At 44.8% G+C, this 140,234-nt stretch overlaps 13 protein-coding genes and 1 pseudogene across 26 annotated transcripts; 6 read left to right on the top strand and 8 right to left on the bottom strand.

The window, feature by feature from the left end:
* Nucleotides 1-28,654: 28,654 nt before the first annotated feature.
* Nucleotides 28,655-32,073, bottom strand: LOC125539489 (uncharacterized). The gene is made up of 10 exons (XM_048702957.2): nt 31,903-32,073; nt 31,521-31,714; nt 31,227-31,298; nt 30,906-30,995; nt 30,737-30,779; nt 30,488-30,594; nt 30,055-30,150; nt 29,290-29,480; nt 29,142-29,211; nt 28,655-29,033 (listed from the first exon to the last, which is right to left on the bottom strand). The coding sequence occupies exons 2-10, from the start codon at nt 31,710-31,712 to the stop codon at nt 28,911-28,913; spliced, it is 984 nt and encodes a 327-aa protein (XP_048558914.2). The 5' UTR covers nt 31,713-31,714; nt 31,903-32,073; the 3' UTR covers nt 28,655-28,910.
* Nucleotides 32,074-32,296: 223 nt separating this feature from the next.
* On the top strand, nt 32,297-34,401 carry LOC125539491 (small ribosomal subunit protein uS17). Its single transcript, XM_048702958.2, has 6 exons — nt 32,297-32,454; nt 33,016-33,056; nt 33,168-33,268; nt 33,622-33,766; nt 33,858-33,947; nt 34,147-34,401. The coding sequence occupies exons 1-6, from the start codon at nt 32,443-32,445 to the stop codon at nt 34,235-34,237; spliced, it is 480 nt and encodes a 159-aa protein (XP_048558915.1). The 5' UTR covers nt 32,297-32,442; the 3' UTR covers nt 34,238-34,401.
* Nucleotides 34,402-36,090: 1,689 nt separating this feature from the next.
* On the bottom strand, nt 36,091-41,002 carry LOC125539488 (UDP-N-acetylglucosamine diphosphorylase 1). The gene is made up of 15 exons (XM_048702956.2): nt 40,417-41,002; nt 39,889-39,943; nt 39,624-39,775; nt 39,454-39,493; nt 38,873-38,962; nt 38,671-38,783; nt 38,463-38,537; nt 38,202-38,241; nt 38,013-38,095; nt 37,862-37,939; nt 37,592-37,735; nt 37,275-37,342; nt 36,808-36,922; nt 36,556-36,712; nt 36,091-36,456 (listed from the first exon to the last, which is right to left on the bottom strand). Exons 1-15 carry the CDS (start codon nt 40,588-40,590, stop codon nt 36,359-36,361), a joined length of 1,482 nt encoding a protein of 493 aa, XP_048558913.2. The 5' UTR covers nt 40,591-41,002; the 3' UTR covers nt 36,091-36,358.
* A 7,530-nt stretch (nt 41,003-48,532) lies between these two features.
* On the top strand, nt 48,533-49,269 carry LOC147986471 (uncharacterized; annotated as a pseudogene).
* A 2,201-nt stretch (nt 49,270-51,470) lies between these two features.
* On the bottom strand, nt 51,471-52,265 carry LOC147986470 (uncharacterized). Its single transcript, XM_087542023.1, has one exon. It carries the CDS (start codon nt 52,263-52,265, stop codon nt 51,471-51,473), a length of 795 nt encoding a protein of 264 aa, XP_087398149.1.
* A 242-nt stretch (nt 52,266-52,507) lies between these two features.
* LOC147986469 (uncharacterized) lies at nt 52,508-53,873 on the bottom strand. The gene is made up of 2 exons (XM_087540057.1): nt 52,812-53,873; nt 52,508-52,737 (listed from the first exon to the last, which is right to left on the bottom strand). The coding sequence occupies exons 1-2, from the start codon at nt 53,719-53,721 to the stop codon at nt 52,508-52,510; spliced, it is 1,140 nt and encodes a 379-aa protein (XP_087396183.1). The 5' UTR covers nt 53,722-53,873.
* A 2,475-nt stretch (nt 53,874-56,348) lies between these two features.
* On the bottom strand, nt 56,349-67,194 carry LOC125539487 (uncharacterized). Of its 2 annotated transcripts, XM_087544773.1 has the most exons (5): nt 67,016-67,194; nt 60,751-60,803; nt 60,557-60,661; nt 58,940-59,089; nt 56,349-57,571 (listed from the first exon to the last, which is right to left on the bottom strand). In XM_087544773.1, exons 2-5 carry the CDS (start codon nt 60,751-60,753, stop codon nt 56,759-56,761), a joined length of 1,071 nt encoding a protein of 356 aa, XP_087400899.1. In that variant the 5' UTR covers nt 60,754-60,803; nt 67,016-67,194; the 3' UTR covers nt 56,349-56,758. The 2 variants fall into 2 exon arrangements, with proteins under 2 accessions (XP_087400899.1, XP_087400898.1); XM_087544772.1 differs by lacking the exon at nt 67,016-67,194 and having other exon boundaries at nt 60,751-60,846.
* LOC147986468 (uncharacterized) lies at nt 61,666-65,457 on the top strand. Its single transcript, XM_087542022.1, has 5 exons — nt 61,666-61,738; nt 62,168-64,046; nt 64,206-64,893; nt 64,980-65,133; nt 65,315-65,457. The coding sequence occupies exons 1-5, from the start codon at nt 61,666-61,668 to the stop codon at nt 65,455-65,457; spliced, it is 2,937 nt and encodes a 978-aa protein (XP_087398148.1).
* A 4,109-nt stretch (nt 67,195-71,303) lies between the features above and the next one.
* Nucleotides 71,304-72,265, bottom strand: LOC125533908 (pathogenesis-related protein 1-like). Its single transcript, XM_048697236.2, has 2 exons — nt 71,933-72,265; nt 71,304-71,849 (listed from the first exon to the last, which is right to left on the bottom strand). The coding sequence occupies exons 1-2, from the start codon at nt 72,120-72,122 to the stop codon at nt 71,548-71,550; spliced, it is 492 nt and encodes a 163-aa protein (XP_048553193.1). The 5' UTR covers nt 72,123-72,265; the 3' UTR covers nt 71,304-71,547.
* Nucleotides 72,266-74,677: 2,412 nt separating this feature from the next.
* LOC125539485 (uncharacterized) lies at nt 74,678-80,770 on the bottom strand. 13 transcript variants are annotated; one of them, XM_048702947.2, is made up of 8 exons: nt 77,349-80,770; nt 77,204-77,265; nt 76,794-76,950; nt 76,261-76,328; nt 76,028-76,144; nt 75,788-75,856; nt 75,247-75,371; nt 74,678-75,175 (listed from the first exon to the last, which is right to left on the bottom strand). In XM_048702947.2, the coding sequence occupies exon 1, from the start codon at nt 80,354-80,356 to the stop codon at nt 79,028-79,030; it is 1,329 nt and encodes a 442-aa protein (XP_048558904.2). In that variant the 5' UTR covers nt 80,357-80,770; the 3' UTR covers nt 74,678-75,175; nt 75,247-75,371; nt 75,788-75,856; nt 76,028-76,144; nt 76,261-76,328; nt 76,794-76,950; nt 77,204-77,265; nt 77,349-79,027. The 13 variants fall into 13 exon arrangements, with proteins under 13 accessions (XP_048558904.2, XP_048558905.2, XP_048558902.2 ...); XM_048702948.2 differs by having other exon boundaries at nt 76,794-76,941; XM_048702945.2 differs by having other exon boundaries at nt 76,794-76,938.
* A 2,311-nt stretch (nt 80,771-83,081) lies between these two features.
* On the top strand, nt 83,082-87,089 carry LOC147986467 (uncharacterized). Its single transcript, XM_087542021.1, has 4 exons — nt 83,082-86,434; nt 86,510-86,606; nt 86,686-86,760; nt 87,081-87,089. The coding sequence occupies exons 1-4, from the start codon at nt 83,853-83,855 to the stop codon at nt 87,087-87,089; spliced, it is 2,763 nt and encodes a 920-aa protein (XP_087398147.1). The 5' UTR covers nt 83,082-83,852.
* A 131-nt stretch (nt 87,090-87,220) lies between these two features.
* On the top strand, nt 87,221-87,876 carry LOC147986466 (uncharacterized). The gene is made up of 3 exons (XM_087540056.1): nt 87,221-87,254; nt 87,362-87,552; nt 87,679-87,876. Exons 1-3 carry the CDS (start codon nt 87,224-87,226, stop codon nt 87,874-87,876), a joined length of 420 nt encoding a protein of 139 aa, XP_087396182.1. The 5' UTR covers nt 87,221-87,223.
* Nucleotides 87,877-87,987: 111 nt separating this feature from the next.
* LOC125516142 (uncharacterized) lies at nt 87,988-90,755 on the top strand. The gene is made up of 8 exons (XM_087542020.1): nt 87,988-88,191; nt 88,289-88,363; nt 88,455-88,496; nt 89,070-89,441; nt 89,523-89,759; nt 89,838-90,095; nt 90,173-90,211; nt 90,293-90,755. Exons 1-8 carry the CDS (start codon nt 87,988-87,990, stop codon nt 90,530-90,532), a joined length of 1,467 nt encoding a protein of 488 aa, XP_087398146.1. The 3' UTR covers nt 90,533-90,755.
* Nucleotides 90,756-119,814: 29,059 nt separating this feature from the next.
* On the bottom strand, nt 119,815-139,776 carry LOC125537705 (uncharacterized). Its single transcript, XM_087542019.1, has 2 exons — nt 139,741-139,776; nt 119,815-121,296 (listed from the first exon to the last, which is right to left on the bottom strand). Exons 1-2 carry the CDS (start codon nt 139,774-139,776, stop codon nt 119,815-119,817), a joined length of 1,518 nt encoding a protein of 505 aa, XP_087398145.1.
* Between the last annotated feature and the right edge of the window lie 458 nt (nt 139,777-140,234).

Genomic DNA, 140,234 nt, shown 5'->3' with positions numbered 1-140,234 from the left:
GAGCTCCGAGGCTGGCGACGCGAGGAAGATGAAGAAGACACGGAAGGAGAAAAGAAATGACCCTTCGGTCCTATTTATAAGGCGAAAGAACATGAGTCAGGCGCGACAATCAAGGGGCCACAAAACGGAGCTGTGGCCTCGATTTCCGCCGATCTATTAAACAAAGAAGCATAATGGATAGCTTCGTTATGACAGGTGACGTCACTGCGGTTTACAGCAATCAGAGAAGATGACATCATGGCGGTTTACCAATTTATAAGAAGATGTTGAAGATAAAGCTTTTATTAAAGGATTGACATGAACCCGTTCAAATCAATCTGGGGCCTAATGTTGGGGATATTACTACTGGGCATAAACCGGCCTATCTGGGCCGGGTTAACTTCGTCAGTAGTTAAGTAAGTTAAAGCCCAAGAAGACAGAGGAGGGCTCAAGGCCCATGGTCGGCTCAAGGCCTGCAGCCGTAAACCGGCGGTAGTAGTTAATCTGTATTGTAAGTTAGGAATAAGAAGAGACCAAACCGGACACATCTATGAGCCGGTATTGGGACTCCGTAAGCCGACGAGAGTCACCTGTGTATATAAGGGGACGACCCGGCGGCGGTTCAAGGACAACAGACAACAACTCGAGACATAGGCGAAGCTTGTTTGCTCCCTAGTCATCGAAACCCCATCAATTCCATCACAACTAGACGTAGGCTTTTACCTTCATCGAAGGGGCCGAACTAGTATAAACTCTCTTGCGTCCTTGTGTCCGCTTTAACCCCTTCAAGCTAACCCGTCGCGATGGCTCCACGACTAAGTCCTTTCTCTAGGACATCTGTCGTGACAAAACCACGACAAGTCCCATGGGCTCCAAGTTCGGCCCCCAGTCGAACACTGCGCCGGAACCATCAGTGGTTCCGAACTCCGGCGGGCGACCCCCCGTTAAGAGGGGCAAGCCGCCCGTGCCAGTGGCCTCTGTCCATCCAGAGGCACCGGACAACTTGCTGGAAGCGCTTCGCGGCGCTTCCATCGACGAAGAGCACCGCACTATCATGAGTGCGGTGATCGAGAAAGTTTAGTCCGCCAAAAATGGACTGACCGAAGCTTGTGCCAGCCTCCTAACAGGCTTTCAGGTAAGAAATCAAAATATAGGAAAATATTACCGCATAGACAGTAGCCCCTGATGCTCTATTTGGAGTTCGCGAAGAAAAGCTGAATAGAGGATCAAATAATGACTCAGGAGTCTAATTAGAATATGTCTATGTGCATATGCAGGCTTCACTACTAGCCGCTGCCGCACGTACTGCGGAGGTCGCTGCACTGAAGCAGGACCTTGAGCGGTCCGAGGATGAGCTCAGCCTTACCAAGCGGCAGCTTGAGGAGAGCAAAGGTAAGTAATACCTTGTCTATATATTAAAAAGAAATTGGATTGTAAAATAATAGGATCATCATGAATTTGCCAGGGGCCACGACCGAGGTGGCGACCCTAAGGAAGGCACTGTCCGAGGCCGAAGACAAAGCGGCCAAGGAGCGCATTGAGCGGGAAAAGCAAGAAGCCCGAGTAGGCGAGGTGCAGCAAGAGCTCGAGGCTCTTGCCAAAAAAACATGAGTCCTTGGAGCTTGACTCTAAGACGCGAGAGTTCGAGCTTGTGAAGGCGCTCGAAAGCGCACAGAGCGCCAAGGCTGAAGCCCACAAGGCCCTCCAGGAGATTGATGCATGAAGAAGATAGCGGCGGGTAAGGCATTCATTATGCAAAGCAAGCATGTGAACGAAACTTTCCTTTTACTTACCCGAGTTCGGAGCTCTCCATGAGCGTTCACAGATCTTCCCTGCAGTGTGCTTGATGCCTCGGAGTTTTACCGAGCTGAGGAGGGGAGCTTGACGAAGAAGTTGTTCTGGTCTCAGTATACTGGGACCGAACACCCAATGCCCTTGAGCGACCAGCTGAAGCAACTGGTCAAGCTCCACAAGGCGGCCGAACAGGCCATGAAGGGTCTTATAGTCCAGATGTGGCATGGCGATCCCCTGCCTGGCAGCTACTTTGGTCTGGTGAGGCGGCTTGTGGATGCCTGCCCACTGCTTGAAGTCATAAAGCGGTCCATCTGCATCGAGGGTGCGCACAGGGCTTTTGCCTGGGCGAAGGTGCATTGGGCGAAGCTGGACGCTGTAAAGCTGGTCAAGGAGGGGCCGCCGGAGGGCAAGGAGCATCGCTGCCCCGAAATATATTATGACAGTGTCCTGAAGGGTTCCCGCCTTGTGGCGGATGAATGTGCTAGAGATGTAATTTTTGAATGAACATGCTCATGTGATCATGTAATGTGAAACGAGTTCATTTGCGCTATGCAATGCTTTTTGAATTTAAAGTATTACCTTCTGTGTGTCCGTTTATGAAATTTGAGAGTTGGCCATTCGTCGGCTTCTGCCCCCATGTAACTAGTACTGGGGTGTTCGGGATAAACCTGAGCACTCTTTATCCCAATTTTGGGTCCTTCGAGGGAGGTGTTCAGCACAACGAACCAGGCAATCGGACTATAAGGCTTTATCACTCTCACTTAGCCATAGAAGTCTACAATTTTAAATTTTGGTGAAGCCACTAGTATTCGGAAGGCCGAATTTGGGGCTCTATATACGCCTAAGTCGGGCAAGGCCGACTCCTTGCCCTAAGCGGAAAAAGTCTTTAAGGACTTGAGACCTCTCAAACAGCGACCAGCTCTCGCCTTATCATGACAGTCAGTTTTCGGCTTTCTCTACTGAGGTGCTTGTCCGGAAGAACTGGGACACAATCGCAGTAGTTCTCCCAGCGCTACCTTAGCCGATATAGCGGAACGTAAGGTACCAAAACATGGGAGCCGGGCAAACCCAACTATTGACCCAAGACATGATTCAGAGCTGATGCATATAATGCTATAAGTTCGGGGTGCCGCACTATCGAAAGTGTTCGGACTTCTCACGCCGTATTATGGGGGAAACGAAAGCCCATGGCGTACTGACCATACCAGAATGTACGGGTGCAAGTTGTCGTAAATGAACATGTATATATAAAAAAAGATGGATAATGCAATAATAGACTAATGCTATGCATTGTTATTTAAATAATACATCGAAGCGTACTGGTGCAAGTAGTGCAATAAGAAAAAAAATAGGACTATTTGACATGTCCTATCCAAGGGCAAGCTGCGTATGAGTAGTAAAAGGCAGGTATATAGATTGTTATTAGAGACCACCTAGGGGTTCCCTTGTACGTCTTAGATTCTTGCCTCCTTGGTTTTTCCTTCTCGTAATGTGTCAGGCAATCATACTGTCGGAAAGGGCTTCCAAAGAGTAAGGTCCTCAAAGAGAAAAAATGATAAAGGTATGCAACCCCTAGGGCGGTTAAGCCGCATTGCGGGACGTGCCCTGAGCGTGCCCCCGCCTATGCCCATGGTATTTTCAGTGCGTAATTATGTACGCGTGGCACGGATTTCATCGCTTGACTGGGACTGGGACGGGGGCCGAATTGCTAGGCGAGCTCTGAACGTGCCAGGCGATCCTGTTGCAGGTTACTCCGGACTCGCTTGATGGTGTCCGGGGGTTGTATCGCCGAATTGGCAGCTTGCCTTAAAAGGCTACTTTGTGCTTCTGCTGCGAGGGCTGCAGTGTGCTTTTCCATGCGGAGTGAGCGTTCTGTGTTTCCATTGACTGTTATGACCCCCCTAGGTCCTGGCATCTTGAGCTTGAGGTATGCGTAATGCGGTACCGCATTGAATTTTGCAAATTTGGTTCGCCCGAGCAGTGCGTGATAGCCACTTTGGAACGGGACGATATCTGATACGTCTCCAACGTATCTATAATTTTTGATTGATCCATGCTATATTATCTACTGTTTTGGACATTATTGGGCTTTATTATCCACTTTTATATTATGTTTGGGACTAACCTATTAACCGGAGGCCCATCCCAGAATTGTTGTTTTTGTCTGTTTTAGGGTTTTGAAGAAACGGAATATCAAACGGAGTCCAAACGGAATGAAACCTTCGGGAACGTGATTTTCTCACCGAATACAACTCAGGAGACTTGGACCCTACGTCAAGCCAACTAACAGGAGGCCACGAGGTAGGGGGTGTGCCTGCCCCCCCCAGGCGCGCCCTCCACCCTCGTGGGCCCCCTGTTGCTCCACCGACGTACTTCTTCCTCCTATATATACCCACATACCCCCAAACGATCAGAGACGGAGCCAAAACCCTAATTCCACCGCCGTAACTTTCTATATCCACGAGATCCCATCTTGGGCCTGTTCCGGAGCTCCGCCGGAGGGGGCATCGATCACGGAGGGCTTCTACATCAACATCATAGCCTCTCCGATGAAGTGTGAGTAGTTTACTTCAGACCTACGGGTCCATAGTTAGTAGCTAGATGGCTTCTTCTCTCTTTTTGGATCTCAATACAATGTTCTCCCCCTCTCTTGTGGAGATCTATTCGATGTAATCTTCTTTTTGCGGTGTGTTTGTTGAGACCGATGAATTGTGGGTTTATGATCAAATCTATCTATGAATAATATTTGAATCTTCTCTGAATTCTTTTATGTATGATTGGTTATATTTGCAAGTCTCTTAGAATTATCAGTTTGGTTTGGCCTACTAGATTGATCTTTCTTGCAATGGGAGAAGTGCTTAGCTTTGGGTTCAATCTTGCGGTGTCCTTTCCCGGTGATAGTAAGGGCAACAAGGCACGTATTGTATTGTTGCCATCGAGGATAACAAGATGGGGTTTTCTTCATATTGCATGAGTCTATCCCTCTACATCATGTCATCTTGCTTAAGGCATTACTCTGTTTTTAACTTAATACCCTAGATGCATGCTGGATAGCGGTCGATGAGTGGAGTAATAGTAGTAGATGCAGGCAGGAGTCGGTCTACTTGTCTCGGACGTGATGCCTATATACATGATCATACCTAGATATTCTCATAACTATGCTCAATTCTGTCAATTGCTCAACAGTAATTTGTTCACCCACCGTAGAATACTTATGCTCTCGAGAGAAGCCACTAGTGAAACCTATGGCCCTCGGGTCTATCTTTATCATATCAATCTCCTACTACTTAGTTATTTACTTTGCCTTTATTTTACTTTGCATCTTTATCATAAAAATACCAAAAATATTATCTTATCATATCTATCAGATCTCACTCTCGTAAGTGGCCCTATAGGGATTGACAACCCCTATTTGCGTTGGTTGCGAGGATTTATTTGTTTGTGCAGGTACGAGGGACTTGCGTGTAGCCTCCTACTGTATTGATACCTTGGTTCTCAAAAACTGAGGGAAATACTTATGCTACTTTGCTGCATCATCCCTTCCTCTTCGGGGAAAACCAACGCAGTGCTAAAATAGGTAGCAAGAAGGATTTCTGGTGCCGTTGCCGCGGAGGTCTACGCAAAAGTCAACATACCAAGTACCCATCACATACCCTTATCTCCCGCATTACATTATTTGACATTTGCCTCTCGTTTTCCTCTCCCCCACCTCACCTTTGCCATTTTATTCGCCCTTCTTCTATTCGCCTTTTTGTTTGCTTTTATGTCTTACTTGGCTCGTTTGCTCATTTGGTTGGAATAGTTGTTTATTTATTACTAAACAGAGAACCTAAGATCTATGGATCCTCATCCGCTTGCTAATCTTTTTAAGAGATCCAATTATGATGAACCAATTGCTAATGAGTTTTGTGCACTAGATTATCTTTATAAGGTTTTGCTTGAAATTCGTGAATCTTAAAAGTGTGATGAATTACTTTATGAAGCGATTCACGATAGATCTTTGAATAGAAAGCATGGTTGCAATGATGATAGTATAAATTCTATTAATGACAATTGTGCTTATAATATGCAAAACCCTAAGCTTGGGGATGCTAGTTTCGCTATGTCCTCTACTTGTTGCAATGATCATGATTGGGGTGATTCTTCTTCTGATCTTGAAAATTTATTTACTCCCCATGATGATTATGAGATTGATAATAGTGTTTGCAATAATACTGAAAGTGGGTTTGGAGAGATCATGACTTTAGTTAATGTTAATCCCACTATTTTGGAAGAGTGTCAACTTTGCATGGATGTGGGTCGTGTTGAAAATATTTAATGTGATAGCTATTTTGTTGAATTTTCTTATGATCCCACATGCAATTATTATGAGAGAGGAAAATATGGTTGTAGAAATTTTCATCTTACTAAATTACCTCTCATTATGCTGAGATTGTTATTGTTTCTTTCCACTTCATTGCATATGCTAGTCTTTGCTTGCCTTGGTAATTTGTTTGCCTATAAGATGCCTATGCATAGGAATTATGTTATACTTAGATGTATTTGTCACATGTTTTATGATGCTCTCTTTGTGCTTCAATTCTTGTCTTTCATGTGAGCATCATTAAAATTATCAATGCCTAGCTAAAAGGGCTTTAAAGAAAAGCGCTTGTTGGGAGACAACCCAATATTTATATTTGCTGTTATTTAATAAATAAATTATCTAACCTCTGTTTTGGTTGTGTTTTTGTGTTTAATTAGTGTTTGTGCCAAGTAGAACCATTGGGAAGACTTGGGGAAAGTCTTGTTGAACTTGCTGTAAAAAACAGAAACTTTAGCACTCACAAGAACTGCTGTCATTTTTATTTGGAAAGTTCTATTTAGTTAATTCTTGTTGCATATGATTAATAGATAAATTCCTCACGTACAGAAATTTATTTTAGAATTTTTGGGGTTCCAGATCTTGCGCTAGCTACAGATTACTACAGACTGTTCTGTTTTTGACAGATTCTGTTTTTCGTGTGTTGTTTGCTTATTTTGATGAATCTATGGATAGTAAATTAGTTTATAAAACATAGAGAAGTTGGAATACAGTAGGTGTAACACCCATACAAATAAAGAATGAGTTCATTACAGTGCCTTGAAGTGGTCTTTTGTTTTCTTTCGCTAACGGAGCTCACGAGATTTTCTACTTTAAGTTTTGTGTTGTGAAGTTTTCAAGTTTTGGGTAAAGATTAGATGGATTATGGAACAAGGAGTGGCAAGAGCCTAAGCTTGGGGATGCCCATGGCACCCCCAAGATAATCTAAGGACACCTAAAAGCCAAAGCTTGGGGATGCCCCGGAAGGCATCCCCTCTTTCGTCTACTTCTATCGGTAACTTTACTTGGAGCTATATTTTTATTTACCACATGATATGTGTTTTGCTTGGGGCGTCTTGTATGATTTGAGTATTTGCTTGTTAGTTTACCACAATCATCCTTGCTGTACACACCTTTTGAGAGAGCCATATATGATTTGGAATTTGTTAGAATACTCTATGTGCTTCGCTTATATCTTTTGAGTTATATAATTTTACTCTAGTGCTTCACTTATATCTTTTAGAGCACGGTGGTGGATTTGTTTTATAGAAACTATTGATCTCTCATGCTTCACTTAGATTATTTTGAGAGTCTTAAATAGCATGGTAATTTGCTTAAAATCCTAATATGCTTGGTATGCAAGATTAATAATAAAAACTCTCTTATGAGTGTGTTGAATACTATGATAAGTTTGATACTTGATAATTGTTTTGAGACATGGAGATGGTGATATTAAAGTCATGCTAGTTGAGTAGTTGTGAATTTGAGAAATACTTGTGTTGAAGCTTGTGATTCTCGTAGCATGCACATATGGTGAACCGTTATGTGATGAAGTCGGAGCATGATTTATTTATTGATTGTCTTCCTTATGAGTGGCGGTCGGGGACGAGCGATGGTCTTTTCCTACCAATCTATCCCCCTAGGATCATGCGCGTAATACTTTGCTTTGATAACTTGTAGATTTTTCCAATAAGTATATGAGTTCTTTATGACTAATGTTGAGTCCATGGATTATACGCACTCTCACCCTTCCACCTTTGCTAGCCTCTCTAATACCGCGCACCTTTCGCCGGTATCATACACCTACCATATACCTTCCTCAAAACAGCCACCATACCTACCTATTATGGCATTTCCATAGCCATTCCGAGATATATTGCCATGCAACTTTCCCCCGTTCCATTTATGACACACTCCATCATTGTCATATTGCTTAGCATGATCATGTAGTTGACATAGTATTCGTGGCAAAGCCACCGTTCATAATTCTTTCATACATGTCACTCATGCATCATTGCATATCCTGGTACACCGTCGGAGGCATTCATATAGAGTCATATTTTGTTCTAAGTATCAAGTTGTAATTATTGAGTTATAAGAAAAATAAAAGTGTGATGATCATCATTATTAGAGCATTGTCCCAATGAGGAAAGGATGATGGAGACTATGATTCCCCCACAAGTCGGGATGAGACTCCGGACGAAAAATAAAAAAAGGAGAAAAGTCCCAAATAAAAAAATGAGAGAAAAAGATAGAAGGGACAATGTTATTATCCTTTTACCACACTTGTGCTTCAAAGTAGCACCATGATCTTCATAGTAGAGAGTCTCTCATGTTATCACTTTCATATACTAGTGGGAATTCTTCATTATAGAACTTGGCTTGTATATTCCAATCATGGGCTTCCTCAAAATTGCCCTAGGTCCTCATGAGCAAGCAAGTTGGATGCACACCCACTTAGTTTATTTTTGAGCTTTCATATACTTATAGCTCTAGTGCATCCGTTGCATGGCAATCCCTACTCACTCACATTAATATCTATTGATGGGCATCTCCATAGCCCATTGATACGCCTAGTTGATGTGAGACTATCTTCCCTTTTTTGTCTTCTCCACAACCACCACTCTATTCCACCCATAGTGCTATATCCATGGCTCATGCTCATGTATTGCGTGAAGATTGAAAAAGTTTTGAGAATGTCAAAAGTATGAAACAATTGCTTGGCTTGTCATCGGGGTTGTGCATGATTTAAATATTCTTGTGTGGTGAAGATAGAGCATAGCCAGACTATATGATTTTGTAGGGATAACTTTCTTTAGCCATGTTATTTTGAGAAGACATAATTGCTTTGTTAGTATGCTTGAAGTATTATTATTTTCTATGTCAATATGAATTTTTGTCTTGAATCTTTCGGATCTAAATATTCATACCACAATTAAGAAGAATTACATTAAAATTATGCCAAGTAGCACTCCGCATCAAAAATTCTGTTTTTATCATTTACCTACTCGAGGACGAGCAGGAATTAAGCTTGGGGATGCTTGATACGTCTCCAACGTATCTATAATTTTTGATTGCTCCATGATATATTATCTACTGTTTTGGACATTATTGGGCTTTATTATCCGCTTTTATATTATTTTTGGGACTAACCTATTAAACGGAGGCCCAACCCATAATTGCTATTTTTTGCCTGTTTTAGGGTTTTGAAGAAAAGGAATATCAAACGGAGTCCAAACGGAATGAAACCTTCGGGAACATGATTTTCTCACCGAATACAACTCAGGAGACTTGGAACCTACGTCAAGGCAACTAACAGGAGGCCACAAGGTAGGAGGCGCGCCTGCCCCCCCCCCCCAGGCGCGCCCTCCACCCTCGTGGGCCCCCTGTTGCTCCACCGACGTACTTCTTCCTCCTATATATACCCACGTACCCCCAAACGATCAGAGACGGAGCCAAAACCCTAATTCCACCACCGTAACTTTCTATATCCACAAGATCCCATCTTGGGGCCTGTTCCGTAGCTCCGTTGGAGGGGGCATCGATCACGGAGGGCTTCTACATCAACACCATAGCCTCTCCAATGAAGTGTGAGTAGTTTACTTCACACCTACGGGTCCATAGTTAGTAGCTAGATGGCTTCTTCTCTCTTTTTGGATCTTGATACAATGTTCTCCCCCTCTCTTGTGGAGATCTATTCGATGTAATCTTCTTTTTGTGGTGTGTTTGTTGAGACCGATGAATTGTGGGTTTATGATCAAGTCTATCTATGAATAATATTTGAATCTTCTCTGAATTCTTTTATGTATGATTGGTTATCTTTGCAAGTCTCTTCGAATTATTAGTTTGGTTTGGACTACTAGATTGGTTTTTCTTGCCATGGGAGAAGTGCTTAGCTTTGGGTTCAATCTTGCGGTGTCCTTTCCCAGTGACAGAAGAGGCATCAAGGCACGTATTGTATTGTTGCCATCGAGGATAATGAGATGGGGTTTTTATCATATTGCATGAAAATATCCCTCTACATCATGTCATCTTGCTTAAGGCGTTACTCTGTTTTCATTAACTTAATACTCTAGACGCATGCTGGATAGCGGTCGATGAGTGGAGTAATAGTAGTAGATGCAGGCAGGAGTCGGTCTACTTGTGTCGGACGTGATGCCTATATAAATGATCATACCTAGATATTCTCATAACTATGCTCAATTCTGTCAATTGCTCAACAGTAATTTGTTCACCCACCGTAGAATACTTATGCTCTCGAGAGAAGCCACTAGTGAAACCTATGGCCCCCGGGTCTATCTTTATCATATCAATCTCCTACTACTGAGTTATTTACTTTGCCTTTATTTTACTTTGCATCTTTATCATAAAAATACCAAAAATATTATCTTATAATATCTATCAGATCTCACTCTCGTAAGTGGCCCTATAGGGATTGACAACCCCTATTTGCATTGGTTGCGAGGATTTATTTGTTTGTGCATGTACGAGGGACTTGCGTGTAGCCTCCTACTGGATTGATACCTTGGTTCTCAAAAACTGAGAGAAATACTTACGCTACTTTCCTACATCATCCCTTCCTCTTCGGGGAATACCAACGCAGTGCTAAAAGAGGTAGCAATATCGAAGATTAACTCCTCGCTTCGGAAGTTGTCCGGAGATCCGAAGACCACTTCCAGTGTGATTGAGCCCGTGCAACGGGCCTCTACACCTGGGATGACGCCCTTAAAGGTGATTTTCGTGGGTTTGACCCTCGAGGGATCTATGCCCATTTTGCATGTTGTATCCTGATAGAGCAGGTTCAGGCTGCTGCCGCCATCCATAAGGACTCGAGTGAGGTGAAATCCGTCGATGATGGGGTCTAGGACCAATGCGGCGGATCCGCCATGACGGATACTAGTGGGGTGGTCCCTGCAATCAAAGGTGATCGGACAAGAGGACCATGGGTTGGACTTTGGGGCGACGGGCTCCATTGCATAGACGTCCCTTAGTGCACGCTTCCGTTCCCTCTTGGGAATGTGGGTTGCGTATATCATGTTCACCATCTTCACTTGTGGGGGGAACCTCTTCTATTCTCCTGTGTTCGGCGGCCGGGGCTCCTCCTCATCATCACTATGCACCCCCTTGTCCTTGTTTTCGGCATTCAACTTGCCGGCCTGCTTGAACACCCAGCATTCTCTGTTAGTGTGATTGGCTGGCTTATCGGGGGTGCCATGGATTTGACACGAGCGATCGAGTATGCGATCCAAACTAGATGGGCCCGAAGTACTTCTTTTGAATGGCTTTTTCCGCTGACCGGATTTAGAGCCTTTGAATCCGGCATTGACTGCCGTGTTATCAGCGTTATCGCCATTGTTGTGGCGCTTGTGTCTGTTACGACGTGGTCTGTCGTTGGCATCTTTAGTATCTGGAGTGCCCGGATTCCTTGATGTGTTGTTGCTGCGAGCCAGCCAGCTATCCTCGCCCGCACGAAAGCGGGTCATGAGTGTCGTGAGGGCTGCCATAGACTTCGGCTTCTCCTGGCCAAGGTGCCGGGCGAGCCACTCGTCACGGATGTTATGCTTGAATGTGGCTAAGGCCTCTGCATCCGGACAGTCGACAATTTGGTTTTTCTTAGTTAGGAACCGTGTCTAGAATTGCATGGCCGATTCCCCGGGCTGCTGAGTTATATGGCTCAAGTCATCAGCATCCGGTGGTCACACATAAGTGCCCTGGAAGTTGTCAAGGAATGCATCTTCCAAATCCTCCCAACTGCCGATGGAGTCTGCTGGCAAGCTATTTAGACAATGCCGAGCTGGTCCTTTGAGTTTTAATGGGAGGTACTTGATGGCATGCAGATCATCACCGCGAGCCATGTGGATGTGGAGGAGGAAATCCTCAATCCATACAGCGGGATCTGTTGTACCATCATACAATTCGATATTGACGGGTTTAAAACCCTCCGGGAATTCGTGATCCATAACTTCATCCGTGAAGCATAGGGGGTGTGTGGCGCCTCTGTGCCAGGCTATATCACGACGCAGTTCATATGAGTCTTGCCTGCTGTATTCGGCCCGGCCGAATTTACTTTTAGTGTATCCAGCGTGACGGTCATCGTCCCGCGTTAGCGCGCGTCCCCGTGACCCGTATATCGACCTTGCATGTTTTGCCCTGCTTTCCAATACGTCTCGCAGGTCCCGCGTGTTGCCCCGGGCCTTGGTATTTTTGTTTGAGTGGCGGCGGGATGCAGGCTGAACTTCAGGCTGAAACGCCTCTCTAGCTCAGCCACGAGGTGGCCGGTCAGCCACATCGTACACTGGTGATGTAGGTTTTAATGCTTCCTCCTCGTGGTGAGGTAGCAATCTGCGCTTTGGGTAACTCTTGGAGGGGCGCTTGAGTTCGTATTCCTCGGCCGCAAGGACTTCGGTCCATCTGTCTGCTAGCAAATCTTGATCAGCTCGAAGCTGTTGTTGCTTTTTATTCAAGCTATTTGCTGTGGCTATAAGCCGGCGCTTGAAGCGCTCCTGCTCGACGGGATCCTCAGGCACGATAAATTCTTCGTTGCCGAGGCTCACCTCGTCTTCGGAGAGAGGCATGCAATTGTCCTCCTCCGATTCTCCATCTGTTGCCCGCTCTGGAGGGCTAGCTTGTTCACCCTCCTGCTCTAAATCGTGCTGGAGGGGATTGAAGTCGTCTTCGGCACTATCCGGGGTGTCATTGTCTCTTGTGCCGGTATCACTACTTTTGCTATGGCGGGACTTAGAGCGGCGCCGCTGACGTCAGCGCTTGGGTTGCTTCTTGGAGGGGCCATCCTCCGTTGTCTCGTCGCCATTGCCTTCTTTGGGGGTGTCCACCATGTATATATCATATGATGAGGTGGCGGTCCAGCGCCCTGTGGGCGGTGGTTCCTATTCGTCTCCTGCATCGTTGTCCATACCGTCGATGTCTTTGGAGTCGAAGTCGAGCATGTCGGTTAAATTGTCGATAGTGGCTACTAAGTGGGTGGTGGGTGGGCAGCGAATTTCTTCGTCGTCTGCATCCCCTTCTAGCCGGACATAGTTCGGCCAAGGTTCTCCTGACAAGGAGAGAGATCTTAATGAATTTAGCACATCACCGAAAGGCGAGTGCTGAAAGATATCCGCGGAGGTAAACTCCATGATCAGTGCCCAATCGGATTCGATAAGCACGGACACAGGCGGCTCGGAGCCTATGGCCGGGGACGAATCCAATGGTTCGGCCGCACGGCTCTCGCAAGGGGTGAACTCAGTATTCGGCTCTATCGCCATTGAGAGTGCGGCCTCCATGGCGGGGTCTATCCACCCGTCCTCGGATGGCGCACTTTGCTCCGGATTAAGGGCCGGAGTAGTTGCAAATGCGATCTCCCAAACACTGTCCGACGGCAGAGTTACGTCATGCTCATCGTGATTGTGCGGCGCACCTGACATGGGCTCGAATCCGTCGAAGAGCAAGTCTCCACGAATGTCGGCAGTGTAGTTTAAGTTTCCGAACCTGACCTGATGGCCAGGGGCGTAGCTCTCGATCTGCTCCAGATGGCCAAGCGAGTTGGCCCGCAGTGCGAAGCCGCCGAATACGAAGATCTGTCCGGGGAGGAAAACCTCACCCTGGACCACATCGTTACCGATGATCGAAGGAGCCATCAAGCCTTACAGTGACGGCACAGTGGAACTCTCAATGAAAGCACCAATGTCGGTGTCAAAACCGGCGGATCTCGGGTAGGGGGTCCCGAACTGTGCGTCTAAGGCAGATGGTAACAGGAGGCGGGGGACACGATGTTTACCCAAGTTCGGGCCTTCTTGATGGAGGTAATACCCTACGTCCTGCTTGATTGATATTGATGATATGAGTATTACAAGAGTTGATCTACCACGAGATCATAGAGGCTAAACCCTAGAAGCTAGCCTATGGTATGATTGTTGTTGCCCTACGGACTAAACCCTCCGGTTTATATAGACACTGGAGGGGGCTAGGGTTACACAGAGTCGGTTACAAGGGAGGAGATTTACGTATCCGTATTGCCAAGCTTGCCTTCCATGCCAAGGAGAGTCCCATCCGGACACGGGACGAAGTCTTCAATCTTGTGTCTTCATAGTCCAACAGTCCGGCCAAAGGATATAGTCCGGCTGTCTGGAGACCCCCTAATCCAGGACTCCCTCAGCAGCCCCTTGGTATTTGATGTTGGTTTAGTTGCTAAGAGTAGTAACTCGAAACGGGAGTTGCAGAATGAACAGAGATTAGTTAAGGGTGAAGTGACGATGTGTGTTGGAACTGGTTCCAAGATTGATATGATCATCATCGCACACTCCCTATACTTTCGGGATTAGTATTAAACCTAAATAAATATTATTTGGTGTTTGCGTTGAGCATGAATATGATTTGATCATGTTTATTGCAATACGGTTATTCATTTAAGTTAGAGAATAATTGTTGTTCTGTTTACATGAATAAAACCTTCTATAGTCATACACCCAATGAAAATGGTTCGCTGGATCTCAATCGTAGTGATACACATATTCATAATATTGAAGCCAAAAGATGCAAAGTTAATAATGATAGTGCAACTTATTTGTGGCACTGCCGTTTGGGTCATATTGGTGTAAAGCGCATGAAGAAACTCCATGCTGATGGGCTTTTGGAATCACTTGATTATGAATCGGTTGATGCTTGCAAACCATGCCTCATGGGCAAGATGACTAAGACTCCGTTCTCCGGAACAATGGAGCGAGCAACAAACTTGTTGGAAATAATACATACTGATGTATGCGGTCCAATGAGTGTTGAGACTCACGGCGGGTATCATTGTTTTCTGACCTTCATAGATGATTTGAGCAGATATGTGTATATCTACTTGATGAAACATAGGTCTGAAACATTCAAAAAGTTCAAATAATTTCAGAGTGAAGTGGAAAATCATCGTAACAAGAAAATAAAAGTTTCTACGATCTGATCGCAGAGGCGAATATTTGAGTTACGAGTTAGGTCTTCAATTAAAACAATGTGGAATAGTTTCACAAACTCATGCCACCTGGAACACCACAGCGTAATGGTGTGTCCGAACGTCATAACCGTACTTTATTTGATATAGTGCAATCTATGATGTCTCTTACCGATTTACCACTATCGTTTTGGGGTTATGCATTAGAGACAGCTGCATTCACATTAAAAAGGGCATGATTTAAATCTGTTGAGACGACACCATATGAACTGTGGTTTAGCAAGAAACCTAAGCTGTCGTTTCTTAAAGTTTGAGGTTGCAATGCTTATGTGAAAAAGTTTCAACCTGATAAGCTCAAACCCAAATCGGAGAAGTGCGTCTTCATAGGATACCCAAAAGAAAATGTTGGGTACACCTTCTATCACAGATCCGAAGGCAAGATATTCATTGCTGAGAATGGATCCTTTCTAGAGAAGGAGTTTCTCTCGAAAGAAGTGAGTGGGAGGAAAGTAGAACTTGATGAGGTAACTGTACCTGCTCCCTTATTGGAAAGTAGTTCATCACAGAAATCTGTTCTTGTGACTACTACACCAATTAGTGAGGAAGCTAATGATGATGATCATGTAACTTCAAATCAAGTTACTACCGAACCTCGTAGGTAAACCAGAGTGAGATCCGCACTAGAGTGGTATGGTAATCCTGTTCTGGAGGTCATGTTACTTGACCATGACGAACCTACGAACTATGAGGAAGCGATGATGAGCCCAGATTCCGCGGAATGGCTTGAGGCCATGAAATCTGAGATGAGATCCATGTATGAGAACAAAGTATGGACTTTGATTGACTTGCCCAATGATCGGTGAGCCATTGAGATTAAATGGATCTTCAAGAGGAAGACGGACGCTGATAGTAGTGTTACTATCTACAAAGCTAGAATTGTCGCAAAAGGTTTTTGACAACTTCAAGGTATTGACTACGATGAGATTTTCTCACTTGTATCCATGCTTAAGTCTGTTCGAATCATGTTAGCAATTGTCGCATTTTATGAAATCTGGCAAATGGATAAACAAAACTGCATTACTTAATGGATTTATTAAAGAAGAGTTGTATATAATGCAACCAGAAGGTTTTGTCAATCCTAAAGGTGCTAACAAAAATATGCAAGCTCCAGCGTTCCATCTATGGACTGGTGCAAGCATCTCGGAGTTGGAATATACGCTTTGATAAGTTGATCAAAGCATATAGTTTTATACAGACTTGCGGTGAAGCCTGTATTTACAAGAAAGTGAATGTGAGCACTACAACATTTCTGATAAGTATATGTGAATGACATATTGTTGATCGGAGATAATGTAGAATTATACTGCAAAGCATAAAGGAGTGTTTGAAAGGAGTTTTTCAAAGAAAGACCTCGGTGAAGCTGCTTACATATTGAGCATCAAGATCTATAGAGATAGATCAAGACGCTTGATAAGTTTTTCAATGAGTGCATACCTTGACAAGATTTTGAAGTAGTTCAAAATGGAACAGTCAAAGAAAGAGTTCTTGCCTGTGTAACAAGGTGTGAAACTGAGTAAGACTCAAAGCCCGACCACGGCAGAAAATAGAAAGAGAATGAAAGTCATTCCCTATGCCTTGGCCATAGGTTCTATAAAATATGCCTTGCTGTGTACCAGATCTATTGTATACCCTACACTGTTTTTGGCAAGGGAGTACAATAGTGATCTAGGAGTAGATCACTGGACAACGGTCAAAATTATCCTTAGTGGAATAAGGATATGTTTCTCAATTATGGAGGTGACAAAAAGGTTCGTCGTAAAGGGTTACGTCAATGCAAATTTTGACACTGATCCAGATGACTCTAAATTCAATCTGGATACATATTGAAAGTGGGAGCAATTAGCTAGAGTATCTCCGTGCAGAGCATTGTTGACATAGAAATTTGCAAAATACTTACGGATCTAAATGTGGCAGACCCGTTGACTAAACTTCTCTCACAAGCAAAACATGATCACACCTTAGTACTCTTTGGGTATTAATCACATGGCGATGTGAACTAGATTATTGACTCTAGTAAACCCCTTGGGTGTTGGTCACATGTAGATGTGAACTATGGGTGTTAATCACATGGTGATGTGAACTATTGGTATTAAATCACATGGCGATGTGAACTAGATTATTGACTCTAGTGCAAGTGGGAGACTGAAGGAAATATGACCTAGAGGCAATAATAAAGTTATTATTTATTTCCTTATATCATGATAAATGTTTATTATTCATGCTAGAATTGTATTAACCGGAAACATAATACATGTGTGAATACATAGACAAACAGAGTGTCACTAGTATGCCTCTACTTGACTAGCTCGTTGATCAAAGATGGTTATGTTTCCTAACCATAGACATGAGTTGTAATTTTATTAACGGGATCACATCATTAGGAGAATGATGTGATTGACTTGACCCATTCTGTTAGCTTAGCACTTGATCGTTTAGTTTGTTGCTATTGCTTTCTTCATGACTTATACATGTTCCTATGACTATGAGATTATGCAACTCCCGTTTACCGGAGAAACACTTTGTGTCCTGATGACCCACAAGTATAGGGGATCTATCGTAGTCCTTTCGATAAGTAAGAGTGTCGAACCCAACGAGGAGCAGAAGGAAATGATAAGCCGTTTCCAGCAAGGTATTCTCTGCAAGTACTGAAATAAGTGGTAACGGATAGTTTTGTGATAAGATAATTTGTAACGAGCAACAAGTAACAAAAGTAAATAAAGTGCAGCAAGGTGGCCCAATCCTTTTTGTAGCAAAGGACAAGCCTGGACAAACTCTTATATAAGGAAAAGCGCTCCCGAGGACACATGGGAATATCGTCAAGCTAGTTTTCATCACGTTCATATGATTCGTGTTCGGTACTTTGATAACTTGACATGTGGGTGGACCGGTGATTGGGTGCTGTTCTTACTTGAACAAGCATCCCACTTATGATTAACCTCTATTGCAAGCATCCGCAACTACAACAAAAGTATTAAGGTAAACCTAACCATAGCATGAAACATATGGATCCAAATCAGCCCCTTACGAAGCAACGCATAAACTAGGGTTTAAGCTTCTGTCACTCTAGCAACCCATCATCTACTTATTACTTCCCAATGCCTTCCTCTAGGCCAAATAATGGTGAAGTGTTATGTAGTCGATGTTCACATAACACCACTAGAGGCTAGACAACATACATCTCATCAAAATATCGAACGAATACCAGATTCACATGACTACTAATAGCAAGACTTCTCCCTTGTCCTCAGGAACAAACGTAACTACTTACAAAACATATTCATGTTCATAATCAGAGGGGTAATAATATGCATAAAGGATCTGAACATATGATCTTCCACCAATTAAACCAACTAGCATCAACTACAAGGAGTAATTAACACTACTAGCACCAATCCCGGACTTGGAGACAAGAATTGGATACAAGAGATGAACTAGGGTTTTGAGATGAGATGGTGCTGATGAAGATGTTGATGGAGATTGCCCTCTCCCAATGAGAGGAGCGTTGGTGATGGCGATGGCAATGATTTCCCCTCCGGGAGAGAAGTTTCCCCGGCAGAACAGCTCTGACGGAGCCCTAGATTGGTTCCGCCAAGGTTCCGCCTCGTGGCGGCAGAGTTTCATCCCGAAAGGTTGCTTCTGGTTTTTTTCTCGACGAAAGACTTCATATAGCAGAAGATGGTCATCGGAGAGCCACCAAGGGGCCCACGAGGTAGGGGGCGCGCCCTAGTGGGGGGGCGCCCCCCACCCTCGTGGACAGCGTGTGGCCCCCTGGTCTTCATCTTTGGCAAGGATTTTTCATTATTTATTATAAGGTATTCCGTGGAGTTTCAGGACTTTTGGAGTTGTGCAGAATAGGTCTCTAATATTTGCTCCTTTTCCAGCCCAGAATCCAGCTGCCGGCATTCTCCCTCCTTATGTAAACCTTATAAAACAAGAGAGAATAGCCATAAGTATTGTGGCATAATGTGAAATAACAGCCCATAATGCAATAAATATCGATATAAAAGCATGATGCAAAATGGACGTATCATGTGCTACCAAACGTCACAACGTAACTGGGTGATTGTAAAGGTGCTCTACAGGTGTCTCCTAAGGTACTTGTTGGGTTGGCGTATTTCGAGATTAGGATTTGTCACTCTGATTGTCGAAGAGGTATCTCTGGGCCCACTTGGTAATGCACATCACTTAAGCCTTGCAAGCATTGCAACTAATGAGTTAGTTGTGGAATGATGTATTACGGAACGAGTAAAGAGACTTGCCGGTAACGAGATTGAACTAGGTATTGAGATACCGACGATCGAATCTTGGGCAAGTAACATACCGATGACAAAGGGAACAACGTATGTTGTTATGCGGTCTGACCGATAAAGATCTTCGTAGAATATGTGGGAGCCAATATGAGCATCCAGGTTCCGCTATTGGCTATTGATCAGAGACGTGTCTCGGTCATGTCTACATAGTTCTCGAACCCGTAGGGTCCGCATGCTTAAAGTTTCGATGACGGTTATATTATGAGTTTATGAGTTTTGATGTACCGAAGGTTGTTCGAAGTCCCGGATGTGATCACAGACATGACGAGGAGTCTCGAAATGGTCGAGACATGAAGATTGATATATTTGAAGCCTATATTTGGATATCGGAAGTGTTCCGGATGAAATCGGGATTTTACCGGAGTACCGAGGGGTTACCGGAACCCCCCGGGGGATTAATGGGCCATAGTGGGCCTTTGTGGAGAAGAGGAGAGGCGGCCAGGGCAGGGTCGCGCGCCCCTCCCCCTAGTCCGAATAGGACAAGGAGAGGGGGCGGCGCCCCCCTTTCCTTCCTCTCTCCCCCTCCTCTTTCCCCCTCCACTCCTAATCCAACAAGGAAAAGGGAGGGAGTCCTACTCCCGGTGGGAGTAGGACTCCTCCTGGCGCGCCCCCTCCTGGCCGGCCACACCTCCCCCCTTGCTCCTTTATATACGGGGGCAGGGGGCACCCTAGAGACACAACAATTGATCGTTTGATCTTTTAGCCGTGTGCAGTGCCCCCTCCACCATAGTCCACCTTAATAATACTGTAGCAGTGCTTAGGCGAAGACCTGCGTCGGTAGAACATCATCATCGTCACCACGCCGTCGTGCTAACAAAACTCTCCCTCAACACTCGGCTGTATCGGAGTTCGAGGGACGTCATCGGGCTGAACGTGTGCTGAACTCGGAGGTGCCGTGCGTTCGGTACTTGATCGGTCGGATCGTGAAGACGTACAACTACATCAACCGCGTTGTGCTAACGCTTCCGCTTTCGGTCTATGAGGGTACGTGGACAACACTCTCCCCTCTCGTTGCTATGCATCACCATGATCTTGCGTGTGCGTAGGATTTTTTTTTGAAATTACTACGTTCCCCAACACCCTACTTTCCCGATCATGTGTATCAACTCGATAAGGCACTCTATGGCCTTAAACAAGCCCCACGTGTGTGGTATGACCACCTTACCGAGTTGTTACAAGACCGTGGTTTTAAAGTTGGGCTAATCGACCCCACTCTTTTTACTAAGAAGGTCAAAGGGGAGTTGTTTGTGTGCCAATTATATGTTGATGATATTATCTTTGGTTCCCCTAACAAAGCTTTCAATGAGGCATTTGCTGCTCTCATGACCTCAAAGTTCGAGATGTCTTCCATGGGAGAGTTGAAGTTCTTTCTCGGGTTCAAAGTGAGGCAAAGAAGAGAAGGAACCTTCATCAACCAAGCCAAATACACTCAAGACATGCTCAAGAGATTCAAGCTAAGTGATGTCAAGCCAACGTCCACTCCTATGCCCATCAAATGCCAACTTGACATAGATCCCAATGGTAAAGCGGTGGATCAAAAGGTATATCGCTCCATGATTGGCTCTTTGCTTTACCTTTGTGCATCTAGACCGGATATCATGTTGAGTGTGTGAATTTATGCACAGTTTCAAGCTGCACCTAAGGAAAGTCACTTCGTGGCAGTCAAGCGAATCTTCCGATATTTGTCTCATACCCCAAACTTTGGCCTATGGTACCCAAGAGGAGAAAACTTCAAGCTTGTAGGTTATTCGGACTCGGATTGGGCGGGAGACAAAGTGGATAGGAAGTCCACTTCCGGAGGGTGCCAATTTCTCGATTTCTCTTTGGTGAGTTGGTCTTCCAAGAAGCAAAGTTGTGTGTCTCTCTCTTCCACCGAAGCGGAGTATGTGGCGGCCGGTAGTTGTTGTGCACAACTCTTATGGATGAGGCAAACTTTAGAGGATTACGGTGTCATTTGTGACAAAGTGCCTCTTTGGTGTGACAATGAAAGTGCAATCAAGATTTCTCTCAACCCAGTGCAACACTTCAAGACAAAGCATATTGAGATCCGGTATCACTTCATCCGGGATCATATTAGGCGAGGAGAGATCGAGCTCAACTATGTCAACACTCTTGATAACCTTGCAGACATCTTCACGAAGCCTTGGATGAAGCAAGATTTTGCGAGTTAAGGCATGAGCTAAATATCATTGATTCGAGCAATGTTGCTTGAACCCGTGCACACCCCACCATACTCAACTTGTTATCTTGTTTAGGTGTAGGCATGGACATAGGGGGAGTGTTGTTCTCTCAATGAACTCTCCCTCCCCCCATTATGCATAAATTGATCAACTTTTTTACATTAGCCATTTTTTATGGCACTTGTGCTTCAAAGACGAGTTTTGGTCATGGGCCCAAGGATAATTCTTCGCGGTGCCATACCAATTGACTCAAACATAGGTGGCTCCGGCCACCGCCCTCTCCTTGGAGAGGTTCTCGTGGTTGGTCCTTGTTGTCTCTTGCCTTTCTTTCTTTCTCCGTGCTGAGCGTGTTCTTGCAGTGTCTTGTTCGCTTGTCGTTTTTTCTCTCGTAGCCCCTTCCTTGTGTTTGAAACTTGCATCGTTTTGAGCTCACGGTACTGCCGCGGCCTGCCATGGTACCACCGCTTGTGGAGAGTGCGGTACTTCCGCACCCAGCGCGACAGTAATTTTTACCACCGCCTGGGGGAGCGGTACTACCGCTTTGGTGCGGCACTTCCGCCCGAGCGGTACTACCACGATGAGACGCGGTACTACCGCGCTGCCGAGGGCGCGTGGGGTTAAGACCCGGGCAGGGGGAGTTCCAACTCCCCCATACCCATTTGTCTTTCTCTCTCCCCACTGTCTCTCTCTCCTGCTCAAGAACGGCGCCGGAGAGCCTCGCCGGATCTTCGTCCCTGGCTGCTCTCCTCGGGTTCCGACCAGTGGGATCGTTCCCCACCACTTCCTCTTGCCATGGATCAAGGTCTCTCCCCAAATCCCTCTCTTTTTTGTTCGTGCTTTCGCTTCTAGGTTTTGGGGAGATGCGTGTTGATTCTTGAGATTTTAGGCCAAATCTTTGCAAGAGTAGGATGTAGGAGAGTAGTGATGCATAGAAAGTGTACTTGATATGTTGTCCCATGGTAGTTTTGATCAACCGTAGTACTGCCTCGTTGTCGCGGTTGTTCTCAGATTCATTTGTTCGGATCTGATGCCGTGCGGTACTGCCGCCTAGCAGGTGCGGTACTACTGCTCGTACGGTACTACCGCTCCTCAGGCGTGGTACTACCGCACGGGCCGCGGTACTAAAGCTCTAGTGCCGCTTCGAGCCCCGGTACTACTGCGCCGACGCGCGGTACTACCACGACTAGGAGCGGCACTAATTTTTTAGTACCGCGTGACCAGGCCGTACTACCGCTGCTATCAAACCTTCTTCATGGCAATTACCATATGCATTTTCTACTGGTTTCTTGTGTTTTGACGTGGTCTTTGTTTTGACCCATCTCGCTTATCGTGTGTGTTTGTGTTTTGTGTGTGTCTCAGGTGGTGGCTCCGGTGTCCCTGCTCGTCATTCCAATCCAAGCCGAGACATGGGTTCCAAGCGTCTGCGCAACCAAGAGGATGTTCCACAGGGCTCCAATGCCCCCAAGCGCAATGTCAAGACCACTGCTAGCAAGGTCAAGGAACCAACAAGGGACATGGATGAGATACCTATTGCTGAGTTTGTCTCTCTCGGGAAGATCAAGCCCTATGTGCATCCTCGTGCAAACTTCAGAGGGAATGAACTGTTTTGGACCAAGCAGCAGAATCACATTTACTTGGATGTGATCAAGGCCAAGCAGAATCTGTATGTGGATGTGCACTGGATCGACATGCATCACATGAGGGAGGATAAGCATCGTCACTACTTTGGTGATGCCTTGGACCTTGTGGAGCAGTTTGCCATTGAGGATGTGATCTCTTTTCATCTGGACTATGACCCCGAGCTGGTGGCCCAGTTCTTTGCCTCGGTCCACTTCCACTCTGGGGAGGATCGGAGGATGACATGGATGACCAATGGACGTCAGTTGACTGCTACTTGGAAGGAGTTCATGGATTTGCTCAGAGTGCCTGATGAGGGGCTCCACACGCCGGTTGGTGTTCGCCCTCATGCCAACGCTGAGTCAGCTAACAAGGACAAGCTTATGTCGTTCTATGTTGAGAAGAAACTAGCCAGTGGCAAGTCGACGTGGGTGCTCAACCCGTTCCTTGACATCATGCACCGGATCTTCCACCACTCCCTCTTTCCTCGCATTGGGGACAAGGACAAGGTGCATGCCTTTCTTGTGGACATGTTGCTCATTTGTGAGGAGGCCCGAGTTTCTCAGACTCAACCACTTGATGTCTCACATATCATGTGGTGTGAGCTTTGGTTCGCGGTTTTCACCCGCAAGGTACCCATCTATGGTCCATATTTGTTCCTCCTGATCTCAAAGACTTGCAAGAAGATCTATCCCAATGAGGAGTTTCTGGCCCCTGACTGGATCCGTCATGACTCCATCAGACTCCACATCAAGCCCCAGTGGGCTAACACTACTACTCGTGCCGAGGCTGAGGCTGCTAAGAGGGCAGCTGATGAGGAGGAGATTAAGGAGGAGAGTGCGGCTGAGGACAGCTCTGCGGGATATGCACCTCCTTCCACTGAGCCCTCATGGGCGAAGAAGCTGAAGGCCAAGATGAAGGCCTTGTTCTGCATGCAGGCCAAGGGGCAGTATCGGACTAACGTGGCCTCCAAGGAGAGTTGCTGCCGCGACAAGAAGATCATGAGGGTGTTTGGAGAGGATGTTTCTGGCGGCTCTGAGGAGCACATCACTCCAGAGGCTGAATGGATGGCAAAACAAGGCTACCGGTGGACTGATTCTGAGGAGGAGCACATTCCCGCTGCCGAGTCTGACGAGGAGCGTGCGAGCGACTACTCCGCTTGAGCCACCACTTGTGTTGTAGGTGTCCTCTCTATCTTTTTGGCGTCTCGATGCCAAAGGGGGAGAGAGAGTAGGGATTTTCCGTGTCGTGTCGTGTTTGCTTCATTTGTGTTTTGTTGAACCGTGTTTGCTTTGGTTTGGTTTGAGTTTATTTGAGCATGTGAGACTTATATATCATTGGTGTAAGACATATGCACTCTATCTATCATGCTACTTAGTTCTTGCTCATGATATATTGTGCTACTTAGTTCTTGCTCTTATCTACTATCATGCTTAGTGTTAGCATTGTTATTGCAAGATATGCCATGTCTATAAAATATAGGGGGAGTGTTGATCATAGTATGTGTGCCGTGCAGTCCAAAGCACTCATCTAACTAGCACACATCTATGGGGGCTCGTCTATATTTTAGAGATGTATGGCTTGCTCATGTTCTATTCTTTCTCCCTTGTGCACATCCCGTATTGTCATCAATCCACCAAAAAGGGGGAGATTGTAAGGGCATATTTATCCCTAAGGTGTTTTGGTGATTGATGACAATGCATGTGTGGACTAATCATGTGTCTCGAGTATTTCAGATATTTCATGACTAGGCACGAGACAGTTAGGAGCCCCTCGAAGATTATTAAAGACGGCGTTTTTCTACGTTCCTTTTTCGGTGGATTTGAGTCGTAGGAAAGCCGTACTATTAAGAGGGGGTTCGCTTTGGAAAGGTTTGGGTGGAATCGTCACGTACATGTTTACTCCTCTTTGCACCGCCTTTCCTTTAGCACCTTGGAGCATCCTTCGTTTCTTCTTGTTTGTGCAAAAAGAAGTCTTCCTATCTAGTGTTGTTCTGAGGCTTGCAGTAGTACTGCTCTTCGGAGCGGTAGTACCGCAGGCCACTGCGATAGTACCGCATGCCTTTGCAGTAGTACCGCAGGTGGTCACGGTAGTACCGCTCCTTGGGAGCCGTAGTACCGTGAGCCCTGGTCCGGCACATCACCAGTAGCGGAAGTAGGAGCGGATGTAATTTTTTACATCCGCTCCCCGCGCGGTAGTACCGCGTGCCTTCAGCGGTAGTACCGTGTCGGACTTTTTGCACTATTTGGTATTCAGCGGAACTAGCCACGGACGTTTTTCTGTCCACGGCCTTCCCAGGCTGGTCCACCCCTGCCTTGTGGTAGTACCGCTTATCGCAGGCTGGTTAAGTGGATAACGGTTGGATTTCTCTCTCCACTATATAAGGGGTGTCTTCTTCTCCGTGTTGACTACCTCTCCCAACCCTAAGCTCCATTGTTGCTCCAAGCTCCATTTTCGCCCGATCTCTCTCCCTAGCCAATCAAACTTGTTGATTTTCTAGGGATTGGTTGAGAAGGCCTCGATCTACACTTCCACCAAGAGAAATTCGATTCCCCCCACTAATCCCTTGCGGATCTTGTTACTCTTGGGTGTTTGAGCACCCTAGACGGTTGAGGTCACCGCGGAGCCATATTTCACTGTGGTGAAGCTTCATGGTGGTGTTGGGAGCCTCTGATTAAGTTGTGGAGATTGCCCCAACCTTGTTTGTAAAGGTCTGGTCGCCGCCTCCAAGGGCACCAATAGTGGAATCACGGCATCTCGCATTGTGTGAGGGCGTGAGGAGAATACGGTGGCCCTAGTGGCTTCTTGGGGAGCATTGTACCTCCACACCGCTCCAATGAAGACGTACTTCCCCTCAAAAGGAAGGAACTTCGGTAACACATCCTCGTCTCCACCGGCTCCACTCTTGGTTATCTCGTACCTTTACTTGTGCAAGCTTATTTGTGTTATTTCCCTTGCTTGCTTGTGTGCTTGTCGTTGTTGCATCATATAGGTTGCTCACATAGTTGCATGTCTAGACAACCTACTTTGATGCAAAGTTTAATTTGGTAAACAAAAGTTAAAAATTGTTAGTTGCCTATTCACCCCCCTCTAGTCAACTATATCGATCATTTAAATCACGTCGGCTGATTGTTTGATCCCGTGCCCCTCCTCTGACAGAGATTGGACACATAGCTAGTTGGTTTACTTCTTTTTTATTCATCATCTAAGAGGAATGCCAATCAATTAACACATCTTTGTGCAAAGTTAGCATGCACATTGATGGTGAAGTGTTGTTGGCTGAATTCAGTTCCCTACTTTTCCGGTTAGCAGCCTGTTGGCTGCCCTCTCTATTTATAAAACTTTCCACATTCCATGCAAAAAATAGTTGAGGTTTGCCGGTGAGCATATTTTTTGTCGAAAAGCAGGCTCACTGGTGCCTGGGATCCGAAAGCAATTTCTAGTTAGGAATTTGTTGATCCATAATAACATATGGGTAGAACTTCCCCTAAAAGTGGTTATACATGGTGTCCATATAATTTGGGCGAGGTTTGCAAGTGGGCATCTCCAATAAGTCCCCTTAAAAACTCCACCTGTGAGTGGTTTTTGGCGGGCGGGTGATGGCGGCTTACAATGGACGGCGGTGGTCGCGACACGGTGGGTATGGCGATGATGTGCTAGCGTGGCACTTTTAGGGGGAAGGTTTACGAGAAGATCTTTTCCATGGCGGCAGTGTGCTGACGTGGCTCTTTTAGGGGAAGGTTTATTAGAAGATCTTTTCCCTATAGATAGAGGAGAAGTTAGGCTGATTATACGAGGAACCCTAGAAAAATTCGCATTTACAGGATTTGTGGGACAAGTTTTTTGGGCACAACTCACCCTAAACCAGGAAAGGGGACTTGTTGAAGATGCTCTTAGCTACTAAGAGCAACTCTAGTAGACCCCGCAAAAATACGACCCGCAAAACGCGTTTGCGGGTTCACAAAAATCGCTTTTGCGGGTCAAAAACATACGCGTCCGAGAAGAACTCGTATCTAAACCTGCATAATTTGAAAAACTTCTTTCGCGGGAGAAATTGCGCAAACACAATTCATCACACATACTACATTGTTCATCGCATACTACATAGTTCATCAAACTACAAGCATAGTTATACTACATACTACGTTAAACTAGTACTAGGGGGTAACGGCGGTGAGGTCGCGGCAACCGGACGACGCCGTGGAGGAGCCGGACGCTCACTTGTCCTCGCCGGAGCTGCAGATCGATGAACTTCTCCGCCTGCTCCGCGCGGATGCGGCGCCACTCCTCGGCCTTCTCCTTGGCGGCGAGGTTGGCGGCGACCGCCTGCCGCCACTCGAGGGCTTCGAGCTCCTCGGCGTGGCGTCGGCGCTCCTCCTCCTCGCGCACGCTCCGCTCGGCGATGGTGGCGGCGACAGCGTCGAACTCCGTGACGAAGTCCTCGGGCCTGACGACTCCGCGGCGGCCGAGCGGAGCGGGGTCCTCGGGCTCCTCCTTCACCGGCACGAAAGGGAACGACGCCGGCGGCTCCTCCTCCTCCTCCTCGTCCGACCACTCCCTCTTCACGGGGAGGAAGCCCGCGGCGGAGGAGGAGGATCCGACGTACGAAGACCGCACGGAGGAGAACGACGCGCGCCGGCGGTCGCACTCCACCGTCTCGCGGCGGTCGAAGCTCGCCGGTGGCGAAAGCCCGCGGTTCGTCCACCTCCGCGCGCCGCACTTCCTCGCGTCGTCGGACCGGACGCGCCGCTCGCGCTCCAGGTCCCTCTCACGGCCGGATCGGCTGCCGGAGCCGCGTCCGGAGCTCCACATTCGCCTCCACATGGCGGCTGGAGGCGGGGCGGAGGGTCGCCAGCGGCGAGAAATTGGGAGAGGAGAAAGGGGAATTGGGTGGCTCGCGGCGGCGGGGGATAGGGTTTGGACCCGCAAAAGGGTCACGGAACCGCACTTATAGTGCTCGGGGCATGCGGTTTGCGGGCTGCGGCAAAAGTTTTTACGGGCCGGGCGAGTATGCGGGCTCTGTTCTGACCGCAAAATTGGCCCGAGCCCGCATACTCGCCGGAATTTTTGCGGGCCGAGCGTTATGCGGGGTCTGCTAGAGATGCTCTAAGAGGGCAGCCCGGTGCATATAGCTCCCACTTGAGCAGAGTCAAGGAAAGGGTCCAAGTTGTTTTCTGGACTCGAATCCGTGACCTCACAGCAGCAAAGCAAACGTGATGGCATGCTTTGTCTAATGCAATGAGTTTCTGTGTGATATGAAAGTTTCATGGAGATGGGCCCGTTTGAAAGGGACTCAATTTATAGTTCCTAAAGAATTGAAAAGGTAGCATTTCAGGTTTTTACTCTTCAGAATTCCTTCCGCATAATGTGCTACTACTTCCCTAGTAGACTAGTAGAAGCTCAACCTCGATAGCAAAAAAAAAAAAAAAAACGCTGCAAGACCTAAAAACCCCGCCAGAAAACAGCTTGCTTTGCTTGTGTTCACAGTATTACAGGATAAGCAAACCAGTTAGAGCTGCTGTTGATGTTTCGACACACACACACACACACACACAAACAACATTTCCTTTTTCCGGAAGGTTGAAACTACACGGACACCGCACAGCCTACTTCTAGACGGCTGAGGGAAGACAATCTTCCCCTACCTGCAATTCACAAGAGAGACTATTATTGTTGTGAATTGCAGCAACTAAACTGGATCATATCCCCATCATGTGATCCAGGCCTGGCTGGGGAGGCACCCCCATGCCAGGTCCTCCCATGCCGCCCACTGTCACGTTATGCAGCAGTTGCTGGAGCCAGCGCCTTGTCGCCGGGTCATCCTTCGTTTCAGATATGTAAGCACGATTAGTATCTAGTCGGTAACTTTGTTCCATTTGATTTGAATTCATGAATGAATTGGTAACGACAGATATGTTAGCATGACTCACCCTAAGAGAGATGTTGAATGTCCCATCTTTCAGCATGTCAGGGAGGCAATTATGCAGTGCAACACAGGCCCTGCGGGGAAAGACAAAAATTAGCACATGGGAAGATAGATGTAAAATCATTTGGTGCCATATGAATGACAGCACAAACCTGGGGTTATCTGACAGCCTGAGGTAACATCGGATAATGTGCTTGAGCAACCTTGTGGAAGGCTGATCAGCAAGTGAAATTACCATATTTCCTAAAACGCTGCCCACAGCATAGAAACGCTCAGGGGTGGCACACACGTAACGCAGTCCAATATCATCCAGCAGAATCTTCTGAACAATGAAGGTAGCAACCTGCTTATGCATATTTGACTAAATTAGTGAAATTGGAATGACAGCTATACATTTATCTCATTATCTGTATAAGACCCTGTTTGGCCTAGCCTCAACTTGTGTATTCCAACCAAAGAAATCGTAAGCACCTCAAAATATTCAGCTCCTGTGGGTTATACAGGAAAGATGTTGCAAAAATGTTGGCATATTTTTGTGTCCACAAAGTTTTTGATCTTCCAGTCCAAGTGATAACTGATAATAGTAACGTGATAAAATTAGCAGCATAGGTCAATTACTGAATTGCCAAAGCCAAACAGCTTTTGAGGTTTCTCGCATAATACGCCTTTTATAAGTCCATAAACTGTGAAGTGGTTTTTATGTTATTACCAGAGAGAAGCCTGGCGTGGCATAGAAGGCTATAGATAATCACAAACATGTTAACAGACAAGTAAATTCTTAATATAGCGTTCCACATGAACTTCAGACAGCAAAATATAATTTTTGAAAAGAAGAAGCAATTTGATCTTTTCTAGGACTAAACAGAAAAGAAAGATTGTTTTACTTTAGACGAGGATTGAGATGGTTAGATACATACGGTTTTTGACAGTTCACTGCCCATCTCCATGGTACGCAAGCACAGAGGAATTATTTCAGTTTGCAGCAGAAAGCCGATAACTTCAGTATCATCAACCTGCATTTTTAATAATAAGGTAAAGAAGCTTCTCCCAAAGGCAAAAATAAAACGTTTGGTATTTGGAAACACATGCAGTATTCAAAAAAATAAAGAAGAAAACATTAGATAGAACATTTGCTTGTTATAAGCTACTCAATTGTTTATGTCTTCGTTACACAACAAAGTAACAAGGATGTATCCCTAGTGACCTTATTAGATTCATCGCTCATGCCAGGGTATTGGAATAAAAACAACATGAAGCTTCATTGGTTGTAGAATTTGTAGTATATAACATTGCAGAGTTAGATGCATCATACAAAATTGGTTAGTTCATGTAAAATTGTACAAAAAATACCTTAACAAGAGCACCGATGACACCCAAGCTTGTAAGCCGCAAGTACTCAAAAGGCCTTGTCTTGCTGAATGTATTCAGGAACGGGTACAAGAACAGGGGCACATGAGCTGAAAGGAACAAATGGAGGACAGAGAGAAGAAAATGAATCGCTAACAACAACAATATCAAAAGCCGAATGGCTCTTTTGTCATATCAAGCTACCAGGAATCAGGATATGTGAGATACAATGCAAATGGCTGAATTCGTTACCATGTAAGAAAGGGATTCTGGTATCAGGGTGAGATGCAACACACTGCAATTATTGTAATACAAACACACAAAATTAGACAATAAAGATACGCAATAATAAATCTAATAACATGGGAACCTTCAAGCAATTTTGCGAATGTAATCACCCCCTTTTTATTTGGAGCTGTACCTGAAGAAGTGCAAGTGCGTTGCAGACTCGGTTTGATGCGCCTGCCGACAAAACTGGGGGTGAAAGTGCAGGGTAGATCGACACAATTTCCTGAGTTTGTTTCCAAGTTGTCAAATACACCAAGTGAGCAAGGCAGGGTCAAACTTTGACAAGTTGCATCGAAAAAAACAGCAAGTGCCGACTTGAAAACACGAATAGAATAGTGACTGCTTCCACAGTTCGACAACATAAACACAGCATAAGGTACATAGCTCCCGGCTCTTTTATGTAATTTTGAAGCATGAAAACCATAAACATAGAAGATAGATGAATTACGCATACCTGAAGCAGTGCAGCAATTGTGCCAAAAGAGTGCCAGAGAAGCGGGGCCAGGTCTTGAAATATCTCTCGTTTCTGAAACGAGTACAATTGGTTACCGATTTACTTTGGCCTTACAAAACACCTTATATAGCATGCTAATGACTGAAGAACACGCAGTATGCAATTGTTCAGTTCATGGCAACCCAAAATTAAGCTACAATCGCTCTCTTCATGGTAACTTAAAATCACAAATCACACAACCCGTCCTCGTGACGAGGCGCTAGAACCCTGGAAGTAGAAGAGCACGCGACGGACCTTCGACAGCTCGAGGAGGGCGTTCTCGCGCAGCTCGCGGTCGCAGAGGTCGAGCACCAGCTGCTCCGCCGACGCCATCTTCCTGGGCTCCTGCGCCGCCGAGGCAGCACCTCCACCGATCGAGGAGGGAGACGGCGGCGAGGCCCCTGCGAAGGAGGAGGTCTCGGGGACGGAAGGCTGCAGGTTCGCCATTACTGCACAAAAGCGGCGGAGCACAGTCACTAATTTCTCCAGACAGAAAAGACAACAGCCGCAACCAATCGAGTCGCCATTCTGCGCGGATCGCACGCAGCGGCCCAGCGCGTGCCCCCACGCCGCCGGCCGCCGCAAGCACGGGACGGATCGAGGAGTTCGCAGAACCAGCGCAGGTTTGGGAGATTACCGAACGAATCAGTTCGATCGACTTCGGGACGAATCCGCTCCACCAGACCCTATCGCGCGGAGAGGGAGGAAGAGGGGGGAGACAGCAGCGGCGGCCGCCTCGCCGCGCCGGTGACCGGAGGGGGGAGGGAGGTGGGGGAAGGAAGAGAGACCACGGCGAGGGGATCTCTCTCTCTCTCTCTCTGGGTTATGTCTGCAGCACGGAGGACGGTCGGAGCGAGCATTAAGATCGGACGGCCCAGGTCCGCGGCTAACACACCATCAACGGCCTGATCTGCCCAGAACCCCGAGGCGGGCCCCGCCGCGAGTAGTAATCGATCATAGATGGGCCTCCTATGGACCTCGGTGACGGGCCGGCCCGGGAGACGGGTGGAGAGGCCCGGAAGGGCTGCGCATTCCGCAGCGGCGCCCAGCGCTATAAGAAAGAATGCACCCCTAGGGTTTGCGCCCCGCCGCCAACTCCTCTCAGAGCCTCGCACCCGCATCTCCGCGCTCCGCCGCCGCCGCCGCCTCCGAGCCGCTCGAAGCCCACCTCGCAGCCATGGCGGAGCAGGTAAAGGCTCTCCTCCTCCTCCCCGTGTAGCGCTCTACCTCTGCTCCCCCCGTTCGCTTGCCGTCGCCGGATGCTCGGGATGTGTGATGCGGCGCCTTCGTGCTTTTCGGCCATGTATGCTTAGATCCGTTCGTGTAGAAGCTTGTGCGTTCGTTGCGAATCGAGTGGTAGCGTGGTGTGTCTTGCAGTAGCGAGTTCGTAGTCTTTTGCTGTCAGACGAACTTGCCGTCGTTTCGATGTATTGGTTGTGCGATAGGTTACTTTTAACTCCCAGTTCATCCATTGATTTCTGCTGTCTCGGCGTAGTTGTTAGCAGCTTATGCTAAATGACTTGTGTGTTGTGACTAAATCCTTACGTTCCACTGGTACTTTGTGCTATTCTCTGATCATTTGAACCCGATAGGATCTTGGTGTCCATTGTTCTATTGTTCATTTTGAGTTTGCCAAGCACTGAGTGAAGTATAGATTGTTTTTCTAGTTTGTTCTATTCCTGTGTACAATATGTCATAATTTGTTGCTGTAATTGTTCTAATGGTAGTTTAAACTTGATATGTTGTGCAGACCGAGAAGTCTTTCCTCAAGCAGCCAAAGGTTTTCCTCAGGTGAGGAGTTTGATTACCTTTCTTGTGTGCTGTTGTTGTTTAGCAATGTTCATATCTTTTATTGATCCCATGTAATGCCTGTACCCTAACAATGTTTTCTGTTCAATTTAGCACCAAAAAGGCCGACAAGGCAAAGAGGCCCGGCAAGGCTGGCAACCGCTTCTGGAAGAGTGTTGGCCTTGGTTTCAAGACCCCAAGGGAGGCGATTGATGGTAAACTATAGTGGGCCAATCCGTCTATTTTAGCACTGTTTGATACTTGAGTAGGTGATGCTAGTCTTGATGAATGCAAGTATGTGTGCCTAAGATCATACTTAAGTACATTTCTCCTGGCTTTGCTGGCCTAGTCTACACAAAGAATTGAAGCTAGTAAATTCTAGATCCACAGCCCATTTTCTTTTGGTCATGTGGAAACAATTGAGCCATGAATTGTACCATGTACTGTTTCTTGATGTTCTGTTGCTAGTGTCTGGCTAGTACTGTGGTTGACATAAATCATGAATAGTTAATTGTGCCTTATTTTCTGTTAAGCTTGCGACGGTGTATTAATTCCTATTCATTTCCAGGTACCTACATTGACAAGAAGTGCCCATTCACTGGAACTGTTGCCATCAGGGGCAGAATCATAGCTGGAACCTGCCACAGTGCCAAGATGAACAGGACCATCATTGTTCGCAGGAACTACCTTCATTTTGTCAAGAAGTATCAGAGGCAAGTAAACCCATTGATGATTCTGAAATAACATAATGCATTGCTTCTTCCCTGTGGCATTTCTAACTCAAATCAATTGTGCTCCTTGCAGGTATGAGAAGAGGCACTCCAACATCCCAGCTCACATCTCCCCCTGCTTCCGTGTCAAGGAAGGCGACCATGTCATCATTGGCCAGTGCAGGTAATACTCATTACTCTTGCATGACTATCAACTTGAGAATGCTAGCCTGTTTGTTCTAGTATGTTCACCCTTGTGCAGTTATGTTACTGTTACATACATGCTGTGATATTCCACTTCATCATTATATAGTTGATGTATTGATAACTGCAGAAAGCTTATTTTCTTTTGTGCTGAAGTATATTGCTTGTGTCTGAAACAGGCCCCTGTCGAAAACTGTGAGATTCAATGTCCTGAAGGTCGTTCCAGCTGGAACCACCGGAGGCGGGAAGAAGGCTTTCATCGCTGCCTAAGCCCAGACTCTGATTCATGAGTAGTTCATAGTCAGAACTTTTTCGCACTTGAAATCTACCAGGCTTGCTGTTTCGAGATTTGATTCCGTGTTATCTGTCAAACCGAATGTCGTGATCTGAACATGTTTTGTGGAATCTATCTATCATTAATAGTTTCGCTTAAATTTGTACTGCCTTATTGTCCTTTTGCTCAAATCCTTGTGAATTTGTTTGCCCAGATGTGATATGATATTTACTCAGGCAGTGTGTTGCCTCGTTCCTATTGTTAGTAATTTCTCCAGCTTAGGTTTTTTATCTAACTAAGTGAAACTAAAATTGATGGCTGGGATTCTTTGAAGTTGCAAAGTTGCAATTGCGATTAACTGTAAGAAAATATTATGACAGAAAAAGAGCTCCATATTTAGGTATTTAGATTTGTTACCTTGAGAACTAAATTTTCAGAATTCATCTTTCCTTGAACTCTGCCCTCCCTTGTGTTCTGTATCTGCACCCTTGATCGACCGTTGTTGTATCACCTCCTTGGACAATGCTACTTCCTCCATTCCAAAATATAGTGCGCCCACGCTTTCTGAGGTTGAACTTTGATCATAAATTTAACTTATGAGACCGGCTGCGGTGGGAGAAGAAGTTACATGATTAAAAACTATTTTTGAATACGAATTCACGAATATAACTTCTGCTTCCGCCGCAATCGGTCTTGATAGTTAAATTTACGGCTAAAGTGGAAGCTTGATAGTTAAATTTACGGCTAAAGTGGAAGCACGGGGATAAAGGAAGTATAAATCTACATGCCTGACGATGGGTATTTACTTGATGAAAGAGGATAAATTGTTGTGTGATGTGTGGAGTTTCAATGCACGAAACATAATTTGGCAGTGAACACAAGCACTGCACAGCTTACGACGTACTCCCTCTGTAAACTAATATAAAAGCATTTAGATCACTACTTTAATATTTTAAACACTCTTATATTCCTCTGCGGAGTGAGTAGAAGATGATCGTGGACACACAGTTTATGACATAGAAGAAGATCATGGACAGAGACAAGTATTGAAGTGTGTGTGAACAAGTGGTAGCAAGGTGCATTGCTTGAAGAGCTCACAAGTTTTTCGTTCTTGCTGCTCTGTGTTGGTCATTTTATTGATTTGCTCAATGTTGCAACTTGGTGATCACTTCATTGCTAGCTTGTACGCGCCGCCACGTTCTACCAAGGACGGAGTGCAACCCTTTGCAATGGTGCATTGTTGGATGTAGCTCAATGGGCATTGCTAACTGAATACATTACATATGAAGAAGTTCAAACTCAAAGGAGAGGAAGCTTGAGACGAAGGGAGTTTTTGGGGCCGATGAAATTGAAAAACTTGTCGAACATCTTTCAAGGAGTGTTGTCGGATTTAAATGTGTGGTTAAATTGCTACTGATCTAGATAAATTTGTCAAAGCGACTAGAGATGGTCATTTGGTTTGTTTTTATTTAACTTTTTTCAAGAAATGAGAAGACATTTAGTGACTCCAGTTGAATGGCCTTCGCCCTATTCTTGTCTTCGGACACGCCATGCCGTGTTCACGGACATTTGATGGTGTCTGTGTTGGTGGACCGCATTGTTGGCCCTAAGGACGGTCAAATGGTCTCCAACCCAAGCTCCTATGTGGGGAGGAAATGTGGTGACCGGATAGCCTGCCACAGTGAACCCGATCTATCCGCAGCAATTTCTCTCTTTTTTTCATCTCTCTTCATCCCCCCCAATTATGTATGTGTCCAGGCAATTTGATAGGACAAGGCTGCGTGCACAGACAAATGGGGTTCAGAGCGGACACTGTCGAAACGTGACAGCAGATAAATGGGGCACCAAATTAGTACAGTTGAAGATGCTCATCTAAAGGGGCAGCAACAGCCAAAAGAGTTACAAATGGCAAAAGCCAAGACGCATTCAGAATCTGGGCCAAATTACTCACAAAAGATACAACAGTCTGGCCAGTACCTGAAAACCCTAATGCCAATAGCTCAAAGAGCTCAGCTCAATACAACCAATGTCCCAAACTGCGAGGCATTCGTTCGACCTTGCAATCCCTGTGCAACACTGCTTCCTCCATCTGCTGCCGCTGTCACCAACCGATGCGCCTAGAACGAGATCTCGCTGGGCGCATGGAATGTCCGCCCGCGGCAGATCGCCTCCAGGTTTTCTCCGGCGTAGGAGCTGAGCGGAGAAACCTCGACGCCTGTGAGAAAAGGGGTCATGAGAAAGGTGGCCATCACAATCTGTTCTGTCTGAAAATGCCTGAGCAAGTTTCAGTGTACGGGCAAACGTGAGGAATTACCTGTCATGTACAAGGGCACAGAATGGGTCAGGAAGCCGCCAGCAGCGACGACCCATCTGCTGTGGAGTCGGAGCAGCATCAGTTTGGCCGAATCTGGGGTGTCGTAGGCTGAACCATTCGCGTTCTTCACTGGAGCAAATTCCTCTTCGCGTAGCACCTGGATTTTCAGATATGCACCAGTAAGTATCTCGAGCTTTTAAACCCAAAGAAAATGGGGGAAGAGAAGAAGAGGGAACAGAATGGAAATCGAACCTCAAAAAGTGTCGTGGACGGGGAGTAATTGAATGCATCGAATATGAACTGCTCAAGCTTCAGGCCCATTGTATATCCATGAATCGAAGGTATCTTCTTCTGTGCAAGATGATACCTGGCAACCAAATTTCCAAATGTCAGGTGCTGCAACAGAACATAATTTATGCTAGAGCATGTCAATTGTCAAGTAAAATTACTTGTCATGACATGCCTAGCAGATCCTTAAATCACAAACTGTAGATATAACTCTTACTATCCCAGGAAGATTAAGAGACATAAGCAGCAAGTAGGTAAAAAACTACTCCCTCCGATCCAAAATAAGTGTCGCAATTTTGAACTGGGGTTAGTTCAAAACTGCGACACTTATTATGGATTGGAGGGAGTACTATAAAACCAGACTCAGGGTTTGGAAGAGGAGGCAAACATAATATGATTTCAGAATTCAAACTAGATACAGAAACACTCACACGCTGTCTTTTTCAAGGCTGTTTGCGACTTGATTCAGAAATTCCAAACTGAACATATGCAAGCATACCTGCAAAGAAACAAAGGAATATGTTAGTTTTATGTGTCTCAGTTATTGAGGGAAGGAGGGAGCGACAAGCTAAGGATAGAAATATACTCCCTCCGTTCCTAAATACTTGTCTTTCTAGGCATTTCAACAAGTGACTACATACGGAGCAAAATGAATGAATCTACACTCTAAAATATGTCTACATACATCCGTATGTAGTAGTCATTTAAAATGTCTAGAAAGACAAATATTTAGGAACGGAGGGAGTACATTGCTCCAACAATAACGAAGGCGTCCTGTTGATTGATTAATTTCAGTAGTCATAGCCGCATCCATTTCACTATACTCGACCACAGAAAGAGGTCCACCACGACCTCTTTGAACAAATACTCCAACATTCTCTTGTGGATAAGCCTGTCAAGGATATGACAGACTATCAACAAAGTGCATAGTATGCTAAAAATGACAATTGCCAAAAAAAAAACAAGTGATGAACTATGAGAATTTCCTTTTGCGAGCTCGAAAGATATTTGACCGTACCTTCCTAACAACCTTTGCAGCAGAAGATACACCCTTTTCTATAAAGTACCCTAGGAACGTTGGATCTGCAACACGAACCTGCGCATAAGACATCGATTAGCGAACGAGAAGGTGCGGAAATCAGATGACACCTCAAAGCGCATGTCCTCACCAATACGTTATCAACTCCGTAGCAATCTACATACTTTACACCCCGTGAAGACATGTCGTCAAGCAACTTCTTAGACTTCAGAGCTGTGGGATGTTACAGTTGTAAAAACTAAGCATCAGTATCTAATAGTGGGTAAAATACAATTACTGCAAGATGCATAATAACTGGTCCATATCTATGGGAGATTACCGGCATAAACTCCTCCATTTCCATCAGGTGCCTTGGCTACCTGGTTTAAGATCATGTAAGAACAATTCAATCATTTGGCATTGCAGATATGCAGTATCAAAGTAGCTTTGCAGGCATCAAAATTTGCATTTAAACTCTTAGATCACACACCATGAGTAAAACTTAGAAAACAAATTGCTATAAACTGTAACGTTGCGTCCTGGCCATACATGGAAAGATGGATCATGAATGAAAAGTTAAAGAGAAGATGAAACACGGTACCTTGTATGGAGTCTCCATAATAAATCTGCCATCGTCAGAAACACATGGAAGGGTGCCTTGTTGGAAAAAGGTCACCTGCCAAGAAGATATCAACGTTTCAAGCCTAGCTATTAAAGATAACTCTTACTATTAGATTCAACAGTATGCACGTGTTTGTTGAATTGCCATGAATATTAAATGCAACGGAAAATTTTGTACTTGTTCTTACCTGGTCAGCCTCTAAGCCAAAATATTTACGGCTTTCAAAGAATTTGCGTGTGACATCATCGGTGAAGGGGCTGGTCATTATGTACCAGTGGATTGGTAAAGTATTTCTTGGACCTGCAAATTATTTTCGAATCAAGGGTAAGGACGTGAAGTGAAGCAAAGGACAAAGAAAAATCTACAAGCTTATGGTTAAAAGATATTACTATCACTGGACTGAGCAGCTAACTTTTGAATACACAAAATGCGTTCCGCTTGGAGTTGGAAAAGTGATTTTCCAGATGGAAGTCCAATACCTGGAAGGCCAACATGAGGTGTCAAGAGAAAATCACAATGATCAATATAATATAAGGAGATTCGAATTATCAGCGAAATGCAATTCCACACAAGTATGGATGAACAAAGATGCCACGCTGGATATAGTAAGTACATCCATTTCCTTTCGATCAGGAGACAATGCATAACAGTGATGTACAAATTTATGACATGTGAAATCTGCCGCTATGGAATTATCAGCAAAAATGCAATTCCATACTAGTATGGATGAACAAAGATGCCACACCTGGAGTAAGTACATCCAATCACTTCTTTTATTAAAAGACGGTGTATAACAGTGATGTGCACAATTTACAGCATGTGAAATCTGCCGCTATGGAATAAAGAATTGTGCCAAGAACTAAAAAAAATCACTATGGTGTACTATTTTTTAGTTTTAAAAGAAAGAGCACACCACTGCACATATGCAGTCAACTACTAACATACAAGGATTCAGATGGGATCGACTTACTGAAACACCCCTTAGGATCTGAGCTACCAAGCCGAGTCCCCTACACACAAGGCACAACATGAGAAGAAATCAGATCATCATAAGTATAACGCTACAGAATGCGCGGTAGAGACTACAGAGACTGCAGTATCAGAAAACAGGACTGGGGGGATTATATTTCATGAGATTACCTGGCCACCAGCTAAAAGGACAACGGCCAGCTTCCCCTCGGAGATGGCTCTCAGCCCCTTCTTCCACCACCGTTCTTTGTCCTCCGGAGACCTCTCCTCCACCCTCGACACGCTGGATTCCGGCACGGGCTCGGCGGGGGCCAGATAGCCTCCTGTGTTTAGCAAGATCACCACATTAGCTAAGAATGCTGATCAAAGATACAGATTTCATAGTGTTCTTCTTCACTGGGATGATGACAATTTGTTCAAATGAAGGAACTCTGACCTTGTGATCCCATAGAGCGTCGAATGATCCGGTCAATCCTCGAAAGATCTAGACTCTGCAACATAGTTAGTACGCACAGCTCCGTCAGTATTCAGTCGGTGTCAAAATGGCAAACAGATGCTGCAAATTTCGATTGAGGTCAGGCAATCGAAATGTGCAGCATCTGCAACTGATGGAGATTTACATTGCTGCTCAAATCCTCATCTTCCACCCCACAAATCTCAGCAGCACTTTCTACTTGAAATCAAATCAAACCAGCTCTGCGTGCAGAATTCCAGCCCACGACCGAATCGACAAGCATAATTCGAACACAAAACCGAAATCTTTCTTTCATAATTAACAATCCCGATGCAGAAAGTAACTTGTTATGCCGAAAAAACCTCCGCCGACAGTCCCTGCGCGAGGAATCAGCTCCCGCGCGAACAGAAATCCCAGCGCAAGAAAGCCAAATCCGGCCATGAAATCCCGCCGGGAGAGGACCAAAAGGAGCAGCGCATTGGGGTCGGTCGGTCGGTCGGTCGGTCTCACCTCGATGTCCCGGACGAGGAGGTCGCGGTCCTCGGGCGAGAGCTCGTCCCAGAGCGCGAAGGCGCCCTCCTGGCCGTAGTCCTTCATCCGCTCCAGCAGCTCCTGCGGCGGCGCCGCCCCCCACCTCCCGACCGGGCCGACCGGCGCCACCGACCCCACCATCATCTCCTTCATCTCCTCCTCCTCGTCGCCGCGGCGGCAGCACAAGAAGCGGCAGGGGCGGCAGCAGGCGACGGTGGCGGGGCGAGGGAGATTGTGAGCAGGCAGAGGCAGAGGCAGAGCGGAGCAGCGGGCGGTGGCGAGGCGAGGCTAGAGATCCGTGATTGGGTAATGATCCGCTGTGCCTATGGCCAAAAGAGCCAGCTCGGATTGTTCGCCGGTGCGTGCGTGGGCGTGGGCCGCGTAGGCGTAGGTAGGGAGGGGAGGGAGGCGTGGTGGTGCCGGTGCCGGTGCGTGTGCCGCCGCGCGGGGCGAGGTTATATACCACGGCACGGTGCGGTGCGGTGCGCTGCAGGTGTCTCCTCCCTGGCTTTTGGATCGGAGCAGGTTGCAAACGTACAGAGAGGGAAGGGGGAGGAAGCTACGCATGCTGCCATGGCGACCACGCCATTTGGATGTTTACGGCGAATAATCAATCTACTTGGCTCATAATTTTACTGCCTCTAGATATAGGAATATAAGTATTTTCCTAGGTTATCTACTGCATTTGACTAGCAAAATATGGAGTACGTTGCTTGCCACAAAATATACATATATCTCTACAACCATTGTTGATTGTTTTTTTGAGATAGCGAACAAGCGGTTCTACAACCGTTGTTGATTGTTTTTTTAGATAGCGAACAAGCGATTCTACAATCGTTGTTGGACGAATTTTCTTACTCCCTCCGACCCCGTATTACTCGTCGCTGAATAGATGTATTGAATCGAATGGAGTATCATGTAGTTTTATGCCATACTGATTCTTTTTGTCAAACGTAAGACCTATAAACCCGTGCCCGGCTTATATTCCTATCCGAAGAGAGTGTCTTATTTGTGTCATAATTCCATATGCGGATTTAAGCATTAACCCAAATCTGCATATTTCTTGTTGATCTTTATTCAGCTCATCTGTGTATTACATGTGTAAGGGCATCTTCAATGGTAACCCGCAAATTTCCTTTCGCATCTGTGACGGACAGGGGGACCAGTCCGCAGACACGGATGCGGAAGGAGGTCATCTAATCGTAACCGCATACATCCGACCTTCCTTATTGTTTTTTTCAACTCCGCAAGACCAAGTAGTCGCATGCAACACTAGTTCAAATTTAAAAAAGTTCAAATATTGCATCCCAACATTGTTGTCCCCCTTTCACCGCCCACTGATGCTCAATCAGATCTTCCTTCAGCTTCTTGTGAGTTGGTCGATGCCGAATTTCTTGACGCATTTGAATAAACTCTTCAAATGTGGCCGGATTCTGGTCCAAAAGTTGGATAGGATCATCCATGTTCTCAAATTCCAGAGCTGCAGAAGCATCATCACCCTCATCCTCGACAATCACGTTGTGCATGATCACACAACATGTCATCACCTCTCACAAGGTTTCGGATCCCATTGTTTAGCAGGTCCACGAACAACTGCAACACAAGCCTACAAAGCTCCAAATGCCCTCTCGACATCCTTTCTAATTGCTTCTTGTCTTTTGGTCAAAGTGAGCCTTTTTCTGGCCAACTGAGTTTGAGATGGTGCTGACAAAGGTAGCCCATGGAGGATAGACACCATCAACTAGATAGTATCCCATATTATACTCATGTCCATTGACATTATAATGGCAAGGATGAGCTTTTCCTTCAGCCAGCCTCGCAAACAACAACGACGATCGTTGCGGCACATTGATATCATTATGAGACCCGAGCATACCAAAGAAAGCGTACCAAGCCCAAAGATCATGTGATGCAACTGCTTCAAGAATCATGGTGAGCTTCTTAACATGACCCTAATATTGCCCTTTTAAAGCCTTCGGGCAGTTCTTCCATTTTCCAATGCATGCAGTCAAGAGATCCAAGCAAACCTGGCCACCCTCTTGCTTCTGAGATTGCCAAGAGCCTCTTGGTGTCTGCCACAGTTGGTTCTCTCATGGAGGTCCGAACACCTCGACCACGGCAGTTGCAAACCTGACCATGGCATCTCTACACGTGCTCTTAGACATCCATAGGTACTCATCCGACGAATCAGCGGCCGTGCCATATGCAAGAATCCAGAGTGTGGATGTGCACTTCTAGTAACCAGAGAAGCCAATAGTTCTGACGACGTCCTTCTTCAGGATGAAGTAGTCATCGCAAGACGAGATGCCATGGTACAAACGATCGAAGACAGTCTTGCGCATCCGAAAACACCGACGAAAATGGTTAGCAAATAGTGCATCAGAGGCAAAGTAGCCAGCCATCAGTATCAAATGGTCGCGCGCCTTGTTGCAGTTGAGCACTCGATGACCCTTGATCGAGCCCTTGAAATTGAGAACATGCTCCTCCGCACGATCCACGTCTTCAAGAACCGCCTGCATCATTGCCGTCTCATCGGAGTGCTCCTCGTCCGACGAGTCGTCAAGCAACTCAACATGCTGCTCGTATATGTACTCCAAATTGGGATTCATTGCTAGAAAGAAGAAGGGACAACTGTTTTTAGCTCTGGCGATTCATCGAACAGTTGTCGAGCATGGTGAGAATAGCAATAGCGAATGGTACCTGGCAGGGCGGTCGAAGGACATGGGCTGAACGGAGACAGAGGAGAAGCGGGGTGGAGCCCCGCTGAAGCGTTGGAGGTGACGAAGACTCGGAGTTCCGACAGGGGTGTGGCATGGTGGCCGGGGTGGTGGAGCGGTGGCGAAGGCAAGAGAGAAAGAATGAAGGGGAGAAAATGAGGAGGATGGAGTCACAGGGTCTGGGAAGGGTTTTGGGTGTGCCGAGGGTGTCGGATTTCTATGTTTCGTGTGTACGGACTCCTTCAAAGCTCCCACTTTTATCTTCGATTTGCAGGAGAAATCGCATCCGGACCGTCCCCGCGGACCAATACAGACCCACCTTGGATGACTCCCATGGTCCAGACAGCGTGGTCCGAATGGATGCGGGCGATTTACGGGTCTGTCTTGGAGATGCCCTAAGGGCATCTCTAATTGAATCCCTAAAATTCAGCCCTTCAAAAGCCTCCTTCAAGTTTTGAGTTAAAAAGAAGCGATCCTAGTCGAACTCCCAAAACCTAACTCATTAAAAAATACATAAAGATTACTTCAGGCCCAAACCTAAAGTACTTGATTATACATAATTTAAAAGGGTAACACAACATATATAGCATAAGTAGATGGTATCACTAGATAGCATAACTGAATAAATTATTTGAGATAGAAGAACGCGTCATCACCATGACAGAAGAAGAACGCGTCGAAGTCATCTGAGATAGGGATCACCCACACAAAAGGGGTCTTCCTCATCGTCATTGTTGCTAGGGCCGACTAACGACATTTCCTTCTCCTTGTTGGGGATCTCATCCCAATTCACGACATCATCCTTGCACTCGAACCATGCTTGGTTCTTGGTGATGAGCTGCAGATTCTTCACGATGCAGTCAGCCATATAGGCCGTGTTGATGTGCTCGGCCTCGAGCTGGCTCATGGCCATGCGGTTCTCCTTTTCCTCAGCGCGGGAGACCACTCTAACAGGAGGAGGCTTGACGAAGTTTGGGGCGCACGACTACCAAGGGGAAAGCTAATCCTCGCCCAACTGCCGTAGTAGCACACTGCCGCCATGCCATACTTGTGCGCCGCCTTCTCCAAGGTGGTGAATGTGCCAAGCCACCGCTTCTCCCGTGTGTTCGGATCTTGGATCTCTACCGCCCAAGTGCCCCACGCCGCTGCCGCACGTCGCGATACTTTAGCGGTGGTCATTGTGACATGGACCTCGAGGAGGCATTCGCGGCCAACGCTCGGGATGGCTGCGTTGGCTCATTTTGGACGAAACGAGGCGCCGCGATGGCCCTTCTAATCGACGAGCTCGCGGCGGTGAATCAATGCATCAATTTAGACGGAGGTGACATGCGGCAATCGAATCTAGGTGAGGCATGTGAAAGGTGAGGGCTACGAGGTGCCCGCACAGGTGCATGGTGACCGGCGAGGCAAGAAAGAAGGCGGTGATGTGGAGAAGGCCGAGCGGTAGAGTGGAATCTTTTGCTCAGAAGTTGTTTCAGCTGCTCAAAATTGGAAGATGGTCAGCAACATAATTATTTTCATTTGAGTTAATTTCTCATTTTTTGAGAAGTTAACTCAAATGAGAATTCTGATAGATGTGGAACTCAAGGAGAATCTTCTCAGAGGTTAATCCTTTTTTAGGCTTGGACCGGAGGTGCCCTGATAGCAGCATAGCTTTCGCAGTAGCAGTAGCAGCACGTGACAGCCCTGTCCACGGCCGCTTGTACCAATTTAGGTAGATCATGTGATTTCTAGTACAAGTATACATTGTCTCTGGCATTTGGACAGCAGCTTTGCTCTATTTGTAACTATCGTGCGTGCATGTGTTGTTGTTGCCGTATGCAATACGATCGAGGGTGGTAACAAGTGTCCAGCCTCGGCGATTCATTCATTCATGGCCCAACCCATCTCTCCCTTCCAGTTCATGATACTACTGCTACTACTACTTTGCATTCATGCTCCCTGCAACTGTAATGGACCACGGCAGTGAATTGATTGACTTCACTGGCATCCATCCATGCATCTCAACAGCAAAACATCTCAGATACTACAGTGGTACAGCGTCGGCAAGTGGGGCAAGTCGGCAAGATCAGCCCCCCTTATCCTAATCAAGCTTCTGAATTGTAGAATTTTCTTCTTTTAGAAAATGAGGTTATCCCCCAGCCTCTGCATCAAAAAGATGTATGCGGCCACTTCTGAATTGTAGATATAATCTGACGAGAGAATACAGGATCAGGATTACTTGCCTGAACAATACACCGGAGGCTGAAGTAGTAGTTGGGTAGTACTTCTCCATAAAGAAATTTAAGAGCGTACATTTCCTTACAGAGCAAGTACAAATGAACCTGAAACTGAATATAAACACCTTAGTAACATAAATTTTATTCCGATGAATGGAAAAACAAGTAACCAATGGCCAATGCCAACGAGCCGATCCTCTTCCTAATCTAGAAGAAGCGGTCACCGACAGGACGACGTACCTGACCGACCTGCTGCCTGCTGGCTGGGCGGGGTGGATCGATCGACGACCAAAGGCTTGAATTCCAAGTTAGGTTGTCTTTTTTCTGTCTACCCAAACAAAGAAAGAAAAGGTTAAAGGCACAACTAATAATAATAATGATAAGTACGCACATTTTCTCGATCCATCAACTACCACTGCCACTACCGGTACCAGGCAGTGCAGTAGCTTTTACAGCATTGTGGTTGTAGGCTTTGTCCCACTTATCAATATAGTACTACGAGTTCTTCTCCTGTAATAACAAGCAAGCATGAAGTTTTTTTCTCCTTCTTTTTTGAGTAGCAAGCAAGAAGTTATTGATGCTAAAACGAAGATAACTCTCATTATTACGATATAAAAGGGAATACTAATGCCAGGATGATACCAGTTACACCCGGGCTCTGCAACAACATGATCTCAAGGCATAAGCTAGACATTAAAGATGCACACGGCCAAAAGAAACGAAAAACGAGAAATCTCATATGTATTTCTCCCACTTTGGGCCTTTTTGGTTGCATCTTCGTTGTGTCGCCACCTGCACTGCGTCTGCATGCATGGCTTTTGCGGTTGGAGCCTTGCGCCTCACTCATCAAGGCAACAGCTAGCGGGGCGGACCGATCCAAAACCCAGGCCGTGGTGTGATGTGCAATTGCGAACCATCACAACAGCATCATCAACGGACGAACCGGTTTGGTGGCGCGTCGACGGCCGGTCGACGAGACGTATGACCATGCGATCCATCAACGCCAACCGTCGATCGGCTGACAAAGACGTTACTGATCTTGGTTTCTGTCAGCAGCCTGCTGGTCGGTATTAGTAGTAGATTTGTATACAATCATATGTGCAGTGCGGCCGCGTGCACCAACCAGCCGGCCGGCCGGCCCCCGGCTGCAGTAGTCCGTCAGTGCGATGCTGCCGGTGCGGCACGAGGAGTGAATGCATGGCAGGATGAGGCGTAAGCCTGACACGGGTGTGCGCGGGTGCGGTGGTCAGCCTGGAAAAACAAAAGTTGGGCCGGCGTTGCCACGGTAGGCTTGCCCGGCAAGCACGCAAAGCACAGGAGAAAATTCAGAGAAAATGATGCGCGCCTCATGATTTTCTTTTCTTCCAGGGATAGAGGGAGAAGCGTGTACTCCAGCTTCTGAAAGCAGTTGCAAAGCCACTGTATGAATCGATATATGCTTTCTTCTTCTTCTTCTTCTTCTTCTTCTTCTTCTTCTTCTATAGATGGTGCGTGCACAAGAATGCACCAGAACCCGAATTAGCAAGAACGGATAAACGAAGAGCGGTTAACACCTAATTAGGAAGACTTGTATTTAGAGACGGAGGGAGTATTTCTTTTTTCGAACCATGCAGAAGGGCTGCACTGCATGTGATCGCTCGGAAGGAGTAGAGAGTAATGCAGAGAATTTATTTGTTTCTCCAACACAGTATGTATGAACAATCTTCTCTGAAGAAATGGTTCCAACTCCCAATAGGTTATCCTTGAACGATAGTCGGCGTCCTTTTCTTAATCCGTTTTGGTAATGGACTGACTGGGAAACACCAAACGCGTGTCGGCCTTATCAACGAACGATACGATAGCAGTAGGTGTTGGTTTCTTTTCTCTGCTTACGGCCAGCGGCAGCTTTAGCCTTTAGCACTGCATCTGCATGCACTCATTCACAGGTCTCGAGTCGCTCTCATGAAAGCTAAACCTCTACCTGCGCCCGAACCCGACGTCCAAACCGCAATATATATTCTTTTGCAATCAAAGTTTATTCTTTTCAGGAAGAAGAAACTGAGTGCATAATATGGAGTATTTAATCAAAAACTACCACATTTGCCGGAAACGTGACATAAAACTACCACTCTACGTTTTTTGCGAAAAACTACCAAATTTTTCCTAAGCCGTGGCAAAAAACTACCAACTCGCGTAATCGCTCGCTTCGCCCGCACTAACCCCTATTCTGACCGGTTGGGCCCGCCAACAGTTGCCACGCGGGCTAACTGACGCTCGGCGCGCGCGGACGGCCGTTAACGGCCCGTCCCCTGTCGGAACGGCCGCTGTCGGTCGGGTCAATAAGTGAGAGCGAGCGAGCTCAGCCACTCGCTCATTCTCTTCCTCCTCGCTCACTCTCACTCGTCCTCATCCTCTCCCCTCTCCCTGGTGCTCTGAGCTAAGTCAGCCTGTCGCCGTCACCGCCGCGGCCATTGCTGCCGGTAGAAGTTGAGGATGCCATCCTGGAATGACGAGGAGAGCTCGGACGAGGACATCAACATGGTTTCAATGGATCCTCAGCTCTTTGTAAGTGCATAATGGTGGAACAGAGTTAGGGTTAGGGTTAGTTCATCCAAGTTGGAGATTCCAAGTTGCTTTAGGTTTGATTCGAAGTTTCTTTTGCAGGAAACCCCTGACAGTGTGATGGAACCATCTTTCTGTGGTTCTTACACTGAATCTGAGCCGACGTGCATGATGCATCATCAGAGGCCGAAGAAGATGGTGGCTTTTGAAGGTGCTTTGACTGGGAGGCGATTCCTGGTTGTCCTGTGCAGCAGGTATTAAATCTTGTTTTGCTGGTGGAGATGTGTGGTGCAACATGTGGTGCAGAGATGTGTGATGTGCAGAGATGTGTGTTGTAGTTAACTGAATTCAATACATGACTGAACCTTAGAACACCTACATGCAGAGATCTTTAGTGTACTGTGAACTGAATGTATTAGTTAGGTGTTTACTGAATATAGCTGTTACCTAAAAAAGAACAGAGTTAAATGAATTTATATCTACTGCTAAATATAGCTGTTAACTGAATTTATGTCTGATGCTAATTCAGAGAGCATATTGATGTAGGTGTGAACTTTGGTTATCTGTACTAAGTTTGTTACTAAGTGATTTGTGCTTAATTGTAAATAATTGCTTCTGTAGGATGTAGGTGTGAACTGTGGGGTTGTGGAATGGGTGGATGGTCCTTGGCCAGAGATTCTACAAAGGTGCCTAACAAGGATTTGGGACATGTACCATGAGCAGAACTTGGGGAGGGTGAAGGACAAACAAGCCCATGAGAAAGAGGTGGCCAAGCTACAGAAGGAAATTGATTTCCTGTCAAACAACTATAGCCAGTTGGTGGAAGATGTATCCAAGCTTTTTGACTATCAAGATGGCAAGATGTCTCATGACATGGACTTTACCAGTCAGGCAATCAATGATCTAAATGCAAAGAAGAAACAACTTGAGGATCAAGCAAAGATTGAGATAAGTATGGAAAAGATGAAGCTTGCCAAGGAGCAAAGGTGCATTCTTCAAAGCCAAGCAGATATCATTCAGAACATGAGGAAGGCCATGAAGGAAGTGGAGGGGGACAGGGACCTACTTAAGAAAGAGAAGAAGAAGCTGGAGTATCTGATTGCTGATCTGGTCAATGCTGGGCATGCCAGCAAAGATAAGCTGGAGAGGATCAAGGCAATTATGAATGAGTGAAGTGCTTGGTGTGTGGGTTAAGTAATTAGTAGGCCTATATATATAGCTGGCCTTGGAATGTCATGCATGTTAGGTGTATATTTTGGGAAAGTTTTATGTGCTTTCAGAATGGTATGAGGGAGGGAGGTACTCTTATGGTTTAAGAACTAGTTGGTTTTATCTATGATGTAATGACTTTTATGTTAAGACCTACTATGCTAAGTGAGTACTCATGCTAAGTTAATTAAGTAAGAATGTTTTATCTATGATGAGTCTGTTTTACTCTGCATATATCATGTGTGGATAACTGACAGTAGTGACATAGTTGGAAGTAGAAAGCAGCAAGTAACATATATAGCAGAGTGCAAGTAGCTTAAATAGTCTGACAAATAACCTAACATATGTAGCAAGTAGCAACTAACATATATAGATAATCTGGCATAGATAGACAGTACTACCATTCATAGTCTGACATAGATAGGAACTAGTAGTAGATAGTGCCTGACATAGATAGCAAGTAGATAGTGCTGACGAAACTGAACCTAGGAACTTACCGAACTTATGAAAGTTCAGGACTGACGAAACTGAATTTTTTTGCACTGAACTAACTGAAGGCAGCACTTCACTCCTCCTTCTTCAGCATCTTCAGGCGCCGGGAGCGGCGCACTGCAGTCACGGCCGCCCTCTTCTTCTTGCCCGGCGCCGGCTCCACCACATCTTCCTCGCCACCATCTTGTTCTTGCTTCACCGCGACGCCGTCTGGGAGATCGACCTCCGGCAGCGCATCCACGTGGATTGGGAGGTTCCTGTCCCCCTCCACGGCATCGAGGACGGGAGCCAGCAGCTGCACTTCAGGCTCGTCATCGGAGAGGACGACGACCTCATCCACCTCGTCAGATGACTCGTCCTCATCATCTTCACTAGACTCGTCGTCAGAGGACTCGTCGTCTGAAGACTCGCCGTCAGAGTCGTCAGAGGGGCCAAGGACCCATGGATTGCGCCTGTCCCAGTAGGCGTTGTTGATTGGGGCTGGGAGCGCGAGGACAGCGTCGGTGACGTGGTCCGCGGCGGCCGGCGGCGTGGTGGATGAGCGGTACATCCACCATCGGGCGCGTTTCCTGGGGTCGGGGGAGCGCTGCACCTCGCTCATCGGCCACAGCAGAAGGGACGGCAGCGGGATGGTGCAGCCGGCAGGGAAGGCGCGCTGCTTTTCAGCACCTGTCATCACCTTCACGAGGCCGCGGGCGTGGTTCCTCATCATCACTAGACTGGGGAACCAGCGCGCGATCTCCCTGTACTGCGCGCGCATCTCCTGGTTGTTGCCGGCGAGAGCTTCGATGGCCAGCTGCCAGTCCATGGCGACGGCGGTGGCGGTGGTTCTCGGCGGCGATTTCGACAGGAGAGAGGGGGAAGCGGAGTGGGCGGTGCGAGCGGCGAGTGGGCGAGTGAGCAGAGAGCATGGTAGGTGGACACGTAATAAACTCGTAGAATCCGAAACGGCTGGGTTTAGTCAACGCACGCTCACCACGATGGCGGCTGCAGCGCACGCTGAACAGACGACGTGGTGGGCAACATATAATAAGTTTGGCCGATGTTATGCAAACAAATCACTAGCACTAGCCCATTGGTATTGAACGCATGGTTACAACCAACTGGTCCTGGGTTCGAGCCCAGGCCAGACATTTTTTGTGCATATTTTTTTTTCTAAAATGAATTTGGCAGTCACTTCTGAACTGTAGAAAGGGCAAAGTAAAACAAAAAAACAAATTAAAACATGCACCTAAACTGCACAAATGGCAAAGTAAAACAAATAAAACAAACTTAACCCATACATTCAACATTGCACATTGCACACAAGTTCACATGTCTGAATTTAAGCAGTCTAGTAGCAGAGCACAAACTTAGTACCATACAATCAAACTAAGTAGCAGAACACATTGCCACAAATTTAAGCAGTCTAGTAGCATAGTTTCAATGGTTTCCACTAGCACTAAAATATAGTGCAAACTTGCTAGGGGGTTTCCTCTTCCTCTTGCCTGCTAATATCCCTGATTCTGCAGTGGATGCTCTTGGTGCATTGAATGTTCTTGTTGATGTTGATCCTCTTGGAGCTCTTGTTGATGCTGATCCTGTTGGAGGTGCTGGTGAAGACCTGGCTGCTCCTGCAAAAACAGTTGATGCTGAAGCTCTCTTATCTGCTGCTGTTTTTCTGTTCCTCACTGCTTTAGGAGGTGGAGTAGATGAGGCTGGCCTCTGTGAAGTTTGGTGTTGATGTGGTGGTTCTGGAGGTGGGTGACTAGCACTAGAGGAACCCCTAAAAATTTCTCTATTCTCCTGCATGACAGAATTAAGATAGTTAGTACATAATTAAACAACTATTAACTAAACAAAGAATGCAACATTTTTAAATGACCTGGTGTAAGTTCTTTCTCATCTGAAGACTTGGGTTTAGAGCTTTCCCACAGTAAGTAAATCTATGGCCCTGTAGACCACAATTGTTGCATGTAATTGTTCCCATCCTGCTTGTGTCTTTTGGTGCAGGCACCTCAAACTGGCCCTTTCTCCTAGCTGTTTGTTTCTTCCCTGCTTTTTCTTTGAACACTGGTGGCTCAATATCCTGAGTATGGGTGTCAGGCCAGAATCCAGGACCAGGGACAGGGTACACTATGTCTTTGTATGCTTCAATATATAGTGGTTTTTTGAAAAATTCATGCACATAGTCCTCTGGGTGCATGTGAATCTTGCTCATTGCTGCTATTGCATGACTGCATGTCACACCTGTCATGTCCCACCTCCTGTAGTCACATGAGTTAGTAGCTAGGTTGACACAGTACTGATTTTCCTTACTAGACACTTGCCAAATGTCAGGACCAGCCTTATGTGCCTCACAAAAATTGGCATACTTCTTATTCTCCTCTAGTTTCTCTGAATAGTTGGGTGTGATCATCCACCTGCTGTTCTCTGTTTTTTCCCTGGTCTTCTGCCTTTTGATCATTTGCTTAGTCCTTATTCCTTCAAACATAGTTCTAGTTGGTTTGGCCTTAACATCAAGGATCATTTTGTTGAAAACCTCACTCAGGTTGTTCACAACAAGATCAGTTTTGCAATTGTAATCCATTGAAAACCTACACCAAGTCTCCTTTGGAATTTTTGAAAGCCACTTCCAGGCATCCTCACACTCTGCTTTAAGCTCTGCCATTGCTAATTCATGGCCATGTTTGGTGAATGAGTAGCTAGCCTTATCTACTAGCTTTTTTAGTTCTGCTCCTCTGAAACCAGCTGACTGAAAATTTGCATAGATGTGCCTGAGGCAGTATCTCTGAGGGGAATCAGGGAACACCTCATTTATAGCCTTAAGAAGACCCTGATTGAAAATTAATAACCATGGTCATGAACAAAAAAAATAAAGCCAGTAATAACTATATTTATGTGAACTACTGGCTAAGATAGGTTGCATACCTTTTGCCTGTCAGAAATAATGGTGTAGGTTCCAAATTTGCTTCCACTTCCAATGCAACATCTTAGCTGGGTTAAGAACCATGTCCAACTTTCTGAATCTTCCTTATCAACCACACCAAAGGCTATGGGGTAGATGTTGTTGTTGCCATCTCTTCCTGTGGCTGCAAGAATTTGCTGTCCAGTGGTTAGCTTGATGAAGCAACCATCAAGCCCTGCATCCATACCCAAATTAACTACCAAAAAATTACAACAAGATATTTTGAACAAAATGCAGTTATATATTTACCTATAAAGGGCCTGCAACCATTAAGAAATCCTTGCTTTGATGCATGCAAGCAGTAGAACATGTACTTAAATCTAGGAGTTGGGGCAGGGTTTTCTGGGTCCTCAAATGTTGTAACTACACACCTGCTACCAGGGTTTGTGTCAAGAACTGCTTGTAGGTAGTCCCTCAGTCTATAGTACTGCTCCTTCTGGTCACCTTGTACAACCTTAATAGCCTTCCTCCTTGCCCTATAGGCCACACTCTTTGATACATCAACTGAAAACTTGATTTTGCTGTTTTTAATAAGTGAATCCACAGGTGCTCTAGGATTTGCTCTAAGAGATGGCTCAACTTCTTTGGAAAGCCACTTAGTAGTAACTTTTGTGTTCTCTGCTGATGCTGGACAAGTGTGCTCCATGTTACACTTCTTAATGCAAAATGTTCTTTCATGAGCTATCCTGGAGGCACAGATGTAAAATTCACATCCATGCTCTCTCTGTGAACACCAAACAATAATTCTTGTTGGAGTGTTCCTGTGGTAGTGAAAAGACCTCAAAGTCCTTATATGAAAATCTCTTAATGCTTCTCTGAACTGGTAAACAGAATCAAAACACAAGCTCTTGCACAAGAGTAAATGTGAATTGGGAATTGAAGGGTCAAAATATACTCTTTCCTTCATCTTTTTCTTACTACTCTTTGTCTTTGCCTTCTTCATGATGTATGGTAGTTCAACTTCATCTTCTTCTTCCTCATCACTTATGCCTGGATCACCAGCAAAACAAAACTCATCTGCTTCAGGAAACCAATCTTCAAAACGTTTTTTCTCTACCTCATTGTGACATCTGCTAGTTGGCCCAGGGTTCTTCACATGTTTCACAATAGCAGTACTTTGCAATGGTGTTTCCTCTTCAGAGGCACACTCTATTTCCATTTGTTGAACAGCTTCAGCACTACCATCTGAATGAACTGAATCATCAGAACAAAATTCAGACACTTCAGTGTCTCCTTCAAAGTGGTTCAAATCTGCCTCTCTTTGAATCCTGCTCCTCTCAAGCTGAGCCTTTCTATCATCTATCTCATTCTGAAACTCAGATTGCTCCACAACCTTTTGCACACAGCAACTCTCTTGAGTGTTCATGTAATTCTGAATAGCATGTGTACTTATTGCAGGTTCAACATCTCTCACAACCCTTATGTTCACAACATTGACATGATTAAAAAACTCCAACATTTCATGAACACTAGATTCATTACCTAAATACTTTACTCTTTCAGATCCAATTTCCTTCTCCTTCACATAGTACATGTAATCACTCTGCCCATACCCTTCACTAGCAATGAGTGATTGTAGAGTAACAAAAGATATATCTGACTCATATATAACCCTTTTTACAGGGTTTCTTTCTTCTAAATGAAACCATATCTCCCACTTCTTGTCAGCAAAACTGCAGAAATAGGTGCTCATGAATTCAATTGAAAATGACAGAGCTACAAGTGCAATACAGTTTACTACACATGTCCAACAAGCTCTAACAAACACATATTACTAATTTGCCAGATTGAAGCAGCTAACCAATTCATGAGCAGCTAACCTGTTTGGCAGATTGAAGCAGCTAACCTAGCAGATGATATTTTCCATACCTGCAACCCATTGGCGATGACTGGGCGAGCTGTGCCTCCTGCTGCTGCGAGCCGGCCTGCGTCGAGAAGCTGGTGCTCCCCAACCAATTGTCAACTGAGCCCGCAGCGTCCAAACTTGTGCCACCGCCGCCTGCGTCGCCGCCGCCGCCGCCACCACCCATATCGCCGACGCCCCCCTCCGGAACCGCCGCCGCCATCGTCGTCGCCGCCGCCGCCACCTAGTTCAGAGAGAGGGAGAGGACGGAGAGAGTGCAGCGAGAGGGGAAAGGGTCAGATCTTGACCCGCACCCGACCGACAGCGGCCGTTCCGACAAAGGACGGGCCGTTAACGGCCGTCCGCGCGCGCCGGGCGTCAGTTAGCCCGCGTGGCAACTGTTGGCGGGCCCAACCGGTCAGAATAGGGGTTAGCGCGGGCGAAGCGAGCGATTACGCGAGTTGGTAGTTTTTTGCCACGGCTTAGGAAAAATTTGGTAGTTTTTCGCACAAAAACGTAGAGTGGTAGTTTTCTGTCACGTTTCCGGCAAATGTGGTAGTTTTTGGTTAAATACTCGCATAATATGTGTAGATGGACACTAGGCAAGCCTTGAGCAATAACACTGAATCTTTCTCCAAGCGATGCAAGAAAATGTTGATTAGGTTCTTCAGGTTTTATTTTATTATAAGCATTTGAACAAGAATCTTTTTCCTATTGCCCGCATGAATTTTCACAAGAGTTTTTCTAAAGGTTAATTTTGACAAGATCGGATGTTTTCCCGCAAATTTCTTTTTTGACAAGAGTTGTAGGAACCGGCTTTCCTGGATCTCTGCTGGTGCCTGGTGCTGATAAACCAGCACATTTTCTGGCCTCGATGTTGTGAATCGGGGACAGTTTTGCACTGTAAACGAGCAGTTCCACAAGTGAGGAAAAACAGTTCTTTCACCAGACAAAAAAGTTAAGAAATGTTCCATCATCAGTGTACTCAATACTTGGGGAAACATTTTCTTACCAACAAGGAAAACAATAAGAAATTTACGACGAAATCTCGACAAGCAAGGAACAAAGAAGGGAAATGCCCAGTTGCTAGCAGAAAAATCTTCTGGATTCGGGAGCACCTTGTAGCCCTGTAGGCACGTACCATATAATATGCAGAGAATATGCTTGTTGAGAAAGAGGATGTGTGAGCCTGCTTAGTGCTGTTGATTAGCGCATTATTCTGTTAAAAGCTGCGTCTTATCATGAGATGATGGCACCAGATATTGTGATGATATAGTAACAGGCAGGATCTCTAGCCTTATTATGGCAGCTGCAACTTGGGTGAGCAGCTAGCAATCATGGACTCATTTTAACCCTACATACTCCATTGGGAAGCCTCGGCAGCTTTGCTTGCACCATCTACAAATGAGCTTTTTAAGCAGACAGGGTACCTGTGCTGGCTGATGACAATGTGCCAGCAGTCACTTCTGCATCATCACAAGATCATGCCCAATCAAAGATTTTCAGCAGAAAAATCACAACACATCAAATACAATTTGCAATAGAAACTTTGACTTGGTAGCCTCACAATGCAGGTTAGTGTGCAGTGCAGTGTCATAGTGTGTGGACCTCTCACAGGAGCAAACACTTTAGCTATCTGATTACTGGTGTGGGAGTAATTCAAGGACCACAGTGCACATAGGATTAGACCAGTGACCTGTACTTCCATGGCATCCAATGCATCAACTTCACACCAACTGTTGCAGGAAGGACGCATCATCACCAATTATTATTACTCAACCACACAGTGTACATGCCAGACCAAACGGAGAAACATAACACAACACAGGATGAGATGCCACTGCCAGCCACCCTAACCTAAAGTACTCCAAGAATCAATGGAAGAGGGGTACATCACAACAACATTTGCTACCACCCCATCATTCACAAGGACACTAATCACAGAAGCCAAATCCACCCATAACTTAGTCCAGTTAACATAACATGTCTTACAAGCATCATCCATGATTAAACTGGAAGGGCTTTTCGCAGACAGTGAAAACCCCAGCCATGAAAATCAGGGGGCTTTCTCTGTACCGTCGGCTTCTCTATCCGCTAACCGGACAACAAAAGAGTTGCTACCAAGTCAACTTACTACACAGATTCAAAAGTTCTGCCAAAGTCTACCATATGATGGGTAATATTAGCGATGGATCATCTACTGCGGTTACAACAAGACACAGGTCTTTATTAAAACATGCATCATTGTCGAGGTACCCTAACGATGAGCGCTACGAGGCTTATCTATGACCTGAACTAAGGATTCCTTCTTATTTGCACTTTGGGCAGTTGTTGCTTATTTCCCAGATGGAGTTCACTGGGGAGGGAACCAGCCACTGCTGTAGAGCTTATCTGATGGCCTTGGCATTGGCAGCCTGACACTGTCGACTTGGCCATGGTTCTTCCGAGCACCGTCATAAGTGGAAGACGAACAATTGGGCGGCACGGTCCCTTTGTTCGAGTCCTGTGGTGGAAGGAAGTAATTTGCAACAGCTAGGTTGTTGTCAAGGACAGGGATATCACCTGTAAGAGTCCTGAATGCAAACTCCAGGCATGGGTCTGACCAGATACTTCGAAACAGCGACGACAGGGAATATCCGGGCATAGCATCAGCTGTTCCAACAAGTCCGTTCGGTTGCGGCGGAGCATCCACATTCTGGCATCCAACGTCTGTTAACGAGCATGCAGCAGATGCTCCTAGTATCTGTTCAGGAGCTGAAGGATACTTGTCTTCAGCATTTCCAGAAGTACTTGGGGCATGTGCACCATCTTTATTCTGAATTACTGGAGAGGAAATTGCCTTTGACTTAGGATTTTTGACCTGCTTTGCTGGTTGTAACTGACCATTGGTATCTGTAGCGCCGACAAGTGCATCACCAGGCACATCATTCGCTTCCTGGTCCCTTTTCACTGCAGTCAAACGAGGTGACGATCGAACAGGTGCAGCAATCTGTTTCACAGGTTCAGTTTTTTGCTTCTTCCCCTTGGGTTTCGGCTCCACATTTGCTTCTTCTCTTCCAGCAGATTCATGCTTCAGAGGCTGATCTTTCTCTCTTGCCATCTGAAGCTTCAATTCAGCCAGCCTCCCTTTGGAGACACCCTTCGGCTCCGATGATGGCCGCCCAGACTGTATATTTTAAAATAAAGGCTATTAGATGGTGCAGTAATAGTTAGGTTGACAATGAAAACATAGGTAGCAACAAAGATTCTTTGTGATTCACTCATTGTAAGTACAATAGAAACCTGAGGGCATCGTCAGTTTAGCACCACTTTCAGGTATATGACTAACAGTCCAAGACATTTAATATTCATCGAGAACATGAATGCTGATGTTTAGGTCAATATGGGGAATTTAACAGGCTGCGAAAGCGTGGCATACGCTGTAGGATACTAGAAAATTGGTAATTCACAGATGCATACCCAGTGCTGAAAGCTCCCACACAAAGGTGGGGTCTGGGGAAGGGAATTTCTAGAGCCTTTCCCTTGCATAATAATTCTGCAAGGAGGCAGGTTCGAACCAGGAACTCCAGGCCACAAGTGAAAACACTCTACTACTGGCCCGCCCTTCAAAATTGCAATCAGTAAGAAGGTACTTATTTTAAATGAATAATTTGACAATCCAACCATCCAAACCATGTTTAGTTCAGCGATTAGGACTTCTCATACCCCTTCTCTCTTATATTTCAGAAAAGCTGATAGAATTAATCAATGTATCCCTTTAGATTGCTGCTAATGTACAGACAGCGCCAGATTGGCAACTGGCCTAAAGTTTTGTACATTCCTCATCTTTAATGCGAATGCAGAGCTCCTGACATTTCAGGTAAAAAAATGGGCATGGCATGTTCTAGAAAAAACTATAAGAATTTTGTAGGTGCGTCAAGAAATCATAGGTTATCTAGTGTACATTAGCAAACAAAACATTTTTGCACTATCCTAGAACTAATTTAATACTACCTGAAAAGGGGAAATCAAATGTACATGCAACGATTTACCTAAATATGAATTTTAAATTTCACAAAAAAATCATACATATCCATGATAATGATACATGAACACCTGAAAAAATAAATATGATCAAGTTTCTACTGTACCAAAAAGATAAGTGGTTGCTATTACACTGTTCAAACAATAAGTCAAACATTTTGTGTTTTTTGTGCAGGGTGCATTTGGTCATCTTTCTGTATTATATTCCATAGGCACTTGTGCTATAACATGATGCAACAATAAGTCAAACATTTTGTCTTTTTCGTGCAGGGTGCATTTGGTCATGTTTCTGTACGATATTCCATAGGCACTTGTGCTATAACATGATGCACTTGTATGATTTTTTTTAGATGCATAATTAGGTAAACTCAAACTCAAGTAGCCCTCAAAAAGGGAACATTTTTTTTATTTCACAACGTTTTTACTTTATCAATTGAATAATTAGTTGACACAAGATGTTTAATATGTAGACAAAATTCAAATAAGAAATGCCATAAGAGAAGGAACATACATGTTGAGACTGGTTCCCTGAAACCTGCAGGTCCTCAATTTTTCTCTTGTTTGGCGTCACAACACGGTCACTGGTATCTTGGGATTCGAGATAGAGGTGAACTTCTTTGAGAGAACGAAATTCGTAGCTATTTGTAGGATCAATGTAGAACTGTATATATCAAATGATTAGATCAACTATAAGTACAAAACAGAGGGTTAAGTGGACAAGAAACAGAATGATGTCAAAGTCCAACATAAATTGGTCATAACATCTTGTGGAAAAACGCCTAAAAGCTATTCTAAGAAAACAACTCAATTAGGAGTAGTTTCTATCGATTATATAATTTCTAGGTAGGACACAATCACTTACAGCTCATTAAGGATTCATTTCGTTTAAAAAAGGCATGTATCTTCTTGTGCTCAGATGGATGTATCTAGACATATTTCAGTGCTAAATACATCCATTTGAGCAACAAGTAATTCCGGACAGAGGTAGTACTCCCTCCGTAAACTAATATAAGAGTGTTTAGATCACTAAAGTAGTGATCTAAACGCTCTTATATTAGTTTACAGAGGGAGTACTATATAAGGTTCAAAGGTAGGAAAGAGGCTTAGCTGCTTTCAACTCAATTTCATATTCATACCATGACAAGAACAAGGTTCAATGAATTTTTGCGTTGAAGCCGTAAAACTATTCAAGATTCACCGCGTTGCTCATGCATACAGTTGTTGGCAAACAACAATGCAATATACAACCTAGATCACCAGCATATTTAATTGAACTAAATTGACCCGAGGATTGCTAATGAAAAATGAAAGTTTTTTTTACAGTGTGAAAAGGGAAAGGTTAGTAGTAGTCTAAGCCCCACTACAGAAAACCGCACAAATTCAACTGCAAGTGAGGAGTTGTTTTCTATCAAAAAACTAACAAAACTTGTTTTTAAGGTCTTTGTACCTTTTTCGTTGGAACCGAGACTGCAACAGGCATCAGAGTGGTAGCATAAACACGTACACACAGAGTTAAATTATTTGAGTAAATTCCACTTTCACCTCCTTAGTAACGACGTTGTGACAATATTTACCATATTTAAACGGTCTTGCCACATTTACTCCTTAGTTGTGATCTTGTGATGTTTTTTTACCCCATTTTATTTTCCCCTCAGACTGACAAGGTGGACCCATATATCAGGATGATGTGGAAGCTGACTAGTCTGAAACTCAGGCCGTATTTGCAATATGGCGAAGGAGCAGTGCGGTGGAGGCGGAGCTAGCCAAAACCTATCGGCCAAAGTTGACAAAATTCCATAGAGCTTAACTGAATTTGATGAAATTTGAGGGATTTCAACATAATTTTGTATTGCCCCTAACAAGTATGTGTCCTAGTTGTCTTATGCAGTAAGATGTCATGTCATCCTAACAAGTTTGAAGTTTCCATAGCATGTCCTAGGGATCTAACTCGTCCGTTTGATATAATAATAAATAATAAAAGAAATGGGGTAAAAGTTGTCGCAATGTCACAACTAAGGGGGTAAAATGTGGCAGGATTTAACAGGGCTCACAGGATCACAACTGAAAAATAAAAAAATGGAATTTACTCCAAATATTTCCACAATTAACCAAAGGAAACATACTGCACCTTGTCCCTCCTGGCCCTAGTTCCATGCCGAGCCTTTCTAGGCCTGTACTCTTTCAACCAACCATCAGGTAACCCCTCTCCGGCAGGCTCGCGTTTGGTATTAACCTAGGCAGGTAGGCAAGAAGTATGAATTAAGAAAACCTGCCAAATATTACTACTGAATTATAGAAAGAGTTTGGAGTGTCCATATGTACCATGATCCCGTTTGGGAAGTGCAAGCCACAGGATCCTGTCTGCCTAAAACATCCTAAATCATGCAAGGAAATGGTAAGCATCTGAATGAAGCATATAAACACATGGAGCTTACTGTGAAAGAGGCATGCAGTCAAGCATTTATGTACTTTGCTGAAATAATAATACGCTGGCGGTCTGGAGCCGTCTGTAAGGAAAGCTGATGGGACAAGGCTTTTATGGGAGCACTACAGAAAAGGTGTTTGCAGAACATGAGCTGAGCCTGTTCAAATCCACTCCTGAATCCTGATACCTCAGTTGAGCTACTAATAGAACTTGCTAATCCCAGCTCCTCGACAAAAGGGTGTAGCCGCACAAACTCAAGAGTGTAGCTGCTAAAAAGGTACTACTACTAGTATCCTTCTTTTAAGAGGTAAAAGCACAGCAGACCCAGGAACTTGTCCGGCCCGTGATGTTTCAGCCCACAAACTTGCAAAACTCCACTCCGCCACCCACAAACTTGCAGCCCATGTGCAAAAACACCCAAAGCCAATCCCGTTGCGACATCTGGCCGAGGCGGAGCCGAGGCGTTCGTCGCTCCCTTTTGCAGAAACCCCCCTGACATTTACCAGTACTGAACCCGCACTCCACATCTATGGCGACAGTTGATTCAGTATAGAAAGAAGACTGGCTGTACTAACACAAAACGCTACTTGTATTCAGTTGGCAAAGGACAATAGAGCACAACGGCAGATCCTGGGTTCGAAACCCGGGCCAAACCCTTTTTTTTGCCATTTTTAACATAGAAAAGATTCAGACTGAAACATAGAAATCAGTTCAGAATTTGCTGTACATATGTGGTTTGGCAAACTCTGTTTTGCCCTGTCGTTTCATCTCTCCACAGAACTCGCGCGCTGTGGCGACGGTTCCGCTCCAAGATGACGTCATCCGTCTCGGCGGCGTCGCCGGCGACCGGCGTCCGTGAACCTGGAGCTATCCCCCCCGACTATGGTATGCCCTGTTATGCTCTGTTCCGCGCCAGTCTTGTTGCGTCTTTTGTGGGGGTGGGGGTTTGGTAGGGTTCTTGAACTAGGACGATCGGTTGGATTCAGACGGATATATAGATGATTCGAACGGCTGTTTGCAGGTGAAGTAATTAGGATGGATGGATCTTCTTGGTTAGCCGATGGATTTGTGCTAGGGTTTGCTTGTTTCGGTGTCTGTAGTTTGAAATTTGGTTGGATGTCGTATTACATGTCAAAAATTGTTACTTTTTATTGGATTGTATGTGCACATGCATTGCTGCTGCTGAAGATGGTTTGTGATTTGAGCATTTCAACAAGATTTATATGTGAAGAGGGATTTTGATTGCAGCATCATTATTAGGCTGTATGTTTAATTTGTAGCTAATAAACACAACTTGTGTTTGCTGTTTTGCAGTTTGTGATTCTGCAATGGGAGTAGCAGTTGAGAGCATCTTCTTTACTCTGGAAATTGAGCACAGTGGTCTGTTTTGTGGGCCAAGCAATAATCTGGAATATTATGGGACTACTCTAGAGATATTGGATTATTGCAGTGCAGCTAATTTGAGCTATTCTGTCCTCCAAGAGCATCTGAAGTGGCTAGGCTATGGTGTTGATGAGCAGAACAGGTACTGGTGCAGACCTGGGCATAAGTTATCAGATGGATTGGTGCGTATTAGGGGAGATGCAGATGTCCAAGATATGATCAAAGTAGGTGCAGATCACAAGGTACTTCACATGTTGGTTGATCATTCAAACTTCATACAAATCTGCAGGGATGATGTGATATATAAAGGAAGCCCAACATTGGCAGTTGTTAGCAGTCCTACAAAAATGCCAAGTAGGGCTGTTTGTGAAGCTCAAGTTTTGAATGAAGATCCCATATCTGAGATGGCACCAAAAGCAAATAATGCCAATGAAGATGGTAATGAGGAAGCAGAGCTAGCAGACACAGATACTGACTTCAGTGATAGTGATTATGAGATTGATGAGGGAGATGATGATTTGTTTGATGACAACATTGATTTTGATGTGCATGAAGAAGAAGAGGTGGAGGAGCCAGATGTGGAACCTGAGTATGTTCTTGATGATGAAGATTTGCACCTGACAAAAGAAGAAGAAGAGTACTTGAATTACAAATTCAGGGCTTTCAATGCAAAAGTTGACATGAAATCACCTATTTTTAAAGTTGGCATGGTTTTTGCTGATGTGAAGGAGCTCAGAAATGCTTTAACAGCATACTCTATTAGGCAAAGAGTTAAGATCAGGAAGGTAAAAAATGAGCCATCTAGGCTGGATGCAGTATGTCAGAAAGGTTGCCCCTGGATGTTGAAGGCTGGTAAAGACAACAGAACAGGGGGTTTTGTCATCAAGGCATATGCAGCTGAGCACAGATGTCCAAAAAAATGGAAGTTGAGGTCCCTCACTTCAAAATTTCTAACAGCATACTTCATAGATGAATTTAGGGATGATCAGAAGATGTCACTTGGAACTTTCTCAAGGAAGGTTACAAAGGAGTTCAATGTGACACCAAACAGATGGAAGTTAGCTAGAGCAAGGAAACAAGCTCTCAAGGAGATACATGGAGATGAGGAGGAGCAATTCAACAAATTATGGGACTATGGAAGTGAACTGAGAAGATCTAACCCAGGTTCCACATTTCTCCTATCCACTGCTCTTGTGAAGGACACAAATTTTCCATTAGGGAGGAAATGCTTGAAAACCCTTTACTGGTCTTATGATGCATGTAAAAGAGGCTGGCTCAAGGGCTGTAGACCAATTATTTTTATTGATGGATGTCATATGAAGACCAGGTTTAAGGGAATTTTGCTGAGTGCTGTTGGCATTGACCCAAATGATTGTATATTCCCTATTGCCATGGGCTGGGTAGAAGTGGAATGCACTAGTTCGTGGGAGTGGTTCTTAACCACAGTAAGAGATGATCTTAATGTGAGAAACACTGCTCCATTTACAATAATGAGTGACAAGCAAAAGGGCTTAATAAATGCAGTTAAGAAGGTTTGGCCAGATTCAGAGCATAGATTCTGTGTGAGACATATATACCAGAATTTCCATGAAAAACACAAAGGGGAAGTGCTGAAGCAGGATCTATGGGCCATAGCAAGATCTCCAAACAAAGTTAAATGGAGAGAGAACTGCCAAAGGATGGATGGGCACTGCTCTGATGCATTTCACTGGACTGAAAGATTGGATGTGAATACATGGGTTAAAGCTTATTTTAGTGATTTCAGCAAGTGTGACATTCTGCTAAACAACAATTCAGAGGTTTTTAACAGGTAATTTGTCACAAAATGTTGTTCTGCTTATCATATAAACACACTTGCATATTATCATGTTTATTGTGCTTATCATATATAGCCTATTGTGCTTATCATCCATAGCCTATTGTGCTTATCATACATATGTTCTGAATGGCTTATCATTTCCATGTGCAGCTATATTCTGGATGCCAGAGAGATGGCAGTTCTATCTATGCTAGAAAATATCTTTTATAAGATAATGCACAGGATGATGATTAAGCAGAGAGAGGCTGTGGAAAAGTGGACAGGAAACAGAGTTTGTCCTAAGATTTTGAAAAAACTTGAGAAAAACACAGCTTATGCTGCTAATTGCCATGTTTCTCCAGCTGGTCAAGAACTGTTTAGAGTGCAATCAGGCAACTCCAGCTACTTAGTGGATCTGTGCTTGCACAAATGTGAGTGTAGAAGGTGGCAACTGTCTGGTGTTCCTTGTGGGCATAGCATTGCTTGCATGAGGGAAGAGAGAATTAACCCTGAGGACATGGTGCATGATTGCTACACAGTGCAGACCTACCTGAAAGCATATGGTTATACCCTGGTTCCTTTAAGAGATCCAAAAGACTGGGAGAAGATTGAAGCTGACAAAATCTATCCTCCAGTGTTCACAAAGCAGGTGGGAAGGCCAAAGAAAAATAGGAAGAAAGCTCCAGAGGAGAAAATCAAAGGTGGTGTGAGGTATTTGAACAAAAAAGGAGTAACTATGCATTGTTCTATTTGTGGCAAGCCTGACCACAACAGGAAGGGCCACTACAAGTACCAGGAGGCCCTACTTGGAGGAGGATATGAAATAGATGAAAATTATGATGACCCTTCTTTTCTTCAGGTAACTTCTACAAATATGACATTTTTTCTCACTTTGTTGTTAAAATGTTAGAGCTCCTTCTGATGATGATTGTATGCTATGTGCAGAACATTTTCCCTGGGCTGGCAAATCCTACACTAGATCCCTCACGGCAGCCACAATCAATGGTCTTCAACATGGCACAAAGAGAGAGATCATTCAGAGCTCCTCATAGAGAGCATGGACCATTGCCTCAGCAATCCTCTTTTGTTGCAGCTGCAGGTGATTCCATTCCACAACCTAGAGTTATTACAACCGAAATGAACATAGGCAGGAGTACAAGAGCAACCCGAAGAGCTGAAACAGGGGAAGGATCACAACATGTTGCAAGAGGTAATAAAAGACAGAGGGGAGCTGGAAGAGGAGCTGCTGATATTGCAGGCACATCTGTAGCTGCTGCTAGGGGAAGAGGAGCTAGAAGGGGAAGGATCTCTGGAAGAACTGCAGGAGGTAGAGCTGGAAGATGAGCTGGAAGGGGAAGGAACACTGCAGCAGCTAGTACTGGAAGAGGTGCTGGAATATCTTCAGGTGTTGACACATCTTTAGGACTTGGATTTGGTACTGGAAGAGGTGCATATTACTGGTTGTTTGGAGATGACAGGGCTACAGAAATTCCAGATCTCAACTTGTAGGCCATTCCATTAGTACACCTACAAGTTCATGAATGAACTTCATTTTGTCTCACCAAATGAAAGAGTTCATGGATGAACTTTCTTTAGTGATGTATTTTGTGACAGCAAACTCCATGGTGCTGCTGCTAAACTTAAGTGTATTCTGTGACAGCAAACTCTTTTATGCTGTACTTGTTTAAATGATGTTTGAACTAATCTCTGCTGCTTAAAATATGTGCTCAATTTCTGCATTTTTCAGTCATTGTACATATGTACATCAAATTCTGAATTTTTACTGTCATGGTACATATGTACAGCAAATTCTGAACTGATTTCTATGTTTCAGTCTGAATCTTTTCTATGTTAAAAATGGCAAAAAAAAAAGGGTTTGGCCCGAGTTTCGAACCCAGGATCTACCATTGTGCTCTATTGTCCTTTGCCAACTAAATACGAGTAGCGTTTTCTGTTAGTACAGCCAGTCTTCTTTCTATACTGAATCAACTGTCGCCATAGATGTGGAGTGCGGGTTCAGTACTGGTAAATGTCAGGGGGGTTTCTGCAAAAGGGAGCGACGAACGCCTCGGCTCCGCCTCGGCCAGATGTCGCAACGGGATTGGCTTTGGGTGTTTTTGCACATGGGCTGCAAGTTTGTGGGTGGCGGAGTGGAGTTTTGCAAGTTTGTGGGCTAAAACATCACGGGCCGGACAAGTTCCTGGGTCTGCCGTGCTTTTACCTCTTCTTTTAACCAGGAGGACTAGTCGATTTTGTAAGATGCTGGCTATGGTGATCTGCCCTATGTCCCAAGCCCAATTGTTGCTACTTTTTTTGAACAAAATATCTCTTTGTTTCGCAAAAAAAGGAGAATAAAAATCCCCTTTTTGAGCGCGCGCACACACACACATGCACCGGAGATAACTCAACAAACCCACCCAGTAGGAACTTCTGCTTGGGAGATTAGTAAGCAGCTCATGGTTCCAAGACAAATATCTGACCACGAGAAAAGTAGGCAGGGAGGGAGGGGGGGAGCAAAGACCTGAGCAATACTAGTACTACCATAATTATTTTATTTTACTTTGCACCGGAAAGGATGGCGTTTCTGTGGATTCTTTAACGAGAGAAGCAAACGATTTACTGATCATAAATAATCACAGATAAACGCCGAGGATATTGCACTCGGGTGTCGGAATCCAGATCCAAAACCTCACACAAAGCACTAGTATTACCACTCAGGCAAGCAGCACAGCAGCAAGCACCACAAATCTTGGCATATTCGCATGAACAAGAGCATGCGCATGCTCTTGGCACACAATCGTACTAGTAAAAAACGCTAGGCTCCCTCCCCGTAGAACACGGAAATCCATTGGGGAGAACAAACTACTACTAGTACTACTCTCGAACAAACTTGACTTGGAAAAAATCAGCAAGCAAAAGAAAAAGGAGTGGTTGCGCCCGGCAAGGAACGAAAGGAGGCCGAGCAGAGCAGGAGCACTGACCTTATTACGGCGCGGTGGCCATGGATGGAGTCCGCGCAGGCAGAGGCCAGGTGGTTGGGGAGAGGAGGAGGAGACCCGGGGCCGGGAGGGAGAATGACAGCAGGAGGTGCGCGAGGAAGGCCAGGAGCACGACGCACTGGGAGTAGTAGGAGACTAGGAGTAGGAGGAGTCGCAGGAGGGCAGCAAAGGCGGCCTCCCCTTTCTTTCTCTATTTGTTTTACCGGCCCGATCTGACAGATGCCTCTCCGTCTCCCCCGTCTCGTGATTCCGTCAAGTGAAGGCGACGCTCGCTCCTCGCTCATGCGTGGACTGTGACAGTGTCGTCCAACCGTCCCTCCCGCCCTCGGGCTGCTCGGTGGTGTGGGTAATGATGGTGGCGTCCTTCCTCGCGCCACGGCCGCTACTGGACAAGGCAAGGCCGGGGAGGGAAGCCAAGACGTCGCGCCAACTGTGGGTGGTGGTTGATGGAATGGAGGTGATGGAGGTGGAGCCATTTCTTCCTTTCTTTCTTTGCTCCGCTTTGCCCATGCCTGCCTCTGCTCACTCACTGTCTTTTGACTGACTGGACTCGGCGGTTTTTATTGCCTATACGTAAATGAGGCAACAGCTCGCCTCGATGCAGAAGGTGTCCCTCCTGCTTCTTTTTAATTGTGACACATGTGCCTTTTGTCTGATCAAGTCAGTGCAATCTCTGCTTGTTGTAAGCTCATTTTCTTTCTTCCTTTCTTTTTTGAGGCGAATTTCTTGTGCTTCCATGGCGCTGCATGTGTGCATGGCATTGGCATGGCTTCAGCGTTGGCATTTACTAAGAATCAGCACACCGCTTGGCTTTAAAGAATCAAGGTCTATGGCGTCTGCCTAGCTGCCCGACTAGCCTAGCCCCAGCGAGTTTTGTGCTAGCCCTACCCTGCGCGTGAGGAGGGAGGTAGACTTTGATCGCCTCCCTCCCAATTATTGGTCTCTCTCATCTGAATCCTCACAGTAGATATTAGTACTACCAAGATGAGACGACACCCGCATTCTCCATCCAGTCATCCATGGACATGGATAAAGAAAGGATCATCGTTATCATCACAAGAATCCCTGAGTCTGGCCAGACGAATGAGATGCTCTTCCTTGACTCTGAGCCTGAGCCACCGAAAGGATCCAAGAGATAAGATGGGCAGCAGCAGCAAGGAATCCAATTCCCTAACCTCACCAGTAATGTAATCTAAGCTAGCTGCATCCATCACATTCAGATACAGTGACACGGCTGATGGGAAATCACATTAGCAGGTGCGTATTTTAACCTTTAAATTACCGCTAGTGAACCAGACGAGGACCACGTACTACTACCCCTTTCCCTGTGCGCCGAGTGCCTCGAGAAACGTGGACTGGACCGCGCGCTAGGCCGGTTGGTGCTGCACTGCTTGCATACTCCCAGGTAGCAGATTCAACTCTCAAGGCGCAGCAAGAAAAAGATCCGATTCAGAAAAGAGAAAACTACGGCGTCCCCTCCCCTCCCGTCCGTCTCGGTGAATGAACGAGTAGCCAGGACACGGCGCCGTACCTCTCGCTGCAGTCGAGTCGACGGTGGCCTCCCTCCTCCGCGGCCGGCGTCGTCCCGGGCTACGCACTCATGTCGGCGACAAAAACGGCGCCGTCGACGGGCAACATCAATGGCAGGAGCGATTAGGAATACTAGTACCAAGGAATGGATGCCAACTGTTCTCTTCTGGCGAGTGATCGATCTGATCTCACCCACTACAACGGGGGAGACGAGAAGAAGGCGTCGCTCGCGAGTGGCGCGTCTCCGTCCCGTTTCCCTCGCTCTGTTTCGGATTACTGCCTTTTTTTTTCGAGATAAGGATTACATACCGCCTGTCTCTCTCTGCTGCTACCTCGCCCATGAGGCCCGATAGCCCATACAAGGTCTGTCGGCTGCCTGTTTCCGGCCTTTGTGTGCTGCGTGTCTGCTGTCTGGCCCATAAGGCCCAATGACGCGTGCTGTCTTTTTGGTACCGTGACTCTCTGAGTAGGACAAATACGAAAATAAACGCTCCCTCCGCCCGGAGTTGCTTGTCTAACATCGAAATAATTATAGATACATTCATTTAAGCGACAAACAATTCTAGATGCAGGGAGTAGCAAATGCTCTCGGAGAGGCCGTTTCATTTAAGCCACAAAGTCTCGGTGCTGCACGAGAAAGGATCAGTGTCAACTGTCAAGAGCATCTAGTCAAGGTCATTATTCCCCACGCTGGGATATTCCAAGACCCTCCTAACTATGGCTTAATTGACCCACAATTTTGAGGACTGAGCTATATACTTATTTTCGAAAATGGGCCTACTCTCTTCGCCACACTAGTTACTTGCCCCTACACGTGGTTACTCAAAAAAAAAAAAAAAAGAACTTGCCCCTACACGTGATTGCCTCATCGAACATCCGCATGACCTTTTGCCATTACATTGGCGTGAAAATTTACGATCTGACTTTTACTAGTTGGACACAACAATGACACTTTAGTCATTATGTTGCTAAGAGCATCTACAGTCGGACTTTACAAACCCCGCTCGTTAAACGTTCGCGGACGCGTCCGGGCATGTCCGCAGGTACTGATCGGGCACCCCTCATATTTTTCATTCTGCATCTACGTATCTTATATCCAACGCTTTATATCCATATTATCCATGCACACGTTGATCTATCCTAAATGATCAAATAACGGACAATAAAATTGAGCTGCAAAGGAACACAAGATCGACTGCAAACGAACATAACATACTTCATCACATCCAAAAGAATCATAGTTTGTCATCGGACAAGTTCATGAACTTCTACAACTATAATTGATATAACTATTGAGGAGGAGGAGGAGGAGGAGGGGGGGGGGGGATCACCACTTCCTCGCCGGGCCTTTGCCCTTTCGGTCACCGGCACAACTGCAGGCGTCTGTGGCTGGTGGAGGGTCTTGGTCGTCGGACGACGAGGTGCAGCTGTCGCCAGCGTCAGAGTTGGAGTCGGAGAGGACAATGAGCCCCTTCATCCGACGGACCGCCCTATCCTGCTCCCGCTTTAGCCTTGCCACCCGAGCCTTTCTCCGCCGCTGCCTCCTTCGCCTCACTCCGACTGCTCAATAGCTAGTCGGAGCGCCTTGGCGTTCTTCCGTCGGAGGCGGCGAGCGTCCGTCTCCACAGCCGTGAGGGAGCGGCGGTACACCCAGGCGAGGAGATGCGCGTCCTCGTCGGCGTCCGGCTCCGTCCTGGGGTGGCGGCGCGCGGACTGCTCCGCCGCCTCCCTTTCCCGTGCAGGCTGCCTCTCGCGGCGCGCGCCTCCGACTCCGGAGTGCACGTGCGGGCCGGAGGCGCGGGCACAAGCACCCAACGCTAGCCACATGCAGGAGCGGCCGACGGGGGGAAGGAGACGACGCGGGGCCGGCACGGACTGTGCTGACCGGGCGTCGTTGTGCGCGGGCCGGGAGGGTCCAGCTTTGGCGTCCGCGCTGCACCGGCGCGGGAGGTGCGACGGCGCTCCAGATTCGAAGCTGCCGTCGATGTCCACCTTGGACCACTCCAGCACAATGTGGAAGGCCATCTCCTCCTTGTAGTCGAGCTCCGAGCCAAAGTCGCTGCCGGAGCTGCTCATCATGGTGGATGGGATCGGAAAGGGTGAGGGAGAGGAGTGGACAGAGCGAGAAAGAGAGGGACAACGTGAGCTAAGGTTTTGAGCTTGCCACCCGGATTGGGTTTTTTGTGGGGTCCGTGGTGGGCCGGGCCTGTCAGGCGGACGCGCCCGGGCGTCCCGGGCTGCCTCATATCCGCCCTACATTTGGGCTGGATATGAGGGGTGCCGGTCAGCCCATGAACCCGACATTTGTCCGTAGTTTGAGAGATCCGGCTGGTTCAATTTTTTGTGACCGATCACTGACCGGACCATCTGTCTGAGCGTTTGAGACGGGTATGAAAGGCCCGGCTGCAGATGAGTTGATGTGGACATGATTTGTTGAACCCAATGATGGAAAATATTTTTGTTTCTAGCCGCCACGTGCTAGAGTTGGCGACGTTGGCACGTGTGTGTTCTCTCTTCTTGAAGGCATTGTTATGGAAGAAAGTATAACTTAGCTGTAGAGATTTAGGTTGTGCCTTGTCTTGGTTCTGCCGTACGTTGTTGTGTACTAGGAGTATTATTATGGATGTTTTAGACTCGTTGATGTGTGCCAATTTTAATCAAATCATGGATATGCAGAGGCCAGGAGGTACGACCTTCCTCTTTGAAAGAGAAGGTAAAAGCGTGTCGGCGTGACTATGTATTGTATCTCAATCATCAAATACACCCTTTTATCCATGTGTAAAACCACACACACATAAGCAAGCAGCAACATCATCAAACAAAACCACTCTTTGACACTTCCAAAATACACAACCTCTTAACTTCAAGTCCAGCGTCCACGTCCTTGCTCACTGCTCTCGTTTCACCATCGACATACTTGGAGGCTGGAGCAGCTTTATTGGGTTGGGATTTGGGAAGCAAGCACACAAAGATATATTGTTGATTTAGTTGTAGGCGTCCGGGTTGGCGATGAGGTACGCCTCGGCGGCCTTGAAGATGGCGGTCACGGACTCCTTGGCCTTGCCGACCTCGTACTGGGCCTCCCCCACGCCCGGCAGCAGCTTGTACGTGGACTCCACCTTGACGACGCTGCCGCCGCCGCCGGCCGCCGGCTCCACCTTGATGCACGACGTGGCCGTCTCGATCACCGTGCCCACGTGCCCGCCCTCGAGGAGGGTCGACCGGCACTCGCACCCGTCCGCGTCCAGGAAGTCCAGCCTCTCCTTCACCACGCTGAAGGGCATGGCTGCATGCAAGGCCAACCAACCTGCGTGTCACGTTCACGTGCCTGCTGAAGGCGAAGTTGAACTGCATGTATGCGGTACGTACCGGAGGTGAAGTTGAACTGCCTGACGCTGCCGACGCCGCCCTCGCCCTCGACGGGGTGGGCGCTGGCGACGACCTGCGGGGCCAGCTTGGGCGCCAGCGTGTGCCAGTCCATGACGCCGGCGCGGAACAGCCGTGGCGCCGCCACGGACGCCTCGATCTCGTGCGCCCAGCTCTTCTTGGTGGAGGCCATCGCGCGCTGTTCGTGCCTGCGTGCGTGATGATCAGCTCGTGCTTGTGTCTGCCTGGAGAGTGGACGTAGTCCCTATAAATAAACTCGTCGACTCCAAAGCCGGGGTTGGTGAAGCTAGGCTTGGCCGGACCGGTCCGGTGAGCGAGGCGCCATGGCGGGCCGGGCGTCCAGGTTTTCTACATTGGATGGCACACTAAGCTTTTAGTATTATGAGAGATCATGAATCCATCAATATTTGCTTTAGTTAAAGGAAGATTGTTTTGACGGGCTCCGAGATAAGATTACCTGGGGTTGGTGTGGTCAGAGCCAAGGAACAGACTGAATTACTGAACTGATTGGAAGCACACTTGCATAGTCGCATATGCATGCGTAGTCAGCAGTGCAAGGTTACATCCACTTCATTCGGTTTCTTTAGATCAACGACTTGGGTTGCCAGGCCAGAGAAGGAAAAAGTCAGGGGAAGAGATGAGATAATCCTGTTGTCGAAACAAATGCGGAACCATCTTGACGTACGGCGTTGCTTTGTTTTACCAACTCTACTATCTGCAACAAGGCTGGAAAATACAGTAAGACATACTAGCAAGGGCACTGTGGGTGACACTTTTATTCAGCATCGACACTATTTTCGGGCAACTTCTTCCTGGCACACCATTTCATCAGTTTCTTCTTCTTCCTCTTCCTCTTCATCAGACTGGGTTGTGCTGAATCCGGCTTCTTCTCTCATACTGCAGTACATCATTTGCATCCTTGTCGACCTGACAAAAGTGAAACACACCATCAATTATAACATTATTAGCTGAAGCATTAAGACTGCTGACAATTTACATACTTTTAGCCTTACTAGATGACCCGTTGCGCCCATGGCGCAAAGACCGAGCGCAAGCCAGGTATTGGAGGAGTGTGCATTGAAATATGTGGATACAGATTGAAACATATGTAAGAGCCTTTTTAGTTGGCATACATCTGGGCTTATCTGAGCTAATATTCTTGATAAGGCATCTTCACACTGAAAATTTCAAAAGGTAGAGCTTGCATAATTGCAAAGAGAACATGCTGTAGACAAAGGAAGATTATTTTCCTTTGTGTGTGCCATAAGATGTTGATGTACATTCTTTGGTGAAGTGGTGTGGATCGGTAACGAAATACTTTGGATCATTTGCATGGTAGATGCCTAGTAGAATTAATTGTTAGATGCATAAAATGATAGAACTTTTCAATGCATTTTTTGATAAGTCTATATACTTTCTGTAATATTTAATAGTAAAAGAGACAGTGCGTTCTAATGCCAGAAAAAAAATCATAACCTCCACAGGCCATGACAATATTTTGCTGCATCACCGATAACATTTTGGCGAACATTTTGTTCAATTTCATTAAAAAAATAATACATGAACTTTTTTAAATCATGTACATTTTTTTATTTCTAACACATTTGTTTTCAAAATTTTGAACATTTTATGAATATGCAAATAGTTTTTAAAAATTATAAACATTGTTTGAATCCACAGATATTTTATTGTTTATTGAATACTTCTATTTTATTCAAAATGTATATTTTTTAAGTTTTAGAACATTTTTAGGTATAAAATTATATAATTTAGAGGAGAACAAAAGAACATATAAAATTAAAATAAAAAATAAAAACGAAATTTAAAAACAGGCCGGCTTAACGGGCGCTGCGTCTTCTCCCAGCGTGCAGAGCGTATTATAGGAGGTCCCTACTCTGTGGGCCGGCTTAAGTGGTGGATTCCCCTGTGTGAATTTTTTTTGGCTTATAGTTGGCATCGGTGGGAATATTTTGCAATTTTCGGGGTAATTTATGTGACATACCGCCAAACGCACGAATGACTTTATTCGTGTAAGTTTTTTTGAGGGATACTTTATTATTAGGTATAGATTCGATTGGGTGCCATCTGTTGTGGGCCTGTTTTTTTCGTGGCCCATTTAGGAACGCCTCATTTGGCATGTTTACGGTAGAACACGATGAGGCAGGGTGATATACTGATTCTTCTGTTTACTGAAAAAATTTGATTCTTCAACTGTAGTAAGAGTGAAATAAATACTTGTTTGTTTCGTTATTCCCAATACTTGGTGGATATGTATCTAGCAAGTATCCATATAACATTGGGTATCCAACAAGATATGCCAGGTTTTGCATGATTGGTCATTTCGTTCATAGGTTTCAATACTAAATGGAGAAAGAAAGTTTCTCCATGCTAACTCTGTTTGACCCACAAAACAGACATATTTCCTCATCCCAGGTGATGGAACAGAACGATAAGCGTTACAGCCCAATTGACAGATTCAGTATTACACGGAACTGGAACTGCTACTCTGCCAGAGCAGAAACTGAAACCAACAACCAAAAGGCAACAACAATACCTATTCTTGTTACTGCTGAACCAACATTTAGCAATATGCCCATATTGATCTCAACTAATTTAGAAAGATCAGGCCACCACAGCTTGGCCAAAGGGCATTCAAAGAACAATTGAGAAATATCACCAACAAGGTCGTGCCTATCACACTGCCTATTGGGGCTAAGAAACCCTATAAACACATGGAACCCGATGGGAATTTCAGTTTGCAACAGAGCAGGAGTTGTACACCATAATCCCAGAAGAGTATATCTCAGGACAATAACATCTTCTACCGGCAAACGATATAGAAGATGTTATATGCAGCAATCCATGCCACAAAACCATGAGCCTCCAAAACCGTCAAATGGGCAGTACAAATTCTCCCGGCAGTCAATTTTGGGTGCACTCAACTCGGACAAAGGAACTCAAGTTTTTCACAAGCACAAATAGAACAAAAGCACGTCCACCCTGACCGAACTGTTCAGCACAACCAGCAACAAATTAGGCTGAAGTTCACTTCAAATTCAAGATGTGGACCATGCTTTGTTAGGGTGGGGAATCATAGATAAATGAACCATGCTCCAGAACAGATCTACAAGCAAGTTGAGACTGCTCTTAGATCAACCATGGTCCTTGGCCTCTCCTCCAATTGACAGGCTGCTGCAGCTACACCATCGCCGATGGCTCCTTGGCCTATGTGATTAAATAAATTAGGAAAGAAAGAGGATCAAATTCTGGTGATGGTTAAGGTGATTTTATTGTACCACCGCTGGTGTGGGGTCGGCGACGCCAATGCCATGTGCACCTTCCTGGCTAGCATCCTCTCCTCCCTGTCATCTTCGTCCAATGAGAAAGGCTGGGGGGACAATGAGGACGCGGATCTGGTGTCCTGGGAGTGGTTAGCGCAAGATATGAGAAAGTAAGCTGAGAAATGGGAAATATGCCTTGTCAAGATTTAACTCCATAAACAGGTTGTGTCATAGAATTACACGATCACGTATGATGTAAGGACTCAAGCACATATTGTTACGTTGTCCTGTGCCTAGACTTATTATTTATTCCCTTTGATCAATGGACAATCAAAGTAATTTATCAGACGCTCCATTGCGCAAACAACAGTCGGATACAACAAGAGCATCAGTTAGTTTTCCATCATTAATTAGCCTACATAGACAAATGAAATCTAATTGTCAAGAGAGGTTGCAAGAGAAAGGTCATTCAAGATCTGCGCCATATGTGATAGTAAATATGTATATCCACAATGAAATAAGCACTGGACAACAAAACAAGGATGATTTGATATACCTTGCTTTCAGGAATTCAATTTTGACGTCATTTGATGATTGAGCCATGAAAGTAAGGACATATCCAAACCTGAGGTGCATGAAGCAAGGCAATGAGCTAAATTAGTGCATCTAGTACATATTTGACTCACTCTACACTCTAGGCTTCCATAGCATGACAGTAATCTTAGGTCACTCATGGGAAATAAAACAAATCGAAGACCAAGATTTGCATATGGCGAATGGAGGAATGAAGCCATACCTACAGGAGAAATTCTTGCATTCATGCTACAAATCCCGAAAAGGAAAATCAAACCTCCTCTCTAGAGCCTCTGCCCTGTTAATATCTTAGACGCATAAGCGCCACAGCAGAAGATTCCTAAGACGGTTATGCAAAAAAAAAAGATCTTGTGAGCACCTGCACACTATAAATCATGATATATTTCTTATTTCTTACTAAGATATAAAAGCAGTGTATTCAGTAACACGATTTACCTGAGAAATCAGGCTTAGTTTTCTATCTTGTGAGCCATTAGTAGGTAGCTCTGCTTTTAGATAAAAATCTAAAAAAAGGAGACACATACAGATATATCTCAGGAATGTACACCAAATATGCTCAGTTGCTCATTATACATGAACTCAGGTGCTCATAAAAGATACATCTAGCCATACAGATGTTGCTCTTCCTAGTTCTTGATGGTGCACCAAGGAAAAATATCAATATCACTCAACAGTAAACATTTGTACATCCTTCTACAGCAAAATGAAAGTGCCACATGCATATGTCATAGGAGACGAAATAATTACATTAATAATACTCAGGTAATCGAAAAGTCTGTACTAATTGATGCTGGTCCTTTATGAAATTTAGACCATTTGTCTCAGCAAGCATATTCTCCTAAGAAAGAAGGCAAGTCTAGGCACACCAAAAGTTTCATCTGTGAGAAGCATTTTCACAAACACATGATGTGCTACTTGTTCTACTAATCAAAGAAAACCAACAAGCAGAGAGGAGAAAACCCAGCAACCTGCAAGCTGAAGATGAGCAGAAATGGATAGCACATGGACACCCTCTTCCGTCCCTGCACTGCTGCCCCCTTTCTCGTCTAGCTTCGGGAGGCCAGCCACCCCCGTTGCTCCCATGATCCCTGCTGCCAGCTCCATCTTCATCCTCTGCTGCAAGGCCTTGTCATTTCGTCAAACACACACAACATAAAAACCAAATATTATGCAGAAGCATATAGATAGAAAGGAAAATTAAACTTGGATTGAAAATTCCCTTCCTTTCCATTTGGAATCCGGTCTCACATGAAAAAACTGAGAAATGTTCTTATTCTTGTGCTGCCTAATGCCAACAGATCCGACCAATCTACAAATTAGTGTGTAGATCATGAAAAGAAAACACAGGGAATGATGGGGGCAGAAGGTTGCAACCGACCTGGAGATGAACACCATGCCACCACTGAAAAATCAGTGTAGGAATCAACAGCAACCCAAACACTATGTGCATAAGAAGAAGAAGAAAGGAAGGATGATCTCAGTTCACCATGGGAAAATGAGGAAAGGAGGAAGAAAGAGCTCACCTGTGTCGCATCTCTCCTCCATGAACTGGCAACCGTCCTTGACCTCTCCCCCTCTGCACACAGCCGCCGGGGTGGGGACCCTGCTGCCCTCACTGTAGCAACCGCTCCTTCTCGACCTACGGCCGATCTAGAATCATGGCGCGCGGCATCGGATGGCGGCGACCCCCGAAGAGGAAGAGCTCGGGAAGGACGATGGAGAGGGAGGGTGGAGGCCATGGCAGAGGTAAGGACGCCGGGAAGGGGGCAGGGAAAATGGGCCCGCGAGAGAGGCGGCGGGGGGCGAGCCACGACCTCCGTCACGCCACCATGACCAATTGACCACGGCCTCCTCCTCATCACGCATCTGTCCCCTGCCACCACGACTCCCTCCATCCCAGGATCATGGGGAGGATGCATCTGGAGAGCAGCTAGTGGGCGCCGGGCCGCCGGCTGGGGGGAGCGGCCGGAGAGAGGAGACGAGCGGGGAGAGGAGGGGCGGCGTGGGGAGAGAGGAGGCGGCTGGCTTGCTTTTTTCTTTTTACCCCTCGTCGGTCTGGGGCTCCCACGCACGCCATTCTCTCGGCCCCACACATAAAGAGACCCACTCGTCATCCACTCTCGAAGCAGTCATAAACGTGAAAAAAAAACGACGGCTGACCAATTGCCAGCGGTCAAAAAAAAGCACAGTAAAAGAATCGCACGGTCCAACCAGCGTCGCGCGCGCGGAGGCCTCAGAATGGCGGGTTGGGTACCCTTCAAAAAAAAAAAAAGAATGGCGGGTTGGGTAGCGTCCTTTATATGTTCGATAGATAGATGGATGAAAAAAAACATGTGCCAGTATCAACTATACCGTGATATCAGTTCCTGGGTAACTTTCTTTCTGTGATATCTGCAACTATACCGTGATCACTTCTTCCAGTTGTTCTCTTTTGCTTATTTTTAAGTGTACTTACATGTTGTAGCCTCAACGTGCACTGATCCAAGTTTGGTTGTGTTGACCAGATTGGGCCAGCGCTGCGCTTTTAGACCTAAAGGGGCCAATAGGGTAAATCAAGAAAACAGCAGTAGCAGCTGCAACGGGAGCTGAATATCCAACAACAATCCAAGGACGCATATCCCACGCACGACCCATATAACAAGCTACACCAAGTAAGAAGTGTAGAACAGTTAGCTCATAAGGACCACCATTGTATAACCACTCATCAACAGATTGGCGGCATATGCCAACTCAGGTCATATTTTGGCCAATTCACAGCCAAACAACCGGCAGACAAAGACCGTTCTGTAGTTGGCATGTCAAATTTAACGACATTGCTCAAATCCATCATGAGATATACAATAAATATAATTCACAATGTTGATGAGATTACATACAGTTAGACACTGATATGCATTTCTACCCTAGATATATTCAGAACTGAAAGCACATGGCAGTTGTAGTCATTCGTAAACAATCTTCTACACCAGAATTCCAGACAAAAAACAGCATCACAGAAAGTTTCAGTTCTACTGAGCCAAATAGAACAGTCAGAATGAATGCAGATGGAATTAACACATGCGCCCCAAAAAGAAACATCAGCTGTCATTCCAGTGCATTATTATGCGTTTATTCCAGCACCTCCGATTTATTGGCACTCATAACTTTAAATCCAACATGCTGTGTGGACAAGTTTTTAAGAAATTGCCGACTCAATCTGCCCTCATCTTGCCTCAATTATCCAATCCACCTCGTACAGCACAGGCTTGTTATACGCGCAAGGACTGATCCTCCCCCAGCTGCAGTGGAATCCACTACACCAACTACTACTACAGCGATGCATTGGAAACCTGCAGATGCCCCTGACATGCTCCACTTCCTCGCCTTTGAGATCGACCAACGCCTTTTCCTTGCTCTTGAGATCAATGGTGAAGAAAGCACCGCCCTGCTCGACGAGCATGGCACCCCTCCTCTCCGCGAAGAAGACAAGGTTTATTTTATCACCGCTTCCTAGATTTATCAGGTCAGAGCGCAACCACCCTCCTGCAATTCCATGATCACAGTCATCTTGTCCTTGCTTGGCCCAAAGCTCTAGCACACCATCATCTCGTATGCTCACAAAAGAGAGCCTTCTTTCTCCGGTGACACATGGAAACGGCACTCGCCGCCGCTGCTCACCAGCATGGACGTTGATGGGGACCTTGGTCAATGAGACATGTGCGGTGGCGACACTTACATTGAGTGTGTAGAAGCTTCTCTGGTCTGTGAGCAGCCAGTGCACGGTGCCACAGGTGACGACGCCGGCATACGGTCCACACCTGGCGAGGTGTGAAACCTGGTGGCACTTGATGGGCGTGCTCCAACTGTCTGTGGCAGAGGAGTACCCACAGGCATACATGACTCTGTTGGCGCCTGTGTAAGTCAAGACGACTTGGAACGACGACCGTCGTTGCTGATCCAGATCATCAATGGCACGGTGGTCCTCATCGGTGAGAAGAGCATAGCCAGTTAGGCGGAGCCCGTTGATGAATCCATGGTTTACCAAGAAGGGAGGCGGTGGGAGCAAATGCCTACCCCGCTTGTCGATCAGAGGGCGGCACACCGCAAGATGGAGCTTCTCACGGCGTTGGTGGTCGGCCGGGGTAGGCAGCAGGATGCGCACGAGGAGAAGACCACGGCGTGACGCCAGTGGCCTTGCAAAGTTGAAGAGCCCGTCGTCGTTGGCGACGAAGGAGTCGAAGGTGAGATGGCCGCCGCCAGCCTGAAGGCTCAAGAATTGGGGAGGACTGTCGGGTATCCTTCTCACGGGCTGAATCGCGCTAGCCGCTACGTTCTGGTAGAAGATGCCGACGAGGACCGAGGGGTGCGGCGCTGTCTCCGGCCAGAGGCCGATGCGTCGGAGGAAGACCGGGTCTTTGATGAGGCAGAGCCACTGTTTGCACGTGGCTGCGCAGCGGAGGAGGTCCTGGACGCCCGGCAAGCGCTCGAAGACGACGAGGAGGAGGTCGTCCAGGAGTTCGCCGGCGGCGCCCACGCATGCGGCCTTGGCCATCCGAGGTCAGCGGCAGGCTGCGGGGTCTGGCGGCGCGACACCGCGACACGGCGATGGACGAGGTCGTTGGAGGGAGGTGGTCAACGGCGCGGCGGAAGGTGGGAGCGGCGGATCTGATGTGGAGGAGGAGATGGGTGGCGGCGGACCTGGGTTGGTGACGAGCGCGGCCGGAGTTGGTAGAAGCTGCTAGGGGATGGGGAGAGGGGGGAAGGGCGCGGAGGGAGCTCGGCACGGCGATCGGGGAGAACGGGTCGGGCTCGGCGACCCCCCGGATCTGGATGGAGTAGGTGGCGAGGTGGGGCACAGGAGCTTGGCATGAACTATGGAAGCATCACCACCGTATAGCCATATCTTTTCCACACAGATAAATATAATCTAAAACCTTCAAAGTGCACGCGCACTATTTTGTAGGAACGGGCGGCCGGCTCACATATATATATTTTTGTCAGCCAGTGGATATTATTGTTAGCATTAAATGTGTATAGACTGGTCTGGGAAACAGATTCATGCACATTTATTTTGGCCTCTTATATTTTTAAAAAGTCATATCTTTTAAACCACACGTCGGAATTCAGATCCGGTTTCATCGTTGGATTCATCGCGACGAGATCTTCGAAACTAGATCCCATATGGGTATGTTTTGATGAATTTTTTTGATGCGAACTTTGGTGCTATATGATGCAACTAAATTACTGCATTGTGCAACTTTAATACTACATGGTGCAACTTTTTTTTAAACCAACTTTGGAGCTAAATGATATAACTTCATATGAGGTTGCAACCTACCAACCATAACAACTTGATGTGCAACTAGTCTACTACCTCGACCAACTATATAGTAGTGGATTGCAAGCCTTGTCCCTATTTTTAATGTAGTCTAGTTGCACACACATTGATATTTAGTTGGTAGAAGGACTAGTTGCACACACATATGCTCAGTTGGCTTGTAATTTAGTCTAGTTGCACACATACTGATGTTTAGTTGGCAGGACACTAGTTGCACAGACATATGCGCAATTGACGTGGCAATGTAGTCTAGTCGCACACACATTGATGTTTAGTTGGCAGGATTATTGACACACACATATGCTCAGTTGGCGCGGCAATGTAGTCTAGTTGCACACACATTGTTGTTTAGTTGGTATAAGAACTATTGTTATACACATATGCTCAGTTGGCGCGGCATGTAGTCTAGTTGCACATATATTGATGTTTAGTTGACAGGAAGATTAGTTCGTCGAAACATTCTCATGTGGGATATACTTTTGAAGAGCACATCGTGAAGGCTTCAACGGTGAAAACAGATTTGAATTTCGACACACGAATTAAAAGTTATGCCTTTTTAAAATTTTAAAATCATAAAATAAATGCAAACAAACACATGCACATGCATATGCATGCACAGGAGAAGATGCATATGCTAGCATTTAATACATAGCAGAAAAAAGGACTACTAGATGACGATTCTAATTAAAAAGGGAGACAAAAAATTATCTAAAATGACGGGCCGCTGGCTAAGGCCCTGTTTGGTTCATAAGTTTTAGGACTTTTTCTAGTCCCAACTAAAAAGATTCTAGTCCTTAAAATGTCCCTCTCTTTTTGTTTTCAGAAAAAGTCCCTAATCTTTTTTTAGAGGTTATTAAATGATCATGTTGCCCCTAGTATATAGAAAAATAACAATTAAACAACACCATGGGATGGCGGGCCATTGAATGCATGGAGAGGCATTATTGAAAAAGTCCCAAAAAGTCACAAAAAGACTTTTTTGAGAGTCTTCTTCATTTAGTCCCAAATGCCTAGTTTAGTTCCTAAAAAGTCCCTCCCGTTTGATAAAAAAATTCTAAGAGAAACTTTTTCTAGTCCTTACACAAAAAAGTTTCTGAAAACAAACACCCTCTAAACATCCCGAGCGGCCGTGCGCCTGCTAAATGCGTCCTAAATATAAATGGAAATGTTTGCCACCGACCGCCCAAGCTTCGATCGGTAGGGTCGCTCACTCATACGCGCCACGCTACATCCAACGACAGATCGCCACGCTACACCGACCAACGCCAGAGCGCCACGCTATACCCACCAATGCCAGAGCGCCACACGTCCTGCGAGCCGTGCACCGGCCCGACGCACGAGCAGCGGGAGCGCGTGGCGTACCTCCATCGACCGGGGCGAGTTGAAGAACACAGTGAACGGTAGCTTACCATGCAAATGGGCAGATCGGCTTGCTAGTCAGTTTTAGTGCATTTGGGACTGGTATAGTGATATGAGTTGCAAAACGAGTAAATAGGAGTGGCTGAAGTTTAGTGAACCAAAACAGTTAGATTTTTTGTGTGTGAAAAAAATAGTTGAATTTGAAGTGCACTATATTGCACCCCCATAACCTCCAATATAGAAGCTCTACCCTCTTTTTGGAGCTCCCTCCCAAAATTATGGAGATAGCACTACAACACGTACGTCATTAGGAGGCATTTTATTAGCGGCAATTTCCTAAAATGCCTTAAAATCATGGTACTAACGGCACTTTGAGAAAGTGCCTCCGATGCTCACATGCTTTGAAGGCGGATTTAGAAAATGCCTCCGATTGTTGCTGGCGTTTCGGTGGATAGCGCCTCCAATGCTTGGCTTATTATACAAATTTGACCCTTAATTTTAGACTATTTGCAAAATAACCCTCCCACCTCTGTCTTCTATAGGTGACCATCGAAATAATAAAAAAACAAAAAACAAAAGATCGACTCGATCTGCTCGCATCGATCGCTTGGGGCGTCATCGCTGCCACCGGAGCCTCCGCCACCGGTGTCCCACACCGGAGCTGCCGCAGGCGTAGCGGCCGCCGCGGCGCCGCGACCGGCAACGCCATCCCGCGCTGGACCTCTTCTTCTCTCCTTCCCGATCTCGCGGTGGGATTGCAGCGGCCGAGTAAAGGAGACCCAAAGGAGAGGGGATATCCAGGCACCGGAGAGGAGGGGACGGAGGAGGAGGAGGAGGAAGAAGGTGGCCTCGCACGCATCAGCTTTGTCCTTCCCATGCCAGACTCGCCCACGTTCGGTTGCTGTTCTTGATCCAACGCCCCGGTGCACACAAGGTGTTTGAGGTAATGCCCCTGAATTTTTCTACTTCATTTTACTTTCCTTTTGTGTTTGTGCTAGATGTTCTGTATGAACAATCATTTTGGCACGACATTGTGCAGTTTGACTATTGTTGAAGAAGCACTGAACTGATCAATACATGTAGATTAGTACTATATATAACACTAATTACTGGCACTTTCACAATAAGCTAGTTGTACTCCCAGAAGTAGTGTGCAACAACGACAAGGAACAACTGAAAGTTGATTTGGTATTTTTGCTAGTTAAACTGACACTGCTTCTAGAAATTCCTCTTTGCTTCTGCTCACATTCAAATATTTATTATAGAATTTTTATGTGGCCTCTGCTTTAGTATGTTACATAACTTCTTCTAAGCACCTCATGTTGAAGAACTTGGTTTTGTTCAATTGAGCATGGATAGGAGTTGGATGCGAGCAGCAAGGTCTTCCGCCGAGTATTCTGAAGGAACTAGCAACTTCATAAAATTTGCTTTTCGTACGTCAGCAAAAAGTAATAGGATTCTCTGCCCTTGCAAGATATGTGTAAGCTCTCATTGGTTAGGTGAACTTGAAGTCTATGATCATTTGATTTATGATGGATTCATGGCTGGATATACCACATGGATTCATCATGGAGAAAGTATGCGGCCCTCCGAAACAACTTCAGGTCCTAGTTCACAGTTTGAAGAATATGCTGATAGTGATGAGATGGATGAGATGCTACTGGAAGGATTCGGGATGTATGATACTCGTACTTTAGGAGAGGAGCAAGAGTCTGAAGATGACTTGGACGATGATGCTGAAGCATACTATAGATTAGTTAATGATGGGCGCCAAGAGCTGTACCCAGGTTGCAAAAGATTCTCGAAGCTGCAATTTTTGGTGAGGTTGCTTCACATCAAGAATATGAGGGGAATGAGCAATGTCTGCTTTGATGAGGTATTGACGCTAATTAAGGAGGCACTTCCAGAAGGTGAGGCCTTGCCCAAAAATTTTCATGGGGCCAAAAAGTTTGTGAGAGCCATTGGTATTGGATATAATAGTATAGATGCATGCAAAAACGATTGCATTCTATTTAGGAAGGAACATGCTGATGCCATATCATGTCCAGTGTGTGGCACAAGTAGATGGAAGAGCGTAAATACTGGAGTTGATGGAAGGCGTGTCCACAAGGTGCCTCAAAAGGTGGTTCGTCATTTCCCGCTAAAGAAGAGACTCCAAAGGTTGTTCGCTTCTACAAAGACGGCATCAGATATGAGGTGGCACAGCGAAGGCCGCACAAAGGACGGCTTGATACGACACCCAGCTGGTTCACCTGCATGGAAACACTTTGATGCTATTCACAAAGACTTCAGTTCAGAAGTTTGCAATGTTAGATTTGGATTGGGAGCTGATGGTTTCAACCCTTTTGGAAATATGAATCTCTCATATAGCATATGGCCTATCATCTTGATCCCCTACAACCTTCCTCCATGGATTTGTATGAAGCAATCAAACTTTATCCTCTCTGTCATCATTCCTGGTAAAAAATCTCCAGGGAAAGACATGGATGTTTACATGCAGCTGACCATAGACGATCTTCTGGAGCTTTGGAATGATGGAGTCTGGACTTATGATGCCTCTCGATCTAAGAAGTTTCTCTTACGCGCCGCACTACTATGGACAATAAGTGATTGGCCTGGGCGTGGATCTTTGTCTGGAGAAAATATAGCAGTTTGCTCCCATTGTCTATCAGAGACATGCTCTCTTTGGTTAAAGAATGGACACAAGAAATGCTATATGGGACATCGCAGATTCTTGGAACCTAATCACGAGTTTCGATTTGATGCTGAGTCATTTGATGGTTTTGAGGAACATCGAGAGCCTCCCGTTCCCCTTTCATCACATGAAATTTCAATATTGACAAAGGACATGAAAACTACATACGGGAAACTGCAGCAGAAGAGCAGCAGGAAGCGACACCGTAATCAGGTAGATGAGAATGATACAAGCGTGCAGCAAGACACTTCAATATTCAGAAAGAGAAGTTGCTTCTTTCAGCTGCCATACTGGGAAACACTTCTATTGCGTCATAATCTGGATCCTATGCACATAGAGAAGAATGTGTTTGAGAATATTGCCCATACCCTTCTGAATGTTAGCAAAAGATCAAAGGACAATCTAAATGCACGTCTTGACCTACAACAGTTGAATATACGCCAAGACCAACATCCAGATTTAACTGGAAGTAAACCATACCTACCTCCGGCATTATACTACTTGGATTCACATGGTGCTAAGATGTTTTGCCAGGTTCTAAAGGATGCTAGGTTTCCTGAGGGCTATGCATCCAACTTGCACAACAAAATGGATATGGTGAGAAAGAGATTAAATGGACAAAAGAGCCATGATTGTCATATTATAATGCGTGATCTGTTGCCCTTAGCCATTAGGAGAACTTTGTCTAAAGATGTTTGTATTCCATTGATGCGTTTGTGCAACTACTTCAAGCAATTATACTCTAAGGTTATCACCGTGAGTGAGATACAAAAGTTGGAGGATGAGATTCCTGAAATCATGTGCCAATTGGAGAAAGTATTCCCTCCTTCCTTTTTTGACATCATGGAACACTTGACCATTCATCTTGCAACTAAAGTACGGATTGCTGGACCGGTGCATTACCGAAGCATGTGGGCCGTTGAGAGGTTTTTGGGCAAGTTGAAGAGTATGATCCATACGCTAAGTCACCCAGAGGGATCAATAGCAGAGGGATATGTTTTGGATGACACTCTTACATTTTGCTCACGATATTTGCATGGCTGTCCAACCATATTCACTCAAATAGGACGACATAATGATTTTATTGGCCCCAATGACTCGACAAACCATCAGCCATACTTGAGAATAGTCGGTCGTCCTTTATTTGGTCCTTGTGTTGAAGAACTAGACTACACGTCATGGATCCAAGCTCAAAGATATGTGTTGGTCAATTACCCCCACATTGCTCCATATGTCCAGTAAGCTTCTCACCACTTGTTCCACACTCTCCATACTCTCTGAACTAGCAGTAACCCCCTCTCATGTTCATGTAGACAACATCATGATATTCTATCAGCGGGTCGACGCAAAAGAATACGTGATGTAGAACGCTCCCATCACAATAGTTTCCACACTTGGTTTGCTGACCATGTAAGTGTCTATGATCTCACGCTAAAATTCTTAAAGCGCTTCATGTGGAGATATTGCATTGACTATGTTACGTCTCTAGGTTCAATCATTGATTTCCAATAATGTTAAGATCCCTGAAGAAGTTAAAGTCTTAGCACAAAAGCCATATCGGATGGTGAGAAAGTACAACGCTTACTCTATAAATGGATGCACTTTCCACACAAGGGGATATGGTGACGGAAAAGAAGCGCAATGTGATGGAGTATCTATGATTGCAAAGACATCTAGTTTCTCAAGTGCTAAAGATAAGAATCCAGCTTTAGGAGATGTTGTTTATTATGGCCGAATCACTGAAATAGTTGAGCTCAATTATTCAAACAAAGGCAGCGTGGTTTTATTCAAGTGTGATTGGGTTGACAGTGTTCGCCCTGATGCTGGGGTTCGTAAGGACCCATATGGAATAACTGAGGTGAATTTTAACCATATGCTAAGCAGCGACAATGACATATTTGATGAGCCATTTATCCTCGCAACTCAAGCCACCCAAGTATATTATGTACAAGATTCTATAGAGAGGGATTGGTACGCTGTGGTTCATCCACCTACAAGAGACTTCTTTGATATGGAGGCTAGAATTGATGGGCATGAAGAATATTAGACTAGGATTAGGTGAGAGCTATTGATTGTTTTTGAACTAAATTTCAAGTGCTGTTGATTGCTTTTATCTTAGTTTTGATCTTGTATTTTCTAACCGAGTTTTGAATTGTACATACCAGGAAATATGATGACTTCGAGATCAAGATCTGATGCATTTATTCAGTCCCATGTGTCTGACCATGAAAGAAGATTGAATGACCTGAATTATAGAGTCAGACAAGTTAATCTACCTCAAATGGAATGCATTAATGCTATCAAACAAATTAAAGCAGAAGCTTCAAACAGGGATAAATTAGAACACTTCACTATGGTAAGCTCTTAAAATATTTGGTGAGCTCTTGTTTTTATTACTTCTGATGGTCTTGAGAGCTCAACATGGATAACTTTGAACACTTGTTTTTATTACTCATGTTGTTTTCTTGTATTTATTTTGAAGAATTCCAGAGCTGAAGAAGATGTTGACTTAAGGAGCCATGAGGGAAGTGATGAGGAAACTGAATCAGAAGATGAAGAAGATGACGATGAACATGGTGATGAAACTGAATCGGAAGATGAAGAAGGTGAGTCTGGACAAGAAGATGAACATGAACAAGAAGAGGAAGTTCGACAAGAACAGGAGCAAACACATGGTTAGTTATGAGGGCATAAAATTTTTACATGTGCTTGTTTTGCATGGGCCTAATGGTAGTTCCTATCTATTCATATACCAGAAGTTGTAGAGAAGACAAGAAGAGGACCTACTCACATGAGGCGCTTCTGGAAAGAACATGATGTTGATAACAAGATCAATTTGAAGTTCAACAGATTTGGTCAGCCATGTGGTTTGAAGACATGCAAGCTGACAAATTTTATTGGAACCCTAGTGAAAGGAAAAGAAATGTCCTTAGCGGCTCAAAACTGGAGCAAAGTACCAAAGTTAGAGAAAGAAAAGTTGTGGGATTCTGTCAAGGTATGTCAATGCAATCTAACATATATATTTGCATCTTCAACAAACAAGTCATTTTCTTTTTCAATGAACAAGTTGTCACAACTGTATTTTATAATAGGCCTTTTTCAACATTGATGAGTCATACAAAAGATGGGTGTTGAGATCAGCCAGTAAAAAATGGAAAGACTTCAAGGTTGTTTTAAAGAGGAAATATTACAAAGGCTGATTTGTCACGGGCACGGAATATTCTTAATGGTTGTGATAATAGAATCCCAATTGGACAGTGGGAGTGGCTAGTAAAACACTGGAGAACAGAAAAAGCTAAGGTGAGTACTCAATGGTGTAGTTTTGTATCCTATGCTAAATATGTGTTCCACATATAAGCTTGTGATGAGTTTCTTCATCATATTTGTGTGTCCAGGAAAAATCTGAGAGAAACAAAGCCACTCGGGCATCGCAACTCGAGGGATGCAAGGGGACCCACACCGCTGGGTCACGAAGTTTTGCAGTTGTCCTTGATCAAATGGTAATCAATATTCCTTGTTTTATTTTACCCCATAATATTGATTTGCTATCTAGATCTGTTCCCTTGGTGTCTTTGTCCTTTTTTTTTGGCTCTTTCTCTTTTGTCTTTTTTGCCTTGGTGTATCAACATTTCATCTCTGCTACAGGAGATGGTAGAGGGTAGAGAAATTGGGCGTGCCGAGCTTTACGTGGTTACGCATACAAAAAACAATGGATATCCAGTCAACCAACAAAGCGGAGTAAAAATGGTATATGTAGTTCACTTCATAGTGCTCTGTTCTATTATATTCCTAGTTAGCTTTCACTTGATACTGCTTTGTTCAGTGCTTCATAAAATTCATGCTTGCAACCCTACTGTTATATGAACCTTTCAGGATGACATTAAAAAAAGGATTCGGGAAGATCCTTCTTTGATTGGTGAGGAGGCCCATGATGGTGATCTTTATTCATCAATTTTCCCAAAAGAAAAGAAAGGAAGGCCAAGTGGCCTTGGTCTATTAGTAGGTGGAGTCGCTTCGGAGCGCCTTGCTCGAGTTGAAGCTGAACTACATGCTGCTAAACAAGAGAACATGGAGCTTCGGCATGTGGTGCATACTCTGGTGGCAAATCAAACTTCAATAATGGCCAAGAGTGAGAGAATGCAAGAACAGTACAATGAGCTAAAAAGTTTGATCATAGCTTCTAGGGGGTCTGTTGAAATGGGAGAGATTCCAGAAAAGGAGCGTCCAAATAAAGATCCTTCTAAGGTGATTCTTGTTTCATCTCTTAAATTAAGTCACATTATTTGAGCATTTACTACTAGCTAAATATGATTCTCCACATACTAGGACTTGGAAAACATGAATGACGAAGAACAAGCAACTTCACTTTCATATACTACCAAGGCATCCGAGGCAATGGCTGCTCCAAGGCATCCAGATAAGGTGAAGGCAACCCAACTGGAATCAAGGATAACAGAATCAGCACTACCAAGTCTTGCGCCTGTGCCAAAACTGAAGAAGACAAAGACAACTAAACATAAGAAACCAGGAATATTTCAAACACCACTCCAAAAGGGGCCAAAGGTGATTTTTCTATATTTGTCTCAACTTTTAACCAACTAGCAAATTAGAAGGGTTACTTAGTACTATTGCAACTTACAGGACGAATTAAAAGATACCATAAAGTGTGGCATGGAAATTAGTTTGACGTCACCAAACAGTGCAAGTGTGGTGGCAATGGGAACCATTCAGAAAACTGATAGAAAAGCTAAAGCTATTGATGGTCAACCACTAGCTGATTGTGTTGAAGTACTTGTCAACGTCGTGCTCAAAGAAACAACTGAGCTGCCTTGTGCACAAGGGAAAATAAACAGGCTAGGAAATGCCCAAGCTAGGTGTATTCCATGGCCACGCAAAAATGTATGATACGTGACACTTTGCTAACTCATCTGCCCTGTTCTTATATATGCAACTATTTTGACCTCTTTTTCATGCAGATTATGCAAACAGACCGTACTACCATGCTGCATTCTAAGGTACTATCATAGCTCATAGTTGTTGTTTTGTGCTCATATTATGTATAACTATACATGATTTTTATTTTTACCCAATTGTAGGTTTCTAGTGTTTGTAGTCAGATGTCTTTCAACAATAGTGAGAATGTGGATCCCAACAAAACAACTACTGGAACTCAGGTGACCAACCATCAGACTGGTTGCAGTACTTCAGAAGGTGCAGTGAGGAATACACTGAAGAGAAAGAAAGTTTCTGAGACAACAAGAATGAAAAAAGGTACTCAAGCAATCTCTGCTACAACCGGAAACAACATACTTAGGAATTCGGGCAGGGAAACATGAAAGATGGTCATAAGTGAGTTGTACATGCCTTTTCCTGTAACACTTGTTCGTATTGTTGTCACAACAGTAGGAAGTGACCTGTGTGTTTCTGATTGATACTTCGATATTGTTTCTGAATTTGTGAAGATGTTCTGATGGTGATGCTTTGCATTATTCGCGTGCACGATGATACTTCTAGCCGATGCAAGCTTCTCAATCTTTTTTTCTATTGTATGTGTGTTTTTACAGAGCTAGATGCAAATTATTGAGCTTGTTGTAACAGTGGTTTTATCATATTCTTATTATGCATATGTAAAGTTTGTGGCATTCTTATGTGCCCTGGAAACATTTTGGAGGCAATACAAAAGACGCCACATAATGGTTTTGAGGCATTCTTTAGAAATGCCACAAAAATGTCTTGAAGGCAGTATGAGAGATGCCAGGCATAATTTTTAGAGGCATTATGAGAAATGCTACAAATAGTCTTTGGAGGCATTTTGAAAAAATGCCTTCAATTGAGCTTGTTGGCGTTCTGGAAAAATGCCTGCGTTTAATATTTTTGAGGCATTGTGGAAAAATGCCTCAAATTGAGCTTGCTGGCGTTTTAAACATGCCTCTGTGTTGACCTTTGGAGGCGTTCTAGAAAAATGCCTCAAAAGATCTTTCCCTTCGTGACCATCTCTAGCATATTTGGAAAATGCCTTCTTTTCTCTAAGCTGGCATTATAGGGGCTTTTTGAGGCATTTTAAAGTGCCTGCAATTGACGTACGTGTTGTAGTGTAGAGGGAGGTACGGAGAATCCGCTATAGTAAATTCTCGCGTCTCTAGCCTCCATGTTAACAATTATTATGTAGGGATGCAACATATGACTCTACCAGAGTTGCTCTTACAAACTGCATTGCTAAATGCCACATATGTAGCAACATAGATGCTCTACTTGCTCCGACTTATTATCCTATTGATACAACATTGATCACAACATGCAAGAAATTAGCAAATTGATAGACAGGTGCATGCATGTCCTGTAAAAATTGAAAACAGTCGGTTTGTCCGGTACAACATCATTAACGTATTTGATACAAAAGAGCCAACACAAAGTGCTAACACTTGCAAAATTAAGTGATCTTACTGCCCACAGATCCATGAAGACAGTTTATTATGGGATCTTGATTGAATCATAGTAAATAATATTAGCATGTCAATGATCTTTTGTCCATTCTAATTAAATTTTCTTGTTAATGCTCATCAAATTTTTGGCTAACATAACTTCAACCAAACTTTCCACTAGGCAAAAATCTGGCAAGGTAAGCTTAGGCCAAAACCAAACGCCATCTTATAATACTGAAAATGGCACGATGGGAGCCTCTACTGCTACTTTTGCTAAAAAAATAATGTCTTACACGGCATTATCAATAAAATATCCAACTTATCTTGATTTTCCTAGCGTAATTAATTACATACAGGACAATGTGATGAGATTTTCCATATTTGTGTTTTAATGCTTAACTTGGTTGTTCTGCAAACACAATTTTGGACAAAATTCATTCTAATTATTTTGGAGAACACATCACATCAACCAGTTGATACGAAGCTCGCATCGGTCATGTGCGTGGCCATCGAATTAAAGCGAGATCATGTTTTCCTGGTTTGCCACCTCATTGACACGTCTCTAACGTATCTATAATTTTTTATTGTTCCATACTATTATATTATCAGTTTTGGATGTTTATGGGCTTTATTATACACTTTTATATTATTTTGGGACTAACCTATTAACCGGAGGCCCAACCCAAATTGTTGTTTTCTTGCCTATTTCAGTGTTTCGAAGAAAAGGAATATCAAACAGAGTCCAAACGAAATGAAACCTTTGGGGGAGTTATTTTTGGAACGGAAGCAACCCAAGAGACTTGGAGTAGACGTCAGGGAAGCTTTGAGGTGGCCACGAGGCAGGGAGGCGCGCCCCCCACCATCGTGGGCCCCTCGTGGCTCCCCTGACCGACTTCTTTCGCCTATATATGTCCATATACCCTAAAAACATCGAGGAGCACAATAAAATCGGGAGTTCCGCCGCCAGAAGCCTCCGTAGCCACCAAAAACCAATCTAGACCCGTTTCGGCACCCTACTGGAGGGGGGGATCCCTCACCGGTGGCCATCTTCATCATCCCGGCGCTCTCCATGACGAGGAGGGAGTAGTTCACCCTCGGGGCTGAGGGTATGTACCAGTAGCTATGTGTTTGATCTCTCTCCCTCGTGTTCTTGATTCAGCACGATCTTGATGTATCGCGAGCTTTGCTATTATAGTTGGATCTTATGATGTTTCTCCCCCTCTACTCACTTGTAATGAATTGAGTTTTCCCTTTGAAGTTATATTATCGGATTGAGTCTTTAAGGATTTGAGAACACTTGATGTATGTCTTGCATGTGCTTATCTGTGGTGACAATGGGATATCACGTGATCCACTTGATGTATGTTTTGGTGATCAACTTGCGAGTTCCGTGACCTCGTGAACTTATGCATAGGGGTTGGCACATGTTTTCGTCTTGACTCCTCGGTAGAAACTTTGGGGCACTCTTTGAAGTTCTTTGTGTTGGTTGAATAGATGAATCTGAGATTGTGTGATGCATATCGTATAATCATACCCACGGATAATTGAGGTGACATTGGAGTATCTAGGTGACATTAGGGTTTTGGTTGATTTGTGTCTTAAGGTGTTATTCTAGTATGAACTCTATGATAGATTGAACGGAAAGAATAGCTTCATGTTATTTTACTACGGACTCTTGAATAGATCGATCAGAAAGGATAACTTTGAGGTGGTTTCGTACCCTACAATAATCTCTTCGTTTGTTCTCCGCTATTAGTGACTTTGGAGTGACTCTTTGTTGTATTTTGAGGGATAGTTATATAATCCAATTATGTTATTATTGTTGAGAGAACTTGCACTAGTGAAAGTATGAACCCTAGGCCTTGTTTCCTAGCATTGCAATACTGTTTACGCTCACTTTTACCACTTGTTACCTTGCTGTTTTTATATTTTAAGATTACAAAAACTTATATCTACCATCCATATTGCACTTGTATCACCATCTCTTCGCCGAACTAGTGCACATATACAATTTACCATTGTATTGGGTGTGTTGGGGACACAACAGACTCTTTGCTATTTGGTTGCAGGGTTGTTTGAGAGAGATCATCTTCATCCTACGCCTCCCACGGATTGATAAACCTTAGGTCATCCACTTGAGGGAAATTTGCTACTGTCCTACAAACCTCTGCACTTGGAGGCCCAACAACGTCTACAAGAAGAAGATTGTGTAGTAGACATCAAGCTCTTTTCTGACGCCGTTGCCGGGGAGGTTAGCGCTTGAAGGTACATATTTAGATCTTGCAATCGAATCCTTTAGTTTCTTGTTTTATCACTAGTTTAGTTTATCAAAGAAAACTACAAAAAAATGGAATTGAGGGTACATCATATGCTTTATCTTTTTAATATCTTTAATGAGAATAAGGATTCCGATAATTGTGCTCAAGTGCTAGAAGAAGAATGCATTAGAATGTTTGGCACTAAATATTTGAATGATGAGCATGATTGCAATGTTGTTAGTATGAATTCTTTGAATATCAATGATGCTAATGATATGCAAAGCCACAAGCTTGGGGAAGCTATGTTTGATGAAGATGATATTTTTTGTCTCCCGTGTTTTGATGAGCAAATTTATTATGATAATAGCATGCCTCCTATTTATGATGATTATATTGATGAAAGTGGGTTTGGAAGAGTGTCAACTTTAGGAAGTAATAATCCCACTATTTTGGAGGGTGTTGAATCTTATTGTGATAATTATGAAAGTGGATTTGGAGAGGTCATGGCTTTATTTAGTGATGAATCCACTATTTCGGAAGAGGTACCAATTGATTATGAGAACAAAGTTGCTATCTATGATAATTATTGTGATGACACGTATGCTATAAAGAACAATGATAACCATGAAACTTGTCATCTTGATTTTAACTTTCAATTGGATTATGCCTCACATGATAGTTATTTTGTTGAGTTTGCTCCCACTACTATTCATGAGAAGAAATTTGCTTATGTGGAGAGTAATAAAAATTCTATGCTTATAGATCATGAAAAGAATGCTTTATGTGATGGTTATATTGTTGAATTCATTCATGATGCTACTGAAAATTATTACGAGGGAGGAATATATGCTTTTAGGAATTGCAATAACATCAAGTTTCCTCTCTATGTGTTGAAAATCTTGAAGATTTGCTTGTTTTACCTTCCTATGCTAGTTGATTATTGTTCCCATAAGTTGTTTGTTCACAAAATCCCTATGCATAGGAAGTGGGTTATACTTAAATGTGCTAGTCATATTCTTCATGATGCTCTCTTTATGTTTCAATTCTTATCTTTTGTGTGAGCATGATTGAAATCATCATGCCTAGCTAGGGTCGTTAAACGATAGCGCTTGTTGGGAGGTAACGCAATTTTATATTTATTCCTTACTTTTTGTTCCTGTTTAGTAATAAATAATTCATCTAGCCTGTGTTTAGAAGTGGTTTTATGTTTTAATTAGTGTTTGTGCCAAGTAGAATCTTTGGGAAGACTTGGGTGAAGTCTTTGCGATCTTGCTGTAAAAAGCAGAAACTTTTGCGCTCACGAGATTAGCTGCCATTTTTTACTGGAGAGTGCGATTAAGTTGATTATTTTTGTAGATGATTAATAGAAAAATTCCTCACGTACAGAAATTTATTTTAGAATTTTTGGGGTATATGTTTGATCCAGATTACTACAGACTGTTCTGTTTTTGACAGATTCTGTTTTCTATGTGTTGTTTGCTTATTTTGATGAATCTATGAGTAGTATAGGAGGGTATGAACCATAACTGAGTTGGAATACAGTAGATATTACACCAAAATAAATTTAGAATGAGTTCACAACAGTACCTAACTGATGATTTATTTTCTTATATTAACGGAGCTTACGAGTTTTCTGTTAAGTTTTGTGTTGTGAAGTTTTCAAGTTTTGGGTAAAGATTCGATGGACTATGGAATAAGGAGTGGCAAGAGCCTAAGCTTGGGGATGCCCAAGGCACCCCAAGGTAATATTCAAGTACAACCAAGAGCCTAAGTTTGGGCATGCCCCGGATGGCATCCGCTCTTTCGTCTTCGTTTATTGGTAACTTTACTTGGAGCTATATTTTTATTCACCACATGATATGTGTTTTGCTTGGAGCGTCATTTTATTTTCTTTTGTTTTGCTTGCTGTTTGAATAAAATACCAATATATGAAATTATTAAATGTTAGAGAGTCTTCACATAGTTGCATAATTATTCGATTACTCATTGATCTTCACTTATATCTTTCGGAGTAGTTTGTCATTTGCTCTAGTGCTTCACTTATATCCTTTTAGAGCATGGCGGTGGTTTTATTTTGAAGAAATAGATGAACTCTCGTGCTTCACTTATATTATTTTGAGAGTCTTTTAGAACAACATGGTAATTTGCTTTTAGGCATAATAAAAACTTTCATATAAGTGCATTGAATACTATGAGAAGTTTGATACTTGATAATTGTTTTGAGATATGGAGATGGTGATATTAGAGTCATGCTAGTTGAGTAGTTGTGAATTTGAGAGATACTTGTGTTAAAGTTTGTGATTCCCATAGCATGCACATATGGTGAACCGTTATGTGATGAAGTCGGAGCATGCTTTATTTATTGACTGTCTTCCTTATGAGTGGCGGTCGGGGACGAGCGATGGTCTTTTCCTACCAATCTATCCCCCTAGGAGCATGCGCGTAGTACTTTGTTTCGATAACTAATAGATTTTTGCAATAAGTATGTGAGTTCTTTATGACTAATGTTGAGTCCATGGATTATATGCACTCTCACCCTTCCACCATTGCTAGCCTCTCTAGTACCGCGCAACTTTCGCCGGTACCATAAACCCACCATTACCTTCCTCAAAACAGCCACCATACCTACCTATTATGGCATTTCCATAGCCATTCTTAGATATATTGCCATGCAACTTTCCATCGTTCCATTTATTATGACACACTTCATCATTGTCATATTGCTTTGCATGATCATGTAGTTGACATCGTATTTGTGGCAAAGCCACCATTCATAATTCTTTCATACATGTCACTCATGAGTCATTGCACATCCCAGTACACCACCGGAGGCATTCATATAGAGTCATATTTTGTTCTAACTATCGAGTTGTAATTCTTGAGTTGTAAGTAAATAAAAGTGTTATGATCATCATTATTAGAGCATTGTCCTAGTGAGGAAAGGATGATGGAGACTATGATTCCCTCACAAGTCGGGATGAGACTCCGGACGAAAAATAAAAAAAGGAGAAAAAGAGGCCATAAAAAAGAGAAGGCCCCAAAAAAATGAGAGAAAAAGAGAGAAGGGGCAATGCTACTATACTTTTACCACACCTGTGCTTCAAAGTAGCACCATTATCTTCATGATAGAGAGTCTCCTATGTTGTCACTTTCATATACTAGTGGGAATATTTCATTATAGAACTTGGCTTGTATATTCCAATGATGGGCTTCCTCAAAATGGCCTAGGTCTTCGTGAGCAAGCGAGTTGGATGCACACCCACTTAGTTTCTTTTTGAGCTTTCATACACTTATAGCTCCAGTGCATCCGTTGCATGACAATCCCTACTCACTCACATTGATATCTATTGATGGGCATCTCCATAGCCGGTTGATACACCTGGTTGATGTGAGACTATCTTCTCCTTTTTGTCTTCTCCACAACCACCATTCTATTCCACCTATAGTGCTATGTCCATGGCTCACGCTCATGTATTGCGTGAACACTACTAGGAAAATGCTTATAGGTAGAAGTTTACCAGTAGCACCTGTTTCTGACCCCACGCTACTGGTATTTACCAGTAGCGCTGGGTAGAAAACACGCTACTACTATTAAATAACAGCAGCGTTTGTTAGCTTGGGCCGCGCTGCTGTTACTTGGGCCGCAGGGCAAAAACGGTAGCCCACTTACCTGTAGCGTTTGTTTCCAATGGGCACTACAGCTGGTGGGCTTAGCAGTAGCGCCGGCCTCTACCCAGCGCTACTACTAGGGGAAAAGAAAACCTGCCCGCGAGCGCCCCCCGCACCCCTCACTCTCACAATCGATCTCCTCCGACGACGCTGCCGCGGTTAGGGTTCCTCCCCGTCCGCCTCACCCCCGTCGACGGCGCCGTGCGCCGCCACCACGCGCGGTCGCCTCTCGCCTCCTCCGACACTCCAGCCCCGTAAGTCCCCCTCGATCTCCTCCTCCCCACGCGCCACTACTATAGCTAGGCTCCAATCGATTCGCCGCGGCGGCTCACCATGTTTTGGGATTTCGCGTGGGGGAAAGGTATTTAGGGATTGCACGATGAAACCCATGCAGCTTAGAGAGGGGTTCTTTCCTGACACTAGGGTTATGTCGTGAATGCTCCTCCTTTCATCTGAATGATGTTGATTGTGCCAGTTCTTCTTAAAGGTCTAAATGTTTGTATCCTCGTGATGAGCTAACCTATGTGTGAATTTGATCCACTAGCTTCTTTGTTGATGCATATAAAGATATGACCAAGAAGCCCTCACTGTTATGTGGTTTCATGGAAAAATCAATGCTTGATTCGGTACTCTTTCAGGTTGAAGAGAGTGTCTGTATGTGGTGATGCTCAAATTGTCAAGTTGTTATGGTGCGCATTTGAATATATGCTAACACCCGTTTCGAAAAAAAATGCTAACTGATCTGTCTCATGTCTCTGTTTTCTTGAATGAGAAAACTGACTTTGCTGTGTTAATTAGGACAGGTTGATGCTATCTTTTGTCTGTGTGTGTGATTGTTCTTACCTTGTATTACCTCTTAGTTTGGTGCTTATATTTTGTAGTAAAAAATGCTGGCTACATTTTCACCCACTTGTGAATTCTATATTAGGCTCTGTTTGGGTTATTAGGCTCTGTTTGGGTTACATGATCTCTATTAGGTTATTGTCTGAACTGAACTACAATTTAGTTGTTATTTTGCTTTCCATGTGAACCTCATGTGTATTCTCTATGATGTGTATATTATTCAAAACCTGATGTGTGTATTGAAAACTTTATATTTAATTTTTGGATCGTTAATCCTCTAATCATATTGCTTTAGGGAAATGACACCACCACCACCACCACCATGCCGACGGTGCAAGTCAAGGTGCACCAGCAGCCTTGCAACTGGCACGCTGTTCGACATCTACTACCAGTCGAGTTTTCTTCATGCGGCAGTAATAAATTATATGAACTAGTAACCACTATTTTGTTTTTAGTGTTATTGACATTAATGCATCGTGTATATATCATTTTGCTTTTTGCACATAGATCGTCCCATGCAATGTGAGGTCAGAATTCAACAAGCTGACCGGAGACTCTGTGACCTTTGAGGCTCCTAGGGGCCCCTACACTATGGAGGTCGAGAAAGGACGAAATATGACGCAGGTGGGAGCAGATGGATGGGTCCGTTTCATCGCCCACATGCGTATCACCGGTGGTGAGTTGATCAGCTTCTCCTTCAGCGCAGGAAGACCCAAGTTGGCCGTGATTTATGTCAACAAAGCAGAAGATGATGAGGATGATGACGACCCACTTGGTGAAGCCATCGTTGCTCAAAGAATAAGGTTGAGCGAGGAGGAGGTGTGCAACCTATGAGACATCATTCTGCCACGTGCTGACTTCGTCGGGGTGCCATTCGTGACCCGCCTGACAAGTACCATGGTTGATCGGCATATCATGGTATGTTGCATTTACTGTAGTAATTTGATGATATGCTTTATTGTTATACTTAGTGTAGAGTCCAATGATATACATGCTTAGTGAATCTTATATGCTTAGTAAATCCGATGATCTATATGCTTAGTGAATCCGATGATATATATGCTTAGTGAATCTTATATGCTTAGTGAATCCAATGATATATATGCTTTATTGTTATACTTAGTGTAGAAATGTAGTACTGTCTTTTGATAGTGTAGAATGTGTGAGGCTACTTATTAATTGATATGTTTTTCTTATTCAGAAATTGTCAAAGAGCTTATCTGAGAGTTTTGGTATCAAGCCTGATGAAGAAGGCTCTGCTGGAATACGCCTTACCACGAGGGGCTCCATCACCACTTGTGCGTACGGCGTGGACACGGACGGTCGCACACACTTCAACTCGGTTGGGTGGAAGAGCTTCCTCGTCAGCAAGAATCTTCATGTTGGACATGCAATCCTAATTACTATCAGGAACACCCACCGCCCAGGCTTGAGGATGATGGTCGTCATCGATATCATCTAGAACTACATATGCTTGTGAGATCTATCCATGCATGCGTGTGGATGCTGAACCATATATATGCTAGTATGACTACCTAGTAGACTTATCAACTATGATCTATCCATGCATTATTGACTACTATATATGAGTTTGTGAGATTGTGTGGTTATATTAAATGTGGTATTTGTCGTTAATGCTTGTGAGATGGTTCTGTGAACTTAGTTTATTTGCACTGGACTTGTCTTGATTTCCATAAATATTGCCTCTGACTCTTTTTTTATTTTTAATTTCTATTTACCTAGTTGTAGTGCGGGGAGAAAATAGGGCGCTACTACTATGTGATCATAGTAGTAGCGTTGGTAGAGAAAGATGCGCTACTACTAAGTATTTTAGCTACAGCGCTTGTTTAGAAATGCGCTACTTGTAAGTGCATCTAGTGCCACCCCTAGTTGGTTTTGGAGTATTGACGAAAAACCTAGTTGAGGGACTAATATGTTTGTGAGAATTGCAGGATAACACAGGTAGAAGTCCCTCATTGATTCGGTTTTACTACCAGAGATGACCCCTAAAAATGTACGAAGACATTGAAGACAATGGTGGTATATGAAGATATTCACATTGAAGACTATGACAAGAGAAGACACCACGTGAAGCCAATGGAACTCGAAGACTTAGATCTTTCGTAGTTCTTTTTCATTTGTGTTGAGTCATAGGAACCACCGTACTGTTAAGTGGGGTCCAAGAGAACCATAAGAATGACTGAAGTGATGCCTAATTCAAATCCTATGTCTTCGAGCGAAGACTATGAGAGCAAATCTTGTCCAGAGTCGAACAAGTCAGCATTACTTGTAGCCCAAGTAAAGTTGCCGTGTGAGTTCGAAATCTGACCGTTGGAACACGTGTCAGTTCCTTAGTGACCCAGGGTCATTTCGGACAAATCAGGTCGGTTGCCCAGTGGCTATAAATAGTCCACCCCTACAACCATAAACGGTTGGCTGCTCAGATTTTAGTGCATGGCTTTTGTCGTTTGAGAGCAACCCACCTCGAAGCCTTTGAGAGAAAATTCCTAGCGAGGAGAAAAGCCCTAATCACCCAGAGCCAGAGTAAATTGGGCATCACTTGAGTCTTCTTGTCTGAGTGATCTGAAGACTTATTACACTTGAGGACTGTGCATCCTCCAGACGGTTAGGCGTTGCGTTCTGAGCATCCAAGAGAAATTGTGGATTGCCGGTGAACGAAGTCTGTGAAGGTTTGGGAGTCTACCTTGAAGACTTACCAGAGTGATTGGGCGAGGTCTGTGTGACCTTAGCTCAAGGAGAATACGGTGAGGACTGGGTGTCCTGAGCTGCGTGTTCAGGACTGGGTGTCCGGGACTGTGTGTCCTTTGGTTTAAATACCTAGCCGCTCCAACCAGACATACAGTTGTCACAGCAACTGGAACTGGTCCAACAAATCATTGTCTTCAACGAGTCACTGGTTTTATCTTCACTTCCTTTTACTTACTGTTACTCATTGTGAAGCCATTGCATGCTTGCTCTATCTTTTGTCTTCACAATGTAACTGTATGATTTGTTTGGCTTCATAACTTCTTCCTACCTGATCCTTATTACACTGCAGCTACTTGTCATTGTGCTTTCACTCTATTGAATACTTGACCATGGCTTGCCTAGTGTAATGTAACTTCCGCTGCATAGTGATAGGCATATCTCTACGGTTTGTCTTCATAACTTCCACATTTTGAAGACTTTCATAAAAATCGCCTATTCACCCCCCCTCTAGTCGATATAACGCACTTTCAATTGGTATCAGAGCAAGGTGCTCCCTTGTTCTGTGTGATTCGGTTTAACCACCTGGAGTTTTAGCTATGTCGACTGCAGGGATAATCAAAGTCTCCGCTGCGTGCCCCGTCTTCGATGGAACTGAATATCCCTACTGGAAGAATAAGATGCGCATGCATCTTGAAGCCATTGACGTCGACCTATGGTATGTCGTCGAGAACGGCGTTCCCAAGGCTGGAGAAGGTGTCACTGCTGCTGATGTCAAGAAGTTCACTCAACTGGACTCTACTGCCAAGAATATCATCTGTGGTCATCTGACCAAAGGACAGTATGGCCGTGTGAGTGCTTTGAAGACATCCAAGCTGGTCTGAGACTGGCTATCCAAGGTCAATGAAGGCATCTCAACCCAGAGAGATCAGAGAATCAGCGTTCTTCGCAACCTCTTCAACCGCTTCAAGCGAAATGACAATGAGAATGTCCAACACATATTTGATCGGCTCACTGACATCACAAATGAGCTTCAAGCCCTCGGCGCTACTGAGATCACCAAACATGAAATCGTCAAGACGCTGCTGAGATCACTTGATAGTTCGTTTGACATCCTAGCCCTGATGATTCAAGAACGTCCTGATTTCAAGACACTCGATCCATCTGACATACTTGAGAGGCTCAACACACATGAGTTTCAGCTTTCTGAGAAAAGAGATATCTACGGTCCAAACTATGGGCGAACTCGTGCCTTGAAGGCAAAAGCTGTTTCCTCATCTGACGAAGAATCTGACAGCAGTTCTGATGATCCTGAAGACATTGGAAGGGAACTTGCAATGCTTGTGAAGAAGTTCCAAAAGTTCACCAAGAAGAAAGGCTTCAGAAAGTCTTCACGATCAAGCTCAAGGAATGATGAAACTTCTGCTCATGACTACAAAAGGAAAACATGCCACAAGTGCAAGAAAACTGGACACTTCATCTCTGAGTGTCCACAGTGGGACAATGAGAACAGAAGAAACAAGAAGAACAAGGAATATGATTCTGACGACAAGAAGAAGAAGAAATACTCAAAGTCTTCTTCCAAGTCTTCCTCAAAGTCTTCATCACACAAGAAGAGCTCATCTGGCAAGGCACGTGCGTTTGTTGGCAAGGAAATGGACTCAGAGGAGGAGTCTGCTTCTGAGGAGGCAGAGGTGGAGTCTGAGGAGGAGTCTGATTCTGGCATTGCAAGTCTGGCTACAGCATACGTCGCCAAGTCCATCTTCAACACTGAAGACAATGACTTCATCACCGACACCGATGCAAATGACAAGGACGACTCCGCTCCTACCTACTGCTTCATGGCCCGCGGTGCCAAGGTAAACAAACGCACTACTCACTATCAAACCTCCAGTGACGATGACTCTGATTGTGATTCAAAACCCAGCTACAAAACACTTGCTAAAATTGCAACTGAACAACAAAAGGGCATGGAACATATTCAAAAACTATTAGACAGAAGCGATGATCTGTTGGGTGCTGAAATGACTCGATCTGAATCCTTAATTGAAGACATAAAAAATCTTCACGTTAAGTATCAGGAACTTGAAGATCGTCTTGAGACTCTCTCAACTACTCATGAAAAGCTTTCCTATGATTATCTTCAAAGGAAGCAAGAACTTGAGAAGTTGAGAGCGGATCATGAAGATCTTCAAAAGGAAAATGAGTCACTTCGCGCCGAACAGATCAGTTCCGCTCAGGAAGGATTTGAACCACCATGTCTTAAATGCATTGAGCGTGATAATGCTACTTCTGTTGCTGAATGTTCCACTGCTACTGCTGTTGCAATATCTTCAACTGTTGAAGTGGTAACTAACCCCTCTGCTGAGGATACCACTGCTATTGCTGATGAGAATGCTAGGTTGAAGACATTGCTTGAAACAGGGATGTACAAAAGTCTTAAAGGGCATCAGACATTATGTGATGTCCTCAAGAAGCAGATTCTGAACCGAAACCCTAGGAAAGAGGGTGTTGGGTTCGTAAGGAAAATAAATGCAGATGGCTCTTACTGGAAACCTGAGCAGTACCCCAAAACCACATGGGTTGCTGCAAAGGAATCCTCAGCAGATCCGTCCAATCCATCTGGCTTCACTTGTGCTAACCCCATTATCATTGATGAATCCTTTGATGCAAACTATAAATTGTTTAAGAATCAGAATGGTGAAGTGTTTGCCAGGTACATTGGTACTAACTGTAGGAATGGACCGCCTATGAAGAAGATCTGGGTTCCGAAAACGCGTCTGGAAAATCTTCCTGTGAATGTCTTCATGACACCTCACACGAAGAAGACAAACCTCAGACCAAAGGCTTCATATGGCCCAAAGGCTTCATACAGACAGAGGACTCACCTGAGTCGCACTAACGCGAATGTTTTGCAGGGAAACCATACTCAGGCATATGAAAATGAGAACGGTTCATCAAACCGCCATGTTCATATGAACAAGAACTATTCTGCCTATTCTTATGAGTACTATTGTCCCCCTGCTAGACTGTTTGCTAGGGCTCCAAAGCCAAAGTTCTCAGATGCTGCACTTAGACTTATTGCTTCTAAACCACCCTTGAAGATGTGGGTGGTTAAGAAAGCTTAACTCTCTTTTGCAGGGAAAGGTCTCCAGCAGAAAACCAAAATCTTCTGACGCTATTGCTGGGGACCTTAAAAATCTTGTGGGGCGCAAGATAAAATGCCCGAATGGCATCACTATGTATTTCGTTCCTGAATCGCATGCTACTCTCCCTATTAGTCCTAATCTGGATCTAAGTTTTCATAACCCACTGGTTCGTCAAATGTTTTTGCTTCACAATTCTCTTCGTGAAGCCTATCCCCCTAACTGCACTGTAGGGTACGACACCAGCGTCTTCAGAGTCTTCACAATGGATTATTGACAGTGGGTGTACAAATCACATGACTGGCAAAAGAAGCCTGCTTATGGACTCAACCTTACGTCCATCCGACAAGAGCCACATCACATTTGCTGACACTGGTAAAAGTAAGGTATTGGGTCTAGGTAGAGTTGCAATCTCAAGGGATCAACACATGGATAAAGTCATGCTTGTTGAATCCCTTGGCTTCAACTTAATGTCTGTCTCAATGCTTTGCGATTTGAACATGATCGTGGCATTTGGAAAATATCGTTGCCTGGTACTAATGGAATCTGACAAGTCTCTAGTGTTTGAAGGGTATCGGAAAGATGATTTGTATGTGGTAGATTTCTCAGCAGGGCCACAGCTTGCAGTTTGTCTTCTGGCAAAGGCTTCAGAATGCTAGCTTTGGCATCGGAGGCTTGGGCATGCTGGCATGAGGAACCTCCACACCCTTGCAAAGAAGAAGCATGTCATAGGCATCGAGGGCGTCAAGTTCAAGAAAGATCACTTATGCGGTGCCTGTGAAGCAGGGAAGATGACGAGGGCAAAACATCCCTTGAAGACAATCATGACCACTACTCGACCCTTCGAACTGCTTCACATGGATCTCTTTGGTCCCACTCACTACTCAACTTTTTCAACTACTGCTTGCCTCTATGGCTTCGTCATTGTTGATGATTACTCTAGATATACTTGGGTGCACATAATCCTTTACAAGACTGAAGTGCAGGATGTCTTCAGACGCTTCGCCAATCGAGCCATGAACAATTATGGCGCCAAGATAAAGCACATCAGAAGTGACAATGGCACTGAATTCAAGAACACTGGCCTTGATACATATCTTGATACTTTGGGCATCACACATGAATTCTCAGCTCCGTACACGCCACAGCAGAATGGCGTCGTCGAACGCAAGAACAGAACACTCATTGAGATGGCCAGAACGATGCTAGATGAATACAAGACTCCAAAAAAATTCTGGACTGTAGCTATTGACACTGCATGCCATACAATCAACCGCGTTTATCTTCACAAGCTTCTGAACAAGACACCTTATGAACTCCTAACTGGCAAGAAGCCAAATGTCAGTTACTTCAGAGTATTTGGCGCAAGATGCTGGATCAAGGACCCACACCACACCTCAAAGTTTGCACCAAAAGCACATGAGGGTTTTATGCTTGGATATGGAAAGGATTCGCACTCCTACAGAGTCTTTAATCTCTTTCACTACAAAGTGGTTGAAACAGTGGATGTGCGGTTCGATGAAACCAATGGTTCGCAAAGAGAGCAACTGCCAAATGTGCTAGATGAAGTTCCAGCTAGTGAATCAATCAAGCTTATGGGAACTGGAGAGATTGTACCTTCTGAAGCTCATCCTGAAGAAGAACTTATCATCTCAGCACCTGATCCACATGAAGACAATGCTCAGCCTGAAGACATTCCTCCCAACGACAACACAGATCAGCAAGAGCAATGTCTTCGCCCTGTACATCCTCGTGTTGCCAATGAAGTGCAGATTGACAGAATAATTGACATCATCAATGCACCTGGTCCACTCACTCGTTCAAGGCCAACTCAATTGGCAAATTTCTGTGGGCACTTCGCATTCGTCTCAATTTCAGAACCCAAGAAAGTTGAAGAAGCTTTTATGGAATCTGAATGGATTCAAGCAATGCAAGAAGAGCTTCAACAGTTTGAGCTGAACAATGTATGGGAATTGGTTAAGCGTCCTAATCCACGGAAGCACAACATAATAGGCACTAAATGGATATACCGCAACAAGCAAGATGAGCATGGTCAAATCGTCAGAAACAAAGCTCGCCTCGTTGCTCAAGGATATACTCAAGTGGAAGGCATTGACTTCGATGAAACATTTGCTCATGTGGCTAGACTTGAAGCCATACGTATACTGCTGGCCTATGCAAATCATCACAACATAATTCTGTATCAAATGGATGTGAAAAGTGCCTTTCTCAATGGCAAGATTGAAGAAGAAGTGTATGTTGCACAACCACCAGGGTTTGAAGATCCAAAACATCCTGACATGGTATACAAGCTCAACAAGGCACTGTATGGCCTCAAACAAGCCCCTCGGGCCTGGTATGACACACTCAAATACTTCCTGAAGAGCAAAGGCTTCATACCTGGTTCCCTCGATCCCACTCTCTTCACGAAGACATATGATGGTGAACTGTTTGTGTGCCAAATATATGTGGATGACATTATCTTCGGCTGCACCAATCAGAAGTATAGTGAAGAGTTTGGCTATATGATACAAGAGCAATATCAGATGTCTATGATGGGGGAGCTGAAGTTCTTCCTCGGTCTTCAGATACGGAAACAACGCAACGGCATCTTCATATCTCAAGAGAAATATCTTAAAGAGTGCCTGAAGAAGTTCGGTATGCAAGACTGCAAAGGCTTCACAACACCAATGCCAGCCAAACATCATCTGGGTCCCGACGACAATGGTAAAGAGTTCGATCAAAAGGTATACCGCTCCATGATTGGTTCTTTGCTTTATTTATGTGCATCTAGGCCAGATATTATGCTTAGTGTTTGCATGTGTGCTCGATTTCAAGCGGCACCAAAGGAGTCGCATCACTTAGCTGTGAAGCGAATTCTTCGATATTTGGCTCACACCCCAACTCTAGGATTATGCTATCCAAAGGGCTCAGAGTTTGATCTGGTTGGATTCTCGGATGCTGATTATGCTGGTGACAAAGTTGATTGCAAGTCCACATCAGGCACATGTCACTTTCTGGGACAATCACTTGTATGTTGGTCTTCAAAGAAGCAGAACTGTGTATCCCTCTCCACTGCTGAATCTGAATACATTGCTGCTGGATCTTGCTGCGCTCAGCTTCTGTGGATGAAGCAAACTCTCAAGGACTATGGCATTCATCTGAAGCAAGTGCCACTTTACTGCGACAATGAAAGCGCCATCAAGATTGCCAACAACCCAGTTCAGCACTCGAAGACAAAGCACATTGAAATTCGTCATCACTTTCTCAGAGATCATGTTGTGAAGGAAGATATTGATATCATACACGTCAACACTGAAGAGCAACTGGCAGATATCTTCACCAAGCCCTTGGATGAGAAGAGATTTTGCAAGTTACGGTGTGAGCTAAATATCTTGGAATCCTCAAATGTCATGTGATCAGGCACACATCCTAACACTTATGCATATTGATGACTTAGATGTGCAACACATGAAGTAACGTATATCTTCAATCAATGAAGACATACATTCTAAGTATGAATACATTAATGTGGAATTTGACTTCGGAGCGTCATGATAATTGTGCGCCGTGTTTGGGTCTAATACTTCCTATACGGTGGGTAACGCCACCACCAAACGTTCTATTTTGAAGTGTTTCACTCATGGCGTTACCTTGCAATGTCTTCACATTTGGTTTGGTTTCAATCTCAACATGTCTTCATGATTATCTTCACTATGTTGATTATATATATATACTAGTGTTCTGTCCTCTACAGCATTCACTTATAGCTATGTCTTCTTATTTGAATCTTTTGAACTAAGTGAATGTGATCGGACCCTAATCTCTCTATGCTTTCTATCTCAAATTCTATCTCTCCAAGTCATATGCATTCTATTGAAACTGTCGAATGTCTTCTCTGCGTCCTTGTCAACAGAAGACACAGAGACAAACTTTAAAACCGTTTTCAATGCTCATTCATCCACAAGAAATCCAGAGAAGTAGGAACGACCACCCGACAATCCAGGCGTGCGTGGGATGTGGAACTGCCCCCGATATTCTGCATGGTGGACACGTGCTGTTCAGATGCGAATCGCCAGGGGCACCTGTGTAATAGCGCAGTGCCGCCCCTGTAACTATAAATACACACTCACCACGGTCATTATCTCTTTCTTCCTCCCTCGCACGAACCCTAGCGCCATCGCTAGCTCTCGACGACGCCGGCGATGAAGCGCTTCACTGCCGCAACCTCTCCGACGCCGTCCTCACGCCGATCGCGGACATCGTCCTCTCCGCCGTCGTCGTAGGTGTCTTCCGTCGCCAAGTTAGGGCACGGAGGATTGAACTGCTCGGCCTCATCTCACACTCCGTCTAGCAGTTCCAAGTGTGGTAAATAAATCTTCTTTTTACAACCCCTTTTGATCCTATGGTTCTGTCACTTTCTGCCATAAGAAGTTTCTATTCACACAAGTTAGATCTCTCTCAATCTGCATCTCATAACATGCCTAGTATATTCACTTGTGTTTCATGAAGTAGTTAGATTCCTCACTTGTACTGATCTGTGGGTTCGTACAAATCTGGAACCAACTTCTTTTCTATGAGTGAATGTCTTCGCACGATGAGGTCAATGTCTTCTAAACCGATTTATCTTCAAAATCTTCTGAGAATGCATATGACCTCTTCCCCTTCCCTCGCACCTTAATGCTGTCACAGGTACATGTCCGTGGGAGAATCCTTTGGTTCTCATAGTCTGCATTCATTTGCAGAGTTCTTACAGCATCACATCAACTCTCCTGAAGTCAGTTCCTGTTGGTCAAGCAAAAGAAAGCCTTTGAAGCCTTGGAACATCTTGAAGCCTTCCAAGTTAAGGTTTATGGCTTCAGAAACAGCAGCTAGGAAAGGGGGTAGACAGCGACGTGGTGGAACGTCCAAAGATCTGCCTGATGAACTGGCAGAAATGTACAAAACTGATCCTGAAGAGAATTATGGTCAGCGCAAGACCCGAATCCAATGGATTCAACGCTACTGGGCAGAGCAATGGTTTCAATACCGCTTCGTCACCCAGGAGTATGCGGAGAAAAACGCCATCAAGAGACCGTGGGGAGACGTCCTATACAAAAATCTCGTACCCATGTCCAGAGATGAAGCCATTGCTCAAGGCTTCTACCCGTACATGGTCCGTGGACCACAACCAGCTGAAGCACATCCGTCATCACTACTCTGGTATCGCGATGACAATCTGTTCAAGCGCAACTTCCAGTTTGCCCAGAACTCCGCGAAGCAAAACAAGAAGAAGTTGGGGTTAGACTTCAACCCTGGTCCCTCCGCACCAAGGGCAGATAGCACACGCGACGCAGAACCCAATATCATCGGTCCGTATGCAAATCTTGAGGGCCTCATCACCCGCATCTTAGTCCAAGGGACTGCCGTGAATGACCCTCCTGCTGACTCTGAGTCTGATGAAGCGCCTGCTGTACCGAAGCCAAAGCAGACGAAGAAGCCAAAAGCTTCAAAACCGGCCCCCTCAACCAAAATCTCAAGGGCGAAGCCATTGGCAACTGCACCTCCTGAAGCCAGTGTGCAGTCTGAAGACTTATCACGAGTCTCGAAGCCCCAGAAGGCCAAGGTGCCTCAGCCACACACCGGCAAAGAGCTCACTGCTGCTGCCATTCTGCGCAGTGAAACCATTGATCTGTCAAGCGACGGAGATCTTGGAGATGATGCTCTTGAGCAGCTCATCAAAAGCAAGGAAGAAGCAGAAATCTTCAACAACCTGCCTCTCTTTGATGTTGCCATCATCCACAACTTCATCGATGAATGGTTTGCCTCACCAAACATAAGCTTCGAAGATCTGCAGCTGCCCATCGGCCTCAGCGTCGCCTTCCAGGGCGCTATTGCTTCAGAACTTGCAATTGCCCAGCGCATTGTTGAACTGAAGTAGAAAATTGATTTTGAAAAGGCTCAGTTCAAGAAGCACATGGCCAAGCTCAGCGTGCAAGAAGTGAAGAACTTCAAGATCATGTTGCACGAGCTAAAAGAAAACTTTCTGAAGAAGCGTGCCGAAGCTCAAGGTTCACGTGAGCGGATGAAGACTTTGGCAGACAGATGTGTGCAGGCCTACAATGAGGCCGAGAAGCGCAAGGCACTTGGGCGTCCCGGCATTGACCCCAGGATGGCCGCGGAGAAGAAGAAGAAGCCTGCTGTGAATGAACCAGAGGCACCAAGGCAAGAAGCTGTTCCGATTGTCTTCCCAACCGCCACGACTGGCTCGAAGCCAAAGAGCTGGTCAACCGCTTCAGAGCTCAAGAAGACACGGAATGCAGAGGCTAAAGCTAGGAAGAGGTAACACTCTGAAGCCTCTCCTTCTGACCCCACCAAGAAGAAGCGCAAGATCAAGAAAGCTCGGGCTGCTCCCACAGAGCCCTTGATGGTTGAACCCCTCTCTGTCATCTATCCTGACGCAGAACATCAGCTAACAGTTCATGAGCCTGCTCCCACAGAGGCTCCTGAAGCTGAAGACATTCCAGCAGCCGACCCCATCGCTGCTGAAGACATTGGTCACTAGGACAATGTACAAGATGATGCAGCCCTTCCTCAGCTTGAAACAAGCGAACTCATCAGCATTGGTCGTCCTCTGACGCCAATTGCACAAGATGCGTCATGGGCGGATCGCCCACAAGTGGAAGAAGAATCTGAGGTCCAGCCCACTCAAACTCCACAGGCGTCGTCTGCATTCCGCTGGCTTCGCAAAGGACCACGGCCTCATGATTCGGCTGACGACATTCCGGCTGCATCAGCCGAAGACAATGAAGAAGCACCACCAGAACCCACTCCCCCACTCCACCAAGACGCAGTTCTCCAGGAGAACGTGCCTGAGTTTGTCCCTCCAACTACACAAGTGGAGGCTGAAAATGTTGAGGCTGCCACAACCAACACTGAAGCCAATGTGGAGCCCTCCCCACCCAATGCTTCAGAAGACAGTGAAGCTACTGATCCAAACACGTCTGTTCCTGAGTCTGCTACTGGCTCTCAATTTGATTACCACGTTGAGCACAGGCCTCAAGTCCAGACGCCAATCCCACGACTGCCAAGGTTCCCAGGTCCTGCATCAGCTCCTGGCTCCTTCAACATCACTAGCTTCAAGGCAGATAACACGTTCTTCAACAGCTCCAAGAACCCCTATTCAAGGGAAAGGATTGTATCAGATAGGTTCTGGAGCTATCCTCAGCGCAGCTACTATTCATGCATCCTATACAACCAAGGTCGCATCTTCCCGCACAAGCGCCTTGATGTTGAAGCCATTGCTGGTCTGCCCTGTTTACAGGAAGCTTTGGATTGCTTTAAGCAAGTGGGTCTGCTGCAGTTTGTCACTGATGAAGAGCACTGAAATGAAGAGCTTCTGCTTCAGTTCTATGCCACCCTTCATATTAAAGGATACAACAGAGATCCAAAGATTTGGGTCCTGGAGTGGATGACCGGCAATGTCCATCATGAAGCCAATGCATTTGATATCATTGAGCTCACCGGCCTGCCCATTCCTGGCGAATTCTTCGAGGAAGGCCGTCAACTACACGCTGAAGCTATTGAGAGCATATTCCAGAGGCCTGAACCAAATATGAGTCAGATGCTCTCAATGATGAAGCCATTGCCCCATGATGCACCCTATCCAACTGAGTTCTTCGTTGAAGACCTTGAGTACCTGCCCAGGACCATATATCACATCATCCGACGGACTCTCTGGCCCATTAAGGGACACTCTCCACATGCCAAGATTGAGGGTGCAATGAAGACTCTCATATTCTATATCCTTCATGGCAAATGCTTCAACGCACAGGATTTCTTCATACGCCAACTTGCAGCGTCAGGCTCAGATTTATTTGGTTTGAAGTTCTATGCTCCTTGGGTGATGAGGCTGATCAAACTGCACTCTGCGATCTCGTATCAGCCCTCAGCCCGAAACCATCGGATCTTCTTGCCAGATGTGGATACCTCTGCTGAAGCTATATATCCTGAGCCTGCCAAGCAACCTTTAAGTCTTCAGAATGCAGAACACCAGAGCTTCACGCAGAACGTTGAAAGTGTTGAAGCCATCTCCAGGGTGTATCCGTTGGCTGGCACTACACGTGCACCACGCCCAGCATCTACTGAAGCCACAGACAGCACAAATGCTCAAAGACCCAAGAAGCGCGCTCGTGCCCTCAATGACCGAGAGCTTCTTGTGGCCCTTCACCAAAAGCAAGATAGGCATCACGACTGGTTGAAGAGACAGATGAAAAGCCTCTTGGTGGATGTCAACCGCATCAGAAATCTTGCCACCAAGAATGCATTCGTTGCTCATGAAACTTGTCGCCGCACCTGGAAAGGACTCACAATGCTGTGCCCTGAAGCTGATCTTCACGAGGATGGCTTCAGAGAGAGATTCAAGTTTGACTCCACACCTCCCAGAAGAGCTGTGCTGCGCGGAACTCCGTCACTTGAAGACTCAGAGTTCTCTTCATCTGCTGCCACGGTAACTGCAAGAATCATCGAGGAAGAAGACGACACTACATCACCACCACCTCCTTCAGTGCGCGTCGACTCTGCACCAAGCTCTGCACCGCCAAACAACTCCACCGACCCTGCTGCGCCTGGGAACGCGTAGAAAACTCTATGTATTCAAACCTTTTTGGTCACCACTGACAAAAGGGGGAGAAGCATATGATGTTTATAGTCTTCAAGCGGGTCAATATGGGCGGGTGCCTTATATTTTGCTACATTTTGCTTCGTGCTTACAACTCCCGTTCTGCTACATTTGCTTCTTTGAGTTGTAACACTTAGACTCGATGGTCATCTGCTACTTGTTTGCCATTCTGTTTTGCGAAGATAAATTCCGCATGTGCGACGATAAATTCCGCACTTAGATCATTCTGCAGACGTCCATTTTCAATTATGCATGTCATTATCTTCATATACTTTTACATGCATAGTGGATTGTCATCATAAGTTGAAGTGGATCTCCACAAGTACAACCTGCCATGTGCATTTGCATTCAAGAAGCAAATTACTTATATGCCCATCTTCAGGGGGAGCCCTTGCAGCTTATGAAGACAATTCCTTTACAATTTCACAAATTATATTCCCCGTTGAAAACTTCAACTAGTTTGTCATCAATGACCAAAAAGGGGGAGATTGTAAGTGCATCTAGTGCCACCCCTAGTTGGTTTTGGAGTATTGACGACAAACCTAGTTGAGGGACTAATGTGTTTGTGAGAATTGCAGGATAACACAGGTAGAAGTCCCTCATTGATTCGGTTTTACTACCAGAGATGACCCCTAAAAATGTACGAAGATATTGAAGACAATGGTGGTATATGAAGATATTCACATTGAAGACTATGACAAGAGAAGACACCACGTGAAGCCAATGGAACTCGAAGACTTAGATCTTTCGTAGTTCTTTTTCATTTGTGTTGAGTCATAGGAACCACCGTACTGTTAAGTGGGGTCCAAGAGAACCAGTAAGAATGACTGAAGTGATGCCTAATTCAAATCCTATGTCTTCGAGCGAAGACTATGAGACAAATCTTGTCCAGAGTCGGACAAGTCAGCATTACTTGTAGCCCAAGTAAATTTGCCGTGTGAGTTCGAAATCTGACCGTTGGAACACGTGTCAGTTCCTTAGTGACCCAGGGTCATTTCGGACAAATCAGGTCGGGTTGCCCAGTGGCTATAAATAGTCCACCCCCTACAACCATAAACGGTTGGCTGCTCAGATTTCAGTGCACGGCTTTTGTCGTTTGAGAGCAACCCACCTCGAAGCCTTTGAGAGAAAATTCCTAGCGAGGAGAAAAGCCCTAACCACCCAGAGCCAGAGTAAATTGGGCATCACTTGAGTCTTCTTGTCTGAGTGATCTGAAGACTTATTACACTTGAGGACTGTGCATCCTCCAGACGGTTAGGCGTTGCGTTCTGAGCATCCAAGAGAAATTGTGGATTGCCGGTGAACGAAGTCTGTGAAGGTTTGGGAGTCTACCTTGAAGACTTACCAGAGTGATTGGGCGAGGTCTGTGTGACCTTAGCTCAAGGAGAATACGGTGAGGACTGGGTGTCCTGAGCTGCGTGTTCAGGACTGGGTGTCCGGGACTGTGTGTCCTTTGGTTTAAATACCTAGCCGCTCCAACCAGACATACAGTTGTCACAGCAACTGGAACTGGTCCAACAAATCATTGTCTTCAACGAGTCACTGGTTTTATCTTCACTTCCTTTTACTTACTGTTACTCATTGTGAAGCCATTGCATGCTTGCTCTATCTTTTGTCTTCACAATGTAACTGTATGATTTGTTTGGCTTCATAACTTCTTCCTACCTGATCCTTATTACACTGCAGCTACTTGTCATTGTGCTTTCACTCTATTGAATACTTGACCATGGCTTGCCTAGTGTAATCTAACTTCCGCTGCATAGTGATAGGCATATCTCTACGGTTTGTCTTCATAGCTTCCACGTTTTGAAGACTTTCATAAAAATCACCTATTCACCCCCCTCTAGTCGATATAACGCACTTTCACTACCGCTAAATAATAGCTGTAGCGCCCTAGCAATAGCGCGGGTCCCCGCGCTACTGCTATGTAAAAAACCAGCGCCACGAGTAAGGTTTTCTCTAGTAGTGGAAGATTGAAAAAGTTTGAGAACATCAAAAGTATGAAACAATTGCTTGGCTTGTCATCAGGGTTGTGCATGATTTAAATATTTTGTGTGATGAAGACAGAGCATAGCCAGACTATATGATTTTGTAGGGATAGCTTTCTTTAGCCATGTTATTTTGAGAAGACATGATTAGTTTGTTAGTATGCTTGAAGTATTATTATTTTTATGTCAATATTAAACTTTTGTCTTGAATCTTATGGATCTGAATATTCTTGCCACAATAAAGAGAATTACATGGATAAATATGTTAGGTAGCATTCCACATCAAAAGTTCTGTTTTTATCATTTACCTACTCGAGGACGAGCAGGAATAAAGCTTGGGGATGCTGATACGTCTCCAACGTATCTATAATTTTTGATTGTTCCACTATTATATTATCTGTTTTGGATGTCTATGGGCTTTATTATACACTTTTGTATTATTTTTGGGACTAACCTATTAACTGGAAGCCCAACCCAAATTGCTGTTTTCTTGCCTATTTTAGTGTTTCAAAAAAAAATGAATATCAAACGGAGTCCAAACGGAATGAAACCTTTCGGAGAGTTATTTTTGGAACGGAAGCAATCCAGGAGACTTGGAGTAGATGTCAGGGAAGTTTCGAGGTGGCCATGAGGCAGGGAGGCGCACCTGCCCCCTGGGTGCGCCTCCCACCCTCGTGGCTCCCCTGACCGACTTCTTTCGCCTATATATATTTCCATATACCCTAAAAACATCGAGGAGCACAATAGATCAGGAGTTCCGCCGCCAGAAGCCTCCGTAGCCACCAAAAACCAATCTAGACCCGTTTCGGCACCCTGCCGGAGGGGGGATCCCTCACCGGTGGCCATCGTCATCATCCCGGCGCTCTCCATGACGAGGAGGGAGTAGTTCACCCTCGGGGCTGAGGGTATGTACCAGTAGCTATGTGTTTGATCTCTCTCCCTCGTGTTCTTGATTCGACACGATCTTGATGTATCGCGAGCTTTGCTATTATAGTTGGATCTTATGATGTTTCTCCCCCTCTACTCTCTTGTAATGAATTGAGTTTTCCCTTTGAAGTTATCTTATCGGATTGAGTCTTTAAGGATTTGAGAACACTTGATGTATGTCTTGCATGTGCTTATCTGTGGTGACAATGGGATATCACGTGATCCACTTGATGTATGTTTTGGTGATCAACTTGCGAGTTCCGTGACCTCGTGAACTTATGCATAGGGGTTGGCACACGTTTTCGTCTTGACTCTCCGGTAGAAACTTTGGGGCACTCTTTGAAGTTCTTTGTGCTGGTTGAATAGATGAATCCGAGATTGTGTGATGCATATCGTATAATCATACCCACGGATACTTGAGGTAACATTGGAGTATCTAGGTGACATTAGGGTTTTGGTTGATTTGTGTCTTAAGGTGTTATTCTAGTATGAACTCTATGATAGATTGAACGAAAAGAATAGCTTCATGTTATTTTACTACGGACTCTTGAATAGATCGATCGGAAAGGATAACTTTGAGGTGGTTTCATACCCTAAAATAATCTCTTCATTTGTTCTCTGGTATTAGTGACTTTGGAGTGACTCTTTGTTGCATTTTGAGGGATAGTTATGTGATCCAATTATGTTATTATTGTTGAGAGAACTTGCACTAGTGAAAGTATGAACCCTAGGCCTTGTTTCTTAGCATTGCAATACTGTTTACGCTCACTTTTACCACTTGTTACCTTGCTGTTTTTATATTTTAAGATTACAAAACTTATATCTACCATCCATATTGCACTTGTAGCACCATCTCTTCGCCGAACTAGTGCACCTATACAATTTACCATTGTATTGAGTGTGTTGGGGACACAAGAGACTCTTTGCTATTTGGTTGCAGGGTTGTTTGAGAGAGACCATCTTCATCCTACGCCTCCCATGGATTGATAAACCTTAGGTCATCCACTTGAGGGAAATTTGCTACTGTCCTAAAAACCTCTGCACTTGGAGGCCCAACAACGTCTACAAGAAGAAGGTTGTGTACTAGACATCACTCATCCTTGCGGCAACCACCCATGCGTCCCAATTTGCAACCTTATCCACCCCCTTCACATCGTCATCTCCCCACCAACCCCCACACGTATACAGGAGCAATCGCCTCCTTGGCTCCACCATGGCCTAACAACCATCTCCCACTTCATGTGTTTGTGTGCCTTTTCTAGCCGGTGCCTCACGTGTGTGCCTCTTCGCCATGGCCCAGCAACCACTTTTGTTGCTGCTCCGCCAGAAAAAATGCGAGAAGATGTGCCCCTGTTCTAGGCAAGGTACTGGAAGGCGGAGGTGCCTTCCATCCATCGCAGCTGCAAACTAGGCAACGCCGCTGCAATGGCAACATACATAATCACGATCCGGAGATGCTTTTGCAACAAATGTCCCATTGCAATGAAGTTTTCCAACAAGGGTCTTATTGCAATGGTAACAAACATGGTCGGAGATGCTTTGGCAACCAGGGTGTTTTTGCTATGAAAGTTTGCAACAAGGGTCTTGCTACAATGGCGACAGACACAAGCAAAGATGCTTTGGCAACAAGGGTCCTGTTGCAACGAATGTTTGCAACAAGAGTCTTGTTGCAATGGTGATGTACAGTCGGACACGATCAAGCCAAAAAATATTCATGGGAGATTGCAACAGGGCTCCTGTTGTAGAGGGCCGAGCGGAACCTGAGTCTTGTTTCAAAGGGAAAAGACGGTTTGGGGAAAGATTGCAACAAGGCTCCTAGGGCCAAGCGCAACACTAGCCTTGTTGGAAAGTCTTGGGAGAGATAAGACGGCTATTCAAGGCTCCCTCCGATGGCTGCTGAGGTGGTCGATTTTTTTAGATTATCACCCAACTGATGCGTTGCGCTGCTCTAGTTATTTCCCTTAGGAGTAGTCCATAAACAAGAAAACTTTTGGATAATAGTTCATCAACATAATAAGCCTAGAACCACATCCGGTTAACTTACTTAGCAAGCAACATAAGAAGGAACAGGGGAAGGAGGTGGAGGCGGGAAGAACACAAGCCTGTAGAGTCCAGAGGATTTTTTTTAGCTGGGAGAGATTTTTTTTCGACAAAGGGCAAATTTTATTGGCTCAAAATGGAGCATCAAGAGGATACAAACACAATGAACACATCCGGCCTCTGCATAACTAGAATGCACACAGTCAACATTAACGCATGCACGCAAAAACTGCCAGCAAATAGCAAAGCCATATAAGATCAAAGCTATGCGTAAGCGAGGAAAAAAAATTACAAAATGATCAGATCCAACCAGCAAAGTACATTAATGATCATATCCGCACCAACCATCTCATGACACCACATGAATGACGAGGTTCTTCAACAGCAAAGCCTTGAGAAAGGGAGCGGCGATCAATCACCGCCGTCACCGAATCCAACCACTCAAGGTCAGGATTTAGGTTTTCACCCTGACGAACCAATCTGAGCATATCCGAACAATGCCTTCAACAAGGTAACGACGTAAAAACATCGGCATTGCCAGGCATAACCAACCCTGGTCACCTAGGCTTTCACCCCGGAGCTCGAGATTCGGTGCTCGAGTAGCACCACCATCAAGTGACTCACGTGTTGTCACCACCACTTTTCCACGATCCCAGCAGCTGCTTGCGAAGTTGCGATATGTGATCGCCGCTGCTACACCACCATTCCTCTGCGTCAAACCATTGTCCATAGTTTGAATCACTTCGCCTAAGTCAACCACCGGATCTAGAGGGAGAAACCCTCATGAAGACCTTTCGGTGGTCACTGTAATCAACAGCGAGGCCTCCTCCTGGATGAGATGATCCAGCCGTCAGTGGGGCCCAACAGGCAACAACATGTTAGATCAGCCACACCAGCGACGGGCCTCCGCATCCCAGCATGAGACGGAGCCCGATCCACCCAATCTGCATCCAGAGAAGCATGGAGTCTGACCGGATAGAAAGGCGTAAGAGCGGCGCAGAGAGGCCCGCCCATCCTCTGCAGACAAGCAGCTGGCAGACAACGAACGGCTAGACAGCTCCTAATCCAAGGAGCGCCGCCCAAAGCCGCTGCCGTTGATGAGAACTCACACGATATTTGCAAAGCTAGCCTCAACCAACCACACAGACAACTTGATTGATTTGCAGCCTAACAACACATGCACGTCCGAGTAGACATACGAACGAGTGAATCTGGCTTGATTGATTCGATCTCTTTGCAGGGTCCTCGTGACATCGAGAAGAAGAACCACAAGAAGAGTCCCCGCCACCACCATCAGCCGCACTAGCTTCGCCGGCGGTGTCCTCCGGCGACGGCGGGATGGATAGACGGGAGTAGAAGGAAAGTTAGGCTGGGGTACGGTGGCGCCGCCCGTGTCACCCAGGAAGAGCGACGCGGGGTCCAGCGTTATTTTCGGATCGGCTGTTTATCTCCCCGTAGCTGGGAGAGATGAAAGTCTGATGGAGTGGCAATGGTGTGATCTGTCTATTAAGCAACACCGCAACACTTTTTTTCCATGAGCAACACTTTGAACGCAGGAAAACCGTATATGTGCCGCTCGATGCTCAATTTGGCTCCCATGGACGTGTGTTGCATCACAAAAAGGACGAAAATGAAGTGATCTTCGTTCACGATATTCTGCTTTGAGTTGACATTGTTGCGTCAACTTGATTTTTTTTACATTGTAGCACGGGGTTTCATGGTAAACATTTTCAGTTATTTTAGGAACAAACAAAATTCAGTTACATACTGAGCCAAATAGGATAGTCGGAGTGGGAGTGAATACAAATGGAATCATCACACCTACCCTGAATGAAATGTCTGCCATGCATCGTTTAGTATCCAGAACCCCGGTGATCCATCAAGACAAATACCGGATCAACAACGGACCCATCCTAGCTAGCTACAAAATACTAAACCCTAGGTACATGTTGAGTACAAATTATTGAATTAAACCGTCTTCATCTAGCCTCTGATCAGTGGCGGACAACATGCCACGGTCAATCACCCAATCCATCTCGTACAATACTGGCGTGATGAAATCGAACCTACCGTAGACTCCATTACACCAAGTACTACTGCAATGATACATTGGAAACCTATAATACCCCTTGTGAGGCTCCATGTCCTCGCCCTTGATATCAATGGACGCCTTCTCCTTGCTCTTGAGATCAATGGTGAAAAAGGAACCACCACACCGCTCGATGAGCATGGCACCTCTCCTCTCTGCGTAGAAGACATGGTTTATTTCGTCCTTGCTTCCTAGATTTATCAGGTCGGAGCCCAACCACCCTCCCGAGCTAGCCTCACGGCCATAGCCGCCGTCATCTTGTTCTTGCTTGGTCCAGAGCACTAATATGCCATGGTCTCGCATACTCACGAACGAAAGCTTTCCTTCCCCGGAGACACACGGAAACAACACCCGCCCCCACTGTCGACAAGCTTCGACGTGGATCAGGATCTTGGTCAGAGAGACATCCGTGGTGATAGCGTTTACATTGAGCGTGTAGAAACTAGTCCTGTCCTTGTACAACCAGTGCACGGTGTTATGGGTGACAACGCCGGCGAATGGTCCACACCTGATGAGTTGTGAAGCCTGGCAAAACTTGGTGGGCGTGCTCCAAGTATCCGTGGCAGAGGAGTACATGTAGACATATATGATCCCATTGTCGCCGGTGTAGGTCAAGAGCACTTGAAACGACGACCGTTGTCGTGGTTGATCCAAAGAATCAATGACACCACGGTCCTCGTCGGTGAGGAGTGCGCAGCCGGTGAGGTGCCAGTCCAAAGATCCACTTAGGTCGAAGGAAAGCAATGGAAGAAGACTGCGCTGCTTGTCGACCACAGGACGGCATACCACCAGCTGGATCTTATCACGGGCGCCTGTACCGTGCATGTCGTGGAACATGGTAGGCAGCAGGATGCTCACGAGGAGAAGACCACGGCGCGATGCGAGTGACCTTGCGTAGGCGAAGAGACCGTCGTCGTTGTCGACCAATGATCCAAAGGTGAGATGCGCACCATGGACGAACGAGCTGAAGGTAGCATGCGCTCCCCCGAGCTGAAGGTTCAAGAATTCCGGAGGCTGGCCGTGTTTCTGACGGGGCTTGCCGACGGGGCACGTGATCTGGTAGAAGATCCCGGCGAGGGTGGACTGGTGGCGCGCCGTCTGCGGCCAGAGGCCGATGCGTCGGAGGAAGGCGCGGTCGGTGACGAGGCGGCGCCATCGCTTGCACGTGGCTGCGCAGCGGAGGAGGTCCTGGTAGCCCGGCAGGCGCTCAAAGACGTCGTGGAGGATGTCGTCCGCGATTTCGCCGCCGGCGCGGCGTACGCGCGCATTGCCATCGATCTCCGTTACGGATGGATGGATCGATCTGTGTATAGATTTGTCTAGGCCAGCGGCCGGTACCCTTGCACGACCTAGCTACAACAGACAGCTCCAAGGAAAGGATCAGCTTATGACGAGCCGTACGTATCGTCTCAATCACAATCAACGCTTGAGATTTGGAACGTGTAAATGTATCTACACGCAAACTAAATGAACCACGGACGATATATATCGTGCATGCCGCGAACCAACATATGGTTGAATGATTAGAGGGACCGTGGTATCCCAGCCTATCAAGGTTCAAATCCTGGTGTTCGCATTTATTCCTGGATTTATTTTAGGATTTCCGGCGATGCGCATTCAGTGGGAGGAGACGTTACCGTTGACGACGAGGCGCCTACGATGACTTCGTGAATCTCAACATGATATGCCGGCTCAGTCTTTCAGAGATGCTCATAAAGGTGAGTGTATGCGCGTGTATATGAACGCTTGTGCTTGTACTGATGTTAAAAAAATATATCGTGCATGCCAGTTATCAAAGCCCTGAAAAGTCTGGAAACCGTTCCCAAGAGATCAAGCTATCAAAATAGAGTATAACGCAGTAATTAGCATGCAATATGCTCATGACAGTCTTCTGTTTTTACATAAGAATCTAGATCATGCCAGAAATTTAAAATGGATTTTATCTTGTTTTGAACACATTTCTGGCATGAGGATTAATTTTCACAAGTGTGACCTTGTGCCTATTAATATTGATAGGGATGAAGCTATTTTTTTGCCTGGTCTTTAGGGTGCAAAATTAGCTTTTCCCCTATTAAATTTTGGGGTGCTCCCCTTCACTATAGCAAGCTTAGAAAAGAGGACCTTCAAGCTATGGTTGACAAGATTATTTAAGAGAGAGGGGGGGGGGCAGGGTGGAAAGGGCGACTACTCTCTTTTGACAAAAGGCTGATTTTAGTTCAACCCTGTTTAGCTAGTATTCCAACCTACCTTATGGGGTATATTAAATTTCCTAAATGGGCCATTAAGCTTATTAATTTCCAACTAGCTCACTGCTTCCGGGATGACTATAAGGGCCATCACAAATACCATCTGACTACCTGGGGTTCTCTCAATATGAGAATGGAGTTTGGGGGGTTTGGTATTACTGATATTGGGGATATGAACCTGTGCCTGTTAGCCTCTTGGATAAGTAGGTATTATAACTTTGAGGAAAAAACTTGGAAGAACATCGTAGATTTTAAGTATGACCTCGAGAGTAATAACATCTTTGCTTGCTCTGCTACTGGGGCTTCACCTTTCTGGAAAGAAGTGGTCTAGGCAGCTCAAGCTGCTAAGGTTGGCTTTTCTTGGCACATAGGGAATGGCAAGAGAGCTAGTTTCTGGGAGGATCATTGGTTTGGCAATGCTACCCTAGCTACCCAATATTGGGATCTATATAACATAGCCAATGAGCATAATATTACTGTTGATAGAGTTTGGGATGGTTGCAGTCTCAAGATTACATTTAGAAGATGCTTTAACCAGGACATTATGAACATGTGGCATGAGCTCCTGGAGATTGCTAAATCTATCCTGTACACTGATGTTGATGACTCCTTGAAGCGGAGGAGCTATGTTGGGGCGGGGGGGGGGGGGGGGGGAGGGGGGCGTTGCCCCCAGCCTTTGATCAATTTCTGAAGAATTTTTTTAGGGAGACTTAGATTAGAACATTTTTAGCATTTGCCCCCCAGACACTGATGATTTGTGTTTCGCCCCCCCCCCCAAAAGAAGACCTTCAAGCTATGGTTGACAAGTTTATTTAAGAGGGGGGGCAGGGTGGAAAGGGAGACTACTCTCTTTTGGCAAAAGGCTGATTTAGTTCAACCCTGTTTAGCTATTATTCCAACCTACCTTATGGGGTATATTAAATTCCCTAAATGGGCTATTAAGTTTATTAATACCCAACTAGCTCACTGCTTCCGGGATGACTATAAGGGCCATCACAAATACCATCTGACTACCTGGGGTTCTCTCAATATGAGAAAGGAGTTTGGGGGTTTGGTATTACTGATATTGGGGATATGAACCTGTGCCTGTTAGCCTCTTGGATAAGTAGGTATTATAACTTTGAGGAAAAAACTTGGAAGAACATCATAGATTTTAAGTATGACCTCGAGAGTAATAACATCTTTGCTTGCTCTGCTATTGGGGCTTCACCTTTCTGGAAAGGAGTGGTCTGGGCAGCTCAAGCTGCTAAGGTTGGCTTTTCTTGGCACATAGGAAATGGCAAGAGAGCTAGATTCTGGGAGGATTTGGCAATGCTACCCTAGCTACCCAATATTGGAATCTATATAACATAGCCAATGAGCATACTATTACTGTTGATAGAGTTTGGGATGGTTGCAATCTCAAGATTACATTTAGAAGATGCTTTAACCAGGAGCTTATGAACATGTGGCATGAGCTCTTGGAGATTGCTAAATCTATCATGTACACTGATGTTGATGACTCCTTGAAGTGGCAGAGCTATGTTGGGGCGGGGGGGGGGGGGGGGGTTGCCCCCCAGCCTTTGACCCATTTCTGAAGATTTTTTAGGGGGACTTAGATTAGAACATTTTTAGCATTCCCCCCCCCCAGACACTGATGATTTGTGTTTCGCCCCACAGAGTTTTTTGTCTAGCTCCGCCACTGACTCCTTGGTCTGGAATATAGCAAGCTTAGAAAAGAGGACCTTCAAGCTATGGTTGACAAGTTTATTTAAGAGGGGGGGTAGGGTGGAAAGGGATACTACTCTCTTTTGGCAAAAGGCTGATTTTAGTTCAACCCTGTTTAGCTAGTATTCCAACCTACCTTATGGGGTATATTAAATTCCCTAAATGGGCTATTAAGCTTATTAATTCCCAACTAGCTCACTGCTTCTGGGATGACTATAAGGGCCATCACAAATACCATCTGACTACTTGGGGTTCTCTCAATATGAGAAAGGAGTTTGGGGGGTTTGGTATTACTGATATTGGGGATATGAATCTGTGCCTGTTAGCCTCTTGGATAAGTAGGTATTATAACTTTGAGGAAAAAACATGGAAGAACATCATAGATTTTAAGTATGACCTCGAGAGTAATAACATCTTTGCTTGCTCTGCTACTGGGGCTTCACCTTTCTCGAAAGGAGTGGTCTGGGCAGCTCAAGCTGCTAAGGTTGGCTTTTCTTGACACATAGGGAATGGCAAGAGAGCTAGATTCTGGGAGGATCATTGGTTTGGCAATGCTACCCTAGCTACCCAATATTGGGATCTATATAACATAGCCAATGAGCATAATATTACTGTTGAGAGAGTTTGGGATGGTTGCAATCTCAAGATTACATTTAGAAGATGCTTTAACCAGGAGCTTATGAACATGTGGCATGAGCTGCTGGAGATTGCTAAATCTATCCTGTACATTGATGTTGATGACTCCTTGTAGTGGCGGAGCTATGTTGGGGCGGGGGGGGGGGGCTGCCCCCAGCCTTTGACCAATTTCTAAAGAATTTTTTTAGGGAGACTTAGATTACAACATTTTTAGCATTTGCCTCCCCCAGACACTGATGATTTGTGTTTCGCCCCCCCCCCCCCCAGAGTTTTTCGGCTAGCTCCGCCACTGACTCCTTGGTCTGGAATATGAATTCCAAAGGAGTGTACATAGTCAATTCCTTTTACAAGTTTGTTAATTTTAGGGGAGTGTTGCTAGTTAGTACCCCTACCGTTTGGTCTGTAAAGATCCCTCCTAGGATTCAAAATTTTCTTTGGCTCCTAGCTAATAATAAGTTGCTTACTAGAGATAACCTAGGCAAAAGGCAGGCTATACCTGATGCAACTTGTGTCTTCTGCTCTGAGCTGGAGTCTTGCTATCATTTAATTTTTTGGTTTTGTCATTGTTGTGGAATTCTGGAAAGTTGTATCTAGGCTAACTGGATATGGAGGGGACATTAATATGATGTCCTTTTCTTCCTGTTGGTCTCGAGGAGACAAATTTTCTGCGGTTAATATCGTTCATGCAGCTGGTCTGTGGGATATTTGGAAGACCCGAAATGAACATGGTTTTCAATTTTGTTTCTTGGCCTGGGATGTAGGCTGTATGGCAGAAAACTGCACTGAGTTTGTCTACGTGGAGTTGTCTAGCCTTAGGACTTAGGCCATGTCAAGGACATGGTGGAGTGGTGTTCAAAAGAACTGGAGCTTTTGGCAAGAAGCACCCCTCTTCTGATGTGGCCAGATCCTGGCTGAAGTGGGAAGGCGCCGTCTGAAGTTCATTCATAAGTTGGATCGAACTGCCAAGTCCTTTTAGGTGATGATAAAAGTTGCCATCTTTTTCCATAGCATGGGTGCTGAATGTAACTATCAGGCTAGGAGAGCCATCTTAAACATGTTTGTTGCCTTTTAAATTTACTTGGTCTTGACTAGTGTGTGTGTTTTTCTTTTTGCGCCTTTTGGTGCTTTTGGCTGAAGCAATGAGCTGCTGACTTCCGCGTGCTATCTGTGTAGAACATTTTTGTGCTCCATTCTGAGCAATGTAGCAGGGGCTGTGTGCCCTTAACCTCTAAAAAAACCATTTGATTTGTTCCCAAGAGTTGGCCATCATTTTTTTCTTGTAAATAAACACACGCAAGCTAATCTTATGCCCAGAAGCCATCAGTTTATATTTTATTTCTTTTAAACAAATGCAAGCTAATCTTATGTTGAGAATCACGTAAATGGGAATAAGCCAGTCTCAAGCAATGGACACGTTACATCCACGGTCGAAGCTATAACAAACAACAACGAAAGTTTGTATTCAAGCTTCCAAAAAACATACCTACCTAAATGCTATAGAATTGACGTTAGCTCTATAGCAACTCAGAGCGAACGCGGCGCCTGCCGTCTGATATGTAGGCATGAATCTCCAAGGAGAGTTGCCATGTTGTCATCCAAAACCCCGATCGTCGTACAAACATAGATGTAGAGGTGGAATTCAGAACAAGTCGGGCCAGCGACTCGCTAGAGCTCATTTAGATAATGAGTTAGCTCAGCTCGACTCGCTAATATGGCAAGCTCAGAACCAAACTTGGCTGGACTCGAGTAACTCGTGAGCCAGCTTGTTTAACTTGTTAAGCTTGTTATACATGTGAGCAACAAATTTTGAGATTGTGGAGCCACCGAGCAAGATTTCATGACGACATGGCTTCATTGCAAGTGTGGGCGCAGCATATTGAATCTGAACTTAATTTTTTTACTCTCTTAGCCACCCCCCCCCCCCCCAACACACACACACAATTTTTTTTCACTATTGTGCTCAGCACCCACACACACTTCACGTAATTGACCTTTGGTTATCGAGGCTATAACCTATTTTGAAATGCATAAGGTAGACAATGGTCTAACTTTTATTTTCAAAAAAGTATAATGTGTAAAAAATGATTACTTGAGTATGTAATATGTGTACATATTAATCATGTATAACGTACACAAACAATCGTAATTTGCACATCTCACAAAAAAGTTGCTACCCTGCACAACATGGGAGGCTGCATTCTATTCGGTGAGGAGCGTCAACCGGTCAATGGCGCGGCATGGCGTCATCGTCCGAGGCGGGGAGGGGCTACTGCAGCACTGGATCGAGGGAGGAGAAGGGGAATCGCTATGGCGACACTAGATCTGTGAGGTCGTGGCTTTGCTTTGAGATGTGTCGTCGCATGTCTTTTATAGCCACCGATGGTGGGCAGTGAGAAAGAAGGGTGTGTGGCAGAAAGCTGGGGAGAAGAGTGGGGAAAGGGTGACAGGCGAGCCGGACACGCAACGGCCTCCATTAGGCCAACTCCAACACATGGCCCCAAACGGGCGTCCATTTTATCCGGATTTTGTCCGTTTGGGTAGGGTAATGGGGCGGCGTTCGGTCATTTCCTGGATGCGCTAGCCGTGCACCCAATGCGCGGACGCATATCGTCTGCCACGACCGGCTGGAGCCCTTGTGTATACATTTATTTGGTCACCGAAACACATTTCTTTTATTTCATTCAACGACATTTTGATATATAGAAGTACATAATTTATCAATTATTTGCTATGAAAGTAAGACCAAAGAAAATAAGAATCATAATTAGACACTTTAAAAGATATCCAATTTTCATAACTGCTCTCACTAGTTGGATTAATATCTTCGCTATGTCTTCATTGTTGATTCTCTCTATTGGCTTCTCGAGCTTGCACACTTCTTTCTTCTTTGATTCCAAAGAATTTGACGTTGCTTCGCATCTAGTCTCATCTCTAGTCTCTATTCTAGCAACGTGTGCATTAGCATTTATCAAAATTCATGCTATCAATTGATCAATGTAATCTTTTTTCTAATACCAAAACTTGCATCCATCCTATACACAAATTTGAGCAAGCAATGAGCTACCGAAAATGTGCCGAATCCAGGAGCACAACCGAATCAAATGAAACACATACCCCATCTCTTTTGCACTTGAGGAACATCCATCTGGGATGTTCTGGCGTGGTAGAAACGCGGCACATGACCTGCCGTGGGAAGTCATTGCACTTTATGACCGGCAAAGGTGAGTCGATGAGACGTTGGGCCAGCATCGAGCTCGGGCGACGGTCGGGCATGTCATTATTGGCGAACCGCCAATGGGATAGATCCGAGCGGCTAGAGCCAAAGTCAATACATGTATGCGGCGGGGAGGCATTGCCGTGGCTGTGCGGTCCAGTATCCGACCAAGGCACAATCGCCGGCAGCCGGATGCACCAAATCCAGTGGCAGCGGCCGCAGACCTACGAGTTGTGCTCCTGCGAGGGGGCGAGAGGCACAAATCTAGTGGTCATGCTTTGGGTGACCGAGCTAGATAGCGAGGAGGTAGCCGAGAAGATGGGTGGCGACAACTATTGCAGGGGAGCGGGGGGATGGGGTAGAGGAAGAGAAAAAGGAGTGTTTGTGTCCCGGAAGGGTGGGCCATGGAAGGACAAGGGCACGCGTCCCACCCCTTAGCGCGCTATCCGTTTGAATGCAAATGCGGCCCAAGTTTGAGCCGGGAATGGGTTGGAGGTGAACAAAAAACATACGCTTGTCCGTTTACTCTTGCTCGTTGGGCCACGACTTATGTCCATTTACCCCGAAACGGACGCGGCCAGACCATCTGGGATCCTGCGCTGGAGTTGGCCTTAGTGTGTAGGTTTCATGTGGCTTTTTAGTTGGTTTCGGTGCATGTGAGGCTGATATGAGTTGCAAGAAAATTAAAATTAAACATGAGTAGACTGCGGAGGAAGAAGGATCTGAAGTTCAGTGATGCCACAACAGTTGGATTTGATCTGCACTATATTATACCACCACAACCTCCAAATATACAGGGTTGCGCCTTTTTTAAGCTTCCCTCAAAAGTTATGGATGCAAAGGGAGGTACGGAGAATCTGCTAGAGTAAAAATTTACCCCTCTAGCCTTCACGTTAACAATTATTATGGAGGGGACACGAGATAATTCTACTGGAGTTGCTCACAGAAAGCCTGTTGCTAAATGCCACCCATATTGGGACACATATGCTCTACTTGCCCCAACTTCTTGTTGTCCTATCACTGCAACATCAACCATAATGCGGAACAAATTTGCAAATTGGTATACACATACATGATATGTAAAGGATTATAAATAGTCGTTTTGTTCAATACAACATCATTAACCTGAAATGATGTTGCATCAGACTTTTGTGGACCTCCTTTTGGCTTGGGCCAAACACTTTTCCTCACGGGATAGGGGGATACAAAGAAGTAATAAGAGACATAAACACAAAAGAGCCAACACAAAGTGCTAACAGTAGCAAAATAAGTGGTCTTACTGCCCACGGATTCCATAAGCACAATTATGAAACCTATGGCGAATATAATTATGGGGATTTGATTGAATCATAGACAAAATTATTATCATGTCAATGCTATTTTGTATTCTAGTTTAATTCTCTTGTCAATACTGGTCAAATCGTTGGCTAATAGAGCTCCAACCCAAATTTCTGATAGCCAAATATTTGGCAAGGTAAAGCTTAGGTCAAAACCAAATACCATATTATATTAGTGAAGATGGCAGAGTAGGAGACTCTAGTACTGCTTTTCTCTAAAAAAAAGGATCCGAAAAACTGTCGTTCGATCGCAAGGGGGAAGCCTGGTCTGGAAAGGCCAGGGCAAACCATCAATAGCCCATAAGGCGCAGATTACTTTTTTTTAAATGCCATGAAACAATATCATATTTTCCTTATAAATAACAAAGTACACATAAAATGTATAATTGAAATGATATAAAAACTTTGCAAAAACTGCCATGCTAATTTATAAATTTACAAATAGTATGAATTCCACCGTGTAGATGTTTCACTGGAAAAAACCATGTTTGGGAGTTTTTTTGCCAAGGACCAAAAGAAAAAATGCCATGATGTACTTTTTTCTTTGCTTGATTTGGTCTACTGCACAAAAACTCATAAAAAATTCTATGTCAGTGAAAAAGATGCCAAGCCAATAAAAATGAAAGTTAGTACTCGAGAGCTTGTAACTTAGTATTTCTACCTCAGGGCCCCCACTTTATACATGGTCAAGGCCCTGGACTTACATTAGAGTTCGGGTCGCAATACAACCCGTCCCCTAGTGTGTTTTCTACTTATCTTACATCCCAAGTAAGGGAGTTTCCTTTATCTCCTTGCCGAGCCGGTGTCCCAAGCATTGGGCCATGAGCCAGGCCGCTCCACGAGTCACCATTGGGGCCCTGAGCTTCATGGTCATCGAGGCCCATATAACGAACCTGTTCCTCAAGTCACCACTAGATAACCTAGCCCTGAATGGGTGCGTCATACCGTGGGGTTATATCCCAAACATGTGGGATGTACCCCCCTATCGCACACACGCAAGGCGATGTTTTAAAACTCTATTGCGGAAAAGGGGTAAAAACCGTTTGTATAGGACGCCCCTACACCAGTGCGTGGAGGCGTAGAGGGAGGAGGAGGGGAGGGAGGAGAAATGGGAAGTGTGGCCATATATTTCCGAGGGCTCGCCTCGTCTCCTCAGTAACCCGACGCACACGGATGCACATTGCAAAGCTGGGCCCGCAAGAAAAGGAGTCCCACCTGTCATCCACCTGAGCATTGAGGCAAGGACAGTGGAAGTAGGTGACGACCTACAAGTATAGGGGATCTATCGTAGTCCTTTCGATAAGTAAGAGTGTCGAACCCAACGAGGAGTAGAAGGAAATGATAAGCGGTTTCCAGCAAGGTATTCTCTGTAAGTACTGAAATAAGTGGTAACATATAGTTTTGTGATAGGATAATTTGTAACGAGCAACAAGTAACAAAAGTAAATAAAGTGCAGCAAGGTGGCCCAATCCTTTTTGTAGCAAAGGACAAGTCTGGACAAACTCTTATATAGAGAAAAGCGCTCCCGAGGACACATGGGAATATCGTCAATCTAGTTTTCATCACGTTCATATGATTCGCGCTCGGTACTTTGATAATTTGGTATGTGGGTGGACCGGTGCTTTGGTACTGTCCTTACTTGGACAAGTATCCCACTTATGACTAACCTCTATTGCAAGCATCCGCAACTACAACAAAAGTATTAAGGTAAACCTAACCATAGCATGAAACATATGGATCCAAATCAGCCCCTTACGAAGCAACGCATAAACTAGGGTTTAAGCTTCTGTCACTCTAGCAAACCATCATCTACTTATTACTTCTCAATGCCTTCCTCTAGGCCCAAATAATGGTGAAGTGTTATGTAGTCGACGTTCACATAACACCACTAGAGGAGAGACAACATATATCTTATCAAAATATCGAACGAATACCAAATTCACATGACTACTAAAGCAAGACTTCTCCCATGTCCTCATGAACAAACGTAACTACTCACAAAGCATAATCATGTTCATAATCAGAGGGGCATTAATATGCATATAGGATCTGAACATATGATCTTCCACCAAATAAACCAACTAGCATCAACTACAAGGAGTAATTAACACTACTAGCAACCTACTAGTACCAATCGCGGACTTGGAGACAAGAATTGGATACAAGAGATGAACTAGCGTTTTGAGAGGAGATGGTGCTGGTGAAGATGTTGATGGAGATTGCCCTCTCCCGATGAGAGGAGCGTTGGTGATGACGATGGCGATGATTTCCCCCTCCCGGAGGGAAGTTTCCCCGACAGAACAGCTCTGCCGGAGCCCTAGATTGGATCCGCCAAGGTTCCGCCTCGTGGCAGCGGAGTTTCGTCCGAGGAGATGGCTTATGATTTTTTCCTCATCAAAAGACTCCATATAGCAGAAGATGGCCATCGGAGGGCCACCAGGGGCCCCACGAGGTAGGGGGTCCGCCCAGGGGGTAGGGCGCGCCCCCCACCCTCGTGGGCAGGGTGTGGCCCCCCTATTGAACTTCTTGCGCTCAGTATTTTTTATATATTCTGAAAATGACTTCCGTGAAGTTTCAGGACTTTTGGAGCTATGCAGAATAGGTCTCTAATATTTGCTCCTTTTCCAGCCCAGAATCCCAGCTGCCGGCATTCTCCCTCTTTATGTAAACCTTGTAAAATAAGAGAGAATAGGCATAAGTATTGTGATATAATGTGTAATAACATCCCATAATGCAATAAATATCGATATAAAAGCATGATGCAAAATGGACGTATCAACTCCCCCAAGCTTAGACCTCGCTTGTCCTCAAGTGAAAGCCGAAATCGAAAAATATGTCCACATGTTTAAAGATAGAGGTGTCGATAAAAATAAAAATACGGACATGAGGGCATCATGATCATTCTTAGAACAGCAACTTATATAATTCTTGTCATATGATCTCTTATGCTAGAGTAACAATTCAATCACAATTTCAAGTATGAATCATAAACTTCATTGAAAACTAAGAAACTATAATCTCAGTCATTGGAGCAATTGCAATTTATCATAACATAGGAAATAGTCAATATAAGAGCTTTTCAGCAAGTTCACATACTCAACTATCATATAGTCTTTCACAATTGCTGACACTCACGCAATACTTATGGGTATGGAGTTTTAATCAGACACAGAGAAAGATAGGGGCTTATAGTCTTGCCTCCCAACGTTTTACCTCAAGGGTAATGTCAACAATAATAGTTCATGAAAACTCACATCCAATTAGCCATATATACCAGGATCTTTCCAACATGTTGTGCTTGCCAAAAGATAAAATGTAAATAGGAAGGGTGAGGAACACCAAGACTCTTATATAAGGTAGGAGATAAAAGTAAAAGATAGGCCCTTCGCAGAGGGAAGAAGAAGTTGTCATGCACTTTTATGGTTGGATGCACAAAATCTCAATGCGAAAGAACGTCAGTTTATATTGCCACTTGTGATATGGACCTTTATTATGCAGTCCGTCGCTTTTATTTCTTCCATATCACACGATCGTATAAAGCTTGTTTTCTCCCACACTAATAAGTCATACATATTTAGAGAGCAATTTTTATTGCTTGCACCGATGACAACTTACTTGAAGGATCTTACTCAATCCATAGGTAGATATGGTGGACTCTCATGGCAAAACTGGATTTAGGGATATTTGGAAGCACAAGTAGTATCTCTACTTGGTGCAAAGAATTGGCTAGCATGAGAGGGAAAGGCAAGCTCAATCATGTTGGATGATCCATGACAATATAATTTATCTCAGATGTAAGAAAACACGACCCATTACGTTGTCTTCCTTGTCCAACGTCAACTCTTTAGCATGTCATATTTTAATGAGTGCTCGCAATCATAAAAGATGCCCAAGATAGTGTATTTATATGTGAAGACCTCTCTTTCTTTATTACTTCCTATTAATTGCAACGATGACCAAAACTATGTTTGCCAACTCTCAACAACTTTTATTCATCATACTTTTTATATGTGAGCTCATTACTCTCCATAAGATCTATATGATCTCTTTTATTTCCTTTTTATTCTTTCTCTTTTCTTTTATTCACTCAAGATCATGGCAAAATAATCAAGCCCTTGACTCAACACTAATCTTTATTATATATAGCTCACGGACTCGATTACATAGAAGGATCATAAAGCAAAACTCACAACTAGATCATACTAAAACTTTATTCTACTAGATCAAGATATTATCAAAAGGATCGAACTAAGAAAAAAACGGTAAAGATAGAAGTGATGGTGATACGATACCGGGGCACTCCCCCAAGCTTGGCAGTTGCCAAGGGGAGTGCCCATACCAGATGCTCAGTTCTTCTTTGTTGGTGGAGAAGATGGAGATGATGATGGATAGTCACACATCGAGCGTAACAATATATTTTCCTCCAGCTTGCGGATAATGCCCTTGAGTGCAACAATACGCTCCTTCAACAAAATATTTTCACGTGTGAGATACTTGTTCTGTATACGAGCTAACTCAATCATCTTGAAAGCTTCAATCTCAGTTGGGGTAAGAAGATTGTGATCAAGTTGAAGGGTGTCTTCTGCTGCCGGAGCGTGATCCTCCGTGGCCTTCTTGATCCCTTCATCCTTGTTGATCTCCATGGGTTCTTCCCTCTTCAGCTCTATCTTCATTAGCCAAACATCGTTGTCACCATTGTTGGAGGAGGGGGACGACATGATGCCTGGCCTTGACGACCCTAACGGGAAACAGCTCGAAACAAAAATAGAGGATATTTGCGTGATACAGGATTCAAAACCTTCGGGAGATTATATAATGAATTTTTACCGACCAAATTACGTGTCGTGTAAGAAAACGGAGTCCGGAGAGCGCACGAGGTGCCCACGAGGTAGGGGCGCGCCCAGTAGGGCAGGGCGCACCCTCCACCCTCGTGGAGGCCTCGTGTCCTTCCCGGACTGCTTCTTATTTTTCTATTTTTCTAAATATTCCAAAATGGAGAAATATTGCCTTAAAAATTGTTTTGGAGTCGGTTTACTTACCGTACCACATACCTATTCCTTTCCGAAGTCTGAAACGTTCCGGAAAGTGTCCTTTATGTATTCCTCCGGGGTTACGGTTTCAATAACATTGGTTTCAACATTTATGGGATTACCTGAGATATAATGTTTGATTCTTTGACCGTTCACCACCTTCGGATTTGTGCCTTCGAAGTTATTGATTTTTATGGCACCGGAACGATAGACCTCCTTGATAACGTAAGGACCTTCCCATTTAGAGAGAAGTTTTCCTGCAAAAAAATCTTAAACGAGAGTTGTATAGCAATACATAATCACCTACATTAAACTCTCGCTTTTGTATCCTTTTATCATGCCATCTTTTAACTTTTTCTTTAAACAACTTGGCATTTTCGTAGGCTTGGGTTCTCCATTCATCGAGTGAGCTAATATCAAATAACCTCTTCTCACCGGCATGCTTAAAATCATAATTGAGCTCTTTAATATCCCAATATGCCTTGTGTTCTAGTTCGCGAGGTAAGTGACATGTTTTTCCATAAACCATTTTATACGGAGACATACCCATAGGATTTTTATATGCAGTTCCATAGGCCCATAATGCATCATCAAGTTTCTTGGACCAATTCTTTCTAAACCTGTTGACAGTCTTTTGCAAAATTAATTTGAGATCTCTATTACTCAATTCTACTTGACCACTAGACTGAGGGTGATAAGGGGATGCCATTCTATGATTAACATCATACTTAGCAAGCATTTTACGGAAAGCACCATGAATATAATGTGAACCACCATCAGTCATTAAATATCTAGGGACTCCAAATCTTGGAAAAATAACTTCTTTAAGCATTTTAATAGAAGTGTTATGATCAGCACTACTAGTTGGAATAGCTTCTACCCACTTAGTAACGTAATCAACAACAACTAAAATATGTGTATATCCATTAGAGACAGGAAAAGGTCCCATATAGTCAAAGCCCCAAACATCAAATGGTTCAATAACGAGGGAATAGTTCATAGGCATTTCTTGACGTCTACTAATATTACCAATTCTTTGACATTCATCACAAGATAAGACAAACTTACGGGCATCTTTGAAGAGAGTGGGCCAATAAAAACCAGATTGCAATACCTTATGTGCAGTTCTATCTCCAGCATGGTGTCCTCCATAAGCTTCAGAGTGACACTTTCTTAGGATCTGTTCCTGTTCATGCTCAGGTACACAACGTCTAATAACACCATCTACTCCTTTATAAAGATGTGGGTCATCCCAAAAGTAATGTCTCAAATCATAGAAGAACTTTTTCTTTTGTTGGTATGTGAAACTACATGGTATGAATTTGGCAACAATGTAATTAGCATAATCAGCATACCATGGAGCAGTATGAGAAGCATTTATGACATTTAATTGCTCATCAGGAAAGCTATCATCAATAGGTAGTGGGTCATCAAGCACATTTTCTAACCTAGACAAGTTATCTGCAACGGGGTTCTCAGCTCCCTTTCTATCAACAATATGTAAATCAAATTCTTGTAGCAAGAGAACCCATGTAATAAGTCTAGGTTTAGCATCTTTCTTTTCCATAAGATATTTAATAGCAGCATGATCAGTGTGAATAGTTACTTTAGAATCAACAATATAAGGCCTGAACTTATCACAAGCAAATACAACTGCTAAGAATTCTTTTTCAGTAGTAGCATAATTTTTGAGCATTGTCTAGGGTTTTACTAGCTTATTGAATAACGTTTAATTTCTTATCAACTCTTTGCCCTAGAACAGCACCTACAGCATAATCACTAGCATCACACATAATTTCAAAGGGTAAATTCCAATCAGGTGGCTGAACAATAGGTGCAGAGATCAATGCTTTCTTAAGTATTTCAAATGCTTCTACACAATCATCATCAAAGACAAATGGTATATCTTTTTGTAATAAATTAGTCAGAGGCCGAGAGATTTTTGAGAAGTCCTTAATGAACCTCCTATAAAATCCGGCGTGACCAAGGAAACTTCTTATACCTTTGATATTCTTGGGGCATGGCATCTTTTCAATAGCATCAACCTTGGCTTTATCAACTTCAATACCTCTTTCAGAAACTTTATGCCCCAAGACAATACCTTCATTAACCATAAAGTGGCACTTTTCCCAATTCAAGACAAGATTAGTTTCTTCATATCTCTGCAAAACTCAATCAAGGTTGCTCAAGCAATCATCAAAAGAAGATCCATAGATGGAGAAATCGTCCATGAAAACCTCACAAATTTTTTCACAAAAGTCAGAGAATATAGCTATCATCCATCTTTGAAAGGTAGCAGGTGCATTACATAAACCAAAAGGCATACGTCTATAAGCAAAAGTACCAAAAGGGCAAGTAAAAGTAGTCTTTGATTGATCCTTGGCTGACACAGGTATTTGAGAGAAACCAGAATAACCATCTAGAAAGAAAAAATGTGTATGTTTGGATAATTGTTCTAGCATTTGATCGATAAAAGGTAAGGGGTAATGATCCTTTTTAGTGGCCTTATTTAATTTGTGGAAATAAATTGCCATCCTATAACCTATAATAATTCTTTGAGGAATCAATTCATCTTTATCATTAGGAACGACAGTAATACCTCCCGTCTTAGGGACACAATGGACAGGACTTACCCATTGACTATCAGCAACGGGATAGATTATACCTGCCTCAAGGAGCTTTAGTATTTCCTTTCTTACCACTTCTTTCATTTTAGGATTCAGCCGTCGTTGATGATCACTAACTGGTTTAGCATCTTCTTCCAAATTTATTTTATGTTGACATGGAGTGGGACTAATGCCCTTAAGATCATCAAGAGTATACCAAATAGCAGCACGGTGCTTCTTTAGAGTTTTCAATAATCTCTCTTCCTCATGCTCTGAAAGGTTAGCACTAATAACAGGATATATCTTTTTCTCATCAAAATAAGCATATTTAAGAGTATCAGGCAACGGTTTAAGCTCAAACACGGGATCACCCTTGGGTGGAGGAGGATCCCCTAGGATTTCAACAGGCAAATTGTGTTTCAGAATAGGTTCCTGTTTAAAGAATACTTCATCTATTTCCCTTCTTTCATTCATAAACATATCATTTTCATGGTCTAGCAAATATTGTTCTAAAGGATCACTAGGAGGTATGGCAATAGAAGCAAGACCAATAATTTCATCCTTACTAGGTAATTCTTCTTCGCAGTGTTGTCTACTAAATTTAGAGAAATTAAATTCATGAGACATATCATCTAAACCGATAGTAACAACATCCTTTTTGCAATCTATCTTAGCATTAACAGTGTTTAAGAAGGGTCTACCAAATATAATGGGACAAAAGCTATCTTGTGGGGAACCAAGAACAAGAAAATCAGCAGGATATTTAGTTTTCCCACACAAGACTTCAACATCTCTAACAATTCCCATTGGTGAAATAGTATCTCTATTGGCAAGTTTAATTGTGACATCAATATCTTCTATCTCAGCAGGTGCAATATCGTGCATAATTTCTTTGTATAAATCGTAAGGTATTGCACTAGCACTAGCACCCATATCACATAAGCCATGATAACAATGATCTCCTAATTTAACAGAAATAACAGGCATGCCTACCATAGGTCTGTTTTTATCTTTAGCACAAGGTTTAGCAATTCTAGCAGTCTCATCAAGGAAATGAATAACATGCCCATCAATATTATCAGACAAGAGATCTTTAACAATAGCAATATCAGGTTCAACTTTAATTTGCTCAGGAGGTGTATAAGTTTTAATATTACTTTTATGAACCACAGTTGAAGCTTTAGCATGATCCTTTATCCTAACAGGGAAAGGTGGTGTCTCAATATAAGAAGTAGGAACAATAGGATCATTATAAGTATAGTCTTTTCTTCAACTTTAATAGGTGCAACTACTTTTACTTCTATGGGAGGATGATATTTAAACCACTTCTCCTTGGGGAGATCAACATAAGTAGCAAAAAATTCACAGAAAGAAGCTACTATCTCAGAGTCAAGTCCATATTTAGTGCTAAATTTACGAAAAACATCGGTATCCATAAAAGATTTAACATAATCAAACTTAGGTGTCATACCTGACTCCTTACCTTCGTCGAGGTCCCAATCTTCATAGTTGCGTTTAATTCTTTCCAATAAATCCCATTTGAATTCAATAGTCTTCGTCATAAAAGAGCCAGCACAAGAAGTATCGAGCATGGTGCGATTGTTATCAGAAAGCCGAGCATATAAATTTTGAATAATCATCTCTCTTGATAGCTCATGATTGGGGCATGAATATAACATTGATTTAAGCCTCCCCCAAGCTTGAGCGATGCTTTCTCCTTCGCGAGGCCAAAAATTATATATATAATTTCAATCGTTTATAGTTCCATGACCCCGTATCATCACATAGCCTATACCATGTCAATGCATCTTCCTTCAAAGATAAAGGGAAGACCTTCTTCTTAATAACATCTCCGGGTACACCTACAAGCTTAAATAATCCACAAACTTCATCCACATATATTAGGTGCTCATCAGGATGCGTTGTTCCGTCTCCTACAAAAGGATTAGCTAGCAGTTTTTCTATCATACCCGAAGGAATTTCAAAGCAGACATTTTCTTTTTCAGTAGGTTCAGTAGGTTGAGGAGCAACTCTTTGCTCTACTGGCCGGTGTGAAGATACCCCGAACAAGCCCCTCAGAGGATTACTTTCCATAATAACAAGCGACAGTAAATTTCAGCACACTATATAAATTTTCCTTACCAAATTCCACCTACTAAAGGCGCTTCACTCCCCGGCAACGGTGCCAGAAAAGAGGCTTGATGACCCACAAGTATAGGGGATCTATTGTAACGCCCCAGATGTAACTTTCCCAATTTGTACTTCAACTCTTGCCGTTTCCGGCGTTAAGTTATATTTATTTCCTCGGATTCGGGTTTTTGTCTCCATGTGTTGTTTTCGTTGTCATGCACCTCATATCATGTCATCATGTGCATTGCATTTGCATACGTGTTCATCTCATGCATTCGAGCATTTTCCCCGTTGTCCGTTTTGCATTCCGGCGCTTCGTTCTCCTCCGGTGGTCATTTCTAGCTTTCTTTCGTGTGTAGGGATTAAACATTTCCGGATTGGACCGAGACTTGACATGCGGCCTTGGTTTACTACCGGTAGACCGCCTGTCAAGTTTCGTATCATTTGGACTTCGTTTGATACTCCAACGGTTAACCGAGGGACCGAAAAGGCCTCGTGTGTGTTGCAGCCCAACACCCCTCCAATTTGGCCCAAAACCCACCAAACTTTGCTCCATCATCTAGAGCGTTCGATTACGATCGCGTGGCCGAAAACCTCACCTCATTTGGACTCTCCTAGCTCCCTCTATGCCTATTTAAACACCCCCCTCGAAAATTCGCGGATCCCCTCTCGAAACCCTAAAAAAATCCCTCTCCGCCGCCGCCGGACGTGTCCGGACGAGCCGGACAACGTCCGGATTCCGCCGCCGCCTACCGCGATCCGCCACGTGTCCCCCGCCGGCCACCTCCGCGCGCGGCCCGCCCGGCCCATGTAGAGCCCCCGCGGCCCAGAGGAGGCGCGCCGCCCGCCGCCCTTCTCCTCCCCGACGCCGTTCGCCGCGCCGCCGCCAACCTTCTCCGCGCCTCCGTGGGCCGCCAGCGCCGCCATCGCCGCTTTCGTCGCCGGCGCCGCCCGCGGGAGGCCTCAGCTTCGTCGCCCGAGCCGGCGCCGCCCCGTCCGCGCCCGGCCACGACCCCGCCGCCTCGTCCCCGGCCTTCCCGCGCCCTAGCTCCGCCCGACCGCCATCGTCTTCGTCAACTCCGGCGGGAGCGCCGCCGCCTCGAAGTCCGTGCGCGATCCGATCCAGATCCGCTGCTACAGTAAACCCTAGCGAGGGTTGACTTTCTCTCCACTCCCCTTAAATTTTGGCATTTTTCATCGCGCTATATCTCCGCATCCGTAGCTCCGATTTGGACATATAGCATATCAAAATGTTCATCTCAGAGAGTACATCATTTCATTCCATTGCATCATTTTCATTTGAGCTTATCTTGATGCCCGAAATGCTGTTAGAAGGGGGCTTCGTGAGTTAATTGTCAGATCTGCTACTTCATCTTAGACTTTTG

Source organism: Triticum urartu, chromosome 2A, assembly GCF_056163025.1.
Source record: "Triticum urartu cultivar PI428250 chromosome 2A, HENAU_Tu73, whole genome shotgun sequence".
Taxonomy (NCBI): domain Eukaryota; kingdom Viridiplantae; phylum Streptophyta; class Magnoliopsida; order Poales; family Poaceae; genus Triticum; species Triticum urartu.
The sequence above is the reverse complement of the archived record's forward strand: the minus strand, read 5'-3'. Positions and strand labels throughout refer to the sequence as shown.

Excerpts from the sequence above, each read along its gene's own strand:
- LOC125539489 (XM_048702957.2), bottom strand. The coding sequence starts at position 31,712 with ATGGCGAACCTGCAGCCTTCCGTCCCCGAGACCTCCTCCTTCGCAGGG. Across the intron at positions 31,299-31,520 it reads CCCTCCTCGAGCTGTCGAAG|AAACGAGAGATATTTCAAGA; the intron begins GTCCGTCGCGTG and ends TACTCGTTTCAG. Across the intron at positions 30,595-30,736 it reads CAGAATCCCTTTCTTACATG|CTCATGTGCCCCTGTTCTTG; the intron begins GTAACGAATTCA and ends TGTTCCTTTCAG.
- LOC125539491 (XM_048702958.2), top strand. Across the intron at positions 33,057-33,167 it reads CAGCCAAAGGTTTTCCTCAG|CACCAAAAAGGCCGACAAGG; the intron begins GTGAGGAGTTTG and ends TGTTCAATTTAG. Across the intron at positions 33,948-34,146 it reads GTCATCATTGGCCAGTGCAG|GCCCCTGTCGAAAACTGTGA; the intron begins GTAATACTCATT and ends TGTCTGAAACAG.
- LOC125539488 (XM_048702956.2), bottom strand. The coding sequence starts at position 40,590 with ATGAAGGAGATGATGGTGGGGTCGGTGGCGCCGGTCGGCCCGGTCGGG. Across the intron at positions 39,494-39,623 it reads TCCTTTTAGCTGGTGGCCAG|GGGACTCGGCTTGGTAGCTC; the intron begins GTAATCTCATGA and ends CCTTGTGTGTAG. Across the intron at positions 38,784-38,872 it reads AGCTGCTCAGTCCAGTGATA|GTCCAAGAAATACTTTACCA; the intron begins GTAATATCTTTT and ends AATAATTTGCAG.
- LOC147986470 (XM_087542023.1), bottom strand. The coding sequence starts at position 52,265 with ATGGCAGAGCTTAAAGCAGAGTGTGAGGATGCCTGGAAGTGGCTTTCA.
- LOC147986469 (XM_087540057.1), bottom strand. The coding sequence starts at position 53,721 with ATGGAAATAGAGTGTGCCTCTGAAGAGGAAACACCATTGCAAAGTACT. Across the intron at positions 52,738-52,811 it reads TGGTTGCAGGCCCTTTATAG|GGCTTGATGGTTGCTTCATC; the intron begins GTAAATATATAA and ends GTATGGATGCAG.
- LOC125539487 (XM_087544772.1), bottom strand. The coding sequence starts at position 60,831 with ATGCTTACCATTTCCTTGCATGATTTAGGATGTTTTAGGCAGACAGGA. Across the intron at positions 60,662-60,750 it reads ACTTCCCAAACGGGATCATG|GTTAATACCAAACGCGAGCC; the intron begins GTACATATGGAC and ends CTACCTGCCTAG. Across the intron at positions 57,572-58,939 it reads CAGGGAACCAGTCTCAACAT|TCTGGGCGGCCATCATCGGA; the intron begins GTATGTTCCTTC and ends TAAAATATACAG.
- LOC147986468 (XM_087542022.1), top strand. The coding sequence starts at position 61,666 with ATGACGTCATCCGTCTCGGCGGCGTCGCCGGCGACCGGCGTCCGTGAA. Across the intron at positions 64,894-64,979 it reads ATGACCCTTCTTTTCTTCAG|AACATTTTCCCTGGGCTGGC; the intron begins GTAACTTCTACA and ends TGCTATGTGCAG. Across the intron at positions 65,134-65,314 it reads CTCTTTTGTTGCAGCTGCAG|GGGAAGAGGAGCTAGAAGGG; the intron begins GTGATTCCATTC and ends AGCTGCTGCTAG.
- LOC125533908 (XM_048697236.2), bottom strand. The coding sequence starts at position 72,122 with ATGGCCTCCACCAAGAAGAGCTGGGCGCACGAGATCGAGGCGTCCGTG. Across the intron at positions 71,850-71,932 it reads GCAGTTCAACTTCACCTCCG|CCATGCCCTTCAGCGTGGTG; the intron begins GTACGTACCGCA and ends CCTTGCATGCAG.
- LOC125539485 (XM_048702947.2), bottom strand. The coding sequence starts at position 80,356 with ATGGCCAAGGCCGCATGCGTGGGCGCCGCCGGCGAACTCCTGGACGAC.
- LOC147986467 (XM_087542021.1), top strand. The coding sequence starts at position 83,853 with ATGGATAGGAGTTGGATGCGAGCAGCAAGGTCTTCCGCCGAGTATTCT. Across the intron at positions 86,435-86,509 it reads CACATTGCTCCATATGTCCA|ACAACATCATGATATTCTAT; the intron begins GTAAGCTTCTCA and ends ATGTTCATGTAG. Across the intron at positions 86,607-86,685 it reads ACACTTGGTTTGCTGACCAT|GTTCAATCATTGATTTCCAA; the intron begins GTAAGTGTCTAT and ends TTACGTCTCTAG.
- LOC147986466 (XM_087540056.1), top strand. The coding sequence starts at position 87,224 with ATGGGCATGAAGAATATTAGACTAGGATTAG. Across the intron at positions 87,255-87,361 it reads GAATATTAGACTAGGATTAG|GAAATATGATGACTTCGAGA; the intron begins GTGAGAGCTATT and ends TGTACATACCAG. Across the intron at positions 87,553-87,678 it reads AATTAGAACACTTCACTATG|AATTCCAGAGCTGAAGAAGA; the intron begins GTAAGCTCTTAA and ends TTTATTTTGAAG.
- LOC125516142 (XM_087542020.1), top strand. The coding sequence starts at position 87,988 with ATGAGGCGCTTCTGGAAAGAACATGATGTTGATAACAAGATCAATTTG. Across the intron at positions 88,364-88,454 it reads AAAAATGGAAAGACTTCAAG|TGGGAGTGGCTAGTAAAACA; the intron begins GTTGTTTTAAAG and ends CCAATTGGACAG. Across the intron at positions 89,760-89,837 it reads CACTCCAAAAGGGGCCAAAG|GACGAATTAAAAGATACCAT; the intron begins GTGATTTTTCTA and ends TGCAACTTACAG.
- LOC125537705 (XM_087542019.1), bottom strand. The coding sequence starts at position 139,776 with ATGGCGGCGCTGGCGGCCCACGGAGGCGCGGAGAAG. Across the intron at positions 121,297-139,740 it reads CCCACGGAGGCGCGGAGAAG|CTAGGTCGTGCAAGGGTACC; the intron begins GTTGGCGGCGGC and ends TGTCTGTTGTAG.